This window comes from Odocoileus virginianus, chromosome 6 (assembly GCF_023699985.2).
Source record: "Odocoileus virginianus isolate 20LAN1187 ecotype Illinois chromosome 6, Ovbor_1.2, whole genome shotgun sequence".
NCBI classification, from domain to species: Eukaryota; Metazoa; Chordata; class Mammalia; order Artiodactyla; family Cervidae; genus Odocoileus; species Odocoileus virginianus.
The window spans coordinates 7078319-7222497 of NC_069679.1; the positions used below are offsets into that span (position 1 = coordinate 7078319).

The 144179-nt window shown below is 48.0% G+C and overlaps 1 long non-coding RNA gene across 4 annotated transcripts; it reads left to right on the forward strand.

The window, feature by feature from the left end:
- Nucleotides 1–38742: 38742 nt before the first annotated feature.
- On the forward strand, nt 38743–97256 carry LOC139035556 (uncharacterized). 4 transcript variants are annotated; one of them, XR_011488148.1, is made up of 8 exons: nt 38743–38996; nt 39184–39336; nt 40896–41001; nt 42287–42493; nt 51355–51434; nt 58188–58341; nt 74416–74651; nt 97124–97256. It is a non-coding gene; the product is annotated as an uncharacterized lncRNA (long non-coding RNA). The 4 variants fall into 4 exon arrangements; XR_011488151.1 differs by lacking the exons at nt 74416–74651; nt 97124–97256 and adding an exon at nt 69984–70994; XR_011488150.1 differs by lacking the exon at nt 40896–41001 and having other exon boundaries at nt 38744–38996.
- The last annotated feature ends 46923 nt before the right edge of the window (nt 97257–144179 follow it).

Consider the following 144179-nt stretch of genomic DNA (forward strand, 5'->3'; position numbering starts at 1 on the left):
TGATCTCTGGATGGGAAGGGTCTCTAAGCACCAGGAATAATGGAAGAAATTATAAAGAAAAAGATGTATGTATATGTTTGTGTGCTTGAGATCAGAAACTTCTGTATATCAAAACCTCCCATAAATACAATTAAAATAACAACACATATGTAAAGAGCCCTGACGAATCAAAAAGAAAAAAATTTAAGAACCTCAATAGAAAGAAAAATGCACAGTGGACATGAAAAGAAAATTAATGAAGGGGGAAAAAATGTGACTAAGTTCATGTTTATATTTGAAAGTAAGTGTCTAAAAATATGTTTAACTTCTTTAGAAAACAAAACCTCAATTAAAACTGCAAGATGTTATTTTTCACTTATCACCTTGGCCAGGCTATAAAAAAAAATAGCACTCAACAGGGCTGAGATGGAGTGAGGTAAATAAGATGAATGTACTTCTGTGCTGATGGGCCAACAAACGAGGGGGGCAGTTTTCAGGAAATCAGTTTCTCAACTTGGATCAAAAGCCTTAAAAATGTTATGCCCTCTGTGCCAGCAGTTCTGCCTCTGGGGATTTTTCCTGAGAAATATTCATTTTGTATGGAAGCAAAAATTTTAAAACAATCTAACTGTCCAATATGAGGAATTACAGAAATGATGGCACATCATATGTGACAAAATTTTATGCAGCCTTTAAAAATCATGTTTAATTTTTTCTTTAGTGTTTAATTGTTGATGGTAATTGTGCCTGAGAAAATGGGAGGGAAGATCAAAGTGAGCTGGGGGAATTTTTTCTTTCCAATTTCTATTTTTCTAAACTATTTATCCTACCATCAGCATGTGTTATAAAGAAAAATATCATGTTTTAGAATCTTTTCAATTATTTGGAAAATTTATGATATAATGACAAATGGGGAAAAAAACCTAGTGATAAATCTATACATATGTAAAGTACTTCATTTCCATATGTGCATAGATAATACAGTAAGCACTGGAATTCCATCCCTGACACATATATCAATAATGGGATATTAATGATTATACATGTATATAAAATATATCCAGTGAATATTTCTAGGTTGTGGAGTTAGGGGTAGTTTTAGCATTCTTTTTTAAAAAATACTTTCCCATGTTTTTTGAATTTTCTACAATGAGCATGCATTATCTTTATTATATTAAACTTTATTATAAATTATAATTATAAAACCAGACTCTCCACTATAAACATTGAACCACAAGGGATTTGGCGTTAAGTCTTAATTAAACATTTCTATCTGCCAGTATTCTGCGTAGCTGAAGTTTGACTGTATTAAATGACAATAAATGAAACTTACATTTTTTTTTCCCCCTTTTTTTGGTGGTGCCCCTTGGCACGTGGGATCTTAGTTCCCAGACCAGGGCTGGAACCTGTGCCCCCTACATTGGAAGGGCAGAGTCTTAACCACTGGACTGCCAGGGATGTCTGAACCTTACATTTGTTTAGTGGACTTCCACCTCTCAACTATCTCCCTTGACCTCTATATCACCTGTGCAAGGCCCTGGGAAAACTTCCCAAGACACAATGGGAAAAGTGTGTGTGCGCACAAACGCACACACACACACACACACACACACACACACACACACACACACACGGCTGAGCCACAGTCTCGGCGGCTCCAATCTCGTGTAAGCCCCACGCTGTGGCTTTAGGTGACTAGTCCACAGCACGGCTTTCTAACTGGGCTTCCTGGACTTGCTGCCATCTGTCAGGAACAGGTGGGAGTTGGCAGGGCAGGAGGGGACGAGAGGCGCATGCCCACAGTTCCCAGAGAGATGATGGGGCGCATTTCCTCTCTCACTTGGCTTTCAGAGAAGACTTTTCGGCTGCTCTTCTTGGAAGACCCCGCCCTGATCAATGAGGCTGCTGTCCCTCTGGATGCTGCACAGACCCGCCCTTCTCAGCTCAACAGCCGGTTTGGCAGAGAAAGGACATTTCCTTGGAAGAACAGAAGACCATGTCCTGCATGTGCTTCCAGGGTAACTGCTTTCCATTCTTTCAGTCATTAGGTTCATGGGTGATGGGTTTCTGGGGTGCTCGGGATACAGACAGTTCTGTGAGCCTCAGCACTGAAACCCTAGTTCACAGATAGACCTTTGAGGGAGAGGGACACAGCTCAAACAGGATTCTGGGGCAACACTGCACGAGACATGTTGCTACACGCTAGAGGCCATGCCATAAAAGAGAGTTTAGAAAGAGAATAACAATGTGGATGAGGAGGAGGAAGTGACTATTATCTATTGAGCACTATCTATTGTGTGCCATCTGTAATCTCACTTAATTATCCCATCATCCCTGTGAAGTAGGTGATGTTATGTCCAATTTATAGCTGGTGAAACTGAGGGAGGTCAAGTAACCTCCAGATACTCAGCAAGTAAATGGCAGAGTTGGAATTCAAATCTAGGTGTTTCTTCCCCCTAAACTAATGTCCAGAACTTACCTGGCATATAGTATTCTCAGTGGGAGTTGTTTGAAATAGAGGGATTTAAGGAATATCTTCTGAAGGCCAAATCATGGCTCAGGTGCTTTTTACATGATATCTGATTTAATCTCCACTACAGCCTTTGTAGGGTATGTGTAATTATTACCATTTTATAAATGAGAAATCTGAGGCTCAGAGGTTTGTCCAAGGTCAAAAGGCCTTTTTTAGGGAAGCACTCCTGGGGAGAATGAATCAGGAACAACCTGGACCCAGGGGCCAGAAAGGACTAGGGAATGGGGTGGGGCAGGGGGATCTGCTAATTGGATGCTGTCTTCACCCGCAGGAGGCAGTAGAGGGTCCATGGGTAACTATGATTTTGGACAAGCCACCCTGGCCTCAATTTCTTCATCTGAAAAATGGAACTACCAATATCTACTATATCTGGGCTTCCTAGATGGCACTAGTAGTAAAGAACTTGCCTGCCAACACAGGAGACTCAAGAGATGTGAGTTCGATCCCTGGGTCGGGAAGATTTCCTGGAGGAGAGCCTGGCAACCCACTCTATATTCTTGCCTGGAAAATCTCATGGACGGAGGAGCCTGGTGGGCTACCATCCTTGGGGTCACAAAGAGTCAGACACGACTGAGCGACTGAGCACCCACCACCCGGCTTATTTACTCCCTCTGGCCCTCAGTCTGGGCTTTCAGGATTGGCCGGGGGCAGGGAATGCTGACCGGACCATCTCGGGGGCCCCACCATACCCAAGTGAGCCACTGGGTGCCCCCACACTGGTTCTCTCTCCCCCAGCCTGTACCTCCTCCGCCTGACCCTGCACATGGAGGCTCTGGAGGCCGAACCAGCTACCCGCTCCCCAGGGACTGTCCTAGAGGCTCCCTTCCCTCCAGGTGCCAGCTGATAGATCAATCCTCCTTTCTCCCACAGCCCCTGGTAGGGGCCCTCCCGCTCCAGCAGGGCACAGGAAAGTGACTCAGTCCCTACAGCCCCCTCCTCAGACTCACAGTCTTGCTTTGGAAAAAGGGTGGATTTCATTTCTTCTTTTTTTTCTTTTCCTTCAAGTGCCCTTACTCTTCTGTCCCTGGGCTGTCTCTCCCACGGGCCTCTGTGGTCTGGGCCAGGAGTCTGTGGCCAGCCCTTCTCCATCGGCTCCTGCTGGAGGGTCTCGCCATCAGGGCAGGCTGTGTGGCCCTACTGTGCGTGGTGGGAAAGAGGCTGGCCTCTGGAGGCCCCAGCTGGCCCCCTATTATATTGGCTTCTATTAAACTGAAACACATAGCACATCTATTACACAATAAACCACAGCTATTTCATGGATCAAATTAAGTTTTATTTGGGCAAATTACAACCTTTCCTACAGTCGTGCCTTTGTGAGGCCATTCCTTTTTAATAAAAGCAAGCATTTCTGGGGCTAGCCCTCCTGGACCCAAGCTCCATGGTGGGTTGGGGGCTCCGGCCAGGGCTGGCAAGGGTGTATGTGTGTGTGTGATGGGGATTCTTGGGGCCCCTCTTGGGAATGGATTTGTCCACCTTCTCCCCCTGCCTCTCCATCATGAGGTTGCCATGGAAGTCTGCAGAGAACTTCTCATTAAACAAGAAAAAAAGCAGCAGCAGCAACAGGAGGAAAGCATTTCCCGGAATCCGGGAGGAAGCGTGAGTCACCCGGCCTGCTAAGTGAGCCCTGCGCGGCCACTGCAGCGCCTGCCCAGGAGGCCTGGGGAGCGGGGCCGGCCGTCAGGACCGCGCCAGGCCTGCCCGCATAGACATGCCCGCTGCCCAAGCTGACGCAGACTCCAGGAATGCAAACAAAGCTGGGTGGAGGGGCCTTCTGAGGGCCAGGGCTCTGGGCCAGGCAGGAGGGAACCGGCCTGGAGGAGAGGCCTGCAGAGGGGCCTCAGGCCCCTGACGGGCCCCTCTCTGGTGTCCGTGAAGCCCAGGCTGCTGGAAAGGTACCCCTTCCTGGTGTGACTGCCCTGGCACTGCCAGCTCTGGCCTGGTCTGTAGATTCCTTTTGGGTAGGGACAGGAGTTCCCCTAGGTCAGAGGGTTTCCAAATTGGTCCCTGGATCAGTGGCACTGCATCACCTGGGGACTGGTCAGAAATGCAGAGTCTCAGGCCGCCACCCCAGCCCTGCTAAATCAGAAATGCTGGGGGTGGAGGCCAGAGAGCTGAGGTTTAACAAGCTCTCCCAGGTGACTCTGATGTGCGCCCAGGTTTGAGGACTGCTGCACTTCATTTTCCACAAGTCAGCTTCAAACTCACATCTGCTGGTTATTTATTGACCAAATTAAGAGGTAATGCCTAAGGAGTGCCTCCTGTGTGCCAGACCCCAGGCTAACCGCTTGACGCATGCTTGCTCATTCACTCCCCACGTCAACCCCGTGACATCATCTTCTGCGATCATTTCTCCATCTTACAGGAGCTGTAAGCACTGCTTTTTAGCCAGAAGCCAATGTTTCGGGACCTTGTAGGTGATGGGAGATGCTGGGCTCAACTCAGATTTGGCCCATGTTGATTAACTGGTTTACAGAGTCCTATCCAACTCTTTGTGACCCCATGGACTGTAGCCCCCTAGGGTCCTCTGTCCATGGGATTTTCCAGGCAAGAATACTGGAGTGGGTTTACGAGGCTGACCTTTCCCTGTGTAACTTTTCTTAAATGCCCTTCAGGGACTGTGCTGCCTCCTGAGAGGTGGTGGTGGGGAGAGCTCTCATTCCAGAACTGGGAGGGATCAGGCAGGTGGAGCCTGAGAGGCAGGGTCCTGTAGCGTCTTGTTTCTCCAAATGTGGTCCCTGGGCCAGCAGGGATCAACATTACCCGGGAGACTGTTAGAAATTCAAAATCGTGGGCCTTACCCCAGACCTGCGGAATCCAAATCTGCAATTTCATAAGATCCCTCTGGTTTGTGTGCACATTCAGGTTGGAGAAGCTGGGTGAGGCACACAGAGACGTAACCCAGCCTTGTCCTGCCACATAGAGGGACAGGATAACAGGATCTGGGGTCTGCACCAGCCTCAGCCCAGCTCCCACGTTCTCGGCTCCCCTGTTAGCACAAGCATCCCCTGAAGACCCCGGAGGGAGCCTCCAGCCCTTAAAAGCCACAGGCAAACTGATGCAGAGGGAGGGACTCTCCCTCTGATGAGCCGTCTTCCCAGGGTTGAGGGTCTCAACTCCTTCACCCTTTCTTCCTGGAGTGAGCATGTGTGTGTGTACTCAGCTGTGTCTGACTCTTTGCGACCCCAAGGACTGTAGCCGCCCATGCTCTTCTGTCCATGGAATTTTCCAGGCAAGAATACTAAAGCGGGTTGCCATCTCTTCTTCTAGGGGATCTTCCTGACCCAGGAATCAAACCCCTGTCTCCTGTATTGCCTTGGGGATTCTTCACCACTGAGCCACCTGGGAAAAATATGCACTCTGGGTTCAAACCCAGACCTCGCCACTTACTATGATTATTGTTGCAAACTTCTAGTTCCTTGGTTTTGCTTTTCCATAAAATAGGGTAACGATATTTCCTGGATCATACATTTTTGTTGTGCAGATTAAATCTGTGAATACACGTTAAGTACTATGAACGGTGCCTGGCACTAAACTACACGAACATTAGCTACTTGCTTTCAGCCTGCCTTCTCTCCCTCCTTTGGCTGGCCCTTGGGCTGGGGTGGGATGTAGGGAAGACAGGAATGACTTGTGAGGCCCCAGAAGTGCAGTGACCAACCCAAGGCCACAGTTAGTGAAGGATGGAGCTAGAGCTAGAGGGTGTGTGCTTGGCCAGCCTGCCCTCATGACCCCATGCTTCTGCCTCTACTACAGCTCAAGCCAGTCCCTCGAGGAGACAAAGGGATCCAGGAGGTCAGAACTGGCAGAGGATTGGGAAGCAGATGGGTCCTAGGGATGTGGTTCTAGGCTCTTTCTTCAGAACCTCAGTTTCCCCTGGTGATACCTCACTCTCGCAAGGAGCAGGGAGAGTCTTCTTTTTTTTTTTTCTTAAATTAATTAATTTTTGACTGCTCTGGGACTTCGTTGCAGTATGCCAGTTTTCTCTAGTTGTGGCAAGCCAAGGCTACTTTCTACCTGCGGTGTGCGGGCTTCCCATTGCAGTGGCTTCTCTTGTTGCAGAGCACAGGCTCTAGAATGCAAGCTCAGTAGTTGCGGCACATGGGCCCAACTGCCCCGTGGCATGTGGAATCTTCATAGTCCAGGGATGCAACCTGTGTCCCCTGCATTGGCAGGCGGATTCTTAAACACTAGACCACCAGGGAAGTCCCAGAGTGGGTCTTCTGAGTGGACCTGCTCTGAGGTTAGCTGCTCCTGGCTTTGCACCCCATCCCAACACAGTTGTCTGTCCCTGTGTGCCTTGACTGGAAGGCAGGCTTTTGGCAGATGTGTCCCCCCTAATAGGGGGACTTCTGGTTTCAACAACCATGTATAAAAGGAATTGGAAGATGTCCCTCTCAACCTCACAGCAGGAAACAGCTGAACAAACTGAAAGTCAACAACTCTTAGATCCATCAGAGAATTAAGGTCCCAGGGCAGACTGCGGCTCTAAAATCTGGAGAGACAGGTGAATATAGAGGATCACAGCTAAGATCAGCTTACCTAAGCAGAAGCCACCAAAGCCAGTAACGATTATGAACACTTGAATGGTAACTTTTTTTTAATTAAAAATATTTAAACTGAAGTATAGTTGATTTACAATGTTGTATTAGTTGTTAGTGTATAGCAAAGTGATTTAGTTACATATATACATATATATGTATATATATTCTTTTTCTTATTCCTTTTTAAAGATTTTTTTAATTTTTATTTTTTTTTTTAGATTTTTTTATTTTTAAAATTTTACTGAAATATAGCTGATTTACAAGTTTAAGCTCTGTTGTACAGCAAAGTGATTCAGTTACACATACATATACATATGTATATCCCTTTTAATACCCTTTTCTTTTATGGTTTATCACAGGATACTGAATATATTATACTTCCCTGTGCAGTACAGTAGGACCTTGTTTTTATCCATTCTATGTATAATAGTTTGCATCTGCCAACTCCAACCTTCCACTCCACCCTTCCCCAAGCCCCTCCCCCCCGGCAACCATACATTGTTTTCTGTTTGTGAGTCTGTTTCTTTGTAGATAAGTTCATTTGTATGTATTTTATATTCTGCCTTAAGTGATATTATATGGTATTTGTCTTTCTCTAAATTACTTCACTTAGGATGATAATCTCTGGATTCATCCATGTTGCTGTAAATGACATTATTTCATTCTTTTTTTGGTGGCTGAATAGTATTCCATTTGTGTATATGTACCACATCATCTTTATCCCTTCATTGGTTGATGGACATTTTAGTTTGTTTCCACATCTTGGCTATTGTGAATAGTGCTGCTTTGAGCATTGGGGTGCATATATCTTTCTGAATTATAAATTTGTCTGGTTATATGCCCAGGTGTGTGATTGCTGGGTCATATGGTGATTCTTTTTTTAGTTTCTGAGGAACCTGCATACTGTTTTCCATAGGGGCTGCACCAACTTACATTCCCACCAACAGCGTAGGAGGGTTCCCTTTTTCTCCATTTGTAGACTTTTTAGTGATGGCCTTTCTGACCTGTGTGAAGAGGTATCTCATTACAGTTTTCATTTGCATGTCTCTAATAATTAGCAACGTTGAGTATCTTTTCATGATTGTTTGACCATCTATACATCTTCTTTGGAGAAATGTCTATTTAGGTCATCTGCCCATATTTCTTTCCTTTTTTAAAATTAATTTTTATTGGAATATGGTTGGTTTACAATGTTGTGTTAGTTTCTGTTATACAGTAAAGTGAATCAGTTGGACATATACTTATCGCCACTCTTTTTTAATTTCCTCCCCATTTAGGTTAGCACAGGTCATTGACCAGGGATCCTGGCTAACCAGTAGGTTCTCATTAGTTATCTGTTTTATACATAGTAGAGTATATGGATAGTGCCAATCCCAGTTTCCCAGTTTGTCCCACCCCACGCCCTTCCAGGTTCACGTGGTAAAGATCAGAGAAAAATACCCTCTTTTGGGCAGGAGAAATAGACACTTTAAAATATGCCTTAGCAAAGGCCTACCCCTCAGGAGAAACATACATTACCAGAGTCTTGTCTGACCTAGAGGAAGGGCAGTTAAATAACTGTAGCCCTCTTTAGCCTTCTATCTCATCGAAGAGGAGAAGAAATAAAGGCTCAGCTATAACTCAAAAGGTCCCTGAGCTCAGGGACTCAGATCAACTGAAAATCAGAGATTTAGTGATAAGAATATAGACTATTTCCCCTTCCCAACATCTTTCTGCTAATATAACAGATCATCAGTATTATAACTGATTACAACTGAAAGGGCTGCTGGACATAGCCTCTTTTTAAGAAGGAGTTTTTAGGGAAGCTCCAAGATAATGGGGAGGAAAAAACGAGCAAGGCAATTCTAGGGAACTGAAGCCTCTGGCATCTACAGTAATAACAAGCCTTACACACAGGTCAGCTCCTAACCAAATTAACATAAAGCCCCACACTAAAACCTCATTACTTAAGTTCCTATAACCTGATATATCATGTCTGGTTTTCAACAAAAAATTAAATGGCATGAGAGAAGACAAGAGAAAATAGTCTGAAGAGACAAGGCAAGTGTTAGAACCAGACTCAGATATCACAAAGATTTATGGAATTAAACAGAGGTTTTAAAATATCGATAACTTTGGTTAGTATTCCAATGGAAAAAAAGGAAATAACATGCAGGACTACATGGAAAATGTATACAAAAAGGTGGAAATTCTAAGAAAATATCCAAAGGAAAGGTGAGAAGTCAAAAACATTGTACCAAAACAAAGAATGCCTTCAATGGGCTCATCAGTAGACTGGACATGGCCAAGGCAAGAATCACTGAACAGGAAGCCATGTCCTTATAAACTTCCCAAACTGAAATGCAAACAGAAAAAAGAATGGAAAAAAAAGAACAGTGGGACAATTCCACAAGGTGTAATATATGAACAAAGGGAATACCAGAAGGAGAAGAAAGAAAAGAAGAGAAATTTTTAAAGTAGTAATGGTTGGGAATTTTCCAAAATTAATGACAGACGCCAAATCATAGATCTAGGAAGGTTGGGGAATACCGAGTAAGCAAATATAAAAGTATCTATATTTAGGCAAATCTTGTTCAAACTGCAGAAAACCAAAGACAAAGATAAAATCCCAGAAGAAACCAGAGGAAACATACACTTTATCCACAGGTGGGTAAAGGTAAGAATTACATCAGGAAACCATGCAAAAAAGAAGGGAATGGAGTGGAGATTTTAAAGTATTGAAAGAAAAAAACTCATCAACCTGGAATTCGGTATTCAGAAATATTTTTTTTTTCCATTTATTTTTATTAGTTGGAGGCTAATCACTTTACATCATTACAGTAGTTTTTGTCATACATTGAAATGAATTAGCCATGGATTTACATGTATTCCCCATCCCTGTCCCCCCTCCCACCTCCCTCACCACCCGATCCCTCTGGGTCTTCCCAGTGCAGCAGGCCCGAGCACTTGTCTCATGCATCCAACCTGGGCTGGTGATCTGTTTCACCCTAGATAACATACATGTTTCGATGCTGTTCTCTTGAAAATCCCACCCTCTCCTTCTCCCAGAGTCCACAAGCCTGTTCTATACATCTGAGTCTCTTTTTCTGTTTTGCATATAGGGTTATCGTTACCATCTTCCTAAATTCCATATATATGTGTTAGTATACTGTAATGGTCTTTATCTTTCTGGCTTACTTCACTCTGTATAATGGGCTCCAGTTTCATTCATCTCATTAGAACTGATTCAAATGAATTCTTTTTAATGGCTGAGTAATATTCCATGGTGTATATGTACCACAGCTTCCTCATCCATTCGTCTGCTGATGGGCATCTGGGTTGCTTCCATGTCCTGGCTATTATAAACAGTGCTGCGATGAACATTGGGGTGCACGTGACTCTTTCAGATCTGGTTTCCTTGGTGTGTATGCCCAGAAGTGGGATTGCTGGGTCATATGGCAGTTCTATTTCCAGCTTTTTAAGAAATCTCCACACTGTTTTCCATAGTGGCTGTACTAATTTGCATTCCCACCAACAGTATAAGAGGGCTCCCTTTTCTCCACACCCTCTCCAGCATTTATTGCTTGTAGATTTTTGGATAGCAGCCATCCTGACTGGCATGTAATGGTACCTCATTGTGGTTTTGATTTGCATTTCTCTGATAATGAGTGATGTTGAGCATCTTTTCATGTGTTTGTTAGCCATCTGTATGTCTTCCTTAGAGAAATGTCTGTTGAGTTCTTTGGCCCATTTTTTGATTGGGTCATTTATTTTTCTGGAGTTGAGCTGGAGGAGTTGCTTGTATATTTTTGAGATTAACCCTTTGTCTGTTGCTTCGTTTGCTATTATTTTCTCCCAATCTGAGGGCTGGGTATTCAGAAATATTATACTTCAAAAGAGAAAAGTAAAATTTCTCAGAGAAACAAAAACTGAGGGAATTTGTCACCAGTAGGCCTGTCCTCCAAGGTATGTTAAAAGAAGTTCTTCAGAGAGGAGGAAAATTATGTAGGTAAGAAACTCAGATCTGCATAAGCAAAGGAAGAATACCAGAGGAGGAATAATGAAGGTAAAAATCTTTTATTTTTCTTATTCTCAATTGATCTAATAGACAACTGTTCAAAGTAAAAATAGCAAAAGTAATAGCAAAAACCCATCAATGTAAGTATTGGGTGATTATAGTATATGAATAAGTGAAATAAATACCTGCAATGTTATAAGGGATGGGAAGAAAAATTGGAAATACCCTTCTATAAGGGACCATGAAACAATATAGTTATTGCAAGTGGACATAGGTTAGTTGTAAATGTATATTGTAAACTCTAGGGCAACAACTAAAAGGGTTTTTTAAAAGAAATTTTAATTGATGAGCTAAGAGCAGGGAGAAATGGAATCATATAAAACCAGATGAGGCAAGAGAAGAAGAGGAAGATTAAAAAAAGAATCAAGTGCAACAGATAGAAGACAATTACAAACATGGTAGATATTAATCCAATTACATTAGTAATTACCTTAAATATGAATGGTATAAACATACCAATAAAAAACAGAGACTATCAGAGGCGTAACATAACGGGACTCAGCTGTCTGTGGTCTGTAAGAAGCCACTTTATTTTTACTAATTTTCTCTGGACTATAGTTGCTTTACCATGTGGTGTCAGTTTCTTACTGTACAGCAAAGTGCTCAGTCATATGTGCACACACATCCACTCTTTTTCCGATTTCCTTCCCATTTAGATCACCATAGTGCATTGAGTTTGAGCATTCTTTGGCATTGCCTTTCTTTGAATGAATGAAAACTGACCTTTTCCAGTCCTGTGGCCACTGCTGAGTTTTCTAAATTTGCTGGCATATTGAGTGCAGCACTTTCACAGCATCATCTTTTAGGATTTGAAATAGCTCAACTGGAATTCCATCACCTCCACTACCATTGTTCATAGCAATGCTTCCTAAAGCCCACTTGACTTCACATTCCAGGATGTCTGGCTCTAGGTGAGTGATCACACCATTGTGATTATCTGGGTCATGAAAATCTTTTTTGTATAGTTCTTTTGTATATTCTTGCCAACTCTTCTTAATGTCTTCTGCCTCAGTTAGGTCCATACCATTTCTGTCATTTATTGTGCCCGTCTTTGCATGAAATATTCCCTTGGTATCTCTAATTTTCTTGAGGAGATCTCTAATCTTTCTCATTCTATTATTTTCCTCCATTTCTTTGCATTGATCACTGAGAAAGGCTTTCTTATCTCTCTTTGATTTGGAACTCTGCATTCAAATGGGAATATCTTTCCTTTTCTCTTTTACCTTTAGCTTCTCCTCTTCTCACAGCTATTTGTAAGGCCTCCTCAGACAAACATTTTGCCTTTTTGCATTTCTTTTTCTTGGGGGTGGTCTTGACCACCGCCTCCTGTACAGTGTCACGAACCTCTATCCATAGTTCTTCACGCACTCTATCTATCAGATCTGATCCTGTGAATATATTTGTTACTTCCACTGTATAATCATAAGGGATTTGATTTAGGTCATACCTGAATGGTCTAGTGGTTTTCCCTACTTTCCTCAATATAAGTCTGAATCTTCAATACAGAGTTCATGATCTGAGCCACAGCCAGCTCCTGGTCTTGTTTTTGCTGACTGTATAGATCTTCCCCATCTTTGGCTGCAAAGAATGTAATCAGTCTGTTTTCAGTATTGACCATCTGGTGATGTTCATGTGTAGAGTCTTCTCTTGTGTTGTTGGAAGAGGGTGTTTGCTCTGACCAGTACATTCTCTTGGCAAAACTCTGTTAGCCTTTGTCCTGCTTCATTCTGTACTCCAAGGCCAAATTTGCCTGTTACTCCAGGTATTTCTCAGAGAAGGCAATGTCAACCCACTCCAGTACTCTTGCTGGGAAAATCCCATGGATGGAGGAGCCTGGTAGGCTGCAGTCCATGGGGTCGCTGGGAGTTGGACACGACTGAGAGACTTCACTTTCACTTTTCACTTTCATGCGTTGGAGAAGGAAATGGCAACCCACTCCAGTGTTCTTGCCTGGAGAATCCCAGGGACGGCGGAGCCTGGTGGGCTGCCATCTATGTGGTTGCACAGAGTCGGACACGACTGAAGCGATTTAGCAGCAGCAGCGGCAGCAGCCAGGTATCTCTTGACTTCCTACTTTTGCATTCCAGTCCCCTATGATGAAAAGGACATCTTTTTTGGGTGTTAGTTCTAGAAGGTCTTGTAGATCTTCATAGAATCATTCAACTTTAGCTTCCTCAGCTTTACTGGTTGGGGCATAGACTTGGATTACTGTGCTTTTGAATGGTTTGCCTTGGAAACAGAGATCATTCTGTTGTTTTTGAGATTGCACCCAAGTACTGCATTTTGGACTCTTTACTATGAGGGTTACTCCATTTCTTCTAAGGAATTCTTGCCCACAGTAGTAGATATAATGGTCATCTGAATTAAATTCACCCATTCCAGTCCATTTTAGTTCACTGATTCCTAAAACGTCAATATTCACTCTCGCCATCTCCTGTTTGACCACTTCAATTTACCTTGATTCATGGGCCTAACATTCCAGGTTCCTATGCAATATTGTTCTTTACAGCATTGGACTTTGCTTCCATCACCAGTCACATCCACAACTGGGGTTGTTTTTGCTTTGGTTCCATCTCTTCATCTTTTCTGGAGTTATTTCTCCACTGATCTCCAGTAACATATTGGGCACCTACCAACCTGGGGGGTTCATCTTTCAGTAGACTGTGTGGATCACAACAAACTGTGGAAAATTCTTAAAGAGATGGGAATACCAGACCACCTTACCTGCCTCCTGAGAAATCTGTATGCAGGTCAGGAAGCAACAGTTAGAGCTGGACATGGAACAACAGACTGGTTCCAAACAGGAAAAGGAGTACATCAAGGCTGTATATTGTCACCCTGCTTCTTTAACTTATATGCAGAGTACATCATGCAAAATGCCAGGCTGGATGAAGTACAAGCTGGAATCAAGATTGCTGGGAGAAATATCAATGGCCTCAGATACTCAGATGACACCACCTTTATGGCAGGAAGTAAAGAACTAAAGAACTAAAGAACTTGATGAATGTGAAAGAGAGTGAAAAAGCTGGCTTAAAACTCAACATTCAGAAAACAAAGATCATGGCACCTGGTCCCATCACTTCATGACAAATAGCTGGGGAAACAATGGAAACAGTGACAGACTTTATTTTTTTGGGCTTCAAAATCACTGCAGATGGTGACTGTAGCTGTGAAATTAAAAGACGCTTACTTCTTGGAAAAAACACTATGACCAACCTAGACAGCATATTAAAATCAGAGACATTACTTTGCCGACAAAGGTGTGTCTAGTTAAAGCTATTCCAGTAGTCACATATGAATGTGCGAGTTGGATCATAAAGAAAGCTGAGCACAGAAGAATTGATGCTTTTGAACTGTGGTGTTGGAGAAGACTCTTGAGAGTCCTCCGGACTGCAAGGAGATCCAACCAGTCCATCCTAAAGGAAATCAGTCTTGAATATTCATTGGAAGGACTGATGCTGATGCTGAAGCTCCAATAATTTGGCCACCTGATGCAAAGGACTGACTCACTGGAAGAGATCCTGATGCTGGGCAAGACTGAAGGCAGGAAGAGAAGGGGATGACAGAAGATGAGATGGTTGGATGGCATCACTGACTCGATGGACATGAGTTTGAGCAAGCTCTGGGAGTTTTTGATGGACAGGGAAGCCTGGCGTGCTGCAGCCAATGGGGTCACAAAGAGTCAGACACGACTGAGCGACTGAACTGACTGAACTGAGAGCATTGAGCAGAGTCCCCTGTGCTATGCAATAGGTTCTTCTTAGTTGTCTTTTTATACACTGTTGTGTATGTATGTCAGACCCAATCTCTTAATTCATTCCACACCCCCTCAGGGAGCAGGTGCACTGGCTCTTGGCTGGTGGGGGTACAATGTGAGGCTGACTCAACTCAGCTGAATTCAGGGACACAGGCTGGGAAGAGCTCCCCAGTTGGAGTGTTTGGAGATGTCCCAAAGATGGGGGTCCATTCCACGCTGAGAACACAGCCTGAGTGAGGCTTGGAGGGTGGTTAAAGCAGTGTGGTTGAGGCATGGTGAGCAGGCTGGAATGGATCATGGACCCCAGAGATGGTCAGAGTGCAGAGGTCACTTGGCCCAGTCATCTTGACATAGAAATGAGGAAACTGAGGCCGAGGACACCTCCCAGTTGTCACACTGCTAGATTCACTTCCATCTTGGGACCTCACTGAACTTGGAGAATGAGAGTTTTGATTAGAAAGAAAGATAATTTAGCTATGATAAGGGACTGATTCTTACTGACTGATGAATGTGTGTCAGGCACTGCTATACGGGCTTTACAGAGGATATGCAATATTATCTTCGCAGGTAAACCTGTGAGTTAGAAACTATTATCTCCATTTTAGAGTTGAGGAAACTGAGGCACAGAGTGGTTATTAATGAGTCCTCAGTGCTTTCAGGACTTTAGCAGATACCGCTCACTGCCTTATCCACATCCACCGTGGCATTTCTCCCTTGTTGTCTCAGCAGCTGCCCTGTTCCTCTGTCCACCTGTCCCACCACTGCAGCTTCAGGAGAGGCCAGCTCCAGGGGAGCCACCCACAATTGCCCACCCCTCCTGCAAGAGATTGTTTCAGGGATACACGTAAGATGTCTTCTGGCCTGTTAGAGGCGGAGGGAAGTTTGGGGAATTCTGGAAGGAGTTCCTTGATTATAAAAAGTAGAGAATGAGAGAGAGAGAGAAAGACAGAAGAGAGAGAGAGACCCATGGAACATACAAGGGCCCCTCTTCCACTTTGGAACATTGTGGTATCTGCACGTGATGTTGGAATGGTGGCAACCACTTTAGGTCCATGAGGAGACAATTCTAACACACATGATGACAGCAAGGCAGGAATTAACGGAGACCTTGAAGACGTGGATGAGCTGCTGAATTTACTAACCCGAGATGGGCTTCCTCTCATTTTCTTGACACAGGGGAGCTCACATCTCGTATTTTCTAAGCCAGTTGTATCACTGTTTTCTGCTCCTTATAGTTGAAAGCATTTTTGTTGGTGGTAGGATGAACCCCAAATCTCAAGTGTCATTCAAGACTCAGACTCCTGGCATCCCGTTTCTTGTCAGCATCTGCTGTTCTAGCCCGAGTTGAAGACTGGCTAATCCCAGGATGGGCCGTGTTCTCTGGGGCGTTGGGGTCTTTGTATCTGCTGTTTCCCCTGCTGCAGTGCCCTCCCGCGTGCCGGTTTTACACACTCCCTCTTCTCTCCTGAACTGGCGGCTCCAGCACCTTCTGTGCAGAGCCCCACAGCACCGGTCTCTGCGATGATGAGCACCGCTCTCATCATGCAAGTTTTCCCGTGTCAGTGCACGTATCTGCCCATTGTCCTGGACTGGGCTCTGGACTGAGGGCAAGCCCTGGTCATGTCTGTTTCTGGGCCCTTGTCACCTCTGGGCCTGGCCTAACACACATACCCTCTAAGTGGCTGTGGGATAAACGAGGGCGTGGGAGCTCTCTGGGTACCCAGAGCTCCTGAGGGGGCCTGCAGACATCAGCAATATTCACAGTGACCACCAGTGAGCTGCCAGATGTTCCATGCACATTGTCTCCTATGCTCTTTGTGGGACTGCCAGACTTCTTCTACAGATGAGGAAACAGAAGCACAGAGGGCTAAAGTGATGTGTTCAGAGCTGGGATTTAAATGTGAGTCTTCAGCAAAGTGAAAAAAGATATACATAGAATTACCCATGTATGATTGTGTATGGGAGCATTAATGTGATTGAGTATGTGTGTGTGTTTAATTGCACTAGGATAGTATGAATATTGGCCACTGACTTCCAGTTTTCCCAATATTTTAAATTTTGTTTCAGAAGCATAATGAGGGAAAATTTTTAAATATATAACCGGAGGTTTAGAGAATTAACTTTAGGCTTTATCTTCTTTTTCTTAAAGATTCTGTGGTGGAGCAGGAAACCCACATCACTCTGTGTTCCTGAGATGCGATCTGAACTGTGTAATATCAAGATTTCCTGATCCCCTGTTCTCTAATCTGTACTGTCCTGAATTTGGGGAATTTTTATTTGCTTTTTCCTCCTTCCCTCCCTCCCTCCCCTGCTTCTTCCTCTTTTTCTTCTTTCCTTCCTTCCTTTTTTTTTTCTTTTTTTTGCCAGAAAGTGAGGATAAAAAATAAGCAGTGTTGACATTTTTCTAGCACGACTTACATTTTCCCTACTTAGAAAAGGTTAAGCCATTAGGTCATTGGCATGTGGATGGGGAGATAGGAGGAAACTCAGTTCCAAAAATCCACCTCCTTTCTTTCTTAATTACATGAAGCTTTTGTGCTGAAGTCTTCTCAGGGGCCCAAGAACAAGCACACAAACAAGATCAGGTCACAACCATTCTGTTCTCTGCCCCTCGCCCAGCTGGACCCTGGGTGGAGCCCCAGGACAAAGTGCTGGGGGGCTCCGGGCAGCAGATCCAGCCCACCCCAGGAGGGAGGCCCCGCTGCCCTGCTCAGGCTCAGAAGAGGAGAGAAGCCGCAGGACTGAGTAGCCAGGCTCCCCCCCTCCACCCCAGCAGAGAGCCCCGCCTCCGTGAGATGGGGCTGTTGTGAGAACCCAGTGGGAGAACGGAGGAGCAGGCTGGGCCAGGAGCTCGGCAGTGTGGGCTGAACGCAGTCTGTCAAGAGGACGGCCTGGGTGGGGGGAGTTTTTCCAAGTCAAAAGGCATGTGTTTTGAGAACCCTTCATTCTGTTCTTGGCTTAGGGATCTCACGCCCTTGTGAATCTTCTTGCAGCACTGGTGTTCTCCTCATCTTGTATTGAAGTCACATGAACCCCTAGCATCCCTTTCTGCTTCCCCCCTGGGCTGGCCACCAGTAGCTGCCTGTCTATGCCATCTTTTTTTTTTTTTTAATTTATTTACTTATTATTTAATTTATTTTTGGGTCAGTAGTTGTGGTGCATGGGCTTAGTTGCCCTGCGGCATGTGGAATCCTCCAGGACCAGGGATTAAACCCATGTTTCTTGGATTGGCAGATGGATTCCTAACCACTGGACCACCAGGGAAGTCCTGTCTATGCCATCCTGAGGCAGCAGGAGGGTCAGACGAAGAGACTGCGGAGCAGTGGAAAGAACTCTTGATTTGATCAGAAGCCATGAATGTCTCACAGTCCTGCCACGAAGCTGCCCTTACCACCTCGGACCTCAGCCGCCACCCTCCGGGATGGGACATCTGGCCTAAACGTCAGGAGGGGCCTTCTTAGCTCTGTGGTCTCGAGGGAAGGGCTGGGGCAGCTGGAGGGAGGCTGGCAGGGAGCTGAGCCTCTCTTGCTGGCCCCCACCCCATCCAGCCCAGCTCCCCAACAGGGTTCGAGGCAGTGGCGGCTACTGGGTAACGCAGACCAGATGCAGCCCTTTCCTCGGCCACGCTCGGCGGCCTTCCTCCTCCAAGGTCTTGGGGATATTTGAAACCCCGTGGAGTTTGGCATCAGAGTCCGGAGTGGAAACCACAGCTCCATTACATGAACACATACGATCTCCCTGGGAGAAGAGAGGCAACCGGCCTCAGAGCATGAGAGATGGGTTGGAGGTTGCTAGCTCCAGAGGACACTGAGGACAGTGCCTGGGACCCCAGGGAGGTGAAGTCCAGGGCACTCGGGGCAGATCCCGGTGTGACCTCCAAGTGGTGGGCTGCCTGATACCAGAGGATGGAGCAAAAGCCAGGGCCCCTTAGAGTGGAGACTTGAGCCTCGAATGAGAGCTGGACGTCCACCAAGGAAGCATTCTATCTCCCCTGCCCCAGTGGATTGCACATCTTGAAAGCCTATTATTTGCCACACAAATCATTGAGGAGAGAAAAATTCCCCTGAAAGGGAATGACCTCCCTTTCCTCTCCCCCAGGGCAGAACAAGCGACTACGTCTGCATGAATTAGTGAGAGATGATTTCAAAGTCACTGCCAGTTAAGATATTCCAGCTTCTGCCACTGCCTAGTTGGGTAACTTTGGACCAATAATTTTGTTTTCGTTTTTTTTCTCTTTTTAGCCTCGAGGCATATAGGATCTTAGAACCCCAACCAGAGATGGAACCCGCGCCCCCTGCAGTGGAAGCACAGAGTCTTAATCACTGGGCCACCAGGGAAGTCCGTGGGCTAATAATTTAGTATCTCCAGCCTCAGATTCTCATTTGCTCCATAGAAATACTGAGCCTCACCTTGGGGTGGGGGTGGGAGGCTCTTAAATATGTATGAAAGGTCCTGGCAGAGGCTCACAGAGGCAGGTTGGTGTTACTCTCAGATGACAGAGATTAAATCTTCATATCCCATATCTATCAATCAATCCAAGATCATCATAACTGCCCATCAGCAATGTGGTCAGCAAAAATAACGGAGACGCCCCTTGGGGGTGGTAGTGGTCAGGCTGAGGCATCCAGTCGGCCGGCCTGAGTGTAACATCTCCTGGCTAGAGTGATGGTCAAGGGCAGGCACTTTGAATGCTGCTGATGCTCGGCAGTCATGACCCTTATGGGCAGATGCCAGGGCTGAGACCATCTCTGCTGGCCCTTCCTGAGGTTCTTTCTCTCCAGGGGTGGAAGCTCAGGCAGGGCCCTGGGTCCCCCAGCTTTGGTTCTGCTCAGGGTCCACTCATCTGGGCTGCCTTTAGTCTGGCTTTTTCTGTGTGGCGCAGGACTGATCTGTTAGATCACTTGCAACCTCAGTTTCCTCCTCTGCGAAATGGGAGCAGCAGGCACGTCAGTTCCCTGGCAGGGTGTTGTGAAGGATAGGGAGAGCGGTCAGTGGGTCTGGTTGGGTGGAGAGACCTCAGGCTTCAGGGCACCAAGGAGCAGGAATGCAGAGCAGTCAGCTCTCCTCAGGGGTCAACTCCTAGGAGAAGGTACAACCCCTGGCATGGGGTCTGGAAGTGGGTGGGGCAGGTTCTCAGTAAATCTAAGATTTGTGGAAGGAAAGAGATTGGATTTGTTAATGGACTTTGAAATAGGCCACCTGGGCCCAATAATGCAGATGTTTCCACCCTTGCCCAACTGTGTCCTTCCTCATCCTCGTTCTCATCCATCTCTTCATTCATGCAGCTACTTATCCCACAAACACTGTCCTGCACTGGGATACAGCACAGAGTGTGGTGCTGGCCCTCATGGAGCTCCCACTATCCTCGGGGGAAAAGACCTTAAACAGATAGCTGGGGGGCTTCCCTGGCGGTCCAGTCGTTAAGACTTCACCTTCCAATGCAGAGGGTACAGGTTCGATCCCTGGTTGGGGAGTTAAGATCCCACATGCCTTGTGGCCACAAAACCAAAAAACATAAGACAGAAGCAATATTTTAACAAATTCAGTAAAGACTTTTTAAAATGGTCCACATCAATAAAATCCTTTAAAAAAGATCAAATAGATGGATGCATCAGTACAAAGATACAACACTTCCCGGGAACCAGGAAGAAAGAGATGGGCTATTGCCAAGTTCACAGCAAAGACCAACTCCCCCTGAAGGCCAGGACTTGCTGCAAGCCTGGCAGTGCCCTAAGCACTTGACATTGACTCACGGGATCCTTGCCACATCCCCATGGGGTGGGAGCCATCATCACCTCCATTTACAGAAGCGGAAACTGAGCAGAGCCCAGATCTCAATTGTTCCTCTAATTCTGTGCCCTAGGAGGGCAGGCTTCCTTCTTCCTTTTTCTGCAAATGAGGAGACTCAGACTTTGGCCAGAGTAAAAGGTTTTTTTCAAGGTCACAGACAGGAATGGCTGAGTTCTCCGGTCCTTCTCCTACCAATGTCCAGTCAACCTAGGACAGAATTTTTAGCCCAGTGAAGAGAAATCATCCTTCAAGGAATGAACATGTGATCTAGTTGTAAAGACAGACATTGTGGAAGATTCATTGTATTCGTAGTCCCATAGCTCTTCACCCCTCCCTGTATCCACCTCTTCTACCCAGTAAGTCTGCAATGCCCTCCACCCGGGATAGAATGTTCTGCCCAGTCTTTGATGCTGGGCTCAGTTCTGTGACTTGCTTTGGTTGATAGGATGTTAGCCCACGTGGTGCAGTGGCTTGACAAAGCACTCGCAGTTTCCTCTTCTGCCGTGGTCATGAGAACTTGCCAGCTAGCTTGCTGAGTGTCCAAGGCATGTGGCCCATCATCCCAGCCAAGGCTGCGGTAGGTCAGCAGTTGACCCCAGCCAGAATCAGCTGAACTAACTGAATGAACCGACTCATGAGGTAAGAGAATGTTTGCCACTGAGGTTCCGGGTTGTTTGTTACGCGGCATTACCGCGGCAGCGAGTGACAGATGTAGATGCGTATGCAGCCAGTCTGGCTGTAGAAGCTAGTGCTAAGGGCTCTGCTCGAGTCTGCAGAGCGCAGGAGAAGAACAGTTCATTCTGAGCCTAGAGGTCAGGGCAGGAGTCACAGACGAGTATCAGTGAATCTCCAAGTAGGAAGGTGTCACAGGCAGATAAAGCAGGTGTAGGCACAATGTGTACAGTTATAAGACGTGTTTGGGGAAAGGCAAGTCAGCCACCCAGTGTGGCCAGTACAAGTGGGGCAATGTGGGAAGTGAGCCTGGACTGCTCCATCAAGGAGCCCAGTGGTGGCGAATCCTGAGTGCCATGGTCTCTAGTGGGCAACAGGGAGCCACGGAAGGTGACAAACTATGAGGGAGTACAGCGGATTGAGTGTTTGTGTCCCCTCAAAACTCACATGTTGAGGGACTTCCATGGTGGTCCAGTGGGTTAAGAATCTGCCTTGCAAAACCTCGAATAGCCAAAGTAATCCTGAGAAAGAAGAATGGAACTGGAGGAATCAATCTGCCTGACTTCAGACTCTACTACAAAGCCACAGTCATCAAGACAGTATGGTACTGGCACAAAGACAGAAATATAGATCAATGGAACAGAATAGAAAGCCCAGAGATAAGTCCACGAACCTATGGTCACCTTATCTTCGACAAAGGAGGCAAGGATATACAATGGAAAAAAGATAACCTCTTTAACAAGTGGTGCTGGGAAAACTGGTCAACCACCTGTAAAAGAATGAAACTAGAACACTTTCTAACACCATACACAAAAATAAACTCAAAATGGATTAAAGATCTAAATGTAAGACCAGAAACTATCAAACTCCTAGAGGAGAACATAGGCAAAACACTCTCCGACATAAATCACAGCAGGATCCTCTATGACCCACATCCCAGAATTTCAGAAATAAAAGCAAAAATAAACAAATGGGACCTAATGAAACTTAAAAGCTTTTGCACAACAAAGGATACTATAAGCAAGGTGAAAAGACAGCCCTCAGATTGGGAGAAAATAATAGCAAATGAAGCAACAGACAAAGGATTAATCTCAAAAATATACAAGCAACTCCTCCAGCTCAACTCCAGAAAAATAAATGACCCAATCAAAAAATGGGCCAAAGAACTCAACAGACATTTCTCCAAGGAAGACATACAGATGGCTAACAAACACATGAAAAGATGCTCAACATCACTCATTATCAGAGAAATGCAAATCAAAACCACAATGAGGTACCATTACACGCCAGTCAGGATGGCTGCTATCCAAAAGTCTACAAGCAATAAATGCTGGAGAGGGTGTGGAGAAAAGGGAACCCTCTTACACTGTTGGTGGGAATGCAAATTAGTACAGCCACTATGGAAAACAGTGTGGAGATTTCTTAAAAAGCTGGAAATAGAACTGCCATATGACCCAGCAATCCCACTTCTGGGCATACACACCAAGGAAACCAGATCTGAAAGAGCCACATGCACCCCAATGTTCATCGCAGCACTGTTTATAATAGCCAGGTCATGGAAGCAACCCAGATGCCCATCAGCAGACGAATGGATGAGGAAGCTGTGGTACATATACACCATGGAATATTACTCAGCCATTAAAAAGAATTCATTTGAATCAGTTCTAATGAGATGGATGAAACTGGAGCCTATTATACAGAGCGAAGTAAGCCAGAAAGATAAAGACCATTACAGTATACTAACACATATATATGGACTTTAGTAAGATGGTAACGATAACCCTATATGCAAAACAGAAAAAGAGACTCAGATGTATGGAACAGACTTGTGGACTCTGGGAGAAGGCGAGGGTGGGATGATTCAGGAGAACAGCATTGAAACATGTATATTATCTAGGGTGAAACAGATCACCAGCCCAGGTTGGGTGCATGAGACAAGTGCTCGGGCCTGGTGCACTGGGAAGACCCAGAGGGATCGGGTGGAGAGGGAGGTGGGAGGGGGGACTGGGATGGGGAATACATGTAAATCCATGGCTAATTCATATCAATGTATAACAAAAACTACTGTAATGATGTAAAGTAATTAGCCTCCAACTAATAAAAATTTAAAAAAAAAAAAAAAAGAATCTGCCTTGCAATGCAGGGGATGCCAGTTTGACCCCTGGTCGGGGAACTAACATCCCACATGCCGTAGGGCAACTAAGCCCTGTCGCTGCAACTACTGAGCCCATGCATCACACCTAGAGTTCGTGCATCTCAGTGAAAGACCCTGCATGACACAATGAAGATACTGCATACTGCAACAAAGGCCTGATGCAGCGCCCCTTAAAATTCATACGTTGAAATCCTCACCCCCCAAGGTGATCAGATTAGGAGGTGGAGCCTTGGGAGGTGATTAGGTCAGGCGGGGTGAGGCCTCACGAATGAGATTGGTGCCTTATAAAAGAGACCCCAGAGAATTCTCTCGCTCTCTTTCTGCCATGTGGGGATACGACAGGAAGCTGGCCATCTGTAGCCCTGAAGAAAGCTGTCACTGGAACCCAGTGTTGCCCGCACCCTGATCTTCCACCCTCTAGAACCGGGAGACCTAGCATATTTCTGTTGTTTTGAAGGCATGCAGTCTATGATACTTTGTTACAGCAGCTCAAACTCAGGGAGCTTGACACCTGTCCGGCCCCTCTGTTGCCAGGTCCTCCATATTTGGCTCATCCTTTGTGTTCCCCACCTCCCTGCCCTGATCCTGACCTTCTCAAGTGGGGCCCTTGCTCATGCTCTACATGGAACCCCTGACCGACCCCTAACAGTCCTTCCCTAGAGAAAGGATAGTTAGAACTTGCATCTCCCCAGAGCCTTTCCTAGCATTAAAGTCAAGGGGCTCGTTTCTGAGCCTTCTCTAGGACAGGCCTTTGCAGCTGGGGAGGCCATGATCTCTGGAGTCTGAGACTACCTGCATGCCAAACTGTGTCACCATGTACTGAGGGTATGACCTTGGGGAGCCCTGTCCCCTCTCAGAGCTTGCCTAGCCCTCACTGCCTTGAATCCTCACTGCACCTTGGGATGCTGGTATCCCTGAGCCATAGAGGCTCAGAGAAGTGTAGTGACCTTCCCAGGGTCACAGAGCAAGATGGTGGGCCAGACAGCAGGGGACCCAGTCTTTCTGTCCAAGTGCTACATCCTTCTGGGACTCCTTCCTGAAATCCTGGGGGGTAGGATGGTACCTTCTCTCCATAGGCAGTTGCCAATAATTTCTCCCTACTGAATACATACTGTGCTTCTCCCAGAAGGAGGAGGGCCTGTTCTCCCTCCCCTCGACTGGCCCTGTGACTTTCTTTGACAAAGAGAACACGGCAGAAGTTAATTCTCCAGTTCCAGCTCTAGCCTTCAATGGCCTAGGCCTTCTACTTTCTCTCTCTTTTTAAAAAAACTTTTTAAAGAATATTTTGTTATGGACATTTTTATTTTAAAGTCTTTATTGAATTTTTTAATAATATTGCTTCTGTTTTCTGTTTTGGTTTTTTGGCCGTGAAGCATGTGGGATCATAGCTCCCCTACCAGGGATCAAACCTGCACCCCTGAATTGGAAGGTGAAGTCTTAACCACTGAACAGACAGGGAAGTCCGTCTCTCCGATTTTTGGAGTCCAGCGGCCTTGCATGGCAACCTGAGCAGACAGGAGTGTCAGGACCATGTGGGAAGAGAGGCCACATGCAGGGGGGCTGCGGTGCCCCAGCACAGGCCTGAGATGGGGGCCTCGTGGACATTTCAGCCCAGCTGAGCTCCCAGCTGGAAATCACCACGCTGATGCCACAAAAAAGAGGGTATACACCCAGCTGACCGATGGACCGTTAGAACTCACAAATCAGTTATTTCAAGCCACTGAGCTCCGGGGTGGCTTGTTACATTGCAGCGATAACCGAAACAGGTGGGCTTGTGGATGCTCCATAAGTCCCTGTGACCTCTAACCCCCTCCTGAGCCCTGGTTGCCATGGTTCCCAGGTGGCTGGTGAGGGCTCCTCCTGTTTTACTCATTTTAATGAAGGTGAAGGGAGTTGTATGGTTCCCCCATATCCCATTTGAAGGCACGCCTATCACAAGCTAACAGAGCTCCCATGACAAGAATGACAAGCTAAGAACTTGAACTCTGCAGTCAGACTCCTGGGATTTAAGTCCAATCTCTACCAGTTTCTAGCTGTGTGACCTTGGGCAATTTACTTATCCCCTCTGTGCCTTGGTTTTTTCATCTTCATTTTATAGTGAGGTGAATACTCATGCCTATCTCATAGAGGTCCTGTGAGGATTAAATGAGATAATATACATAAACTCTTAAAATAGCACTTGACTCATTGTAAGCCCTCAATAAATATCATCTATTATTTCAGTACTATTAGTATTACTAGGTTCCAGGGCTTCTGAGCTGGATATTTCAGTGTTCTGGAGACGTATAGCTGACACCTAAACAGGAAAGTTATAATACAGAAGGATAAAAATAAAACTAGGAATATGGTCATTTCTGGGAGGGGTTTATTTTACCGGGGATTTCGGAAGTCTTCCTGAGGGAGGTGACAATTGAGCTGGGTTTCAGAAAGTTTTAAAGACATTTTCTGGCTGCATCAATTACATTTACACTTGGCCCTGAAAGAAAACAAACACCAACATAACAGTGACTTAAACCTGATAGAAGCTTGTGTCCGACTCAAGTCGAAAGCTGGTGGTGGGAGGCCCAGGGCTCGTCAGTTTCTCGATGGTGACAGGCACCCGGGTTCTTCCTATTTTCTTGTTCCACATGCTTGACCTCGAGCCTCCACTCCTCCTGGTACAAGGTGGCTGCCGGAGCTCCACGGCCGTGTTTTTACAGACACTCCTAGAAGTTGCACGCTGCACTTAGAAGCCACTGTCAAGGCTCAATCCCACGGCCCATCTAACTGCAAGGGAGGCTGAGAAACATGTTCTTTGTTTTGGGTGGCCATATGCCCAGCCAGCTAACACTTGGGGGTTCCATTTCTAAGGAGGACTCGGGGAATAGACACTGGAGGTCGTAACTGGCCAAGTTTGCACACAGAGGACAGGTGATAGGAAAGGACTCCCACTAGAAGGAACGGCGTATGCTGAGGTCTGTGTACAGGAAACACGCGACTGGTTCTGCCTCCACAAGATCTTCAGAATCTTCCTCCTTCTCTCCTGAGGCTTCCACTGCTTCAAGCTGGCTGCTTCCATGGACTTGCCTTTAGACCAGCTTCTCGCCAGGCAGACACGTCCCACTCCCAGCCCTCCTGTTGCTCTGGAGGCTCCCTCCCACCCAATGCCTCCACGGGAGAAACTGCGATGCCCAGAGGAGCCTGTGGTCACTGAAGAGGCAGGTTGTGGGTGGAGGGGCCTCAGGGAGAAGGACCTGGGCTCTCCTTGGGCTTCTGACCTCGGCCCAGACAGGGAATGCTATAAACCAAGGCCAGGAGATGGTTCTTAAGGCACTTAGGGAGCTGTTGAGGAGAGCTGTCCCTCTGGTCCCGGGGGCCTGATGCCTGATGGGCTGGATGCCTGGGGGAGGACAGTCTGTGGACTCCCAGGTCATGTCTCACAGAAGTGCTGGTCGGGTGGACTGGGGCCATGGGGTCCGTGCTCTGGCAGAAGACTGGACGCCACAGAGGATGGGATCTGGGAGTGGTCAAAGGGAAGCACGGGCCTCACCCTGAGCCCCCTCTGGGCCTGGGGGCAAAGAGTGGGAGATGCACCTGGCACAGGCCTTGGTGTGGAACTCCAGTTCCGCCTTGAACAGGCTGGGTGACTAGAAGCCTCCGTTTTCCCATCTGTAAAGTGGCTGCTTCTCAAGGGCATGCTGAGGGTTCCAGATGACAGATGGGAAGGACCTGTGTGAGAGCTCAGGCGCTGGGCACAGTCCCTGTTACCATGGAGATTTCTGAAAGAAGGACCTCCCACAGACACAGGCTTTCAACAAAGCAAGATTCCCTGGTCTCCAGGACCCAGTTGGCGCCTTAGCTTCTCAGGCAGCCGCCTTGGACCACCTCTGCACTCATGCCCCCACCTCCCAGCCTTTCATAGCCTCTGGCTCCAGAAAGCCTTGGGTCAAAGTTTGGAATGTAAACGTGAGCTGCAGCCCAGGCCCCACTACCAGGCCATATTCCATGAGCCTGGAGACTCAGGCAGAGGGGACCTGGTGGCTAGAACACCCCAGTGCCTGAGGGAATACTCACCCAGCGAGGACTCACCACTCACATGCCCACAGGGACTAGGTAGGCAACCTGAATGGACAGTGGCTCAGGGGGTGGCATGCAGCCTCTTTCACCCTGGGGAGCGTGTGCCTAACTAGCTCTAAGGAAGTGTTTTTATACACTCCCTACTCAAAGCACTAGCCCTGAAAGGCAGGACTGAAGATTGGAGATTTTGTGATCTGGATTTCCCATCATCAGTGTCTGCTCTGTAACGTATTAGGAGGTAGGGAGGCTTTTATTTTTATTTTTTTACAAACCAATAAAATCAGGCCAGCGTGGAAGAGAACAGTGTCCATCTGCTTTGTTTCTGTGATGGAGGTGGGGTGAGAGTCTTGGGTCTGACCAGGGGGCCGAAACCCAGAACAGGCAAGAGACGACTGTTGTTTTCTTTGTCCAGTGTTGTCCCCATGTGGGAGCTGTTCCCCATCATCATCGGCCACAGGTTTCCTACCGGATTGGCCATATTGATTCTCCCCAGGTGGGATCACCTGACCCACACTGAGCCAATCTCTGGTTTGTGCAGAGAATTTGAGATCAGAACCAAAAGACTTCATCTGAGTCTGGCTGTCTTCACATCTAGAGGCCAGGAGCTGTTGACCGCCGTGCTTTCTACTACTAGTTAGAGCGGTGGACAGAGCCAGGGGCTGCAAGGAAGATGAAGAGACAGAGGAGAGCAGCAAGGTAAGAGGAGGGGAGCCCTGCTGGGCATCGCAGGGCTTTTAGCCTTGACGGCACCCTTTCCTGAGACCCTGGGTCCTGGTCGAGGATTCCAGAAGGTACCCCAGGCACCTTTCTGTAACTTCCACGCCTCTCCTCCAATATCTTCCTTTTCTTGTTGTAGCTAGTATTATCTTTTTAATGTTTATTTTAATTTTGGCTGCCCTGGGCCTTTGTTGCTGTGTGTGGGTCTTTCTCTAGTTGCTGAGTGCAGGCTTCTCATTGTGGTGGCCTCTCTTGTTGCGGAGCATGGGTTCTAAAGCGTATGGGCTCAGTAATTGTGGCTCATGGGCTTAGTTGCCCTGTAGTATGTGGAATCTTCCCAGACCAGGGATTGAACCCGTGGCCTCTCCATTGGCAGGTGGATTCTAACCACTGGACCCTCCAGGGAAGTCCTTGCTATATAGCTAGTTTAGGCAAGTTTGTGCTGCTACTAAATAATCCCAACTGATATGAAGAAAAGCACAATAAGACCTATTTTTCTATGACTGCCACTTACTGAGCCAGCTGCGTTGTTTCATTGTATCCTTATGATGACTTTATATGGTAGGTAATGTTATTTCCATAGCAGATGAGAAAATTGAGGCCCAGAGAGGCTCAGCAATGTGTCCAGGGTCACAGCTGACAGGAGTGAATTTGGGCTGGCTGATTCTAGAGGCTGAGTAGGAGTCTTCCTATGCACTTACCTTTCCTGCTGGAAGGGGTTGCATTCAAAAGTCACTGGCCTGGAGGTTCTGTTGAGCCTCATAAAGAGCCTGTGATTCTCTGTTCCACTAAGTAGGTTTGTACATCTTGAAAAAGAGCCAAGCTGGTTGGGCTTTAAGTTTTCAGTACTGGGCTAGCGGTGGCCTCCTTGGGGAACTCAGCCAGGGCCTGGCCGAGCCCCCAGTCTAGGCTGGATGAGGATGCTGCCACCATGTCCTGCCACGGCTTTGAGCCCCACCTCTGAGTCACCGGCTGACCAGCCTCGGGCAGATGGTCCTCCCCCAGACCTAAGTCACCCCGTCTAGGAGACCTTTTCAGGCGGCTCTAATCTTCTTTCTTCTGTCCTCCCTGACACTCATTTTGCCATGGCCCCAACTCAGAACCCTTGGCTGGGTTCTCCTGCTGAAGACTCATGCAGGACAAAGCTGACACCTGGGATAAGCTCGGCCCCTGCCCTCACCCCAGGTGGGGAAGGGGGCAGCGCTTGTCCTTGGAGGCAGAGAAGGCCCAGCACTGCGTGGGCCATGGGAACCCACAAAATTCTGGAAGAAATAGCAGCATCTGGCAGCTCCTTCAAGAGACTCAGGGAGCACTCGCAGGGATGGGCCTGGCTGGGTGCAGATAGGTGGAGAGAGAGATGGAGACCAGCTGTCCCCACCCTTAAAAAATCTTGAAAATTTGCTCATTTGAATTCTATGTATGAATAGTTTTCAAAGTTAAGTGAGATCATGCGATGTGTTTTATATCCATCTATCCATATCTATCTATCTGTAGGTAATGGATATCCTTCCAAATGAACAATCACTGGACCACCAGGGAAGTCCCTAGATATAAGAATTCTAAGTAAAATGAAAGGCATCCTCGCTTAAGTCCAGAGCAGAAAAGGCTCATGGTCCAGCCCATGACTGTTTTCCATGTTTGCCCAGGTAGAGTGGAGGAGAGTGGGGCTCAAGGGCAGTGCTGGAGGAGCTGCTGCCTGCGGCCTCTGGGCTTTCCTCTGTCTGGAGTCCCTTTGCCGGAGTTGAATTTACCCCAGAGCTAAAGCAGTTTCAGCCTCAGAGCCCCTCACTCACAGCAGCCCTTCCAAGACGCTGTAACCAACGCTCAAGTCACTCAGTCATGTCTGACTCTTTTGCGACACCGTGGACTGTAGCCTGCCAGGCTCCTCTGTCCGTGCGATTTCCCAGGCAAGAATACTGGAGTGGAATACTGGAGCCATTTCCTCCTCCAGGGGATCCTCCCCACCCAGGGACCGAACCCACGCCTCCTGTGTCTCCTGCATTGCAGGCAGATTCTTTACCACAGAGCCATCAGGAAAGCCCTCTGTAGCCAATACTCTATTCCTAATTTGGTGTTGTTCTTCAAACAGCCCGTGAGCTGTAGAAGCCTCAGGCCCTCACACCTGGACCCTCTCGACCCCAGCTCAGCTCTTCCCCCCTGGATTTTAGTCACCTTGAGTCCCCAGCACCCAGCCTGCTCCCGGCCGGGCATGCAGAACAGGTTGTGGAGTGAATGAATGAGGAAAGCAGAGGAATGTGACTTGACCAAAGTCACTCTGAGGTCGGTAACAGAGCCGAGACCAGAGCCCGGGTCTCTAATCCCTGTGTGCCGGGCCTCGCCCACCTCACCAGGTGACAGCCTGGCCTGAGTTTTGCCCTCATGACACCCAGGAGGTGCCGGGAGCATAAACAGGGCTGTGCTGTGACCTTGAGTAACTGCAGGAGACCCAGTGCATGGAGCTGCAAGGCTGGTGTCTGTGTTCCTGACACTCCGTCCGCTGTCCCCTTTGGGTCCTTGTCGCCAGGCATCCTGAGACCCACCCTTGGGGCAAGCCCAGTCCCCCGAGTCCTCTCCCTCTCCAGGTCCTTCAAGCCATGTTGAGTTTCTGTCACTTCTGGGGCAGCCTTGAGCAGGGTGGTGACAGGCAGAACAGACGATAAACATGGCCACATGCCTTCCCTACTCAGGTTGTGTGGTATTGAATGAGAACAGCAGCTTAGACAACAAGATGATTCCCTTTGGGGAAAACAAGTCCGTACTGATATGTGTGTATTCACATGAGGGCAAATCTAGAAAGAGAAACACCCAAAAAATTAACAAAAGTGATCTCCAGGTAACAGAATCTTAGTGGGTTTCTTCTTTTGGCTTTTAGCTTTTCTGTGCTTCTAATTTTTTTATCATCATTATGTATTACTTGTGGAGAGGCAGCATAGTGCTGTGTTTAACAGTCGAATAGGGCTCACATCCTAGCCCTTGCTCATTTTTAGCCGTGTGTGTGTGTGTGTGTGTGTGTGTGTGTGTGAGAGAGAGAGAGAGAGAGAGAGAGAGAGAGAGAGAGGGAGACAGGTCACTTGACATCTTGAGCTTTAGGCTATTCATCTACATGATGAAGTGGAAGTGAACATTAAGTGCCTGACTTATTACAATGGAAAAACCTGGTGGACCCCAGCAGTGATAAAACTGAATACCACCAGTAATGGGGCAACCCCCCCTGAGAGGCACACAGCCCCGAGGTTCCTGGATCCAGTCTTGAGGATACGTCAGCCACATCAAATTGCATGACATGCAGCAAGGCACCTGAACTGGATTTTCAAAACATGCCAATAGGGTGAAACAAGGGAAGAAAGAAAAAGTCTGGAAAACTATTCTAGATTAAAGGGGATGAGAAAGGTGATCCTTGATTGGATTGTGAGTAGGATGGGGAAGCTATGAAGGGCATTATTGAGACAGTTGAATGAATTTGCATATAGAGAGGACATTAGATGATAGTATAACAATGTTAAATTTCCTGAGTGTCATCATTGTATAAGGATGTTACAGGGAAATATCCTTATTCTAAAGGGATATTTGCTGAAATACTTAGGGGAAGAATACCATGATGAATATACCATGCTGTCTGCAACTAACTCTCCAATGGTTCAGAGATAAAGTCCGTGTAGCAAAACTGAATTAAATACAATGCTCAGCACAGGGTGGATCTCAGTCCTGACAAGCCACTACTCCATCTTGCCTAGGGTTGCCTCTGCCCTGTTTCCCCGAGATGCCCCTTGCCCTTCCACGCCCTCCCCTGAGCCCCTTTCTCCCCCTCCCCACAGGGGAGGCTCTGGGAGAACAACAGGAGTCAGGAAACAGCCATCTCCCTGAGATTCAAGGCTTCTCCAGACTCACGCTCCTAACAGCCTCATTACACCTTTGCCCACTTGCCCTGGACCCTCCTTGTTATAGACACACACTTATTATCTTCCTTCTCCAGTTTGCTTGCATAGTTCTCTTGGCTTAGAAAGCCATCCTTCCCTTTCCTGTCAGTAAAATCCAACTTATCCTTTAAAGAATGCTCACATACTTGCTCAAAGGCCTACCTCTCTCCCAGCCCAAGAAGCATGCTTTCCTGGAATGGGGCTGCTATCCCAGTCTATGATTCTAAGGTCGGTTGGTCGCCTCCATGAGCCTGGGAGCTCCAATTCACAGGGAACAGGTTGCAATCACCCGTGTCTGTAACATATCCTGAGCCATAGTAGACCATCTGCATGTGTTTATTGCCCAAGGGTTAGGTACCAGTTTGAATCTACAAATCTGCTGCTATTTGGAGACACACACACACACATATATATATATATTATTTTTTTTTTTTTTGGTTGCACGGGGTCTTAGAGTATATGGGATCTTTAGTTGTGGCATGCAGGATTTTTTTTAGTTGCGGCATGTGGGAACTTTGATCTTTGTTGTGACATGTGAACTCTTAATTGCAGCTTGTGGGATCTAGTTCCCTGGTCAAGGACCAAACCTGGGCCCTCTGCATTGGGAGCGTGGAGTCTTAGTCACTGGATGACCAGGGAAGCCCCCTTGGAGACTAGTTAAAAATACACATTGGTATGTTCAAGTAATAGAATACTTATGCAGTTATCAGAAGAATGACTTGGCTTGGTATGGAATAATCCCAGATGTAACAGGAAGTGAATTCAGTGAGCTACTTCTTATTCATGTAAGAATAAAAGCGTGCATCCTTGTAGTAGCAAAGATTGCCTCAGGAAGAGGGGAAGCAGGGAAGACGGGGAGGGAGTGAGAGTTCTTGAGTTTGTGCCTTGCATATATGATCCTGGGTGTGACAAATTACATGATTTAGAGTTATGATAGAGTACGCTTTCTCTGATGGAGACCGAGGAAATCCTAGGAGTCGGGTGTCGGGGAAAAAGAGGAGAAGCAGGTGAGCGTTGCCCCTGGGTGGAGGAGGTGTCTGGTCTCTTGCCTGTAGCTCTTGCTAAAGAACCCTGACCGTGAGATGCATGGCAGAAGAGAGAGGCAGTAGCCTGCCAGAATCCTCAGCGCCACAGGCATCTCTCACACACTGGAGTCTCAGCCTCTGGGCCCTGCAGCGTCTCATGCCAACCACTTGCACAGAAATGCCCTGCCTCCAATTTTCACATGCAGAGTCCTGCTCAGCCTTCAGGGCCCACCCAGTGCCTGCCTCTGTGCCAGTGATCCCCTTACCCCCTTATCAGAGGCCTCCCTCTTGCCATCTTGCTCACCAAGGCCCTCAGTGTTTGCTCCAAAGGCCTCAGGGCTGAGTGGGCCCAAGCAGGAGAGCAGGAGGAGGAGGGGAGGGCGTTTAGAGAATTCTGCCCCCACTGGCCTTTCTCGGGCCCTAGGCCACCTGCTGCCCAAGCCCTTTGCTTGTTCCTGTGTTGGGCAAAGGACTGCCCACCCCAAGCCCACATTCCCCTTTCATTACCTGAGGAGCAGTGAGAATGTCATGCCTCCTGGGACCCCTTTGCACAGGGAAGGGATCAGAACTTGGATATCACAGGATGCATGGTTAAAGGAATGGGCTTCCTTGGTGGCTCAGTGGTAGAGAATCCACCTGCAATGCAGGAGCCGCAGGAGACACCAGTTCCATCTCTGGGTCTAGAAGATCCCCTGGAGAAGAAAATGGCTACCCACTCCAGTATCCTTGCCTGGAGAAATCCATGGACAGAGGAGCCTGGTGGGCTACAGTCCATGGGGTTGCTAAGAGTAGGATATGACTGAAGTGACTTAGCATGCAAGCACATGGTTAAAAGAAAGTTATTCTACCATTTGTTAAAACAGTTAAAACAACAAGGAAGGCAGGCTTTATTCAGGACTATTGCGATAGATGTTAAGACATCACAGTAGCAGGGAGAGATCACGCTCAACTCTAGATACAGCAGAGACAGCGAGGCTTAGAGCCAACAAGTGGATGAGGGGTCAGTGGATGGAAAATGACTAAGAGGAGACATAAGGGTAGGGGCCATTCTTACTAAAACCAACTTTAATAGGACTCATGCCGAAAGCAGGCAAGGTGGTCTGATATCAAGGGTGGGGGATTCTCACTAAACAGATTTAGCAGGATTCTCACTAAAACTGGGTGAGGCAAGCCAAAGCCAAGGCCCAAGGACAAGACCTAGTTGAAAAGAGGAGCCTGTCTGAAGGTTGATCAAGGAGAGAGTCTTTGTCACATGTTATGAGATCTTGGGAAAATTCCCCTTTTTATAGTGAGGAAACGGAGGAGGCTCAGAGCAGTCATTTGGGCGTTCTGCTCTAGTTTACCCCCCCCCACCCCCCCACCCCCAGGAAGCTCAGCCCCAAGACCCCTGCTGCCTCTGCCCCTGGCCTGCATGCTGGGGGTGAAAGGGCCTGGGCTCCAGCCCCCTGTGACTGCTGACTCAGTGCTGCGTAACGCTGCTTCAGTCTGGCCCATCTCTGGGCCTCTCAGTGTGACCTAAGAAGAAAGCCACCAGAATCCTCTGGCCAAGCCCTGGGAGCTCAGGGGAGCCGGGTGGTCCAGGCCTGGGCTGGGCAAGGCAATAATTAGCTGAGAGCTCCTCTGGAATGTTAAGTACCCAGCCCTGGAATGCAGCTCCTGCTGGCTGCAAATACCCCCCACCATCAGATAGGCCCCACAGTGAAGATAAAAATCAGAGTCGGCAGGCACTGGATGCTGTCTGAAGACACCACCCCACCACCACCAGGCACACTTCTCAGGCTTCTCCCAGGCTTGGGGTTCCCTCCATCTTGGGCTTGCTTGGAACAAGTCTTTGCAGATGTGTTGTTGCCGTTCAGTCACTCAGTCATGTCCGACTCTTGGAGATCCCATAGACTGCAGCAGACCTTCCTTTCACTATCTCCCAGAGTTTGCTCAAACTCATGTCCATCAGGCTGGTGATGCCATCCAACCATCTCATCCTCTGTCGTCCCCTTCTCCTCCAGCCCTCAATCTTTCCCAGCATCAGGGTCTTTTCCAGTGAGTCAGATCTTCGCATCAGGTGGCCAAAGTACTGGAGCTTCAGCTTCAGCATCAGTCCTTGCGATGAATATTCAGGGTTGATTTCCTTGGATTGACTGGTTTGATCTCCTTGCGGTCCAAGGGACTCTCAGATGTGGTAGGGGCTTCTAAGATGACCCCTGCCTCCTGGCACTAATGCCCATGTATAATCCCCTCTCCTTCCATGTGGGCTAGCCACAGTGAAGCCTTCTGACAAACCAAAGACAGTAAAGTGATGGAATGCCACTTCTGATATGAGGTTACAAAAGGATCACACCTTTCATCTGAGACATACTTTCTCTCTCTGTGGGAAGTCAGTTGCCATGTTGTGAGCTGCCCAACAGAGAGGCCCATGCAGCAGGGCTCTGGTCAACAGCCAGCAGGACCAGCAAGGCCAGCAAGGAACTTAGGTCTGCAGTCCAGCTACCCATGAGGTGCCAACTCCTGCCAACAAGCCCTTCAGTGAGCTTGGTTGCAGACACATTCCCCAGGTGAGCTCAGATGACTGCAGGCCTGGCTGACAGCCTGACTGCAGCCTGTGAGGAACCAGGAGGCAGAGGGCCAGCTAGACTCGGCCCAGGCTCCTGACCCACAGAAACTGGCTTGCCCAAGGTCACAGAGCCTTGGGACTGCCAGGTCCAGGATTAGAACCAAGGTTTTCCAACTCTCAGTCCCGTGTGCAGGGCTCTAGGCCAGTGGTTCTCAAACTTTAGTTTGCATCAGAATCATCTAGAGGGCTTGTGAAAACCCAGACAGCTGGACCCTACTCTCAGAGTTTTTGATTCTGTAGGCCTGGGTGGGGCCGAGAATGTGAATTTCTGACAAGTTTCAAGTGGTGCTGATATGGCTGGTGGAGGACCACACTTTGAGAACCAGTGCTCTAGTGTGTCTCCCACATCACTCTCCTGATGGGTCCCCATAAGCATAGGCCAAGGGCAGTTTGCCACATCCCGAGTGCCTATCTGGGCACCATTTCTTCTGAGGGGGTGGGGTGTGGTTGAAAGAACTGAAGAGGGCTGTGCCCTCTCTTGTTCATCTTTGCAGCTATTTCTGACCCATAACACCCATAGATGCATGCGACATTCCAGGATTTTATAAGGTAACGTTTTTGGAAAAAACTAATTTCTTTTTATCAAAACCATACCAAAAATATTTTATTTTGTTCAGGTGAATTAAGTGTTATATGCAGGAATAGTTGTGTTAAGGAAACTACCAATAGGATGTCAATAGGAAGTGAGATCATTCTCTCAGGTGTAATGTTTTCTGTTTCCATGTTTTGCCACTAGGGGCTGATTTTATCCATTATTATATTTTACTTTTTGGGCACTAAAGTTTCTATCTATCTATCTATCTTCAATTTTAAAATACTTATTTATTTGGCTGCACCAGATCTTTGTTGTGGTATGTGGGATCTTTAGTTGTATGTAAACTCTTAGTTGTGGTTTGTGGGATCAGGGACCAAACCTGGGTCCCGTCCATTGAGAGTGCAGAGTCTTAGCCACTGGATCACCAGGGAAGTCCCTAGAACGTCTATCTTGAAAGCTGATGCCTTGGATATTAGGTAATTGGTGGATCTGTTTCTATAGATATAGATTCATATGTGGCTGTGGATTCAAATACAGATACAGCTGCAGATATAGATACAGATGATGTAGCAGTGATGTTCTCTAAGGGGAAAGGACATGCTCCCTCCCTCCTCCCCCCTCCACCCAAGCTGGGGGGAGCCAACTTGGACACATCAACATGTCAGAGCAACAGGTGGAAGGGGCCTGGGTGCCTGGGCAAGCTCATGGACCAGTATCACCATTCCAGTCCTAGACAATCTACCCCTAGGTCATCATAGGAGAGAGAAGTAAACTGTATTCTGCCATGGCTCTCATCCATCACAAGCACATGTTCCCCAGCAGACTACAAGCTCCTTAAGAGTAGGGCCAGAGATTCCCTCTTTTGTCTCACAGCTTCCAGAACAGGGCCTAGCACATTTCAGCTCTGGTTCTGCCCCCTTAGTAGCAGATGACCCAGGGCAAATGACTTCCCTGGCCTCCTTCCTCTTCTACAAAATGGCTAAAAAACATTCTCAAAAGATTATCATCAAGCTTAGTGAGATGATGTGCATGAAACACTTAGCCCTGTACACCTAATAGGAGATAAATAAATGATGGATATTATCAGCAGTGTTTAGAAATCAGATCATCCCCTCCCATCCTGTTTTTAAAAAATATTAATTTTTATTTCTTTATCTGGCTGTGCCCAGTCTTAGTTGCAGCACATGGGATCTTTAGTTGCAGCATGTGAACTCTTAGTTGCAGCATGTAGGGTCTAGTTCCCTGACCAGGGATTGGTCTCCGGCCCCCTGCTTTGGGAACACAGAGTCTTAGCCACTAGTCCACCAGGGAAGTCCCCTCCCAAACCATTGCTCCCAACTTCCCTTAAGGTAACATCTAACCTCCCTACCAAGGCCCCTAAGACCCTTTGTGATCTAATCCTGACCACCTCTCTAGTCTTATCACACATATTGTGAACTCTATAGCCAGACAGAGTTGCTCTGGCATCCCGTTTTTTCCAGGGACTTGTCCTAAGGTCAGAGTGAAAGGTGAGAGATGTGCTAAGTCCAAATGACCCTTGAAAATTCCTTGAAAATGCCCATAGGTACAATATCCAGACCTAGAATTTCTCAGTGAGAAAAGCCCAAAACAGATTTCCTCCAGTGTAGGAAAAGGTGGCTATATCTTCAGTTGAGCATCAGATAATAGAACTGGCTTATGTTTACGGGCCTCATTAGACCCAAAATATGTGTCTTTCGTTAGTTTCACATTCAGAATTAAACATTCATTGATTCTCTTCTTCTGTACTCCCAGTTCTTATAACATGCACTGGCTCTTACCTCCAAGCCTTTGCACATGCTGTTCCTTCCACCACCTTACCCTTCCTGTCACCAGCTCCACTTGGCCTGGCCAGTCCTCATTCCTTTCAAACCTCTGGGCAAGTGCCACTTCCTCAGGGAAGCCTTCCCTAACTACCCACCCCCCTCCTCTTTTCTGGGCAAGCAGAGTACCCTGAAACTCCTCTGTTCTGTGCAGCACGCCTCCCACTATCCAGTCAGCCCTCCCCCTATCTGTGGCGTCTCCATCTGCAATTCAATCAACCCTGGATGGAAAATATTTGGGAAGAAAATCCAGAAAATTCTAAAAAGCAAAACTTGAATTTGCTGCTGGCTGGGGAACTATTTACATAGCATTTACATTATATTTACAACTATTTACATGTCATTTACTCGACATTGTATTAGGTACTATAAGTAATCTAGAGATGACTTGAAGGATGGAGGAGGAAATGACATCCGGCTCCAGTATTCCTGCCTGGGAAATCCCATGGACAGAGGAGTCTGGCAGGCTGCAGTCCATGGAGTGGCAAAAGAGTTAGACACGACTTAGTGACTAAACAACAATACAGGAAGATGCCGGTTTGCTACGTGTAAATACCATCCTACCTTATATAAGGCACTTAAGCACCTCTGGGTTTCGGTAACAGCGGGGATTCTGGAACCCACGCCCCCGGCCCCGCCACGGGTGCGATGATTGTACATTTCTGCATGACGGCTTGTGGGTCTTTTCTCCCAAGTTCTTCCTTCTCTTCTGTTTAATGCTAGGCCCCGGCGCCTAGCACAGAATTTGGCGGACGAGCGGTGCCCACCGCGCGCTCACGGAATGCACTGGCCCCCGAGGGAGCTGTGGCCGCGGTGAGGGATTCCTTTGCTGCACCCGCCCGCATCCTGGGGAGGGCAGGAAGGGGGCAGGGAGCGCTGCGGGGGCCCCTCCGCCCCGTCCTCCTCCCAGAGCCTTTCCCGGCCCAGCAGGGCGCCACTGGCCTGTCCCACACCCTCTCTGCCGCCTGCCCAGTGACCTAATTATTGTTTTTTCTTCCAGCCCCGCGGAGGGGAAAACAGAAATTCCTGGTGGATGACACAGGCCCGGCGGCCGCCTGAGAGCCGAGCACGGGACCGGCTGGGCCGGCTTCGCCCGCCCTGAACCCGCCGCCCGCCCCGCCACCAGGGCCGCGGGAACCCGTCATCAGCCTAAGTACAGAGCGGGCGGCGGGGCGGGCGGCCGGGAAATTGCCGGTTCCCGCTGACCCGCGGGGCCTGCGGGCGCCCGGAGTCTGGGGGCCCGGGGCCGGCAGGCAGGGGCAGCCTGCGGGGCACGAGCGAGCATCCCGGCGGGGCTGGCCCGTCCTCACCGTCCGCCACCCGGCCGGCCCCGGGAAGGGGAAGGATGGGGGATCGCGGGGGCCGCGCTCGGGCCCCAGGGGCGGCAGGGGGCGGCGGGAGGCGCCGGCGCGGGGGCGGGAGGGGAGGAATTCGGGCGGCCAGGCCCTGGGTGCGGCCCCGGCGCGAGGCCAGGGCCCCGTGGCGCACAGCACAGCCCGGGGTGTGCGCCTCGAGCGCTTGTGTGTGGGGGCGGGGTGTTGCCACCCCTTCCCTTTCTGGTCGCGAACCCCTACTCTTACTGGGAGCACTGGGCTCGCGGCTGGACTCATGGGGTCGTGCATTCCCACCCCGACGGACTGCTTCATTTGCCATGTGCCATCTGTGGGCCCTTGATGCTGGCGGGAGCCTCAGTTCCCCCATCTGTGAAATGGGTTAACAACTAGGGATGGCTGCGAGGGTGCGCGGTTCCACCCTCTTCTCTCTACCTAGCAGATAAGAGCTGCTCCACTTTCTTTCAATTATTAGGGGCAAAGGCACTTGGTCTCTCAGAGCCTTCCCTCAACTGATGGGAGCTGAATTCCTACTCTGTGCCAAGTGTGTGTTAGGCTTTGGGGTTATAGGGATGAGTAAAAGAGACAAAATCTTACATTCTCAGAGGAGACAAACAACAAATAATACATGGATATTCACATCAGATAAGATAATCCTTCGGGTGGTGACAGGTGTTACTATGATGGGCTACAGAGAGTGAGAAGAATGGTTCTGTTGAGGCTCAGTGGTCCTAGAAAGAATGGCTTCCCGCGCAAGTGCCCTTTGAGCTGAGATCTGAGTGAAGAGTGAGGCATTTATCTAGGGGAAGGCTTTTTGGATAAAGCAAACAGCAGGTGCAAAGGCCCCGACTCCCCTACTCACCCCTTGTTGGCAAAATCCACCTCTCAGGTTTCTGGATTTCCGAAGCACAAAATCTCTCCCTTTTGTCCCTCAGTCCGCAGGCAGGAAGCATAAAGAACAGATCTGGAGTCGGACAGGCCTAGTTTTAAATCCTGGCCCCACTACTCACAGCTGTGTGACTTTACATAAGTCACTTAACCTCTCTGAGCTGTAGTTCCTCCATCTGTCAAATGAGGAGAAAAATGGCGTGTTCTTTACAGGCTTGTGTGTGCAGTCAGTGAGGTAACCCTGACATGTGGCAAGGCCAGACTTGGGCGTACCTGTGTGCTTGAATGAATGATCTGTGGGATCCCTAGAAAAACCTCAGTTTTCTTCATCTGAAAATTGGGTCTTTCTCTGACCTGGGCTAGTCTTTTCCTGGCCTTGGTGGTAATGGGGAGATGTGGTAGAATTGTGAGCGGCGTGGGCAAACTCTTGGGGACAGTGCGTAGATGTGGTCTGGTGTTGGTCACCTTCTGAGACTCAGACTCTTGTTTGCAGAGAGAGAAGCCAACCACAGCTCCCCCACCCATATTATCCAAAGCCTACCCAGGCATTCAGGGGGGTTCAGAGAGGAAACCTCCAACAAGTTCAGGTCAGAGCAAAGGTATGGCATTGGCAAAGTTTGTATTTGATGTCATCACCCTCTTCCTGTGGCTCCCTCTCCCTATATCCCTGGATAAACTTATCCTTCCTTTGGGAAGAACAGAAGCTCAGTCATACCTGAGGGAGGGTTTCGGTCTTTGGAGACCGTTCTGCCACATTCCCTCATTTGACATGTGGGAATCTGAAGCCCAGAGTGGGCAAGAGCTGGCTGGAGAACACCCAGCAGTCCTGAGGTATGAGAACTCGTACCAGCAAAGTTGTTTTCTTCACTGTCCATCACAGACAAATCCCACCCCTTTGCCAGGAGGAAGAAACTGAGGCCCAGGGTGGTAATAGGAATCAGCAGAGGCTTCCCAGACCAGCAAGTGGCAGTGAGGAATGGAGAATGTATTCCAGGCAGGGGTGGAAGGAGGTGGGAATTTTCCTGGACCCATCACATCATTCTCAGGCCCATCTGATTTAAAGATAATCTTTTAGACTCCCTAAGGGAAAAGTCATTTTGGGGAGATCTGTGGCCATTTCTTCCAGGAATCCTAAATTCCCCATCCTGAAGGGTCAGTCCAGCAGGTACCCAGGTACACATTGGTACCCTTGTCCCTCTGGCTCCATCGCGAGCCAGCTGCAATGGCCGAGTCCTGCAGTGCCTGGAGGCCCCCGTGGTCAGTGTGGGCATCACCTCACCCTGTCCAGTGGCTCTAGATTGCTGTCGTCATCTGCGGGAGCTGTATCTCCACTTATCTGCCGTAAGCACGGCAGCTGGGTCTGACAACAAAAGCCCCTCCTGGCCTGCAGTTTTGCCACCATCTGCTCCAAGTGGTTGCTTTTCATTCCTTCATTCATTCGCTCAGGGCCTCTCAGGTGCCGGACACTGCTCCGCATAGTCAAGGTAGAACAGCAAACGAGATTGTGAGGCTTGGGCCTCTGGAGGTCACATTCTAGGGTAGGGGACAGGCAATACACAAATGTGCACAAAAATATTAGGTCAGATGGAGGTGAAAGGTGAGGGGTCAGTGAGGGATGGGGTGCTCTTTTGGATTGGGAAATGAAACAGAGGCCCCAAAGACTTGGGGGAGGTGCCATGTGGCTGGCTGAGGCAGGAACAGTTCTGAAAGGGAGAGCTGAAGGCCAGATGGCCAGTGAGGCAGGAACCTGGCTGGCATTATCAGGGCACAGCAAGGAAGGCAGTGTGGCTGGAGTGAGTGGGGCTGGGGAAGGGTGAGGGGCCGGACTGCATTCTATTTGCCTCTGAGTTGCCGCATTTCTTCTGTGTCTGCCTGGAATTGCAGCTGTGCCTTCCCAGGGCGGCCCGGACATCCCAGGAGCTGATTACAGAGCAGGCTGGCTGAGCTACCCCTTTGCTTCCCCTCTCTTTTGGCGCTCTCCACCCTTGCACCTCCTTCACCTGTTCTACAAAGCAGGATTAAAAGGACTTTGGAGTCTGGAATCTCTGGATTCCAGAGCAGGCTCCATGACTTCGTGATTGTGTGAGCTCGGTGAGTGATTTAAACTGAACCTTGACTTCTATGTCTGTAAAATGGTCCTAAACATGCATGCTGCCTAAATAGCTATGAAAGCTAAGCGTCCACCCACCCCCTGACCCAGTGGCTGCGCTCCTAGGTACTGCGTCACCAAGAGAGGTGAATGTGCATGCCCAAAAGGCACAGGGCAGTGTGACCCTGGGAGTTGGTTATAATAGCCCTGAAATGGAATCAACTCTGGCGTCCATCAGCAGAAGGAAGGACAGCAACGCGAAGAAACCATGGACAGACAGATGCAGCAATGTGAACGATACTGCCACACTGTTGAGTGAAAGCAGCCAGGTGTAAAGAATAAGTCTATGCTATTTCATTAGTAAGAAGTTCAAGGACAGGTAGAGCTGATCTATGGTGAGAGAGGCTGTGATAGTGGTTATCCTTGGGGGTTGTGGACTGAAAGGGGGCTTGAGGAAGACCTCTGGCATGTTGGAACTCTTTTTGTCTTGATCTGGTTGTCACATAGGTTTTTATTTTTTGGGCCGCCTTGGGTCTCCATGACTGCGTGCGGCCAGAGCTTCTCACTATGGTGGCTTCTGTTGGGACAGAGTGTGGGTTCTGGGAGCCCCGGCTTCCGTAGTTGGGGCGTACAGGCTTAGCTGCCCTGTGGCATGTGGGATCTTTGCAGCCCAGGGATTGAACTGGTGTCCTGTGCCTGGGCAGGTAGATTCTTAACCACTGGACTACCAGGGAAGTCCCTCCATATGGGTTTATATGCATGTCAAAGTTCATTGAACTTGAGCTCCATGAATGTCTTGAGATTCATGTGTGTTGCCCTATGTATATTTCAATTAAAAAGTAAAACGTACACTGCCTGGAAAGCTGGTGAAGAGTAAAGGAGATGGAGAATGTAGCTGTGCCTGTCTCAGAACCGACACCTGGGGACATTCCCTGCTACCCAGTACCACTCTGAGAGGCAAGGACTGCCCTCCACTGATGTCCTGCTATGGTGGTGGTGGTGGTCAGTTGCTTGTGTCCAACTGTTTGCAACCCTATGGACCATAGCCAACCAGGCTCCTCTCTTCATGGGATTTTCCCAGCAAGAACACTGGAGTGGGTTGCCATGCCCTCCTCCAGGGGATCTTCCTGGCCTAGGGATTGAACCCACATCTTCTACATTGGCAGGTGGATTCTTTACTGCTGAACCACTGGGCAAGCCTGATGTCCTGTCATAGACCAAGCCTTAGCTAGAATCAGATGGTGCTGTTATAAGTGAGGGATGAAAGGGGACAGGGTCTTCTTTTCTCATTGATTTGCTTTATCATTAAATGTGGTAACTCACTGTGGTGTTCAGATCCGTGGCCTGGTGTGCAACGAGTTCCCTGAAGTGGGGAGCAATCGGCTTTCTTGGTTAGGGGCCAATGAGATGGCATTGAGAGTGACCCTTCTATTTGTAGATGGGCAAGATTCCTCAGAGAGAGCCTTGAGGACCCCAGGTTCACCCTGCAATGGAACGGCAGAGCCCCACTCCCACCTCTCATTGACCTGCATCCCAAACGCCCCCAGGATCAACTGGCTGGGGACAACTGTACCACTTCAACCCTGTTCCAAAGTCACTGTCCAGCCCCAGAGAGGGAAGTGACATCTCTAAAGCCACACGGGAGGTTTGCAGCACAGCCGTCCAGGCTGTGGGTGGGTGGGAGAATGAGCGTCTCAGGGCTTGGGTTGCCAGCCAAGCGTTTCCCGTATGCCCATGGGGGCACGGCTGGGGGTTGTGTTCCTCTTGATCTGAAGAGGGTGGGCAGCCATAGTTGTAACCAGGGAAATACCCAATATGACAGGGGCTTCTCTGCCAGGTACTGTGGAGGGTGAACCCCAGCCCTTCAGCTCTCTAAGCTCCTCCAGGACGGGAGCTAGGACTGTCTCGTTCACTGCTGGGCCCCGGTGCCTGGCACACACGTGAGACGGTAGATGTTTGAGGGAAGAATAAATGAATGCATGAGGAAAGACTGCCACAGCAGGCATGTCGATGCCAGGGAGGGAAGGGTTTGTTCTGGTGCACAGGGGTGTGTGTGTGTGTGTGTGTGTGTGTGTGTGTGTGTGTGTGTGTGTGTGTGTGGAGGGTTACCCAGGCTGAGCCTGTGTGGTTGCAGGGGTTTCAGAGGGAGCTGCTGTAGGTGGGGAAAGGCAGGAGGACTCTCTTGCAATCCCAACACTCCAAAACAACTGGCTTTATGAGCCAGAGGCCCCTGTGAAGCTGCTGGGGCCAGGGCTGGGGAGGTCCCCGCATCCAAAAAAGGCAGTGCCTTGGTCCAAGATGCAGGAAACCTGGGTTCCCACCCTCCACTGCACTCCGAGCAGGCAAAACTGGAGAGGCAGCCCTCCTCCGGGGGAGCAGAGGCAGCCCAGGCTTCTCCCTCTGGGCAGGCTGACCCTTGGACAGGGCCTCGCCCCTGGGACTCCTCTCGCTGGGAGGCCCTGGAGGACCTGTAGCCCACCCCTTAGAGAGAGCCAAAGGTCTGCCCTGGGCCAGTCAGAGAGGAGCAGAGCAGAGACTGGCTTCCAGCCTGGCGTCTCCAGCTTCCACTGTCTACCCTATTCAGCTCAGTCAGCACAGAGCAGGTAGCCCCACCCAGAACCCCAGACTCCTTCAGTTAAACTGGGAGCCCCGTGTTCCCATGCAGGAGCAGGGCCTCTCCTATGAGGGCCTCCCCTCTGACAGTGCTTGCCGCCTGTACCCGCTCACCGCACCAGGCTCAGGATGAGGCGAGGGCCGACTTCAGAGAAGCTGGTTCTCAGGGCCTTGGTTACGGTGTCTTCTGATCCCCAGGGCAGGGCCCATGTCGCCTCCATCAGATCCAAGACTTATGGTCTCAGTTCTCCAGCCCTTGGGCACTGAATCTCACCCAAGGGAGCCCAGGGCTGGCTGGGACCTCTCACATACCTCCTACTGCAGGCCAGGCCCCTCTGTAGACCTGGGGTGCCGGCCTGGGGCAGGTCTGGCTGGGTTAGATCTTCAGTACCCTCTTCCTGGAAGCTTCTGTGGTTGTGTCTTATTTGTTCCTGTATCATCATAGACCCCAGCATAGAGTGGGGTTTTGTGATATTGAAAGAGGTGACTTGGGGTGTCCTTTGAGAGGCTCTAGGAAGAGATCCCAGGCACTCCACTCCACCATCCCCCTAACTCCCCGGGAGTCACAGTCTGGAATTCCACTGAGAGAGGCACATGCCTTGACATTCTCTTCGTGAGAGTAAATCAGAGGATTGGTTTATTCTGCTCTTGGGCCCAGAGGCCTCAGGGACTTCTGAGAGCCAGACTGAAGATATGGGTGGGGAGAGGTCTGCTAGCCTGTTCTTCAGCCTCTGAAGAGAAAAGCTGAGATCCCAGGGAGGGGTGGACCTCTGGAGACAGGGGCCCTTGGGGCTGGCAGGAGCAGCAGGGCCTGTCTGGGAGGGAGCCTCGGACAGACGCTTTATCAGGCTCTGTCGCCGGCGTTATCTGTGGCTTCTCAGCAGAGAGAGAGCCACGGTCCTCAGCCACCCTCAGACCACTCCAGGGCTGGAACAAAGCAGCCGAGTCAGCTGGCAGCCCCACGGCTCCACTGTTAGACCGTGGACCGTGCAGCCCTGGGGCCCACGTGGGGTGTTCAGGGGGGTGGCTGGCCTGGCCTGGCGACAGCCCGTCTGCCGGGACTCCTCCGCCAAGTCCTCACTGCCGCAGGGACCACCTCCCTGGAGCCTGTCTGCAGAATGGGGATGGGGCACCGGGTCACCCCAGCCCCTGCAGGGCCCGGCTGAAAATGTCAGCCACAAAGGACAGGACACAGGGCGGCCTGTCCAGGAACAAGGGCCAAGTGTTGGCGTGGGATGATGGCCGGGGCTGAGCTGGTCAAATGTTTACTTGGAATGGTTCCAAGTGGGCACCCTCCAGCCACGGGGGCAGCTGGCGTCTGGCATTGGGCCCTCCTCTACCCACCACCGTGGGGCAAGACAAGAGTTCAGAGCCATCCCAGATGGGCTCGAATCCAAAAGTGCTCAGAGGGGGCTGCCAGTCCAGGCCTTGGCATTGCCACTCCCTCCTGGTCCCTGCCCATTTTAGGGGAGAGAAATTGCTGGGAGGCCAGTTTCAGTTGCTTTCATTCTGGAAGCACCTGTTTCTCTGGCTTCCTGCAGGGCCGCCATGTATGGTCGGGCAGGTTGTGCACTGCTAAAGGACACCTTGCCACTGAAGTAAATGGACCTGAAACCTTGCAACTGGGCATGAGCTTCATCAGCCCAGAGGGTGCTTTTCTGCAACTATCTGCTAGGAGGGGGCACCTTTGTGTGCTGAGCATTGGAGACATTAAGATGACAACATGATTCTCTTGGTAGGACTAGCTCATAGTCTGTTACAGATAGGGCTGCCTGATATAATACAGGATGCCCAGTTGGATTTGAATTTCAGAAAACAACAAATACTTTTTTAAATGTATAATTGTGTCCTCTGCAAGTTTGTAATGTTTGAGTGTCATGGGTGGATGCTGTCTGCATGTCTGCATGTACTGGGCCCTGTACTCAGTCGTGCCTGACTCTTTGTAACCCAGGGACTGACTGTAGCCCACCAGGCTTCTCTGTCCATGGAATTTCCCAGGCGAGAATAATGGAGTGGGTCGCCAATTCCTCTTCCAGTGAATCTTCCCAACCCAGGGATCAAACTTGCATCTCCTGCATTGGCAGGCAGATTCTTCACCACTGCGCCACCTAGGATCCCCTCTGAAGTCTGGTTAAATCAGACCTTCCCTCAAATCTCCCTCAGCACATAGGGCCCTCGGGGTCATGAGGGAGACGGTGGGAGACTGGAGAGGAGCATGAGAGGTAGCAGGGTGAGACGGAGCGTGGACTGGGAGGCCGGGGTTCTCTGAGTGAGATGGGGCCGCGGGAGGGTTTGAGCAGGGACCTCACGTTGTAACGGGCTCCCTCTGGTGGTGGTGTTGAGAATAGGCTGGAGGGGCCTGACCGAAGCAGGCAGACCTGTGAGGAGATTGCATCCATGCAACGGCTGGCTGCAGGGCAGTGATTTTGGAGCTAGAGAGAAATGGCTGATTCTGGACGCAGGAACTTTTTGTTACGGAAAATGTCAAACACATACAGAAGTAACAAAGATAATGCAAGGAGCTCCCATGGCCCCATCACCCACTTTAACCATCATCAGCTCACAGCCAATTTCGTTTCACACAGACCTTTCACCCCTCTTGACAACTGGGTTATTTTGAAACAAATCCCAGATATCATGTTATTTCATCCATAAATATGTCAGTATATCTCACTGAAAGATAAGGCCTGGGTATATTTTGAAGCAGGAACCACCAGGAATTTGCCCCCAGACCTCAAGCTATTAAGAGAGAGGAGGCCCCTGACCTCATGAAACCCATGGCTCAGCAGTTAGTTCCCTGGTCATCTTTCTAAGGCCTTCTCGTGTTTTCCTCCTCAGGCCTCCTGCCTCCCACCCTCCCGCTTGCGTGCACTCCTAGTGCGATGCTCCTCAGGCTGGGGCCTGGGGACGCTGGCATGGACTCGCTTTTGGAAGTTCCTGCCTTCTCCCCAGACCTCACAGCAGCCCGAAGCCTCTCCTCTTTCTGGTCTCTTGAGAACAGGATGGTGCTGTGTCTGCAACTGAGGTTCCCGAGGCCCTCACAGATGGTCACTCCCTGCAAACTGGGGAAAGGCAGACACTCCTGGTGAATGTGAGGGAAGCACTGGGAAGTCACAGGGTGAGAGACAGGGACACAGATTCAGACATCAAAACCCCTTGAAAGTTCAGGGAGGCTTTTTGCTCTCAGAAGGCTACCCCCTCCAGGAAGCACCCGGGCTTACGTCTAACATGCTGGGAGATTTCGCAGGGGTTCCTTCCCCTCTCTGGGTCTGGTCATGTAGGGCTTCTGCCTTCTCCCCTCCATTCAGATTCTGCTCACCCTAAGTCCCCCAGATGGGGAGAGTTGAGGGGCAAAGGTGGACTTGGGGACAGGCTGCTGGGAACATGCTAACTGTGGACCCAGCCACCCACACTTTGACCTCTGTGATGCAGGCATAGTATCCCCACTTTCCAGAAGAGGAAAGTGAGGTACAGAGAAATAGAGACACTTGACTAGGATCCCCTAGTTTGTAGGCAATACAACCAGGGCTTGAGTCCAAGCCCAAATGCTCAGTGTTGCTGCCCAGGTGCCCCCGTGGTTTTTGAGGTCCCACCCCCAGGCAGAGTCCTCCTCAGCAGGCCGAGTTTCACCAGTGTGACCCAGATTCTAGCCACTCTGCCGCCTCAGCACCTCCTGAAGCCTGAGCCCCTCCTAGCCTCTTCACGGTGACACTGGGAGGCTGGCTGACCTTCCTATTCCAAATCACCTTCACTCCCTGAGTCCTGCCGGGGGCCGGACTTCATGGGCACCGGATACACCAACATGTTTCTCTCATTTCATCCTCACAGCAACTGAGTGCGGTATTATGCCCATTTTACAGATGTGGAAACTGATGCCCAGAGAGCAGTGACCTGCAGGGAGCCGCACAGCCCCACCCTGGTGGAGACAGGACTGAGACCAGATTTCTCTGACTCCCTGCACTCCGCCCACTACACTGCAAGGAACTGGCTCAAAACACCTAACCCAGTGCGGTTTGGTTGTCCTGGCTCCTGGCAGCCTTTTGTTTTCTTCCCCAAACAACTCCTTTGTCTTAGTTTCACCTAGGTAGTAACACTTGATCTTTCTAATAATTGTGGGACAAAGGTAAGATGATTGGTTTTTAATAGGTGAAGTGCCACACATGCCTCCAGGGACACTGTGTTTTGAAACTTCCTGAAAGTTCCCCAAAGCTTGAGTTACTCCCAGAGCTGCCCACGGATGCTCACGTTCTTCTAGCTCCCCCTACAGCTTTTCAACAACGTTGACTCACCCTGCAAAACTTTCTGCAAAGTTTTCTTTCCCCTTTAAGTCAACACCTCCCATGGTTACCACATCTGGACCTTCTCCTCACAAGTCGACCCACCTTGTCCCTCCTTGCTCCTCATGTTCAACAATAGTCAAAGCACTTTTGCCTTTTGTAACTCCATCCTCAAGAAACTAGGATTTGGTACAGGCTTAACCTAGGGAGGCTGTCAAGTGTGAGAATCACAAGAGCGTATCTGGGTTTCCATCAACCTGAGAGCTCTTTGTGGGATAGATCTGTGTTCTCCAATCAGATTACACTGCCAGCCTTTCAGGGGAGAGATGTTGTCTCCCCCAGAGTTCCCAAGCCCTGGGTCAAGGCTCCTGTGGACCATGACTGTGGCAGTGAGTGGGGAGAGGCGGCTCTGGGCTCTGCTCTCCGTCAAGCTTGTGGGTAGCACTCCATGTCTAACGCAGAAGGATGGAGCCTCTGTTTCCTGAGGTTCAGGCAGGACATAGGAAGGATGGGAAGGACCTGGTGGGGAGGCAGCTTTGGGTTCGCTCTGTGCACCCACCTATCTCAGAACCCAAAGGAACTTGAACTTAGGCCGCAGCGAGACTGAGTCCTGCCAAGAGTGAGCGTGTTTGGGTTGAAGCTACTGTTCCTGGAGGCAGTGGCCAGGGCCTGGGCATTCACTGTGGGGAGGGGCAGGGTCAAGAGAGGGAGGGGAGTAGAGGCTAGCTGATGTCCAAGGACCTGTGATCTTGGGGACTCCACCCTGAATGTCCTGCTGCCCCTGGTCACCCCCACTCAGGGCTCCCAGAGGTCCCCCACCCTCCTGCTCAAACAGGCACATTCCTGCTCTCAGCTACTCCTCTTACTGGCTTCTGTTTGTTCACTCATCCATCCGACTTTCAATCAACATTTAATTGATCATCTACCAAGCGTCAGGTTTTTGTTTGTTGGGGGCAGAATTTACTGAGGTATGATTTACATATTGTAAACTCATCCCTCTTTATTGTGTGAGGTTTGACAAATGTTCAACGGTGGTGTAAACACCACCATAATCAAGCTATTGAATATTTCCATCAGTACTTCCTTCCTGCGCCTTTGTCATCAGCACTTCCTCCCCATCCCAGCCCCTGACAGCCTCTGATCTATTTTTTGTCCGTATACTTTTGCCTTTTCCAGAATGCCATGTAAATGGAATCATACAGCAGGTAACCTTTTGAATCTGGCTTCTTTTACTCAGCATAAAAGCTTATGAGTCATCTGAGTTCTTCCATGTATTTGTACTTGGTTCCGTTTTATTGCCCAGTGAGTTTTATTTCCGTATGAATTGTATAGATTCAGGGTTGTATAGATTATAGGTAATTTATTTGGGCTTCCTCAGTGGCTCGGCAGTAAAGAATCAGCCTGAGATGCAAGAGATGCAGAAGATTCAGGTTTGATCCCTGGATTGGGAAGATCCTTCGGAGAAAGAAATGACAACCCACTCCAGTATTCCTGCCTGGAAAATCCCATGGACAGAGGAGTCTGATGGGCTACAGTCCACAGAGTCATAAAGAATCAGACACGACTGAAGTGACAGAGCACACATTTATCTATTCGTCGGCTAATGAACATTTGGACTGTGTCCAGTGTTTGGCAGTTATGAATAATGCCACCTGCAAACATTCACGTGTAGGTTTTTGTGCAAAAAGGAATTTTCATTTTTCTGGGGACGATACCTCGAAGTGGGATTACTGAGTCATAAGTGTATGTTTAGCGTTATAGGAATCTGCCAGACTGTTATCTGGAATGGCTGTACTATTTTCAAAATAATAATAACCTTCTAAAGTCTAAACTCTAACTTGCACATCTTGACAAATGCCAGCAGGAAATCTGTTCCTAACTGAAACCATCTCTCAAATGTAAGTTTTCATGGGGTCACAAAGAGCTGGACATGACTGAGCGACTGAACTGAACTGAAGTTTCCATTTCTCTAGGTAAATATCCAGAAGTGGGACTGTTGGATCGTGCATGGGTTAAGTTTGTCATAAGAAGCTTCCAGACTACATTAAAACCAGTAATGTACAAGTTTCAATTGTTCCACATTGTTACCAAGTGCCAGGTTTTTTTTTTTTTAATGTTTCATTATGAAAATTTCCAACACCTAAAGAAAGTAGAAAGAACAGTACTTTACTGAACCTCCACTTACTCATCAGCAACCTTCAGCAACTACCTCCTTATCATCCTTAGATCATGTTTCTTCACCCCACCCACCATGACCTAATTATTTTTGAAGCAAATCCCAGATGTCATATCATTTTATTCATAAATATTCAATATTACCTTTCCGCGGTACCATTATCACATGTAAAACATGCCATTATCCCAGTTAATATATATCCAGTCAGAGCTCACATTTTCCTGATTGTCTCCTGAATGTCATACTTATTTTTTTTTCACAACTCGGGTGTTTGAATCAGGATGCAAATAAGGTCCACACATTGTGATTGGTTCACATGTCTTTAAATTACTTTGCTAGAAAGTCACTTGGGATAGTTCTTCTCTTTGTGGTTATGTCACTAATTCAATGTATAGATTTATTTGCTTCATTTTACTTTTCAGCTTTTATGAATTTATCTAAAATTTTATTTATGGTTACAGAGTCTATCAGACAGAATATATTTACAAAGGTCTAACTTTCATTTGTGCCCTCCTCATCCCATCCCCCCTTCCTCTAATTATTAATTTGAAAAAAATTATGCTTTATCCTTCAGTTAGGTTCAGTTCAGTCGCTCAGTCATATCTGACTTTGTGACCCCATGGACTGCATCATACCAGGCTTCCCTGTCCATCACCAACTCCCGGATGCTACACAAACTCATGTCCATTAAAGTCAGTGATGCCATCCAGCCATCTAATCCTCTGTCGTCCCCTTCTCCTCCTGCCTTCAATCTTTCTCATCATCAGGGTCTTTTCCAATGAGTCAGTTCTTTGCATCAGATGGCTAAAGTATTGGAGCTTCAGCTTCAGCATCAGTCCTTCTAATGAATATTCAGAACTGATTTCCTTTATGATTGACTGGTTTGATCTCCTTGCAGTCCAAGGGATTCTCAAGAGTCTTCTCCAACACCACAATTCAAAAGCATCAATTCTTTGGCACTCAGCTTTCTTTATGGTCCAATTCTCACATTCATACATGACTACTGGAAAAACTGTATCTTTGACTAGATGGACATTTGTCAACAAAGTAATGTCTCTGCTTTTTAATATGCTATCTAGGTTTGTCATAATTTTTCTTCCAAGGAGCAAGTGTCTTTTAATTTCATGGCTGCAGTCACCATCTGCAGTGATTTTAGAGCCCAAGAAAATACAGTCTCTCACTGTTTCCATTGTTTCCCCATCTCTTTGCCATGAAGTGATGGGACCAGATGCCATGATCTTTGATTTTTGGATGTTGTGTATTAAACCTGCTTTTTCACTCTCCTCTTTCACTTTCATCAAAAGGCTCTTTAGTTCCTCTTTGCTTTCTGCCATAAGTGTGGTGTCATCTGCATATCTGAGCTTTATCCTTCCATTGATTTATATACGTGTACACACATATGTGTGTATGTGTATATAAAATACGTGGATATACACAGATATTCACATCCCTCCCTTCTTTTGTTAGTTAAGTGTGAGTACACAGCCACACTCTCCGCTGTCCTGTTTGATTCATGTTACATCTTGCCCTGCAATATCTCCCACAGTGGTCTGTCGAGAGCTCCTCTGCTCTTTATCATCAGAGTCCTCCTTTGTGTTGATAACCACAGTCCCCTGCTTATGGACATTTTCCTTCTTTCCAGTCCTTTGCTGTTACAAATAGAGTTGTAGTAAAAAGCCCTGTACTTCAATCTTTCGGCATAGTAGAAAGATGGAGTATGTTCCCAGCAGTGGAATTCCCAAGTCACAGCTTGAACATAAATGGTGATTTTGCTAGCTTTCGCCCAGTTCCCCTGCAAAGGGATTGTTCCATTTTGCGTTCCCATCAGCTGCACAGGGCTTGTTTCCCCATAACTTCTGCAGCAGAATGTGTTGCCAAACTTTTGGATTTTTGCCAGTCTGATAGGTAGGAAACGGTATCTCTGAGTCATTTTGATTTGCATTTCTTTAACTTGATTGAGGTTGATTATCTTTTCATATGACTAAGGGCCATTTGCATTTCTTTTTCTGTGAACTGTCTGGCAATATTTTTAGCTCATTTTTCTTGGAGGTTGTTGGTTTATTCCTACTCTATTTCTAGAGGCCCTTTATATAATAGACATTAATCCCTTGAAATTTATAGATTAATATAAGTTAATTATAGGATTTCCCTGTGGCTCACATGGTAAAGAATCTGCCTGCAATGCAGGAGACCAGAGTTCGATCCCTAGGTTGGAAAGATCCTCTGGAGAAGGGAACGGCAATCCACTCTGGTGTTCTTGCCTGGTGAATTCCATGGACAGAGAAGCCTGGTGGGCTACAGTCCATGGGGTCGCAAAGAGCTGGACACGACTGAGCGACTAACACACACAGTCCCTTGAAAAGACCCTGATGCTGGGAAACACCGAGGGCAGGAGGAGAAGGGGGCGACAGAGGATGAGATGGTTGGATGGCATCACCGACTCGACGGACATGAGTTTGAGCAAACTCGGGAGACAGTGAAAGTCAGGAGAGCCCGGCATGCTGCCATCCGTGGGGTCACAAAGAGTTGGACATGACAGAGTGACTGAACAGCAATCCCTTGTCTATGATAAAGGTTCAGGCATTTTCTTCACTTGGTCATTGGTCTCATCTATTCATTCATTCGTTCATCAGTCTCAAGCCACCAGATGCTGGGGATGCAGCAGTTGTGAACAGAGTGGCCCTGAGTGGGTCCACCGCCTTGGGACACCCGAGCCAGAACCTTGGGCTGATCCTAGCCGGTCGTTTCCCGGGCTGTCCTTTCTGCCTCCTGACCTTTCTCCGGCCACACAGTGACCGTCCTTCCTGAGTCCTGCCTGCTCAGGCCCTCAGCCTCTCCCAGTCTGCCCTCAGTGGGAGTCAGAAATGGAACTGAGTGTCTCTCTGTCTCCCCTGACATGGCTGATACCTGATGAGTGAGCAGGTGAAGAAAGAGCAAGTCAATGAATGACTCTTAGGAGAATGACATAGACTCTCAGTCCAGGAAGCCAAGTGCTTGGTTTGGCTGCAATTCTTGTCCCTATCTTACTCCTTCCTGGAGTAGTGGTGGTGTGTGCTGGCCCAGGGGATATCTCTTTCTCAGTCTTAATCCTGTTGACTTTCTTTCTTTCCTTCCTGTTAATATTTGTTTGGCTGTACCGGGTCTTAGTTGAGCCACACAGGATCCTTAGTTGTGGCATGCAAACTCTTAGTTGCAGCATGTGGGGTCTACTTCCCTGACCAGGGATCCATCCCCGGCCCCCTGAATTGGGAACAGGAGTCTTAGCTCCTGGACCATCACGGAAGTCTTCCTATTGACTTTCAAATGGAAGTTTATGAGCCATCTGCTCACGACCAGCTGCTGAGGCAGCCACTCCCTCCTCCCTCCCCTTGACGACATCACCCTGCTCTTTAGGCCTCTGTTTCCTTTCATGTAAGATGAGGAAGGTGAACTTGTTGGCTTCTGCAACCCTTCTGCCTGGGGTGGGTTCTTAAGCCCAGTCTGGGCGCTTTCTTTACTGGGATGCTGGAGGCGCCCTCTGGTGGCCAATGTTGGCCATGCAGCCCAGAAATGGACTTGGCAACCTGCATGGCCCTCTGAGTGGGTTTGTTTGTGTGTGTCTAAGTGTCCATTTTATTGGAATGATACACAGGGGATGTGTGACAGGCTCGTGACACATACAATTCAGAGCTTTATTAGATCTCTGATGAAAATGCAGAGAGAGAGAAGTGAGACCATTTAAAGGAAATGCAAAAGCTGGCAAAAACTTTCTGGCATCTGCTGGGGACACCTAGGGTTGCAGAATGCCTTGGGGCATCTATTTCAGTAATACACATTGAGAACATTACTCCTGTGCTCAAAATCTCATCCTTGTTCCTCTGCAGAACAAGGTAGATATCAAACTCCTGGCCAAGGGCATTTGGGCCTTCAGAAGCTTACCCCTGCTTGTTACTTATGGCCCCCATATGGCCCCATTTTTCACTCTTGTCCTTCTTTCCTGTCCCACTCCAGGCAAGCTACCTGACCCATTCCCATCTCCTAGTCTCTGCTCATGCTGGTTCTTTTCCCCAGAGTGTCCTACCTTCTCCCTTAGTCACCACAGCATCTTTCAAGACTTGGCTAAATGCAACCTCCTCTAGGAAGACCTCCTGGATTTTTCCATTTGGGTCTGAGCTCTCTTTCCACTGAACTCTCCAGTAACTACATCTGTCTCCTGGTATACAGACAATTAGTGTTTATCTCGGTAACTCAGGTTGAAGATGTCCAGTTGAGTAGCCCCTCCGGTAGGATTGATTCCATTGCTGCTCCATATCTGAGTCCTTCTAAACACTGAATCCTCCCCTTTGGCATACACGCTGCAGAGCCCTGACTCCCATCCTGTCTTCCATCTCCTCTGAGTGCTTGGCTTTAACCAGAAGAGTCTTCTCTTGTGGAAGGAGGTCTGGTGGTAGAGGAGAAAGATGTGAGCCTTGGGCCAGACTCCTGTTGGACCCTGCCCTTCAGGAGGCAGATGGCTGCCCAGCGCACAGGCTCTAGCTGCTGTGCTGTGTGTAGGAGGCTGGGCTCTGGGCGCCCAGAATAAAGCATCAGATCCATGTCATTGCCCGGCTCTTTCCTTCAAGGACAGAAGTCCTCAGCGCAGCAGTTGCAGGCAGATTCTTTACTGTCTGAGCACCAGGGAAGCCCAAGGTATTAGCTCCTCGGTCGTGTCTGACTCTGTGACACTGTGGACTGTAGTCTACTCGGCTCCTCTCTCCATGGAATTCTCCAGGCAAGAATACTGGAGTGGTAGCCACTCCCTTCTCTGGAGGATCTTCTCGACCCAGGGATTGAAGCCAGGCCTCCCACATCGCAGGCAGATTCTTTTCCAACTGAGCCACCAGGAAAGCCCCCTGGCACTAATAGTCCTGATTAATTGTAGAAGTCTGCTTTTGTCAGTTTTTGTGCTAACATGAAATTCTCATATAACCCATTTGTAGATGAGGAGACAGAGGCTCAGAGAGGCTAAGTAACTTGCTCAAGGTCACACAGCTCTGAGTGTGAATGCTCAGTCTCTGATTTCCAGGCATCTCCAAATCCTGGCAGTTCCTGGAATATTCTGCGGTCACTGTGTCCTGCATATGTAGGTGCCTGATGAATTCCTGAATAATAAAACCCAGACATAATGTCTGTATAACGATCCCTTTCTGCTAGTCTTCCAGTCTGCCTCAGGCCCACACGTTCACCTCTGTGTGTGGGAAGAGCCCCAGAACTGGGACTGTCCAACAGGGCCATGGCTCTGGGGCTGAAGGGGTAGTGATGCCTGGGTCCTGGGAGAAGTGAATTCCCTGCATCTGGGTTTTGGGGGGATAGGCCCTGGGCCTGGTGAGCACTGGCACCCGCTGGCCCACTGGGTGTGCTGGAATGCTGTGTGAGCCGGGCTGCGGGGGATCCCTGTCTCTCAAACTGAAGTTTGAGAGCCGCCTGCTCATGTCCAGCTGTTGAGGCGGTCCTCCCCCCCTTGCCCACATCATCCTCTTCTCTGAGCCTCAGTTTTCCTACGTGTAAAATGGTCTTTAAGGCCCAGGGTGCAGCTGCTGAAGCCATCGGTCAGTTATGTTCCCCAGGTAGAAACCTGAAAGGCTCCTTGTCATGGCCACTGTACTGGCCCCCCGGATCCTTCTGTCCCCGACCTGGCCTGGAGGATGGCCACAGCTGGAGGGAAGAACTGGGGCCACTGGAAACCCAGGAGAGAAGCCGATTGGCCCAACCCGGGTCAGGTGTCTTCTTCTGGTCCAATCAGCTATGGCCAGGGGGTGGAGCTACACGCCGTCTCTTCAGCAGGGCCTTGGAGCCCGCTCTCTGAACTGCAGGTGCGCATCATGGGGCACGCGCTGGCAGGGCAGCTGAGGGAGTGCAGGGTGTTGGTGGCATTCTCCTGCTGACTGTGTCAGTGTGACGCAGCCGGTGGCTCCACGAGGCCAGCTGGACTGGAAAGGCACTATGCCCACCTGATGGCCGCTGCCCCGGGACAGGACTCCTGTTAGCTTGGGACTCCAAGTAGGCAGGGAGCACGGAGGTTAAACAGCCCTGCATGTAGTCTTGGGTTTGGGTCCAGCTCTTCTACTATCTTGAGCAAGTCACTTCTCTCCTCTGGCCTCATTCCCTCATCTGCCAAATGGGTGTCATCATGAGCCTGGTGGGGAAGAGACTGTGTGGTGTGGAGGTTTGGGGCTCAGTGTTCAAGCTGACTTGAATCCAGCTTCTCTAGTTATTTGCTCTGTGACCTTGGGCAAGTTACTCAATCTCTCAAAGCCTCAATTTTCCCATCTGTAAAATGGGAATAAAGAAGAATTTCTCTCTTTGATTCTTCAAATGGTAATGTGAGACTGCTATATTTAAACTGGATAGGACCTAATGTATAGCACATGGGATTCTGCTCAGCGTTATGTGGCAGCCTGGATGGGAGAGGGGTTTGGGAGAGAATGGATACATGTATGTATATATATATGTATGGTTGAATCCCTTCGCTGTTCACCTGAAACTATCACAACATTGTTAACCAGCTATACCCCAATACAAAGTAAAAAGTTTTTTAGAAAAGGTAATGTGTTATGTACCAGCTGGGGGTACATTCCTCATCTCTTATCGTCTCCTCTTTCCTGGCTGCAGTCCTCTCAGCTCCCTGGCTAATGAATCAAGCAGTGATGGTATCAGGCCTGCAGTGAGGATTCAGCCATACAAGAAGAGTGATGTTGTGCTGCAGACCTCTTGCCTGGGTGGCCTCAACCTTGTCCAGGGTTATGGAGTCCTTCCTTCCTGGCGGGTAAGTCCCGTCCCGGAGGGTTCTCAGGCACTGCTGCGCAGGGCAAGCTGCTTCCTTCTCTGTGAAGGCTCACTGCAGGCTTGAGAGGAGACTGTCTGGGATGTCTGGACCTCTGGCTATCAATCTAGTCTTTGCCACTCAATCCCTGTGTGGCCCCCACACTAAATAAAGATTCCATGAGCTGGGGAGGGAGGAGACTCAGAGGGGAAGTGAGAAGAGAGGACAGTCAGGTCTGGGGAGCCCAAGGCCTTGGCCCCTGGGGCGGATGAGCAGGTGGGAAGGGCCTGGACCTCCTTGTTCCACAACGGGTGCCGGAGTGGAAGCAGAAGTCGTCCGGCGGGCGCGGCCAGGCAGGTGGGCCTGATGTGTCCTCACAGAGCTCCCAGGAGCAGCGGACGGCTTCCATGTGCCCACAAATATTTTCCACCGCCTGGAGAGCTGTGGCCTCAGCAGCATGCATCTGATGGGCACAGGAGTGTGGTAAGATGAGGCTCAGAGGGCAGGAGGACCTGGAGAGGCGGAGGTAGGCCCAGAGGGAGACTAAGTGTGGTCCGGGGACACAGTGTCTGATGTCCAGACCTCTTGGGGGAGGACAGCAAGGCAGATCCCCAAGAACTGAATCTGCCTCGCGTTCCCCCTCCCCTGCCTCAGCACCGCATGCATAATCACCACCCCAATTCAAGAACTGAGTCGTAGTCTTGACTAAGATGACTTGTCCTCCATCCAAGTGACATGAGGGCTCAAAATAGAAATGCAATTCAGTTAGATAAGGAGAATTCTGTTTATCATGTACCTTGGTTTGTAGTCTGAGATTTGTACCTGCCACCCAAGGATAAAGGGGACATGATACAGGTTTGTACAGGTGAGAAGAGATGACTTTCAAAGATAAACTAACATTAGTCTTTACATCTGTAAGGCTGGGCCATGAAACTTCCACAGATCACCAGGGTAAAGATTTGTGATTCATGTCTTGGCTCCAGTCAAGATATCATTAATTCTATGAGGGAATTTTGGGGGTGCATGAAGACTGAACAGGGACTCCCCTGGTGGTCTAGTGATTAGGGCTTTGCCTTCCGATGAAGGGAGTGTGGGTTTGACCCCTGGTCAGAGAGCTAAGATCCCACATGCTTTGTGTCCAAAATAACAAAAAAAAAACAGTAGCAATATTGTAACAAATTCAATAAAATGGTCACATAAAAAAAATCTGGAAAAAAAAAAAGACTGAACAAAATACTCATACCAAATGAAACTGGGGTAGAAGAGAGATTTCAAGGCACAGGATGAAAAAATATATAGGGAATATTTGACATATAAGAAGAAATGACTGCTGCTGCTGCTGCTGCTAAGTCACTTTAGTCGTGCAACCCCGTAGACGGCAGCCCACCGGGCTCCGCCGTTCCTGGGATTCTCCAGGGACCAGGCAAGAACACTGGAGTGGGTTGCCGTTTCCTTCTCCAATGCATGAACGTGAAAGTGAAGTTGCTCAGTCATGTCCGACTCATCACGACCTGGGTCGTGAAGAAATTACATGTAGCTAAATCTAAATGAATGATGATGTGATTAATAATTGGTAAATTTTTTTTTCAGATTTATTATTTTTTTCATTTATTTTTATTAGTTGGAGGCTAATTACTTTGCAATATTGTAGTGGTTTTTGTCATACATTGACATGAATCAGCCATGGATTTACATGTAATTGGTAATTTTTAAAGTAGGAATTCTTGAAACAAAGCCATTCTATAAGGAAAAACTTATTAAGTCAGAAATGAAATAAAGTCTGCAGTGTCCAGTGGGGTAGCCACTAGTCATATAGGTGGCTTTTTACATTTAAATTCATTAAAATTAAATACAACCAAATATGCAGTTCTTCAGTTGCACTAGACACTTCTCACGTGTTTCATGGCCACACATGGGTAGTGGCTGCTGTCCTGGACATTGGGTATAGAACATTTCCAATATTGCAGAAAATTTTTTTGGACATCATTGGTTTAAACTATTAGCAAATCCTTGGAAAGGAGAGGATGTTTTGGAGAGTAGAGAATAAAAGTATTCTAAAGATCTTCTAGGACTTCGCTGGTGTTCTAGTGGTTAAGAATCCACTTGCCAATGCAAGGGACGCAGGTTTGATCCCTGCTGTGGGACAGTTCCACACGTCACAGGGCAACTAAGCCCATGTGTCATTAACTATTGAAGCCCATGCACCCGAGAGCCTGTGCTCCACAAGAGGAGCCTCTGCAATGAGAAGCCCACGCACTGCAAGTGGAGAGTAGCCCCCACTAGCAGCAACTAGAGAAAAGTCTGTGCTTAGCAATGAAGACCCGGTGCAGCCATATGCAAAAGAACGCTTTGAAAAGGACAGGGGAGAAGTAAACAGGCAAAACCGGCAGTGAAACTGAAAAGCAGAGTAGAAGTTCTGAATAAGAAAATGATGATGGTGGTGAAGCAATTTGATGTAAGGGATAAAGAAAAAGTTGACCAAGCCAGGGAGAGGGAGAAAAATATAATCAGTAGTAAATATGAAACTAGGTGGGAGAAATAAAACTAAGTTCATTAACTATTACAATAGCTGTGATCTGGGTGAATTCCCCTGTCAGAAGTGAAAGATGTCATTTCCAATAGCTATATGTAGAGAAATTCCCTGGGATGTGACACCTAAAATGCCAAATAAATCTTTAAAAATACTTTTCAAAGACATAGCTTAGATGACAGAAAATAAGGGAAATGCCAAAGTTCAGAAGCATCAGGAAATCTTGAATCCATAGAGGTTTTGGAGCCAATATTTGCCCCAAAGGATATCTGCCTATCTCTGGTGACCCAAAGTCTGGCTTTAACAGGCTATACAACTCAGGGAAGAGAAGATAATTCTTGGGACCCAACCAAAGTGAGAAAGCAAGCTCTTGCATAAACCTAGGATCCCAAAGGGCTAGAAAACTAGGAAAAATGATATCTACAGAGATTTGTCTGCCTCTGTCTTCACTGGGCTTGGAACAAAAGAAAGAAGAGTCTTCCCTGAGAATCTCCAGGACAAGACCAGTTTCAAGTGTGTAGGGCACCAGCCTCACACTGCCTGTATCGTTCCCTGTTCTCCCCTCCTCCGAAAAAACTAACTAAAAAATGCATTTTAAAGTGTTCCCCAGATGCCTGACGAAGTAATTGTAAATGCTCCCTGGAGAAACACACTTTAAATCTAGGCTTCAAAGAATTCACACAGATAAACTTCTAAGGAACAGAAGGTCATACGAAAAAAATCATTAAATAGAAACTACATGAAATGAGAGTCAGCAGAAACAACACTGCTGAATCAGACCAACAACTACTGAAGATATTAGAATTATCTGTTATAAAATAGGAAGTAATTATGTGTAATTTGCTTAAGAAATTAGAGATGATTGAATCTATGACAAAAGAATGGGAGTATCAAAAGTGATCAGATGAATCTGAAGAAGAACCAAATAGAACCTTTGCTGCTGCTGCTAAGTTGCTTCAGTCGTGTCTGACTCTGTGCGACCCCGTAGACGGCAGCCCACCAGTTTCCCCCGTCCCTGGGATTCTCCAAGCAAGAACACTGAAGTGAATTGCCATTTCCTTCTCCAATGCATGAAAGTGAAAAGTGAAAGTGAAGTCTCTCAGTTGTGTCTGACTCTTAGCGACCCCATGGACTGCAGCCTACCAGGCTCCTCCATCCATGGGATTTTCCAGGCAAACAGAACCTCTAGAAGTGACAAATATAATTGAAATTAAAAAACCCAATGGTTAACACAACATTGTAAATCAACTATAACTGGATAGAATACATTTTTAAAAGAAACCCAATGGATGGCAGATTAATTCTGGGGAAGATGGAGTAAATATACTCTACCTGTCTCTTATGGAATGCAGTTATAAACCCTGGATAGAATGTATGGACCAACTATTTGAGGGCTTAAAAGGTAAGTGAAAAAAGTAAAAGTCGCTCAGTCGTGTCTGACTCCTTGCGACCCCATGGACTGTAGCCCGCCAGGCTCCTCTGTCCCTGGGGATCCTCCAGGCAAGAATACTGAAGTGGCTTGCCATTTCCTTCTCCAGGGGATCTTCCCAACCCAGAGATCAAACTCAGGTCTCCCGCATTGCAGGTGGATTCTTTACCATCTGAGTTACCAGGAAAGCCCCAAATATTTATTTTATTGTTCCATACCAGGTCTTAGTTGCAGCATGTGGGATCCAGTTTCCTGACCAGGGATCAAACCCCGGGCCCCAAGCATTGGGAGTGCAGGGTCTTAGCCACTGGACCACCAGGGAAGTCCCAAGGTAATTGGTGTCCAATAGATTAAAGAAAGAAACAAGAATGTGAAGTACAAGGGAACTGGGGTGAGTATCTCATTTTTCTTCCCTCCAGTGTTGCCTGGCCTGGACTCAGAGACAGACTGAAGCCTGGAGGGGTGTACCAGGTGCAGACAGAAAGAGCTTCAAGACAGAGCTCTCTTTCTGGTCTGAGGAGTAGGAAAGGGCCTCCTAAGCATAAGAGGGCGAGTTTTGCTGTTTGTTCTTTTTCATTTTTTCCCAAGGTCTCCCATCCTAGCCTCCAGGCAGTCTTGCAGTGTTGGTAGTGGCAATGGTGATGACACCATCAGTCAAGAGGGTACCTAAAATTCTGAGAGAAAGAAAACCTTCTCTCTGCCAGAAGACCTGTGAACACAAGTGAAAGGAGTGAAAGTGAAAGTAGTTCAGTTGTTTCCGACTCTTTGCAACCCCATGGACTATACAGTCCATGGAATTCTCTAGGTCAGAATACTGGAGTGGGTAGCCTTTCCCTTCTCCAGAGGATCTCCCCAACCCAGGGATCGAACCCAGGTCTCCTGCATTGCAGGCAGATTCTTTACCAGCTGAGCCACCAGGGAAGCCCAAGAATACTGGAGTGGGTAGCCTATCCCTTCTCCAGGGGATCTTCCTGACCCAGGAATTGAACTGGGGTCTCCTGCATTGCAGGCAGATTCTTTACCAACTGAACTATCAGGGAAGACCTCGAGCAAACTTTTTGCTTCCCACCACCCCTACTCTCTGTCTTCCCATTGCTTCTCCCCAGACACAGATGCTGTCATAGTAAGCATATAGCAGAGCTGGGAACCTGAAGTCCCAGATTTCTGGCTGGAGGATGAGGAAGGAAGTCCCCACGAATTTAGAAAGTGTTGGGTGATTATGGAGAGAAGAGAGCCCAAGAAAGTGATCCTGTAACTTTGTGTATGAACTTCTGGGATCACCTCCAAACTGTGGATGTATGGATATGATCCTAAACAGAATGTGAAAGGTTTTAAGAACTGAACTATGGGGCAGACTGCCACACAGGTCCCAGACTGGTCACTGATGGTGCACATGTAGGACACACTTGAGCATCACTGCAAAAAGCTTTGAAAACTCAACTGATATTGGAGCCAGAGCCCAGAAAGTGAGTTGAAATGTATAGCCTGAATCTAGTCTAAGTCAATTATATGTATATAATATTACAATATATATTTATATTTTGTATATATTATAAATATTTTATATAATATATATACATACATATATATATGTATGTGTGTATTGACATTCTCCTTGATAAACAAAACCCAGAGTCACATAACATGATATATAAAATGTCCAGAATACAATCTAAAATGACTTAGGATATAAAGAATGAGAAAAATTTCAATTCTCAGTTAAAAGGCAATCATGAAAGATGGTAACGATAACCCTATATGCAAAACAGAAAAAGAGACTCAGATGTATAGAACAGACTTGTGGACTCTGGGAGAAGGCGAGGGTGGGATGTTTCAAGAGAACAGCATTGAAACATGTATATTATCTAGGGTGAAACAGATCACCAGCCCAGGTTGGGTGCATGAGACAAGTGCTCGGGCCTAGTACACTGGGAAGACCCAGAGGGATCGGGTGGAGAGGGAGGTGGGAGGGGGGACCGGGATGGGGAATACATGTAAATCCATGGCTGATTCATTTCAATGTATGACAAAAACTACTGTAATGATGTAAAGTGATTAGCCTCCAACTAATAAAAATAAATGGAAAAACAAACAAACAAACAAACAAAAAAGGCAATCAATAAATGTGAACCCTGAGAAAACACAGATGTTCAGATTATCACTCAAAGACTTTAAAGTATCTACTATAAGAAGTAAGGGGGACTTCCCTGGTGGTACAGTGGATACGAATCTGCCTGCCAATGCAGGGGCCACAGGTTCTATCCCTGGTCTGGAAAGATTCCACAAGCCCGTAGAGCACCTGGGCCTGTGTGCAACGACTGCTGAGCCCCAGTGCCGCAGCCACTGAAGTCCGTGCACCTGGAGCCTCTGTTCTGCAACCAAGAGTAGCCCCTGCTCCCCACAAATAGGAAAGCCCACGTGCAGCAGTGAGACCCTGGCACAACCAAAAACAGTAAACATTAAAGAAGGGAGGGTGAGCACTCTTGAATGAAAAGATAGACAGTCTCAACAAAGACATAGAAGATATGAAGAGGAGCCAAGTGGAAATTACAGGACTGAAAAATTCAGTGACCAAAAATTTTAAATAACTGGATGGATGGACCTCAAGATTATCATCCTAAGCAAAGTAAGTCAGAAAGAGAAAGAGAAATACCATTGTGATATCACTTATGCATGAAATCTAAAATACAACACGGACATATCTACAAAACAGTAGCTGACTCACAGACTTGTAGTTGCCGAGGGGAAGGGGGAAAGAGGGGTAAGAATGGGATTTGGGGGTTAGCAGATTCAAACTACTACATATAGAATAGATAAGCAACAAGGTCTTGCTGTACAGTACTGGGAACTATATTCAATATCCTGTGATAAACCATAGTGGAAAAGAATATGAAAAAAATATATGTATAACTAGGTCACTGTGCTATACAGCAGAAATTAACACAACATTATAAATCAACTATACTTCAATAAAATTTAAAAAATAAACTTAACTAGATGGACACAATAGCAGAATAGAGATGACAGAAAAGTTAGTGATCTTGAAGATATATCAATAGAAATTGTTCAATCTGAACAATGAAGAGAAAAAAGATTGAAAAAATTGAACAGAGCCTCAGGAACCTATTCAGTTCAGTTCAGTCACTCAGTCTTGTCCGACTCTTTGCGATCCCACGGACTGCAGCATGTCTGGCTTCCCTGTCCATCACCAACTCCCGGAGCTTGCTCAAACTCATATCCATCGAGTTGGTGATGCCATCCAACCATCTCATCCTCTGTTGTCCCCATATCCTCCTGCCTTCAGTCTTTCCCAGCGTCAGGGTCTTTTCCAATGAGTCAGTTCTGCTCATCAGGTGGCCAAGGTATTGGAGCTTCAGCTTTAGCATCAGTCCTTCTAATGAATACTCAGGACTGATTTCCTTTAGGATTGACTGGTTTGATCTTCTTGCAGTCCAAGGGACTCTCAAGAGTCTTCTCCAAGACACATGGACCACAAGAACCAATGGTACAATACCAAAAAGTCAAACATTCATGTTATCTCAGTCCTAGAAAGAGTGGAGAAAGAGTGAAGTTCAGGAAGTAATAATTGAAAAATAGTTGCTGAATATGTTGCAAATTTTTAGGTTTAAGAAACTCAACAGTCTCAAACAGGATAAACTCAAAGAAATCACGTCCTAGATATATGAGAGTCAAAGTTCTTTAAAAACAAAGAAAAAGAACTTGAAATTAGAGAGAAAAGCACATTATCTATAGCAGAACATTTATTTGACTGTTGATATCTCATCAGAAACCTTAAGGACAAAAAGGAAGTAAAACAACTTTTTAAAAATTGAGGCATAGTTAATTTACAGTGTAGTAGTTTCAAGTGTATAGGAAAGCGATTCAGTTGTATGCATGTATGTATTATTTTTCATATTCTTTTCCATAATAGGTTATTATAAGATATTAAGTACAGTTCCCTGTGCTATATAGTAGGTCCTTGCTGTTTACCTATTTTATATATTGCAATGTGTATATGTTAATTCCAAATTCCTAATTTATCTCTTTCCCCTTACCCTTGCTATCCCCTTTGGTAAGTTTATTTCTATGTCTGTGAGTCTATTTCAGTTTTGTAAATAAGTTCATTTGTATCATTTTTGAAGAGCTGAAAGAAATGAACGACTAACCCAGCTTATCCAGTGAAAATATCCTTCAGGAATGAATATAAAAATATCCTGAGATGAAAAAAGATTAAGAGTCTTTGTTGCCACCTGTTCTAAAATAAACACTAAAGGAAGTTCTTCAGATGGAAGGGAGGTGATACCACAGGGAAACGGAACATCAGGAGTGAAGGACGAATGACAGAAATGATAACTGTCTGGGTAAATAGACTGTCCACCTTCTCTTGAGTTATCTGAAATATGATTGACAGTTGAAAGCTAAAACTATGGTATTGGTAAAGGAAGTTTTCAATGTAGATCTATTATATGACTTATAAAGGAAGGAGGGTAAAGAGACTTATATGGTGGTGAGATTTCTACATTCGATTTAAGGTGGTAAATAAAGTATTTCTTCTAAGTAGACAATAAAAAGTTAAGTATGTATATTGCAATCCCAAAAGTTTTATCTAAGAATACAGTAAAAATATAAGAAATAAACTAAAATTAAATACAAAAAAAAAAATGTTTAACCAAGGAAATAAGGAAAGTGGAGACAGGAACACAAAAACAGAGCAAACGCAAAATAAAATAATGAAACAACAGAACTAGGTCCAAACATATCAATAACAACATTAAATTGAAATGGACTAAACACACCAATAAGTGAAATGATCAAAATGGATTTTAAAAGATACAACAATCTGCTGTATATAATTATAATGATATAGATAGGTTAAAAGATTCAAATATGTGTACTAAAAACCACTGAATGATATTCTTTAAATGGGCAACTATATGATATGTGAATTATGTTTCAATAAAACTCTTAAAAATATTGAGATATACCATGGAAACACCAATCAAAAGAAAGCTGGAGTGGCTATATTAATATCAAAATGGACTTCAAAGCAAAGAAAATTACTAGGGATAAAGAGACACATCACCATGACAATAAAGGGGCCTGTTCCCCAGGAGGACACAGAAATCCTAAATGTGTATGCATATAATAACAGGACTCCAAAATGCATGAAGGAAAAATTGATCAAACTGAAAGAAATGGAAACTCCAAATGGAAATTTGGAGACTTCGACTTTCCTCTGTAATTAATAGAGCAGATAAACAGAAAATGGCAAGGATATAGAAGAACTGAGCCATAAATCAGCTGGATTTAATTGAGGTTTATAGAACATTCCATCAAGATCCAGCTGAAAATAAAGTCTTTCCAAGTGTGCAAAGAATCTTCACTAAGAAAGACTGTATCTTGGGTCATAAAACAAGTCTTAACAAATGTATATTGAAATCATACCAAGTATGTTATTTGATTAAAATGAAATTAAACTAGAAATTTATAGCAGAACAATAACTGGAAAATCTCTAAAACTTGGAACTTAACACACTTTTAAATAACTCTTGGGTCAAAAAGAAAGTCTCATGGGAAATTAGAAAATATTCTGAACTGAATAAAAATAAAACATACCAAAAGTTGTGAAATGCAGTTTCAGCATTGCTTAAGGGAAAATCGATAGTATTAAATGATCATATTTTTTAAAATCTCAAATATCTAAGCTTTCACCTTCAGAAACTAAAATAAGAGAAATATAAACCTAAAGCAAGCAGAAGGAAGGAAATAATGAAGAGCAGAATTTAGTGAAATGGATAACAAAACAGTAGAGAAAGATCAGTGTAACAAAAATTTGCTGTTTGAAAAAAATGAATAAAATTGATAAAACTTTAGGTAGACTGATTAGGAAAGAGAAAACATATATTACCAGTGTCAGGAATGAAAGATGAATTATCAAAATAGACCTCACATGCATTAAAATGGTAATAAGGAAATAATAATAAAAACAATTCTACACAGTAGACAACTTAGATGAATGAAATCCTTGAAAGTCACACACTATGAAAAACTCATCCAAGAAGAAAGAGTATAACATGAATAGTCCTATATTTATTAAAGAAACTGATTTTATAGTTGAAAACCATCTGAAAAATAAACTCCAGAACCAGTTTTCACTGGCAAATTCTACCAAGTGTTTAAAGAACACATTAAACTGATCTTTTCACATATGCTATCTTCCAGAAAACATATGAAAGGGGAATACTTCCCAACTCATTTTTGAAACAACCAATATGCTATGTTATTTATTATTATTATTAATTAACTAATTTTTGGCTGTGCTAGATCTCCATTGCTGCCCAAACTCTTCTCTAGTTGTAAAGAGCAAGGGCAGCTCTCTAGTTGCAGTGTCAGGCTACTCACTGCCGTGGCTGCTCTCGTTGCAGAGACAGGCCCCGGGGCAGGTAGGCTTCAGTAGTTGTGACTCCAGGCTTCCAGAGCACAGGCTCAGTAGTTGTGCAGTGTGAGCTTAGCTGCCGTGGCACATGGGATCTTCTCAGACCAAGGGTTGAACCCATGTTTCCTGCACTGGCAGGCAGGTTCTTTACCACTGAGCCACCAGGGAAACCCCTAACTCATTTTTTGAGACTAACTTTATTTTGATGCCAAAACCAGACAAAGATAATACAGGAAAAAGAAAACTATAGATCAATATCCCTCATGAACATAGATACAAAAATCCTCGACAAAAATGTTTCCTAATTGAATCCAGCAGTATGTAAAAAATAAGTGGGTTTTATCTCAGGAATGCAAGGCGTTGTAGATCAATCAATGTTATTTACTATATTAACAGTCCAAAGATGAAAAACCACGAGCCTATCATTCAGAAAAAAACAATTAAATTCAACATCCATTCATGGGCATCCATAAAGTACTTTTATAACATTCACAAAAACTCTCATAAGCTAGGAACAGGGGACTTCCTTAAATTGAAAAGGACATACAAAACAACCTGTATCGTACCCAGTGGTAAAGACTGAATGCTTACCCACTAACATCAGGAGCAAGACAAGAATATTCGTTTTCATCATTCCTATTTAACCTTGTCCTGAAATACCTAGTCAGTATATTAAGTCAAAACAAGCAAATAGAAGGCATACAGGTTGGAAAGGAAGAAATAAAACTATTATATTGGCAGATGACATTTCTATACAGAAAATCCCAAGGAATCTACAAAAAAAATCTAATGCTTATAAGAGATTTTAGCAATGCTGCAGGATATAAGACCAGCCCACAAAAAATCAATCATATTTTTACATACCAGCAGTGAACGATTGGAAACTGACATATAAAAAACTGTACTTAACAACAGTGCCCCTGAAATGAAAGAATTAGGTATAGATCTTACAAAATACTTGCAGGATCGGTGTTGAGACTGCCCCCTTTTAAGGGGCTTTCCTGGAAGTCTTGTGCATCATCTGCCGTCACATTACGTTGACTGTGTCACACGGGTATCCACGGCAAGGGTGCAAGGGAGGCTGCGGAATGCTCCACAACGACTTCATTAATCTTCACTGTTACGATCCGGAGGGGGTTCCAAGACCACATAGGCAGGGGCTGGCAGCTTCCTCTGGGTACTTTTGGGAATGTTGTCTGTCTCAGAGTAGGTAAGAGGGATCTCTAGGAAGGACATTTTTTCCTTTCCAGGATATCTGGCTGAATGGACATGGAGAGCAGCTTCCAGTAACAGAGCCGAGGGCATGAATGTCAGGTGGGCAATCAGGAGAGATAAGAAAGCTGCCTGGAGCAGGGGTCACTGAGGCCTCGCAGCAGTAAGTGCTGGCTGGGCCAGGGCCACCAGTCCGTGCCAACGGAGTCCATCGTCACAGCCCCTCCTAAGGAAAATACCCTGTGCCCCAGGTAACCTCGTTCTGTCCTGGGTCACCTCATGCCACCCTTTGCCCTTTGGTCTCAGCTGATTGGACTCACGCTTGGCACCTAACCCAGGAGCAGCCAGTTCACAGGAGGGGCAACCATCTATGTCTTGCTCAAAACATTGTCTAGCCATTCAGATTCCCTGGTTCAGCTGTATGGAAAGAACTTGCAGGTGGGAGCAGAACACAGACAGAGACACTGGGGCACTGGGGGCCAGGTCTTGTCCTGGATTCCTGTGGGCTCTCAGCAGTTTGGACCAGGGCACTCCAGCTCAGACCTCCATGAACTTCCCTCCTGGCTTCTGGTACGATCATCCCCACCACCAACCCTCTCCTTCAGAGCTGGAGGGCCTCTGCTGCTTGCAACAAACATACCAGCCCTCGGTTGTTTTAAACCAAGGTCCTCAAGCACTTCCTATGGACATTCAGTAGATTTCAATAATGGAATCAAAGTCGAGCTTTTGAGTGTTCGTTCTGGGGAGCATGAAACATCTGACATTGTTGTAAATATTCTTGCACATTCATTGAAAAAGTTCAGCATCAAAGATAGAATTCTTTGTGCTTGCAAGGATGAATATAAATTTTAGTAGAACACAGCAGCATGGTAAAAACAATATTCATATCCAATTAGGAAATTCATGGAGCAGAAATGAACTTGGAATCGGTGTGGTGCAAATATAATTGAAAATTGGGATAAAACAAGCTGTGATGGAATATCAATTGAAATGGAAACTGTAGTCATTTGTATGTACATATGCATACATAAAGAGTAATTATACTACAATATTTTTGGCATAGGTGTTTAATATAAGACATATTTCAATATGATCACAGAGCCAGGACTACGAAAGGGGAGGTACAAAGTTTAAGGGGGGGCTCCCCAGGTGACTCTAGCGGTAAAGAACCTGCCTGCCAACGCATAAGAGACGTGAGAGAGGCGGCTTCAATCCCTGGGTCAGGAAGATCCCCTGGAGGAGGGCATGGCAACCCACTCCAGTATTCTTGCCTGGAGAATCCCATGGACAGAGGCGCCTGGTGGGTTACGGTCTATAGGGTTACAAAGAGTTGGACAAGACTGAAGCACAGCACAAAGTTTACGGGGTAGCAAAAGACTCAATAATCAAAGCAAATAGCATTTTTCTACATGTATTTTAAATAAAAATTTATGCAAAACCATGATTTAAAAAAAATCCAAATTTTAAAAATAGGATCAGTATTATCATTTTTCTTGCTCCCTCAGGTTCCAGCATTACTTGGCAGAGCCTTGCATAGCAGTATGTTTACTCATTTGCTGCCTGTCATCAGTCAAATTTTTCAACTGTTTGAGCCTTTGAAGAATTACTTTGTAAATCATTTTAAGTGTTTACAATGGAATTGAACATTTTGTAAATGAATCCTCTAAATTTTGTTCAAAAGCAATTGAAAACCTTTAGTCAGAGTGTTCTTCAAGCCTGCCAAAATAAACGTTAACTTTTATCAAATTTAAGGTACTGTAAGCAAAGCTTTCATCAAATTTCAGTTATTTCACACTGGAAAACATTTTCACATATCTCTCAAAAGCAAGGGAGTTGCTAAACAAATTAAGTAACTAGAACATGAGTGGTGGCCAAGATTTAATTTAGAGATTCTCAAATTTTTCTTTAGAATGCCTTCATTTGTGGGAAGACTATTTTGATGGATTTCCTGCCTTAAATTGAGAAAATTTATATTTTGTACTTGGATTGAAGCGAAGACAGAATTTTATGGTTTTGCAGCATATACAACTGGCAAAATATTAAAAAGAATTATAAAGTCAACTTAAATGAGAGTTTTATCTTTGCATAACATTTTTAAAGTGTATTCTAAATGGAAATACACTATCTGTGAAAATATTTGGGCTGAAATAGTTAATCATTCCCACCTAAATAAATTAGAATTGAAAATATCCTCCATCTAGCAGAATCTTCTCTAAGCTTATCAGGTACCTCTGCAGAAAAAAAAAGCCAACTATATTCTTATTAAGAATATTGTAATCTATAGAGAAAAGAGGCCATGAAAGGTGTCAACAACTTCTTTTCCACATTTCTTAACCACTGGACCATCAGGGAAGTCCCAGGGCATCCCAGTTTTGAAAGTACATGATGTGATCAGGAGGGCAGATGGATCAGCACTTTGTAAAACCCCAAACCCGGCTAAGGGATGGGGGAGACTGGTGGTATCCAGAACTGTGACCAAATGATTCCCTGTGAATTCAGACAATGAACCTGCCATGGATTTGCTGCAGGATCCCGTCAAGGAGCAATTGAACAGAGTGACTGCTGAGGGTGGGCTGGGCCACCTTCCCACCCAGGCCATCCACTGCCCAGCTCCCCAGCACGGGGCTCCCCAACCCTCCACTCTTCCCTGGTCTCAGCTGGGAGGGAAAGGTGACCTTGCTGGCTGCAGCTAGGCTGCAGAGGGAGGCTCTGAGGGGACAGTGGCAGATGGCAGCTGCACACTTGAGTGTGCTGGAAGGCTGTGTGCATGGAGGAGCCTTAGTTACCAAGTGCCCAGCTCCACAGGCTCTGCACACACCCACACGTGCACACCCCTCCTGCCTCAACGTGCTTCCACGTGTGGCAGGAAGAATAATGGCCCCCAATGATGTCTGCATCCCAATTGCAGAACCTGTGAGTACCTTACTTACCTGGAAGAAAGGGACTCTGGATATGTGATTAGGGATCTTGAGATGGGAAGGTGGTCCTGCATTATCCAAATGGAACTAACATAACCACCGGGTCCTTATAGAGGAAAGAAGGAGACAGGAGAGAGGTTTTTTGGTTGGCTTTGGAGATGGAGGAAGAGGCTGCAAGCCAAAGAGGGCACGCAGCTTCTGGAAAGTGGGAAGGGCAATGAAGCAGATTCTCTTCTAGCATTCTTCAAAGGACAGAGCCCTACCAACCTATCGTGGACTTCTGATCTCTAGAACTGTAGAATAAATAATTTGTTGGTGGTTTAAGCCACTGTGGTATAAACCATTAAATGTTTTAATAAACCTTTTATAGTCAGCATCCAGATCGGAAAACAGAATGTTGCCAGCCCCCCCCCCCCCCCAGAACATCAATCATTCACAGATCACCTTCCTGATTTTTGACTCATCCACATACCACTGCATGCCACCTCTGGAGTTTTCCTTACAATTGTTAACATTTTAAAAAAATATTTACACTACTTAAATTTTAAATATTTATCCTACTTAATGATATCTATCTGAAAAGAAACTTTCTATCACTTTGTGGAATGTTAAAGCTATTATAATGACCCAGTATTTATGGCAAGAATTCTATCTGAAAGCAAGTATGAAAATGATTGTTACCCACTTCCAGCTAGACCCTTCTACCTTCTGGAGTCTCTGAACCTGATGGCTGCTCTCTCTTTATTAAAAACGGTGGTTTATCGGGAGAATTTGAGAGGTGTTGAGGACTGATGCATGCCAAGCCCAGGCTTTCACTTCTATTCAATCATAAAGATTGAAAGATTAATGAAAATGAACTTTAGATAATTCCAGTTAATGCCAAATCTGCGTCTGCTCCCTCACTTATGTCCCAGGTCACCAGCGTTTACCCCCACCTCATAAAAGAGCAGAGGGCTTGTTTCTGACTCCTCTCAGAGTGACCTGCAACTCACTGGCTGTGCAAGCCCAGGTGAGTGACTTAACTTGTCTAGGCGCTAGTTTCTTTACCAGCAAAGAATGAAAACACAGCTGATTCTTGTTATTCGTGGTAGCCATGTTCTGTAAAGTAGCTTGGAACACTGACTCGGCAAATGTGTGCGTGTGTGCGCTCAGTCGCTTAGTTGTATCTGACTCTCTGCAACCCTATGGACTGTAGACTGCCGGGCTCCTCTGTCCAAGAGGTTTTCCAGGCAAAAATACTGGAGCAGGTTGCCATTCCCTTCTCCAGGGGATCTTCCTGACCCAGGGATTAAACCTGCGTCTCTTGCTTTGGAAGATGGATTCTTTACCACTGAGTCACCTGAGAAGCCCGAATTAGCAGGACCGAGTCATTATTCCTACCGAAAACACAGGATTAGGTTTTTGTGAGCCTCTGATCACATTTTTTTCGTTGATCAAACTTAACCTTGTTTTATGTGTATTTCTGCTCAGATACATTACTTAATATGTATTGGTGATTCAAAATGGACACACCTGCTCTAACACACCTGTTTTCTCTGAACACACATCACAGCTTTCTTGCAGTTAGAAAGCACTTCAGCACGATGTTTGGGGCCATTTGAAAGAGCCAAATCACTCACGAAAAGCACAAAATTGTGAAGAGCCCTGCACTAGATGGATCACGGAAAGGACATGTTAACAGTGTGAGCTGAAACAGGAAGTGGAGCATCGGTCGGCTTGCTGGACTTCAGCTGGGAATTTGCACTTGGGGCCACTCTGTGAATGTCCATCAGCAACCCTGAAGGCATGGTAAGCATTGATGGGGGTTAAAGTACATTTCTTTTTTTTCCCTCTTTTATTTTTTAAAAATTTATTTATTTTTATTTTTTAACTATGGGATAATTGCTTACAGAGTTTTGTTGTTTTCTGTCAAACCTCAACATGAATTAGCCGTAGATATACATGTATTGCCTCCCTGTTGAACCTCCCTCCCATCTCCCTCCCCATCCCAACCCTCTAGGTTGATACAGAGCCCCTATTTGAGTTTCTGGAGACATACAGCAAATTCCCATTGCCTATCTATTTTACATATGGTAATGTAAGTTTCCCTGTTACTCTCTCCACACATCTCACCCTGTCCTTGCCTCTCCCCGTGTCCATAAGTCTATTCTCTGTGTCTATTTCTCCACTGCTGCCCTGCAAATAAATTCTTCAGTACCATATATGTGCACTAGTATATGATATTTCTCTTTCTCTTTCTTATTTCACTCTGTATAATAGGCCTAGGTTCACCCACCTCATTAGAACTGACTCAAATGTGTTCCTTTTAATGGCTGTGTAATATTCCATTGTGTATATGTACCATAACTTCTTTATCCATTCATCTGTTGATGGACATCTAGGTTGCTTCCATGTTCCAGCTATTGTAAATAGTGCTGCAATGAATAATGGGATACATGTGTCTTTTCAATTTTGGTTTCTTCAGGGTATATGCCTAGGAGTGGGGTTGCTGGGTCATATGGTGCTTTTTAAGGAATCTAGTTTTTTAAGGAATCTCCATACCATCTTCCATAGTAGCTATTTACATTCCCACTGACAGTGCAAGAGCGGTCCCTTTTCTCCACACTATAAAGTACGTTTCATTGAGCAGGTGCATTGGCAAATCCTTGATCCGTGAACAAGAGGATGGAGGGCAGCACCCCCTTCCCGGGATCATCGTGAATGTTAACAAGGTGACAGGCCTTCAGCAGCTTCCCCATGGTGGGTCGTCAACCTAGGGAATCTTAAAGCTTGCTGTTTGTTGCTCGCTGGTCCTGTGGCTTTAGCGCCTCAGATTCAGGGCAGGGGGGTAACCTGCTTTCACAGTGGGGCTTCTCTGAGGCCAGGTGACAGGATGCCCAGGGAAGCCCTGCACTGAGCTGGCACTGCAAGGCTTTGTTGGACCTGACTTGAGTTTTCTGTCGTGCCTTTAGTTCAGCCTGAGCAGCCCATGGGTGTGTTTGCTCCTATGCTGGAGTGGCCGAGGATAGCCAGGGAGAGGGATGGGCTGGACCCCAAGAGTGAGGACCTCTATAAATTTTGTGCTCTGGACATCTCTCCCCTCAATCTGGTACTGGCCATGGCACCTACCTGGAAGGGTTTTCTGGAAAAGCTGGTTGAGGCCAGGTGGTGGAGGAAAGCTGGGTTTGCAGATGAGTTTTATGTTCAGGGCGATAGGAAACTAAGGATGTTTGTGGAGAGGGCCCATCATGGGGATGAAATGCATTTTCTGAAGGTAGTTCTGGCAGTAGCATGGAGGAGGGGGGCTGGAGACAAGGGTCGGGGAGCCTGCCTAGTGGGTGGGAAAGGTCGAGGGAAGGCAGCTGCTGAGGTCTCCTGTGTCTTTCGAAGTCTCATACTTTTCCCTGAATGGTGGCTTCCGGGAGCCCCTGATGAGGGTGGGATCAGTGAGTGCCGTGGGCCTGCTTGTCTTCCTGGGGCTTCATCTGCTAAAGCCGCTGAGCATGCACACCTCCCCGGAGCCTGACAATCATTCGCGTTTGCTGAATTTTTCATTAAGAAAAATGGTCACCGAAGAGTGGCGGGTGAGTGAAGTTTCACCAGCACTCCTTGGTGTGTGAACCAGCCAAACCCAGTGGGGGTGCTTCCCTCCAGAGTCTCCCACTGCAGGTGAGCACTGGCCACACGTGTGCGTGTGTGCATAGCACCCCTGAGGGCACATATGTGCACACCCATCAACACTGGCAGATGGGTTGATTCTGAGTGTATAACGCACATGGAAATACTGTGCGCCACACCCACAGGCTGACATGACAGCACAAGTCAGGGCTTCAGAGCCTGAAACTTACTAGGGAGTTATTCATCTCCCCAAGCCTCAATTTTCTCATCTGTAAAATGGAGAGAATTACAGAGCCTCTCTCAGATATCTGGTGGGGCTTCCCAGGGGGTGCTCGTGGTAAAGAACCTACCTGCTAACGTAGGTGACATAAGGGACTCCGGTTTGATCCCTGGGTCGGGGAGATCCCCTGGAGCAGGAAATGATAACCCACTCCAGTATTCTTGCCTGGAGAATCCCATGGACAGGGGAGCCTGGCGTGCTACAGTCCACAGGGTTGCAAAGAGTCGGACACGACTGAAGCTGCTTAACACCCACGCATGCACAGATACCTGTTACAAGGGTCGAAGGGGATCATCCACATACAGTGTTAAGCATGGTGGCCTGGCCCATGATAAGTGCGCTATCAGTGGCAACTGTTAGCATTTCTCATGATGGTAGGACGTCTATACTTGTATAACCTCTGCATGGGGAAGGACTTAATGGGAGGACCTGTGGTTATCTTAGCAGCTTTTGACCACCTTTTAAAAACTATCACCTTAAAAAATTATGTCTTTGTTTTTGGCTGTGCTGGGTCTTCATTGCTCCTTTTCTTGAGCTTCCTCTGGTTGCAGTGCACGGGCACGGGCTTCTCGCTGCAGGGGCTTCTTTTTTTCGCAGAGTACAGGCTCTAGGCCCACGGGCTCAGTAGTTGTGGCACACAGGCTAGTTGCTCCAAGGCATGTGGGATTTTCTCAGACCAGGGATTGAACCCGTGTTCCCTGCATTAGCAGGCAGATTCCTATCCACTTGACCACTTCCTTTTAAACTCTCCACAGCGGACTGTCAGTTTCTCACTTTGGAAATAGTAGATCTCTCATGTTAGGAGGCTGAGAATAAACTTTCACTATAAAATCCTACAGAGAGAAGAGCAGGAAGCAGGGCTGAGAGATGAAGGGGAAGTCTAGGGGGGGAGCCCTGTCTGGTTGCAGCCCTTCCTAAGGCCAGCTGCGGCTCCGTGGGCCCCTCTTAAACCGTGTTCATGGCCTTCCAGCAGATTCTCTTTCCTGATTAAGTAGCTTTAGTTGGATTCTGTTACCTGTAGCCTCTAGTCAAAGCTATGGCTTTTCCAGTGGTCATGTATGGATGTGACAGTTGGACTATAAAGAAAGCTGAGCACCGAAGAATTGATACTTTTGAACTGTGGTGTTGGAAAAGATTCTTGAGAGTCCCTTGGACTGCAAGGGGATCCAACCAGGCCATCCTAAAGGAGATCAGTCCTGACTATTCATCGGAAGGACTGATGCTGAAGCTGAAACTCCAATACTTTGGCCACCTGATGCTATGAACTAACTTATTTGAAAAGATCCTGATGCTGGGAAAGGTTGAAGGTGGAAGGAGAAGGGGACGACAGAGGATGAGATGGATGGATGGCATCACTGACTTGATGGACATGAGTTTGAGTAAACTCTGGGAGTTGGTGATGGACAGGGAGGCCTGGCGTGCTGCGGTCCATGGGGTCGCAGAGAGTCAGACATGACTGAGCAACTGAACTGACTGACTGACCTGTAGCCAAAACCAGGCCAATGCCTGGCGAATGAGACGTGTCTCCTCCCTTCTCACAGGGCAACCCAGTGCAGAGACAGGAGGTGAGCAAGAAACAGCTGCCCTTCTGGAAGTGCTGGGGTGAGGGACTTGGAGCCATGCTTGGCTGGGGGTGGGGTGGGAAGGGGTTTCTCCATAGAAATGTCCTCTGAGGTGAGCAAGGGAGGAGATGGCAGTCATGGTAGGGGACACAGCTCATCAGATACCCAAAAGGGAGCCTGGCACCGTCTGTACAGAACATCATATCTGCGTCTTTATCTGGATCACAAGCATTACCAATCCCTGCTGCCTCTCCCCTCCCATGTTTGTGGTGGGAACAGTGTTGTCTTATTTCTAGGGGCAGAGCCCAAGGTTCAGACAGCCCTACGGTTTCTTCCCATAGATTCCTGGAGTACACAGAACCTGGCTGAGCTGGTGCTGAAGCAGCCACCCGAGGCTGTAGCCAGAGGGGACGAGGGGCCGCCTGTGTCCTCACAGAGCCGATGAGGACAAGGACCCCCGGCTCTGGAGGCACCAGAAGGCTCCCCAGATGGGAGTGGGGCGGCGAGAGCCCCGAGAGGGAGGTTGGAGCTGGCAGAGGGAGCTGGGACTGCAGTACCCGAGAGGGAGGCTCTGGGAGAGCCTTTCTGAGGGTCTCTAGTGAGGGTGCAGGATGGCACTCGCCCTGGGGGAGCTGTGGGGGTCTCCTGCATGAACACAGTGATGCACCCCAAGGCGGTACACCTGACCCTAATTTAAAACTGTTAACAGCTCGATCGTGTCCTACTCTTTGCAACCCCATGGACTGTAGCCCGCCAGGCTCCTCTGTTCATGGGATCTCCCAGGCAAGAATTCTGGAGTGGGTTGCCATTCCCTTCTCCAGGGGATCTTCCTGACCCAGGGATTGAAGCTGCATCTCCCACATTGCAGGCAGATTCTTTACCCTCCGAGCCACCAAAAATATGTATATCTGTATCTTAGACGGAAAGAGGGAGAAGGTGAGTGATGGCTTTGTGTACCAAGTGCTTAGCACCATCTCATTTCATTGTTTCAGCCATCCTGTGAGGTAAGTATCTTTGTCCTCATTTTTCAGATGAAGGACCAAGACTCAGACAGGTGATGCCACCTGTCAAGGTCACGCAATTAGTGACCACAGAGCTGCCATGTCGTTACTGAGCAAGGGCTCATGTGCCTGAGGTGCAGAAAGCTGAACTCTGACAGCAGGTGCTTGCAGCAAAGTGGTTTACTTGCAGGGTGCCAAGCCAGGAGAATGGGCAGCTCATGCTCCAAAGACCCAAACTCCTCCATGGCTTTCAGGCTAGCGTTTTTAAAGATGGTGTGAGGGGTGGGGGTCTTAGGATACATGATCAGCATGTGGACCTTCTGATGATTGGTTGGGGCTGAGGTTATAGGGTGAGGTTTTGAGAATCACAGCCTACTGGTTCCAACCACTCTAGGGTCCAGGGCTTGTGGTCAGCATGAAGTTACCATCTTCCACCTGGGCGGGGATCTTAGTTTCTATAGAACAAAGATATGTATCAGATTGTCATCTATATCCCTTAAGGAGGAACTAGGAGGCCTGTGACTCTGTTGTCCTTATAGTTAACTCCTTGAGTTTGCTCTTTGGAACTCAGGGAAACCTCAGAGACTAAAGTCTAATTCTACAAACATGAAATGGGACATGGAGGGGGCTTTTGAACCCAGGAGGGTCCTGAAGGGTGCTGCTCAGGGTTCAGTCCCCTCTTCTCCTTGATATTCTTTAATCCTGAAGGGGTAGGAAAAGAAAGAGAATAAAGTTTTGGATGGAGAGGTTAATCATAGTTTCAAAATTATACTAAAACCACTCCAGTCCCACCCTCACCTTGCCAGCAGACCTGCTGAAGCTCAGCCTGTGCTGCAGACAGGAGCCTGTGCCCCGAGCAGCCAGGAGAAGCCTGTTAAATACTCACACGCCTTCTTTATGAGCTCAGCATCCTGGCTCCAGCCCCATAGTAGTAGTATCCTCACGATTCCCCACTCCTTTCCCAGACCCTGTTCACTCTTTGTTTACACATACTTCTAGTAAGTGGAGTGGTGGGAAGAGCAGAGATCAGTCAGAAGTCTTAAGGCACTGTTAGCATCTCTCTGCCTCTCTTCCCACATCTGGAAAATTGAGATAAATATATTGCTTTAGCACTGAGGTTTTCCCTCAGGTTAGAGGATCATAAAGGTCGTGGTATCCTCACAGAACACTACGACATTTTGACATACTCAATTCCATAATACAAAAGCACATTTGTGGAAGAAAATATAACTATATATCATGTCTGTAGGATAGTATATATTTTTTTAAAGAGACATTGAACTTAAAATCAAGAAACTGTTTCTCTCTTTTTTAATTAGAGTATAGTTGCCTTACACTGCTGTGTTACTTTCTGCTGTATATTGAAGTGAATCAACCATATGTATACATACACTCCTCCGTCTTGGACTTCCTTCCCACCACCCCATCCCACCCATCTAGGTCACCAGAGCACTGATCTGAGTTCCCTGTGCCACACAGCAGGTTCTCACTAGCTTTTTATTATCAACATGGCAGTAGAAAAATGCCTACCTTTGATTTTTCTTCTTGTACCCTGGGAAAGCCTCACTATATGATGTTTTAGACAGGACCCCTGGGTCCAGCTCACCCCACAGGTGCCTGTTTGAGAAACACTGGGGTAGATGGGGACTTCCCTGGTGGTCCAGTATCTAAGACTCTGTGCTTCCAATGCAGGGATCTGGAGTTCAATCCCTGGTCAGGGAACTAGATCTCGTGTGTTGCAACTAAGATCTGGTGCAGTCAAATAAATAAATAAAAATATTGGACTTCCCAGGTGGCACAGTGGTAAAGAATCTGCCTGCCAATTTAGGAGATGTGAGTTCGATCCCTGGGTCAGGAAGATCCCCTGGAGGAGGAAATGGCAACCCACTCCAGTATTCTTGGCAGGGAAATCCTGTGGATAGAGGAGCCTGGCGGGCTACTGTCCACAGTGTCTCCGAGTCGGATACCACTGAGTGACTGAGCATACTTGCATGAGCTGGAGGTGGGAGACTAGTCCTTGTCTGTCCAGTCGCCTTGCTGTGTGACTTTGGACAAGTCACTCACCTGTTCTGGGCTTCTGTTTCTCCTGGTTGCAATAAGGGGCTGAGGGTACACTAGAGACCATATGAGGTCCTTTTCAGTTCCCGCCTTCGAGGATGGCGTCAGTTCCTCCATCTCAGTGTCACATTCAGGATCCCACCATCCAGGGGCAGATGTGAACCCATCTTTCCCTCCAGTTCCCCATCTGTGCATCTGTTCCTGCCCCATGGGAAACCATGCAAGAGGGTCTTGGGCCAAGGAAAGGCTGCTCCTTCCCCTCAACGGAGACCCCATCTTCCCAGTCTAGGGCCTTAACCCCCCAAACAATTGTCTGAAGGGGATCCAAGCTATTAAAGTAATTTACATAGTAATTAACAAGGTTCCATTAGCTGATTCCTGGAGCCAGAACACTCTGCCTCCATTTCCCTTTAGGGGTCCACGGTCCCGGGCTGGGACTGAGGTTTGCTGGGGTTTGACTGGTGGAGCAGTGAAGGGAAGAATTTTCCATGCTCACGTGTCTCAGCTCCACACCAGGGAAGAGAAACAATGACGGTGCAAGAGCCCCAGCTGCCTGGGTAATGAGGTCTGGGGCAAAGGGAGGCCTCGTGAGCACTTAGGGCCTGAAACCCCAGAAAGAAAGGCAACCACAAGTCTCCTAGTCATGTGTCTGTTGTGCAGCCCAGGACCTAGCCCCTCTAAGAGCTCCTCTTTCAAGATGACACAAAATTTCTCATGTCCTCTGGACCTCCTGACAACAGATTTTATGTGTGACCACAGTAAGGTGCAAAACTTCCCTGGTTATCACCCTTTGAGCCTCTCAGCAACGCTGTGGGACAGATGTTATATTCTCCATTGTGGGGATGAAGAAACCTATGCCCAGAGAGCTGAGGTAACTTGTCCAGAGTCACACAGCCTGAAATAGCAGGGTGGGATGAGAACCCAGGTCCTCAGACATAATCCAGCTCCTGCAACTTGGCCAGTGGTTTCCAAACAACTCTGTGGAGCCTTGGGGGACTCTCAGAATGGTTTGCCTCAGGAGAAGGGGTCTCTGAGAGGACTGGAAACTCTTCCCATGTGTCCCCCACTTCACCTGGGACAATATTTATATGTTGGAGATCTAGGTGGGATTTTGTTTGGGTTTCACAGCTAGAAAAGCTTTTAAAACCATTCCACCTCTAGACAATTGCCCCAGGAAGGCACCTATCACAGGGCCACTCCCTTGAACATCTCTTGACAGTGAACAGGGGCCCATGGAGCTGTGTAATGTGGCAGAATCGGCTCTCTGAGGTCCTGGTCTTGGTCTGTCTGTCAGGCTCCCTGCAGGTTAAGCCCAGGACCCACTGCCTGCCCGGCCCCTCCTGCTCCCTCCTCCCCCCACCGGGCCTGACTGGCCGCTCTCACCACCCGCCCTCCTGCCCCACCCCCAGCAACCTTCTCCCTGCTCTAAAAGAGCTTCTCTTTGGCTCCGATGTTTCTATGACCAACCAAGGAAAAAGAGACATCAAAGAATGGGGAAGGACAATGGTTCTGGGGTTTCTACCTGTTTCGAATGATTTTCCTACACTTGTCACTCAGCAAACATTCTAGAGCCGTAAAAGCCAGCATCTGAGGATAAGAAAAGGTACATGAGGGGACTTCCCTGGTGGTCCAGTAGTTGAGACTCCACACTTCCAATGTAGGGGGCTTGGGTTCGATCCCTGGTCAGGGAACTTAGCCTGCATATTGCAGCTAAGACCCAGGGCCGCCCAATAAATTTTTTTAAAAGGTGCAGAAACCCAGGTCTGGCCCTCAGAGAGCTACTGGGAAGACATAGTACAGACCTGTCATAGTGGTCCCCTAGGGACAACATGCTGGAGGGGTGCAGTGCTGGAAGGTGTTCCAGACCCCCGTGGAGGGGGTGACTCCTGGTGGGAGAGCTTGGTGGATGTCGAGGCAGGCCTGGAGAAGCCTGAGCTCTTTGAAGGTGGAGGAGGAGTTGGCTGCGGGGGAGGGAGGGAAGCACCAACTCGCTCTAGGGGGGCAGCCTGTGTGGGGGCTCCAGGTTGGTGAACTGAGGGCCTCCCATGGGGTTTCCCCTCCGTGTGTGATGCAGAGTGGAGGGGGCCTGGGGAGGGGGGCCGCCTGGTCAAGGTGCCAAGGGAAGGGCCGAGGCCCTCGGGCTGCGGCTTGCACTCGCTTCTGTGGTTCTGTAGGACCCCTGTGCTCAGGGCTTCCCAACGGGCCACTTAGGGCCGTGGTCACCAGGGGACTCGTAACCCAGGGGCTCCCCACCTCGGTGCCCGACTGCCCCTGGACCCTGGGCCTGACCTCCTGGTCCTTGCTCCCGGCTAGAGGCGGGGCCAGTGGGATTCACGGCTGCTTTCCTGAGACCTGGGGAGGAAGCGGGAAGGTCATCGCTAGGGAGACAGCAGCTCCCCTTTGTGGGCCTTGATCCCTCCTTCTATGCAATAATGGGCTTGCCACAAATAATGGCCGAAGCCCCTTCTGGCCTGGATTCCTCCTTTCAGACAAGGAAAAGTGTTCAGTTTGGCTCCCCCCAAGAAGTGGAGCACCAAATGGGATTTGAGTGCAGGTAGGGGGAGGAGGGCGCGGCAACCCACTCTGGTATCCGTGCCTGGAGAATCCTGTGGACAGAGGAGCCTGGTGGGCGGCAGTCCAGGGGTCGCACAGAGGCGGGCACGACTGAGCACGCACATGCACACCGGTTATTTGGGAGGTGATCTCAGGAAGCACCAGTGGGGTCGTAAGAGGGGGAAGGAAAGGAGAGAACACGGGCGCTTGATGAGCAGAGGATCCTGTGGGTAACCGGGGCTCCAGTAACGCACACCTGCAGAGCTGTCCTGGTGAAGGGGACAGGAAGTGGGCTCCTTATCCCCCACTCCTGTCTCTTGCAGCGGGCTGCTCCTGGGGGCCTGTGCTCCCGGCGCTTCTGGCCTGCCCCGCCTGTGGGTGCTTCATCCTTCTGCTCGCAGAGGAGGCCTTCAGGCAGAGAGTGGCAGAGGCTGCAATAAGAAGCCACTGACATGATGGCCTTGGTGCATAGCAGACAACACTTCCAAAGGAGGTCGTCCACGCGTGGACAGTGTGTTCTTCAGAAACCAAGACCGAGAGGGACTAAAGTGACTTCCTGAATCCCACTGTGAGTTAGGTTGGACCGAGGTGCTTTCTGCCACACATCCCTCCCCTCCCGCCCCTCCCTGTGGTCTGGTCTGTCACGCATCCTTGCCCCTCCTCCTTCACATGGTTTAATAAGAAAACTTCGGTGGCAGATACAGCAGTACCTTGAAAAACATCGATTGGTTTAAATCTATGACACTTTGGAGCCCGTCTCTGAAAAAGCCCCCTCAGAAAAAGACCTTCTGTCTGTCTTTGCATCCCCATCTCTGCACGTGGTACGTCCTTTGTACACAAAGGATGAGCTGAAATTTTGGTCATTTGGGTAGAACGGGGTGATGCTTATGTCTTTATGAATCTCAGTTCCCAGTTTGAAAAATAGTCATGGGATGCCAGCATGCTAACATCCTAGGCTCATTGTATTAGATGTTCAGCAAGATGCATGGCACCTACTAGGGGCTTAGCAGCAGTCTGGACTGCTGAAGAACAGATAGAAAACCACAGAAGCTGTTACCCCAGAGGGAGGGGTGGTCACTGTGTGAGCCGGCAAGAACCATCATAAGTAGGACTATCATGAGCCCAAGGATCACGTTTCACGCCCCCCCCCCCCCCCCGTCCCCGCAGGACACCCCTGCCTCCCCACGCCTGCCCAACTGCAAGTCTGAGGTCAGGGGTCAAGTTGCCCCCTCCCAGCTGCACATTCTCGCATCCCTGAAGCTCTGAGTCAGGTTTCCCGCCTCCTGCGATTTCGCAGCTCCCTGCCGGCCAAGCTGTTTTGCAGACCCAAGTTGGTAATGACAGATTCTTCTCTCCTGGCCCTCCACTGGTGAAACCACGGAAAGTATTTGAAACACGCAGCCCCGGGAATGTGCAAGCTTCCATTCGCTGGGCTTGGCAAGGGCCAACAATTTCTCAGCCAGCGCTTTTGACTAAGACTTGAACGGCTCAGGTTTCCCAGGAGCTCGTCAGCTCAGTTTTTCAACAGCATTTATACCTTTTTTCCCCACTTCCTTCAGCACATTAACCCTAAAGTAGGTTCTGGATCCTCTAATCCCTGGAAGCATGGCTCTCTCTGTTAGTGGCGTGGTTGTGGATGGGCCTCAGGAGAGCTGGTCTCGGCCTGGGAGGGGAATCTCCTGCCCACCAGGGCTGCTTGGGCCTGGGCAGCGTGAATCAGAGGATTCTCTGCTGAAAGGGATCCCTGGAGGACTTCCAGATCTTCTGCCTCCAGAGAGATCTGGTTAACCTATTCCAGGCCTCTGTAACTTTGATTTTAAAATATCCTCCCCTAGGGTTGAAGGAAGGGAGAGAGGATGGAAAGATCACAGACTGTGGACCTAGATACACCTACATGTCAATTGCACATCTCCTCCCTTTGGAGTTTCATCATCTGTAAAATGGCAGCAGTGATACCCATCTCAGGTTATTGTGAGGTTTATTTATTTTTTAAATTTATTTATTTTGGCTGTGCTGGGTCTTCGTTGTGGCATGTGGGCTCTCTAGGTAGGATGCACAGGCTTAGTTGCCCCTCAGCATGTGGGATCTTAGTTCCCAGATCAGGGATCGAACCCCAGTCCCCTGCATTGGAAGGCAGATTCTTAACCACTGGACCACCAGGAAAGTCCCTATCATGAGGTTTAAAGGGCAGCGCAGGAAAGCACCTAGTATAATTCCTGCACACAGTAGGTGCAGAGCAGTTTCCTCTCTTCCTTGTTCTTGGTCACTGATTGTACAATCTCATCACAAAGCTGTTGGGTGAATGAATGAAGGTCTTGATCCATCTAAACACCCCCTTCTCCTCTCAAGGCAACAGTTCAGAGCCATGGAACAAGTATTTCTTGAACGTCAGTTCTGTGCAAAGAGCAGAACTAGGCCTTGTGGTGACACCCCTGATACCTAAGCCCCATCCCTGTTTTAAAGGAATTTCTGGTCTAGGGAGGGAGCTGGCACCACTTGGAAACTGGTGGGTAGATAAAATGCTGTCTACAGGAGAAATAGTCACAGTGATTTTGCTTACTTGTTTACATATATTCATCCATTCCTGCAGCAAGCATTTGCTATAGGAAGAGGGCTGGGCACCCTTGACCCTGGTGGTGCTTCTGGGGGCTTCTAAAGCAAGCTCTTCCCACTCTGCCTGCCTGGTTCTATGTGCTGTGATGGGATACTTGAGAGTGCTTTGGAAATCCAAGGGTGTACTGTTCCCTCTGCCGAGAACACCCTTCCCAGCTCACCCACCCCTTCCTGAGAAGCCCTCCCTGACTCCCTGAGGCATGTTTATCCGCTGTCTCTGAGCCCCCACCCCCAGCACTTTAGTCAGAACAAGGGTATTGCCCCCTGCACACTGTGTTTTGAGGGCCTGTTTCTGAGTCTGCTTTTGAGACGATAGCATGCAAGCGCCAGGTACTGAAAGGGAAAACGGGGTGCCAAGGTTGGGCTCCCTAAAAGCAGAGCCTGAGATGGAGATTTGGACACACACAGCTTATTTATTTTTTTTACATTCTTAAGAAAGAGCATTTATTATTTATCATCATTTTATTTTCATAGCTAGAAAAAATGTTGGTAAATGATTATAGGAAATAAGTTGTATACATCTGTGTGGGTGTAGGAAAATGCATTGCCCACAATACGAAGATATTTTTATCTACTTAGGGCAATCATTTCAAATCTTTCTTTAATTTTAATTGTATTGGAGTATAGTTCATTTACAATGTTGTGTTAGTTTCAGGTATCCAGATAAGTGATTTAGTTATACACATGTGGGCAGACAAGCCTGGCAGGCTACAGTCCATGGGGCTGCAAAGGGTCAGACACAACTGAGCAACTGAGCATCGCACATATGTATATTCATGCTGTTTTAGATCCTTCTCTTATATAGGTTATCATGGAATACTGAGTAGTGTTCCTTGTGCTACACAGTAAGTCCTTGTTCATTATTGATCCTATATATAGTAGTGTGTATATGCTCACATACATATTCCTGATTTATCTCTCCCCTCTGTGTTTCCCCATTGGTAATCGCGTTTGTTTTTGATATCTGTTTAAGTCTGTTTCTGTTTTGTAAATAAGTTCATTTGTATCAATATTCAAAAATTAGATTACGTACGAGTGATATCATATATTTCTCTTTCCCTGTCTGATTCACTGCGCATAGTATGATAAACTGTAGGCTTATCCGTGTTGCAGCAAATGGCATTATTTCGTTATTTTTATGGCTGAGGAATATTCCAGTGTGCGTGTGTGTGTGTGTGTGTGTGCATACACACCCTACATCTTCCTTATCCATTCATCTGTCAACAGACATTTAGGTTACTTCCATGTCTTGGCTATTGTAAGTAGTGCTGGTACGAACATTGGGGTTCATGTATCTTTTTGAACTAAGAGTTTTCTTCAGAAATATGCCCAGGAGTGGGATTGCTGGTAGCTCTGTTTTTAGTCTTTTTACTTGCATACTGATTTCCATAGTGGCTGCACCAATATACATTCCCACCAACAGTGTAGAGAGGTTCCCTTTTCTCCACGCCCTTGCCAGCATTTATTGTGTGTAGACTTTTTGCTGATGGCTATTCTGACTGGTGTGAGGTGGTACCTCACTGTAGTTTTGATTTGCTTTTCTCTGATAATTAGTGATGTTAAGCATCTCTTCATATGCTTTTTGGCCACCTGTGTGTCTTCTTTGGAGGACTGTCTAGTTAGATCTTCTGTCTGTTTTTTGATTGGGTTGTTTGGACACACTCAGCCAACTGGGGGTTGTGTTCATGGGAGAAGGGAGTGAGAGAGCAGGATGGGGCGGCAAGGCTGTGGGCTCAGCTTGAGTCCAGACTCAGCCTGGCCTGCAGGGAGCTCTGGAGTGGGAACGACACCTCAGTGTGACCCTCAACCCTTTCGGTCACGGGGCCAGTCTCTCTGCCCCGAGTCGTGTAGTCTGACGTCAGAGGGGCCGGCGAGGCAGACCTTCCAGGTGACGTGGCTCCTCTTTGGCCAAAGGCCTCTCTGTGGAGGAGGGTGGCTGTCAGCCTTGGCTGCCAACACTCCTAGCAGTGGGGGCTGGGTGGGGGAAGGGAGGGGAAGGATCAGGAGGGAGCGTCAAGATCTCCACCAGATCTTTCCCAAAACAATGTATAAGTTCTGTGCACCTTTGTTGTTTGTTAAAAGGACTCACAGGCGAGGACAGAGCTGCACACCTTTGGGTGGGGGCAGGGCCAGCACCCCTGGGAGCTCTGGGCGTGGGGAGGGGCCTGAGGGGGGCCGCAGGGAAAGGGTGGATCCTGGCTCGTCACCGCTCACCTCGCCTGGTGCCCGGCTGTCCTTTATGCACCAGTGGCCCTGACCTTCCCCCGCAGACCCAGGCCCCCGGGGTCCTTCCATCCTCAATGTACCCTCCGCACGTGACCACAGACCAAGCAGGCTGTGACGACTTGCTTTGTCTCCCTGAGCCCACTGTAAATTCTTTTTTTTTTTTTAAATTATTTATTTATTGGCTGCATCAGGTCTTAGCTGCAGTGCACGGACTCTCTAGCTGTGGCGCGTGGTCCAGAGGGCGCACAAGCTCAGTAGTTGTACCGTGTGGGCTTAGTCGCCCACATGTGGGATCTTATTCCCCCCTGACCAGGGAGTCCCCTGCATTGCAAAGTGGATTCTTAGCCACTGCACCACCAGGGAAGTTGGTGTGAATTCCTAAAAGCAAAGGCTTCATCTTGTTTTGATTTTCCAAGTGTCTGTCTCAGTGTCTTGGCGTTTACTAGGTGACCAATCAATATTATTGAGTAAATAACCTAGGTTGATGCCTTAGTGTTTCTATGAGGTGGTGAAAGGGCCTGAGCCCCTTCCGATGGCAGCTTTGGCCAAGGATGCTCTTGTGTTTGGGTGAGAGGCCTGGGCTGTCCTTGCCCTTCCCACCCCTGCACCCTGAGCCCCAGACAGGGCTGCAGACTCCGCTTGGCCCCGCCTGCGTGTTGGGTGGCCGCCTTGGGTGAGGGTGGCCCATGGGGCATGGCGAGGATGGGGCGTCCTCTCTGGCCTGGTGCACCACCTCCTCGGCCTTCATTTATGTGCCATCTGACTCCATCCCTCAAAGCCCGTGTCTGGCCTTGGTCGGTGCAGGTAATGATGATATAGGCTCATTTATGCAAGATTATCCTTTTATCACATTTCCAGGCTCATTTATGAGGCTCATGTTTCTCCCCGAGGGCGTCATCAAGCAAGTTAAGTTGTACTATTTCCCTCCCGCAGAGAACTGGCGGGGGCCTCCCTCGTTGACGGATGAGGCCCGCTGCCTTTGCCAAATAGGGTCGGCGTGATGGATCTTTTACTTGTGAATATTATAGCTGGAAATTAGCATGTTTATTGAGGTAGAATGTGTTTGTTTACATTCCACTACCCATGGCATTACCTCTTATGACCTGACTTATTTAGTTGAGGATAAGCACAAATGATCCGCATTTTGGCACCCACAAAAAAATTAATGAACTTCCAGATATAGAATTCAGCCTTAAGTAAACACACCAGCGGGGTGGGTGGAGGCAGAAGACTGGGGAGGGATTTGGGGGTTAGGGCGGGGAGCATGGTGGAGCATCTGGTACTCGAGAGACGGGGGGCAGTTAGTTCAAGTATCCTGTGTGGTGCACTGGGCTGGCCCCCAGCCTGGCTGCCCCTTGGAGGTGATTTCTGTGGATGGAGGGGGAGGGGAGAGGCAGAGGACCAGGATCGAGAGAATTCCCAGGGATTCTCCTGGGCTACCTCTTTTTTAAAAATTTATTTATTTACTTGTTTACTTTTGGCTGCACTGGGTCTTCACTGCTGTGTGCAGCGTTTCTCTAGTTGTGGTCTATGGGCTTCTCGTGGTGGTGGCTTCTCTTGCTAGGGAGCACAGGCTGTAGGGCACAGGCTCAGTAGATGTGGCACATAGGCTTAGTTGCCCTGCGGCATGTGGGATCTTCCTGAGCAGGGATCTAACCTGTGTCCCCTGCATCGGCAGACAGGTTCTTAACCACTGGACCACCAAGGAAATCCTGAGCTACCCGTTGATTGTCTTGATGCAGGAGTGAGAAGGACGGCCCAAGTGTGGGGACTCAGGGAGGGGAGGGAGGGTGCTTGGCTAGGATGATGAAGACCCAGGTGAGTGATGATAGGTCCCAAGAGGCCAAGTTATCTCCTGAGAGTCTGCTCCCCTCCAAACACATCTAGCTGTGACAGCTTTGAATCCCAACTTCTCTCTCCACCCCTGGTTGCTGGTAGTCCAATAATCTGGGATGCAAGCACTCAGTAACTCCAACATCCTCTTGTTTTGTTTTTTAAGTTTTTGGCCACACCACGTGGTCATGTGGGATCTTAGCTCCCCGGCCAGGAGTTGAACCTGTGGACCCTGCATTGGAAGCACAGAGTCTTAACCTCTGGACCACTACGGAAGTCCCTCCTCTTGTTTCAGAGAACTGGAAGGACTTGGCCAAGGCCTTTGAGGCAGAGGGAAACCAGGAGCCTCGCTTCCAACACCACCACTGCCTACCTGTGCCTTTAAGCTCGACTCCTGTCTTCTAAGAAGGCACAGAGAGTGTATTCTCTAGGGTGTTTCTTCATGGACCCAGGAAAGCTTTGCCCTCTGTGCCTGGCCAGCAGCGGCCTCAATTTCCACTCTGAAAACCAGCTACCTTTGTAGTTTAAATCGCTTTAAAGAGCACTTATTCCTGGGAGGGGGGGCCTTGTTCTTGGTCATTGCCTCCCGGGGTACAAAAGGTCACCTAGGAGAGACTGAGGGAGACAGGAGAGCTCATGGTTGAGGGTCAAAGCCCCCAAACAGCATGACTGAGAGCTTCAGAAACAAACTTTTCCACTTACTAAAAACTTTCCAAGTAAGCAAAGCCATTCTCTCTGTCGCCCGACCCTAAACCTTGAACATAAAGAGGGCAGAGGCAGGACGTCCTGTCTGGACATGAGAAGCAGACAGACCTGGCTTCTAATTCTGGTCCTACCTCTTCCTAGTTCTGTGACCTCTGTGGCCTGGGACGAGTCCTTCGATCCTTGTAGTCTCCATTTCCCAGCTAGAAGACGGGGCAGGGGGACTATAACACCTCTCAGTGTCGCTGTAAGATTGAATGAAGAAAACTGTTCGCTGTGCTTAGCACACAGTACTCTTGGTAACTGTCAATGAATTAGTGGTCATTAGTATCATTATTTTCCTTCCCAAACGCGGTGCTGTCACCTACCATGGCCTTCCAACAAGTGAGGATTGATGGAGGGGATTGAAAGAGACAGGGAGAGCGAGATCAGTTTTCCCCACACTCCCCATCCCTTTCCTCTCATTTGGTTCTAATGTGGGTGTGTGGGCCCTTCCCATGGAGCCTGTGGAGTGCCCACATGGTGGACTGGGTCAGCATGAGGAGCCAGACTAGAGTTTCATCCGTTTCAGCCTCAAATCTCCTGGCTCTCTGGGGAAGCTCAGTGGTTCTAGACCTCAGTCTCTCATCTGTGAAATGGGGCCAGCCTCACTGCTAACCTGGGAAGCAGCTGAGTCCACAGCTAATTTGTTTCCGAATCACCAGCACCCAGCAGTGTCAGGCGTGCAAGAGTTGTTCAGTGATGACGAGATGATGGGCAAATAGACTGGATGCTAAAATCAGGTTTCAGAAAACTTTCTGTGAAGGGCCAGGCAGTAAATATTTTAAGGTTTGCAAGTCACGCAAGCTCTATTGCAACTACCCAACTCTGTCCCTATAATGCAAAGGCAGCCGCAGACAAGGTATAAACAAACGAGCGTGCCTGTGGTCCAATAAGACTTTATTTATAAAGTCAGGTGGCGGCTGGATTTGGCTGGTCTTGACCTTTATGCAGTGAGGCCATGGCAGTCTTTGGACTCGGCTCTCAACTCCCAGCACTTCCACTCTTTAGCTGTGTGGCCTTAGGCAAGTGACTTCCCCTCTCTGAGGCTCCATTTCCTCCTCTGTGAAATGGAGGACACTGGCCTGTGCTTCTTTGGGATTCCCCCCAGTGTGCCTACTAGGGCTGGCCTCAGAGAAAGAGCTCAAGAAAGACTTGCAGGATGGCTAAAAAAATGGTCTCTGAAAATAACCACAACTCCTGATAAGTCCCCTACATCCAAAGCTTCAAGTTGCAAACTTTTAAAGATGCAAATGTGCATTTGCATGTGTAATCAGGTAAATTAGTTTCCGTGTCTGGCATACATTTGGCCTGTGAGTGCATCCTTAATAAGCATTTGTGCTTTTGTGTCCTTCACTGTACAGTACTGTATAGAGGATACTTCCCAGATGGTGCTAGCGGCAAAGAACCTGCCTGCCAGTGCAGGAGACACAGAGACTTGGGTTTGATCCCTGGGTCAGGAAGATCCCATGAAGGTGGGCATGGTAACCCACTCCAGTATTCTTGCCTGGAGAATCCCATGGATAGAGGAGTCTGGTGGGCTACAGTCCATGGGGTCGAGTCAGACACGAAGCGACTTAGCATGCGTGCATGCACTGTACAGAGTACAGCATCTTATTTTTCAAGCCCAGAATATCCAGAATCAAGAATAAAAGCAGCAGTGATATAGCTGGTATTGCTAAGAAGCACCAGTTGTTATTACTGTACTACAATACTTTTTAGGGTACTGTACTATAAGATTAAAAATGTTTCCTTTGTTTTTTGTGTTTTCTATGTATTATTTGTGTGCAAAGTATTATAAATCTATTACAGTATACTATATAGCCATTTGTGTTGGGTATCTAGGCTAACTTTTTGGATTTATGAACAAATTGGACTTATGAACGCATGCTCGGAATGAAACTCATTCATATATAGGGGATTTATATATATATATATATATACATATATATATACATATATATGTATATATATACACACACTGCACTTTTGACTCACAGTGCATTTCACATCCATCTCATTTCCTCCCCTCACCCCCTATAGAATGGATACAGTATTATTATTATACTCACTTTATAGATGAAAAAAACCAAGGTCCAGAGAGACTTAGAGACTTTCCAAAGGTCCATTTGGGCTTCCATAACAAAATGCCATAGACTGGGTGGCTTATAAACAACAGAAATTCGTATCTCACGGTTCTGGAGGATGGAAAGTTCAAGATCAAGGTGCTAGCAGATGAGGCGTTTGATAAGAGCCCACTTCCTCACAGGAGGCCGTCTTTTCACTGTAACCTCACAGGGCAGAAGTGGCTGGAGGCCTCTTCCCTAAGGCCACTCATCTCATTTATGAGAACTCTGCCCTCATGATCTGAACACCTCACAAAGGCCCCGCCTCCTAATACAAAACATTGACCATTAGGCTTCAACATATGAATTTGGGGGAGACCCAAAGATTCAGTCTGTAACAGTCAAACAAGTGAGGGACAAGAACAGGGATTCAAACCAGATATTTCGGCAGCAAATCCTTGCATTTTCCACTGCACCAGGGCTGTCATAAATAAACCTCCTCCCCAGTCTACCTCGTCCTGCCACGGGCGGTCAGCAAATGGACTGATGTACAGGAGCCTGAGAAGCGTGTAGACCAGGGCCTGCCTATCTGTGAGAAGGGGTTATCACTTATCTCCTCAGATTTTGAGACTTACAGGCTAGAAATACAGGGTTCTTCGCTCTGTAGTGGAGATCCTGAACAGGGTCTCCAGCAGACGGGGGCTGGAGTCATTGTTTCAGTCTGAGTGGCCCCCCTTGGTGCAGAAAGGGGGTGAGCAGGCAGTTCTCACCTGCTCAGAGATCAAGCTTTTAATATTCTGAGAGAGAAGGAAACCCTGTATTAGGTGAAGAATAGAATTTGGCAGCAAGTAACCATGATCCCTCAAAGCTAAGAGTTCGCAAAAGTAAAAGCAAAACAAAAGATAAGGCTTATTTTTTTTCTCATGTGCTATGAGAAAAAAACCCACCAGGGTGGTTAGGGCTGGGGCAGCAGCTCCACAATGCCATCTTCTGTCTTTCCGCTCTGCAAGTGGCTTCCACTCTTAAGGTCACTTCATGGTTGCAGGATGGCTGCTGGAGTTCCAGCCATCCAGAGCACATTCTAGGTGAGGAGGAGAGGGGTGGAGAGGGTGCTTGCCAGCCGAGTCAACTCCCTTTTAAAGGATATATCCTGGGAGAGGAAGACCGCCATCCAAGAAGAGAGCCACAACTTTGGCTTTCATCTCATTAACCAGAATTTGTCATGGACTTGCCCTAGCTATAAGGGAGGTTGGAAAAGGTGGATATAGTACTTTGCTGTTCCAGTCAGGGCTGTGCTAGCCAGGAAGAAGGAGAGAATGGATTTAAGGTGGTAAACCTCAGTCTTTGCCTCCTTCCCCTATTTGCCATCTGCGTAAACTAAGGCCCAGGGATGGAAAGAAGTTCCCAAGTATTGCACAGAAAGCTAGGTGCATGCCTGAAACCAGATGCCAAAGTTTCTGACTTGGCAACAGATGCTTCCTCCACTGTCTCTACTGCTTCACTCTGTAGCCACACTGGTTCATGAATACTAAGGTTATTATTATTTATCGAGCATTAACTATGTGCAAGGTACTATGCTAAAGGCTTTCCAGGCTGGTTCCATTAAGTCTGCTACCGATCACTGAGGTGGGCATTTCTGTTATTCCCATTTTACAGAGGAAGACGCTGAGGCTCAGCTAAGTGAGGTGACTGCTCCAGGTCCCAGAACTCCTAAGTGGTGGAGTGGGCTTGAATCTCAGGTTCCTGACCCTGGCTGTGAGCAGTCCAGTGTGTGTGATTGAAGTGACGCAGCAGCAAGACTCCCACTAGCCCAGGGAGTTCTGGTTCCCACCCACCTGGCCAGCCTCCATCTCTGCAGCTCCTCATTCCAGCCAATTACTCCTAATGGAGTGATATGAAATGTAACTAACTTGGGGAAATATCTGTATACTTTAATTAAATCAGTTTGCAATTAGCCATCTGAGTAATGAGGCTAAGGTGTTTTATCTCCCTGTGCGCCAGCGGGCCAGGGGAGCTAAAAGGCAGGGGGATTTTGCACGAATAGCGTGGTCCTAGAGACAAACTCCTTAGGGGTATGGAGGCAGGTGTTGGAAGCCCCAGGAGAGGATTTGGCCCAAATTTGCTATGATTAAATAAATACAGCACCTCAGAGAGGAGCTACTAATTTGTGGGACTAAATTTTTAATGGCTACAGCCGGTTTCTCTTATTAAAGAAATACCAGGGCCTTTAATCCAAACACCTCATGGCAAAAGGCTAAAAATTACACATGTGTGCTATATGACCCCAAGTCCCCAGACATGGTAAATGCCTGGCTGGACAGGTTGGCTGTTGTCCAGCAAGTCTTGCTTAAGGCCTCCAGGGGCAGGGCTGGGACCAGGGTAGGGCGGGGTGAGGCCTTTGCATTGGGTAGAAAATTTAAATGGGTGTCCAAATACTCAGTCATGAAATAACATTTTAATGCAGTATATTTTTTAAATAATCAAAAAGAATGGAAAAAGAAAAGACAAATGAAATTACACAGTTTAAATAAAGATGGGGTTAATATCAATGCCATGCCATCCTGAGCCATTTCAGAGTCGGGAGCCAAGGAGACAATCAGTAATACTGTTGTCTTTCTTTAAAAGTTTGAGATTTGGGGGACTTCCCTGGCGGGTCAGTGGTTAAGATTCCATGTTTCCACTGCAGGTGGGGGGGCATGTGTTCGATCCCTGGCTGGGGAACTAAGATCCCGCAGGCCACAAGGGACAGCAAAAACAAACAAACAGAAGTTTGGGATTTTGTTCATTAATGGACTTTTTTTTTGCATTGATTTTGATTTTTTAAAATATTGCCTTAAAATATTATATATCGTGTTTATTGCGGTTTTTGATGCCTCCTTGAGTTGTATTCCCAGAGGCTAGGGCCTCAGTCTTCTGACCTTAGTCCCAGCCCTGCCAGCTGAGTTGTTCCTCAGAGTTTGTGTTTTATTTGGTAAAATGGCCATTCTGTGTGCCATTCCAGGTCCCAGCTGGGTTCTTAGGACCTCTAAGTGGCAGACTTTATAGGTGGCTGAGACAGGGGGTATCACTTAGCACCCTAGACTATTAAAGCCAAGAGCAGCCTCATGATGGCTCCAGTAAGACCCAGAGACCAGAAGCAACTGGCCTGAGGTCACCCAGCCGCTTCGTGGCAGAGCTGGAACTCAGTTTCCTGATTCCCTCCAGGGCTTTGCTACTCATCAGAGAAGAGGAGAGCCTTTAGGATGACCCAGGGTGGGACTTCCCTGGCAGTCCAGTGGTTAGGGCTTTGCCTTCCTATGCAGGGGGGTGTGGGTTTGATTCCTGGTCAGGGAGCTAAGATACCACATGCCTCATGGCCAAAAAGTCAAAATGTAAAACAGAAGCAATATGGTAACAAAGTGAATAAAGACTTTGAAAATGGTCCACATTAAAAAAAAAAAAAGGATGATCGAGGGTGAAAGCCATTGTGAAGCCATCCTCCACAATGGGAGGCCCTAATAACATGACCCAGGGTGGATGGTGTTGACTGGCTGACCCAGTCCCCACACACAACCCCTTCCCTCCCCCAGCGACTAGTGCAGAGGTGGCCACGTGACCCAGTTCTGACCATTAAGACACAGAAGTCGTTGGGTGGGGCTAATGGGGACAGGCCCAGCTGATGGCCCTTTGGCCTTTTTTTGCCCGTTTCCCTTCCCCTGTCATGTCTTGAACTGGCTTTCTGTGTCTGGAGGTGAAGAGCTGTTGCATGACCTTGAGGACAACAGCCACATGCTAACGATGAAGAGCAGGAAGACAAGAGGAGTCTGGGTCCCTCGGCCACTTTAACCCTCCGCTCCAGTCCTGGGCTGCCTACTACATCCCTTTTTCTGGTGAGTTGAAATTAATGCTCTCCACCCAAGCTAGGATTAGCTAGACTTCCTGAGGCTCACTCTTTTTTTTTTTTTTTTTGTCTGTGCTGGGTCTTCGTTGCTGCCTGGGCTTTTCTCTAATTGCGATGAGTGGGGCTACTCTAGTTGTGATACATGGACTTTATTGCGGTGCCTTCTGTTGTTGCAGAGGGTGGGCTCCAGGGCCTGCAGGCCTCAGTAGTTGCAGTTCCCAGGCTCTGAAGCACAGCCTGAATAGTTGTGATTCACAGGTTTCGTTGCTCCATGGCACGTGGGATCTTCCCAGACCAGAGATCGAACTCACATCCTCTTTATTGGCAGGCAGATTCTTTACCACTGAGCCACCAGGAAAACCCGATGCTCACTCCTGAATGCAGCTCCATCACCCACAGCGACAAGGGAAGCTTTTGGTGAAATTCATTTGATATTCACACGGCTCACTCCCTGCTTCATTTAGGTCGTTGCTTCCTGTCGCCTCCTCAGAGAAGCCTTCCCTGACCACCCAATCTCCCATCACTCTCTTTTCCTTTGTCCTGCACTATTTTTTTTATGGCTCTTATAAATCATTACCTGATGTAATTATTTGTTTTTGCCTCCCCCATTGGAATTAGTTCTGTGCAGGCCAGGTTCTTCTGCCTTGTGTCATAGCACTATCCCCAATGCCTAGAACAGTGATTGGTACATAGTAGTTCCTCAGTCAGTATTGTTGAATGGGGGCTTCCTTGGTGATCCAAAGCTAGTGGATGTGATGGAATTACAGTTGAGCTATTTCAAATCCTGAAAGATGATACTGTGAAAGTGCTGCACTCAATATGCCAGCAAATTTGGAAAACTCAGCAGTGGCCGCAGGATTGGAAAAGGTCAGTTTTCATTTCAATCCCAAAGAAAGGCAATGCCAAAGAATGCTCAAACTACTGCACAATTGCACTCATCTCACACACTAGTAAAGTAATGCTCAAAATTCTCCAAGCCAGGCTTCAGCAATACGTGAACTGTGAACTTCCAGATGTTCAAGCTGGTTTTAGAAAAGGCAGAGGAACCAGAGATCAAATTGCCAATATCTGCTGGATCATTGGAAAAGCAAGAGAGTTCCAGAAAAATATCTATTTCTGCTTGATTGACTACACCAAAGCCTTCGACTGTGTGGATCACAATAAACTGTGGAAAATTCTGGAAGAGATGGGACTACCAGACCACCTGACCTGCCTCTTGAGAAACCTGTATGCAGGTCAGGAAGCAACACTTAGAACTGGACATGGAACAACAGACTGGTTCCAAATAGAAAAGCAGTACATCAAGGCTGTATATTGTCACCCTGCTTATTTAACTTATATGCAGAGTACATCATGAGAAACACTGGGCCGGAAAAGCACAAGCTGGAATCAAGATTGCCGGGAGAAATATCAATAACCTCAGATATGCAGATGACACCACCCTTATGGCAGAAAGTGAAGAGGAACTAAAAAGCCTCTTGATGAAAGTGAAAGAGGAGAGTGAAAAAGTTGGCTTAAAGCTCAACATTCAGAAAACTAAGATCATGGCATCTGGTCCCATCACTTCATGGGAAATAGATGGGGAGACAGTAGAAACAGTATCGGACTTTATTTTTTTGGGCTCCAAAATCACTGCAGATGGTGACTGCAGCCATGAAATTAAAAGATGCTTTACTCCTTGGAAGGAAAGTTATGACCAACCTAGATAGCATATTAAAAAACAGAGACAGTACTTTGCCAACAAAGGTCCATCTGGTCAAGGCTATGGTTTTTCCAGTGGTCATGTATGGATGTGAGAGTTGGACTGTGAAGAAAGCTGAGCGCCGAAGAATTGATGCTTTTGAACTGTGGTGTTGGAGAAGACTCTTGAGAGTCCCTTCGACTGCAAGGAGATCAGTCCTGGGTATTCATTGGAAGGACTGATGCTGAAGCTGAAACTCCAGTACCTTGGCCACCTGATGTGAAGAACTGACTCATTGGGAAAGACCCTGATGCTGGGAGGGATTGGGGGCAGGAGGAGAAGGGGCGACAGAGGAGGAGATGGCTGGATGGCATCACAGACTCGATGGACATGAGTTTGAGTAAACTCCGGGAGTTGGTGGTGGACAGGAGGCCTGGTGTGCTGCGATTCATGGGGTCACAAAGAGTTGGACATGACTGAGTGACTGAACTGAACTGAACTTAGTGATCCAGCAGCTAAGACGCCACACTCCCAATGCAGGGGGCCTGGGGTTTGACCTCTGGTCGGGGAACTAGATCCCATGTGCAGCAACTAAGACCCGGTGCAGCCAGATAAATAAAGTAAATAAGTAAATATTTAAAAAACCTTGTTGAGTGAATGGACCTGCTCTGAGCCAGTCAGGCTGTGACCTTTTACCAGCTCTCTGTGAAAGCAAGTCAACTTGGTCTCTGGAGTTAGGATTTCTGCTGCTTCTCGGGTTCAGCCTCTTAGAACCCAGTGTGAATTCCTGTTATCAACCCCTGGACACCCTGGACCCCAACCATCTTGCCTCTGGACTCTACAGACGCCAGACTTGCCTCATGGGATACCCACCCCGTCCAAACCCAGTGGTGGCTGGGTACCCTCTCGAGCATCCTCCTTCATCCTCACTCTCCACGTCATTGTCCTTGTGGGGCCCTAGGCACTGATGACATTGTGTGAGGACTGGCTTTCCTGTTGACAGTACATCAAAAGCTATTACCTCTTGGTTCAGATTTCCAAGATGGAGCCTGCCTCAAAGAAAACAAAATGAATGGGTTTGGTGTGCCAGACCCCATTAACTGGCTGCCTGAACTAATCAACGACAGAAATTCAAGGAAATTGCTAGTGCAAATTGAGACACCAGATTATTTGGGTCTCTTGATTGAGATTGGAAGAATAATTGTTTGAGGGTTTCATTTAATAAGCTTTGTTTACTAACCCCCAGCTCCTGTTTTGATATCTCTGCCTCAATTACTGGGGGTAGGCCCGCTCTGAAAGAGTAGTTCTGACATTGTTTTTGCTTGGAGCCTTGGAGCACCTCCTTTCATTTTACGGGTGAAGAAAATGAGAGGGGAAGGAGCTTCCCAAGGTCCCCAGAGATTAGAGACTTAATGCCTCAGTGCTTCTGAGAAAACCAGCAGGAGATTCAAGGAGAGTCAGAGGAAGGCCTTCTGACATGGATCTCCAGTGCATCCTGAAGGGGTGTAAAGAGCTGAATCTCTTCATTAGTTAAGGAAACCCATGGGCAAAGATGGTGGAAGGGGGCAGCATGTCACTCTCTTCAAGTACCTGAGTCTTCCTTGGAAGGTAAAATGGCACCCACAGAGCCACCCTCTTCCGTCAAGGATCCGTCTTTACCTCTAGTTACTGAGAGCAGCATGGAGTCGAAGTATTACAGAGAATCCCCATGTGTGAAGGACAGTCTGGGGAACCTTCCATGAGCCCTGGAGAGGAGCCTGGAATTGCCCACTTCTCTAGCAGCCAGGGCTGGAGTCCTGGTCTCCCGAGTCCCCAGTCAGGATCCTGTTCCGGACCCCACTCTGCCCAGTCCAGCTCTGCACCAGGGTGCCAATCAGGCAGGGAGACCAGATGGCCGTCCCTGCGGGTGCCCCCAGTTCCTGGGGGAGTCAGGGAACAGGGTATGAAACAGCGATTTGGGGAACCAGAAGAAGCCAGGACGATGATGGCTCGATGTGGTCAGGGAGGCTTTCTCAAAGAGGAGGGGAGGCTCTGCCTGTGAAGAAAGAGCAGAATTTATGGACAGAGGGGTGTTCGTTATCCATGGAAACCAGTGGGTGCATGACAGGTGTTCAGAGAAAAGTCTTTCTGCACAGTTTGGGGGGAGCCTTTATTATATAACAGGTTTTTTATTTTTGCCATTTTTTAAAATCCTCACAATGACCTTATGAAGGCGGCACCAGAGGATATTGTTAGTTATTATGTTCTGTGCTCAGTTGTGTCCGACTCTTTGCGACCCCGTAGACTGTAGCCCTCCAGGCTCCTCTGTCCATGGGCTTCTCCAGGCAGGAACACTGGAGTGGGTTGCCATTTCCTTCTCCAGGGGATCTTCCCAGCCCAGGGATGGAATCCCCGTCTCTTTCTTCTCCTGCATTGGCAGGCAGATTCTTTACCACCGTGCCACCTGGGAAGCCCAGATATTGCAGGTGTGAAAGTAAAAAGGATGTGGTCTTTCCCCTGACAGTTGTCCACCAGGGACTAGATCTGTCCTGGTTTCCTTCTGTAGCTCAGTCTAGAAGCTTACTCATGTCAAATGACTGGAGCATCCTGACCATCTTGGCCACTCACCCCAGAGTCCTTAGTGGGTCCAGCACCACCACCGTGTTTACCACACTTGCACTAACACCACCTAAGTTGGCACTAGTTCTTTGAGCAGCTATACCCCATCTTTAGTAAAGAATCAGTTTGTGTATTATTGAAACCACGGAGAACATCAACCAGAAAAGTGAAGCGAAAGTGAAAGTCGCTCAGTCGTGTCCAGCTCTTTGTGACCCCATGGACTGTAACCTGCCAGGCTCCTCTGTCCATGGGGGTTCTCCAGGCAAGAATACTGGAGTGGGTTGCCATGCCCTCCTCCAGGGCATCTTCCCAGCCCAGAGATTGAACCCAGGTCTCCCGCATTGCAGGCAGATTCTTTACCGACTGAGCCACCAGGGAAGCTCCCGTTGTCAAACCAAGTATTTCCCGTCTTACGCTTATCCAACTGACAGGTTAAACTTAGATGGAAGACTTTACATTTTTGTCTGTTAAATGTCACCATAAGGCATCCAGTCTATTTTTCATAGCCTATTAGATATTTTTGCCAAACTATATTTGTCACCGCTTCTGCAATGCCTTGGAAATGTGTAAAGTCTGCTTTGAAGAGTCTTAATTCAAGGCAGTAAAATGCAGAATAGAACAGAGATAAAGATTTCACTAGAGACCGCCTTCCAATCAGTTGCTCCGTATTCTTTGTGTGGGGTTGATTAACCAGCTGTGAATCTGCATATCTAAATCTTCATCTTGCTCCCTCTCTCCATTTTGTTCAAAGGCTAACAAGAGAGACTTACAAAATGTTTTGCAGAAATCAAAATGTATTATTTGTAAAGCATCCCATCAGAAGGGAAATCAGGTGAGCTTGGCAGGGCTTTTCCTAGTGAATGTCCACTAATTCCTAGTGGTCGCCAATTCTTTTTTTTTTTTTCCTAACTGCTTGTAAACTAGGGGAATACTATCAGTTGTAAAAGGAAGTTCTACAAAGGGAAGTAACAGCTTTGCAGATCAGGGATGACAGGATTCTATTGCAGCTGGAAACACAGCTTCCCCTACGGGCAGCAGGAGGAAGTAAAGACATGGAAGATACTAGCAAAGGAAGATACATCAAGGGGAAATTTCCAAAGAACAAATCCACAAGAGATTTTCCATTGGAGCAGGATTTAAAAACCGAATCTGGGAAAAGATAGTAGAAACGGAATGAGCTGGAACATTTGATCTTAACTCGGAATCCCGCCCATCCACTCTTGTGTGCATACGAGGAGACCTCATGCAGCCCTGGTTCTCCTGGGAGCGAACGGTACCAGAGCGAACGTGATAGCAACCAGCTGTGGGGTCGTCTTCAGGAGCAGTTCCCTTTGCTGTCACGGAAGGGAGCTGGCTTTTAAGTACAGATGTGCCTCCTCAAGTTCTGGTTGATCGCCACCTAGCCACCTTGCTTGCACATCTCACTGCAGCCGCCAGAGGCGGTATTTGCCTTATTGATAAGAGGTTGGGTTTTTCCAAAACGTGCCACCTGGTGGCTGCTATTGGAATCACAAGACCAGTGTTTTGGGTTAGACCAGTGTTTTGGGTAAGCGTTGGTAAGGATAAAGGCAAAGGATAAAAGATTCCATTTACAAGCAAGCGTGCCAAGTTGTTTTAGTGTTTGTAAAGTCACAGTAGTTATGAACAATTGCAAGTGGTGAGAAATCACTTGTGGAGGGGAAACAGAAAAGACCAATGGAAGGACACATAATAGGTGTATTTGTGTGTGTTTCAGATAGGTGGAGGGGGTTGTCCAGGCAAGACAGAAGGCAAGAGGGAGAGAATTAGAAGGAAAGGAAAGTGGACCGACTTAATGTGATTGGAGGAGTTCCTGGTGTGTGCCTTAGACCTCAGTTAATCCTGTTACTCTTAAGGATCTCCCTCACTTTACCATTTAATTTAGTTTAACTTAATTTAATTCAACAAGCCTGTATCGAACACAGAAGTGCTTCACAAGAGGTGGGCAATCCTGAGTGATCGGGAAGAGCTGTCCTCACTTCTTCCTCAAGCTCCTCAAAAGAGTTCAGCCCCTGAATTCTGTGACATGCTGAGGGTTTGGGGGAAGACGCCTTCCTACTTCATACATTTGAAAAAAATTTTTTTAATTGAGTAAGATGCATACGACATAAAAGTTACTCCTTTAACCATTTTTGAGTGTATAGTCAGTACATTAAGAACATTCGCATTGTGTGCAGCCATTATCACCACTTATCTTCAGAACTTTACTCATCTTCCCAGAGTGACCTTCAGTAATGATTAAATACTAACTCCCCATTCCCCCTCCTTCCCCGCCCCTGGTGACCACCATTCTACTTTATGTCTCCATGATTTTGACTGTTCTAGGTACATCATATAAGTGGAATCATACAATGTTTTTGTGTGTGTTTTTGTGTGACTGACTTACAGTCACAATGTCTCCAAGGTGCATTTATGTTATAATTTGTGTCAGAATTTCCTACCTTTTTGAGGCTGAATAATATTTCATTGTATGAATATAGCTCATCTTGTCTATCTATTCATCCATCAAGGGATGGATTATTTCCACCAAGGGATTGGGTTACTTCCACCATTGGGCTATTATGAGCAATGTGCTGTGAACATGGGTGTGCAAATATCTGTTTGAGGCCCTGCTTTCAGTTCTTTTAGATATTAATATAACCAGAAGTGAAATTGCTGGGTTGTGTGGCAATTCTATTTTCAAATTTTTGAGAAACCATCATACTGTTTCTACCACACCTCATGTTTTTTTGTGAGGAAATGCCACCCCTACTTAAGCCAAACACAGAGTCCCCCAATGAATGAGAATCGGAGAATTCCTCAGGTGGAACTTTATCACCAGGTGGGAAGGAAGCACTTGTGGTTTTCCAAATTCACCTCTTGCTTCTCTCCCTGGTAGCCCCTACCCTGGAATTGCCTAGCACCCACATATTTAAGCCAAATTTCAAATCCACCAAGGCTGGAATGGAGACGAACCCTGACTTTCTCAGTGGATTGAAAGGGGTAGGGGCCCAGTTAGTGGGTTGGAGGGTGATGCCCTCTGTCCATGTGAAGCCTAACGCTTTTGACCCTGAGGGATTTGGAGTCCAGGCTGAGGTCTCATCAGAAATAGAAGCAGAATCAAGCCTCAGTGTTGAAGGAAAGACTCACAAGACTATCACCAGTTCTGCCACTGAGGACAGCTCCACCTGGAGCAAAAAAAAAAAAGCAAACCAGAGAACCCATTCCTACCATTACTCCATGTGTCCTGCAGGGGGCAGCCTGACACGGAGGACAGGCAGCTCTGGGACTGCAGAAACCTGAGTTTGAATCCTTCGGGCGCTTACCGGTCACATAACCTCAGCTGTGTTCCTCAGTTTCACGGAGACTCACTTCAGGGTGCACAAGACCAGCGATGAGCGCATTGACTTCTTCAGTTCCTTCACTGTAGTGAAGATGACGTGACATGGCAGGTGCTGGGCGCCAAGGACAGCACCCAGAGCATAAGGGTTCCCCGGACATTACCTACCTTCCTTCCGCACCAGCCTTTTCTCGGTTACTGACTTTGATCATGCTCCTCCTGAGTTTTCATCTCGCTAATCTACCAGGGCCAGCCTTCTGGGACTGTTCCCACCAAGAAGGGCTCCATCTTTGATTATCTCCAGTTGAATTCTTGGTCCAACTGGTCTTCTTCAGATTGGCTCAGACACATACCTCTCAGACCTCCAATTCAGCACATACGGGGAGGAAGTGCGGGCGGCACCAGCCCATATTGGAGCTAATGCAAAACAGGGCAGGTGCTGTCACTGTCTCATCTGACCACTGGCTCTGAATGCGGGGAGGCTGCCCAGTCCTGACCTTGTCTGGCTTTTGTTAAGTTGTGTTACAGCCTTAACGTTACTTAACTGTAGAGGACTTTGGGATGTGTGTGTGTATGTGTGTATGTGAGTCTGTGGGTTAATAGCAATTTGTGATAGATGCCTTTGGCGCCCACATACTCAATAACACCCACACTCACAAAAAAAAAAAAAAGAAGGGGGAGGGGAGTTGTTTTTATGGGAGATAACATAACTGCTTGCAATTTGGCTATTCATTGTATCTTTGGCATTTTATGTACTGCATTAGCAGAGGCAATTTCATGCATATGGATATAATGCATTAAGTGGAGGCATTTAAATATAGTGAAACTAATTTTATGATGATTAGTTGAAGGAAAACATTGCATTCGTATCATCTATATAGAAGCCAATTTGCATGAAAATGCCCAAAGTTGCTATGCCAACATTTTCTGTGCTGCTGGTCGGGGTCGTCTCCGAGTCAAGACTTTGTATTAAAAATCGGTCTCCAGTGCCCATGTCTTTTAATTCATTGCAAGCTGTAGGCCATTTGCTCACAAAGCGCTCGCAGTAAAACAAATGAATAGCTAAAATACTCATTTGCATGATTCCCATTTGAAAACGATTCCCCTGAAATTAAAAAAGCGTGTTACTCGGTTGTGAAGATGGATGGGCCAGTGAGGCAGGCAATTAATATTTTCGGCGTTCTCTTTAAAGCCCTCCCAAGACTAGGAACAGCACATGCCAGACAAATTGGGCCCCACAACAGTTTCAGGGCCTCGGCGGCAGCAGCTTGCTTCCACTGTCTCCCCTTTATTGTCTCACTTACATTATGCAGTAATTAAAACTATTTACCATTCCTACTTATCCGCCATCTGCTACCGCGGGAGGTTCCTCTTCTTTAGAAAGCTTCTTAAAGAGCAGCAAGAAGAAGGCGAAGGTTTGGCCCTGACTGCAGAAAGGGGCTTCAGGGGTTTGTCCTCTCCTCCCGGCCGTGTTCACCTGTCCCTCTGTGAAAGGAATGAAGGGATGACGGGAGAGGTAGTGTAGCGATGCTGTTTCTGAGCGAGTTGGTCTGGGTGGTGGGGGTACTAGAGCACAGCTTTTTTTCTCTTTTGGGGGGAGTCCTGGCTTAGATCTGGGGAGATTCATATGTCTAGGGGGAGCCTAAGCCTGGAACTTCTCACCAATAATGACTGCAAAGAGCTGGGGGTTTTTTTGTTTGTTTTTTTAATTTTTTGGCCAAGCCGTACGGCATGTGGGATCTTAGTTCCCCAGCCAGGGATCACATCTGTGGCCCCTGCTTTGGAAGCAGAGTTCTACTCACTGGACCACCAGGAAAGTCCGAAGGTCTGGGGGTTTTGGCCGCTTGATTGGAGTCTGGGGCAAAGCCACTAACTACAGTTGTTGAAGTTGTTGATTGCACAAGTGTACCCAGCCCATGAGGCTGTAAAGGCTGACGTCCCTCCTGTGGCCCGTGTGCCAGTCTGGGGACCTATGGAGCCATATACATGCCACGGGGGTGCCTTCTTCAAATTCACACAAAGATACTCTACGATCTCACTGCGCTTCATCTGAGAGAAGCCATTTTTAAAACATTTCTTTTTAATTTAAATTTATTTATTTTGGCTGTGTAGCATGTGGGCTCTTAGTTCCCTGGCCAGGGATTGAACCCGTGCCCCCTGAATTGGAAGGGTCGAGTCTTAGCCACTGGGCCGCCAGGGAAGTCCCAATAGAAGATATTTTGAAAGCAACCAAGTTGCTGCCTCTTTTCTGCGGAGCCTCGCAGGCTGGTTCAGGCACGGGACCTGCTTAGCACTTGTTTGCAGAGGCTGAGCTAGGGTGTCCAAAGAGCAGCCTGCTCCCTGAACACTTCCGTTTCCTCCAGGCTCCACCCCCCACAGCGCAGCACAGACGGAGGAACCAAACTGGGCAGGAAACGGGGACTGACTCGCTCAGCAGGATGAAGTGGGCCCTGGAGCCTACAGACTCTCCACCAGTGGCTGCCCCGGGAGGACAGGGTCTGAATGGCAAGCACCTTCCGCTGCTCCCCTGAGCCTGCCTGGTGCTGGGCCCGAAGCAGGTTTTCCCAAGTACTTGTTGACTTAAGCCGACAGTGAGGCTATCTGTCTTGACGTCACCACCCAGTCATGATGCCTGCTCTGAAGCTTCATCTCACAGGCCCTCTCAGCTCACATCTCGCCTTCTTAATGGTCTTTTCCTGGAACTTAACCAAAGGGTTTGGATCAGCCCAGAACTCCTCCCCTTGGCTGCGACTTTTCTGGCTTCATTACTCACCGGAGGCCTTGGGGCCACGCACACTGCACATGCGTCTGCCCTAGGCCTGGAAGCCCCTGCCCCATCTTTTCCTGTCCTGTAACTTCACCTCTGCTGCTCTGGCCCTCTGGGACCTGGGCCCTTGCCTGCCCAGGTCCACAGAGATAGCTCTCTTGGCCTTCACCAGCTTACGTATTAACAGGTTGGCACTTGGCATGGCTATCACATCCTTCCTCTTCAGGTGACTCTGGAAGCTCTTAGAATTGGGCAGATCAGAGAGCACGCCTGGCCATTTGTAACTCGGGGCTTCCCCAGTGGCTCAGGTGATAAAGAATCTGCCTGTGATGCGGGAGGCCTGGGTTCGATCCCTGAGTCAGGAAGATCCCCTGGAGATGGCAGTGGCAACCCACTCCAGTATTGTTGGGCTTCTGTGGTGCCTCAGATGGTAAAGAATCTGCCTGCAACGTGGGAGACCTGGGTTCAGTCTCTGGGTTGGGAAGATCCCCTGAAGAAGGCAATTGGCAACCCACTCCAGTATTCTTGCCTGGAGAATTCCATAGACAGAGGATCCTGGTGGGCTACAGTCCACAGGGCCGCATAGGATCAGATACAATTGAGCGACTAACACATTCCCTTTTTTCACTTCATTAATGCTTTACTGACAGTGTTGGTTTGGGTTCTATCAGGAAAGGTCAGTTTCAAACCAGAGCTTTGTCCAGTCAATGTGTGGACTGTCTCTGAAGGCAGTGAGTCCCCCATGTCATCGTCACTGAAGATACAATGGCATCTGGGAGTCACTTGACAGAGTCTCCACCCCCAACACAAAGGCCCCTGCCGGGCAGGGAGCTCCCCTGCTGCCTGGACTAACCAGAAACTCATGCTCACTAACGGGACAGAGAAGAAAACTTGGTGGATGATATGGCCCATGTAATTAAAGTGAATAAATACGGAAAAGGCCAGACTTAACCTAGAGGATGATTCTCTGTAAGCCTTGACCACAGTCAGAAGGGGAACCAGGGGTGCCTTTCAAATGCTGTCATATCAGCAGCTGTTTATTTTTTATTTTTCCATTTATTTTTATTCGTTGGAGGCTAATTACTTTACAATATTGTAGTGGTTTTTGCCATACAATGACATGAATCAGCCATGGATTTACATGTGTTCCCCATCCTGATCCCCTCTCCCACCTCCCTCCCCATCCCATCCCTCTGGGTCTTCCCAGTGCACCAGCCCTGAGCACTTGTCTCATGCATCCAACCTGGGCTGGTGATCTGTTTCACCCTTGATAGTATACTTGTTTCAATGCTATTCTCTCAGAACATCCCATCTTCGCCTTCTCCCACAGTGTCTAAAAGTCTGTTCTGTACATCTGTGTCTCTTTTTCTGTTTTGCATATAGGGTTATCATTACCATCTTTTAAAATTCCATATATATGTGTTAGTATACTGTAATGGTCTTTATCTTTCTGGCTTACTTCACTCTGTATAATGGGCTCCAGTTTCATCCGTCTCATTAGAACTGATTCAAATGAATTCTTTTTAATGGCTGAGTAATATTCCATAGTGTATATGTACCACAGCTTTCTTATCCATTCGTCTGCTGATGGGCATCTAGGTTGCTTCCATGTCCTGGCTATTATAAACAGTGCTGTGATGAACACTGGAGTACACGTGTCTCTTTCAGATCTGGTTTCCTCGGTGTGTATGCCCAGAAGTGGGATTGCTGGGTCATATGGCAGTTCTATTTCCAGTTTTTTAAGGAATCTCCACACTGTTCTCCATAGCGGCTGTACTAGTTTGCATTCCCACCAACAGTGTAAGAGGGTTCCCTTTTCTCCACACCCTCTCCAGCATTTACTGCTTGTAGACTTTTGGATAGCAGCCATTCTGACTGGCGTGTAATGGTACCTCATTGAGGTTTTGATTTGCATTTCTCTGATAATGAGTGATGTTGAGTATCTTTTCATGTGTTTGTTAGCCATCTGTATATCTTCTTTGGAGAAATGTCTGTTTAGATCTTTGGCCCATTTTTTGATTGGGTCGTTTATTTTTCTGGAATTGAGCTGCAGGAGTTGCTTGTATATTTTTGAGATTAATCCTTTGTCTGTTGCTTGGTTTGCTATTATTTTCTCCCATTCTGAAGGCTGTCTTTTCACCTTGCTTATAGTTTCCTTTGTTGTGCAAAAGCTTTTAAGTTTCATTAGGTCCCATTTGTTTATTTTTGCTTTTATTTCCAATATTCTGGGAGGTGGGTCATAGAGGATCCTGTCAGCAGCTGTTTATACACAGACGGAAAGCAGGGTTCCTGCCCAGGCCTCAGCCACCTATGGACTAGCCAGGGAGCCCAAGGCAGTCAGTGTGCAAGAAAGGGCACTGGCCTTGGAGTCGGTGGCCCTGGGCTGGACTCTCTTCTTGGCCATCAGTCGTCTTGCCTGAGGGTGGTCAGCCAAACTCTCTGGCAGTCTTGGTGTTCTCCTCCATTAAATAGGGTTTCACAGCTGCCTGTCTTTTGACAGGTTGTCTTGAGTCCATCAGTTAACACTGTATTTTAGCACCTAGTCTGTATCCTCAGAGCAGGTGTGTGCTCCCCCTGGAGCAGATGGAAGCATCTTTGTACACAGGAGAAGCTCTGTAGACATAAATATGTGAGATGTCAGTTGCCCTTAGCTTGCATCTGAGCATCGCCCAGCTCTGCAATTCAGAGCCGGGCGCTTGAAAGACAGGACCAGTCCTTGCGGAGCAAGGTATATCCGAACATTGCTAAGGGCCCGCTCTGTGTCCAGGCCCTGTGCTATGCCCTTCACGTCAGTGACCTCCTTCCAATTCGTACGTCTTTATTCTAATCGGAAAATTGGAACTCAGAGGTTTGGGGTTGAGTCCTAGAGTCCAGTGCTCTTCCTTACTTGCTGTGTGACTTTGGGCAGGCCACTTGCCCTCTCTGAGCCTCCATCTCCCCATTTCTAGCCCACAACTGCTCAATTCCCCATCCCACACAGCCTTGCCAATCCCCCACTGGCTGTTACACTGCATCTCCTGGCAAATCATAATTGTTACTGTGGGCTTTGCTATTAAGATGTGAGTTAGAAAGAAACATTTCTAGTTGCTGAAATAGACATCAATAAAAGTAAACCAGGAAACAGGAATCAGGAAACAAGACGTGGGGGGGTGGGGGGCGGGCAGAAAATGCAAAATGAATCCCAGGGAGACCTTCACCTGCTTCGAATTTGGAGGGTATGGCCAGAGGGGAAGAAGGAGGAAAAACCGGCTACCCACTTAGTAATCACCACTAAAGATCAACACTGGACCAAAATAGAATCCCACGGAGGAAACGATCTTGCTTCACAGCCCCGGAAAAAAATTTTTTTTAACATAGAGAAGCCATTTAAAGAAGAAAAAATATTTGTATGTAAAAGGAAATATTTTAGGTAGGAGTTGAATACCAAATGATTTTGAGTCTCTGCGGGGAGTAATGAGGCATAGCAAACACACAATTCTATATGCATGTAATATTATCATCGCACGCCTCGGAAAGCTTTTAAATCACGGAAATGCAGTTAGGGACCATTGTACAAAATAAACATCCCACTTGGTCTGTTGCCTGCCCTAAGTTCCTTGATCTAGAGCGGCACCGCCAGATTTTTACAGCCCCATAAATTAACGTGGTGCTGATTTGATTGAGCTAAATTAATAAGACTTGTGCTTTGTTACAAAATAACTATTACAGTATGTTGTGGGGACGCGCTGCCGATAAGGAAATTGCCGCCTTTAACAATCCCACTGAAGTTTCATGGAGGATTTCAAAACCGATTTTAATTAAAACAAAAGCCGATGTGTGGCAATAATGTGGGTGTTAAGGAGAGAAAATGCAAAATGTCTTTTTAAATCCATTTTAATATGTCTTAAGGACTGGATGATCGATGTGGCAAGAGCTGGCGGCTGACACCAGGCTGGTACCCAGCCCCGGGCTGCCTGCTTCAGCGACAGCGGCACCTCGGGCCCATCCTTCGGGCTGGGCGCTGGTGCTCCACTTCCGGCTCGGGGCTCAGCTCCTAAGCTGGGGCTCCAGTGGGGAGGACTTCCTTTCCAGGGGCTTTCTCAGACCTTGGTAGAGTCCTGTTCTCCTGGCCACTCCGGACTGGAGCTGGAGCTGCAGGTCATAGCCCCCAGGCCTGGCTCCAGCCCTGAAGACCAGGTTGCCCCCTGCTCCCCACTCCCCACTCCTGTAACCAGCTGCCAAGTGGGTGCTACCAAGTGCGGAAGGCGCTGAGGAGTGGGGCTTTGAAATGAGAAACAGCTGGAGTGTGGTAGCGTGAGGCCGGGCATGTGCGTGAAATTACCGGGCCAGAGCAGTCAGGCAGGGCGTCTGCAGAAAGGGCAGCTGGGGCCCAGGAGGCTCAGAACTGGAGCCGCTGGGGGCCTCGGGGGCAGAGGAGACCCTGAATCAAGGTAGGGAGCGTGGCTGGTGTGGGGGCAGGAGTGAGAGTCAGCTAGACAAGCTCTGTAAGTCTCAACCTCCCATTACCTCAGTTTTGTCAGCTGTAAAATGGGAATAATGATAGAATTTACCTCACCCAGCTGCCATGAGGGTTAAATGAGGTTGGTGCTCAGCACACAAATGCCAGAAAATGTTAGTCATTGATATAGAAAAAACAACGATAATAATACTATCTTCCTTTTTAGGGCTTCCGTGGTAGCTCAGTCTATAAAGAATCTTCCTGCAGTGCAGGAGACCTGGGTTCAATTCCTCGGTTGGGAAAATCCCCTGGAGGAGGGCATGGCAACCAGCTCCAGTATTCTTGCCTGGAGAATCCCATGGACAGAGGAGCCTGGTGGGTTACAGTTGATGGGATCGCAAGAGTCAGATACGACTTAGCAACTACACCACCACGCCACCACCCCACCACAGCTTCCTTTTTACTTGTCATGTTTTTAGTCAGAGATAATCAGCCCCTGACTCAGGGGGTCTTGATATGTAATCTACACAATGCTAACATACAGAAGAGGCAGCCATGTTTGGAGGCCCTATGATGTCCTGGGTGCCTGTTCTGAGCAGCGTGTTCACATGTGCTGTCTCATCATTATTCTCAACTGCAGGGAGGCTTGGAGGTGAAGAGATAGGCAACTGTGTCACGTGGTGTCATAAGTGGTGGAACTAGATGACCCCAAAGCCCTGCTCTGATTACTAGGTCAGTGGCCCTCAATCTTCTTTGAAAAAAATGACCCAGTATATATGCACACACTAATAACTAAAGTAGAATTTTCACAAAATAATACTCTTAATTCAGAGGGTGCACGTAATGTTTTTATTCTATTTCCTTTGTAAAAGAAGTTGTTCATGACACTAAATTCTTGGCAGCTCACACTTACAACTCAACCTGCAGTGCGGAAAATGCTGCACACACCTGTTATTATGGGGGAGATTTTCTATGTGCTGTCTCATTCAACCATCCCACCTACCCCAGGCATGAATGGTGGTGTGCCCATTTTACAGATGAGGACCTGAGGCTGAGGAAGGAGGGGTGGTTTGGTCCCAGCCCTGACCGTGCAGCCTGTGATTGCTCAGTGTGTTGGCTGTCCCCGTTCCACGTGCTCCACAGGGGAAGAGCCACGTCTCCTGGTTCCCTCCCAGAGCCCACCCGGCACCTGACCCCGAGCAGCCCCCAGTAACTGTTCACTGCGTGAATGGATGGGTGGTGGGGCCAGGGCACCATTTCTGGTACTTGCCCTCCACAGGCCCTCAGGCCCCATTCCAGAGTTTTCTCCAGCTTCCCTTGAGGGCTCAGCCTCCCTCCTTGAGGAGGGGCTTCCTGTGTCTCCCCAGAAGCAGATCTGGCTTGACCCCAGAGGCCCCTCCAGGTCAGAGGTTGTAGCTGAGAGAACTGGACACTTTGAGGGAGAGAGGAAAGCTGGGCCCTCTTAGGGGGCTGTCACAGCCCACCACCTGGGGGCCCGTGAGGACTGGTGGGAGCCCCCCTGGTGGGGGGAGCAAGGTGTGACCCTTCAGAGGAGGCAGACAGGGAAGTTCACCGGAAGAGCAGAGAACTCAACTGTCTCCAGGAGCCTGTGGGGAGGAGGGGTCAGGTCCACATCGTTATAGGATGGAGGCTGAAGTGGCCTCATCCGCTTCTGGGGGACAGTTCCAAGGCAGGAGCAGCAGCCTCCATTGGATGTTTGCCCTTGAACACCGAGGGAACTTGGTCTGCCCCTTGACTCCACAGGCCAGGATTGAGACAGACACAAAATCGTAAAGATGCAGACACTGCCTGGGTCTGGTGGAGGCCCACGGGAGAGGCTGGAGTCCGGGGTGGGGAGTGGGGCGGCAGAAGTGTGTCCTAAGCACCGGGAGTCAGCTGCGGGCTGGGGGGCAGATGCATCAGAGCCGTGTCTCACAGCCCCTGGGAAGAAGAGGGTGAGAAGAATGAACTGCAAGTGGAGAAGGCCTCCTAAGAGGCCTCCGGGCCCAAGGCTCCTTCCCCACAGGGAAATTTCCATCTCCCTTTGCCAGGGGACACTAGTCCCTTGGCTGTTTCTTCCTTGGGTTTTATCCTGAAGAGGCTGTTCTGTTCTGTTGTAGGTTCCATTTGTCCCAGCACCAAAGCAGAGGAAACCCAGGAGGATAAGCCAGAACGTTGGGTAGCTGGGTCACCACCCCAACAATAAGGTAAGGGCACCCCATCTGTGCCCTCACCACCCCACGGCTGCCTCATTCTGAGGTCTCAAACATACCCATGCAGCATGCTTAGTAGCTCAGTCATATCTGACTCTTTGCGACCCCATGGACTATAGCCCACCAGGCTCCTCTGTCCAGGGGATTCTCCAGGCAAGAATACTGGAGTGGGTCACCATTTCCTTCTCCAGGGGATCTTCCCCACCCAGGGATCAAACCCAGGTATTCTGCATTGGCAGGTGGGTTCTTAACCACTGAGCCACCTGAAACAAACCTATACCAGTGGGCTTTGGGGTCCAGGGTCGTTTCCTCTCATTCACCTCATAGCAGAATGATGAATCTCACCGTTTTGAAGTCAGAATACCTGAATCTAAATCCCACCTCAGCTCTTTGCTGGCTGAGCAACATTGGGCAAGTGATTTCAGCCTCTGAACTTTAGTTTACCCACCTATAAAATGGGATAATAATAGTCCTTACCCTACAGGGCTGTCATGAGGACTAAATGACCCCATGCAGATGAATCAATGGCACCTACCAAGCACTGACAAGGGGTAGAATTCCCATTTTTATTTTCTTCATCCCTCACCCATGCAGTGACCAGGGTCTCAGTAAGATTCATGCTGGGGCCTGGAGTCGGGGCTGGGATAAACTCCTATATAAGGCAAGCGCCTGCCTTAAGCAGCTGAGTGCCAGGGAACCAGAGAGATGCTGAAAGCTGAAGAAGCCCTGCTCTGGGATACCGCTTATGCGGCTGCAGCGTGTGGCTGGGTTTCCTCATGGGCGGGGTGGCTTACATGGATGGTCGTGGTTTGGGGACTCGGGAGGTGGCAACACCCACCTCCCCCTGCTGCCCTGTTGAACAGCTCTTGCTTTCTGAAATTCTTCTAAGATATGTTACTTATTTACTTATTTGGCTCACCGGATCTTAGTTGCGGCACGCAGGATTTTAGTTGCAGCATTGTGGGAAATCTTCTGGTTGTGCCCTAAGAACTCTTAGCTGTGGCATGTGGGATCTAGTTCCCTGACTAGGGAACTAGCACCCTCCACTGGGAGTGCAGAGTCTTAGCCACTGGATCACCAGGGAAGTTCCCAGCTCTTGTTTTCCGCTTTCTGCTGCGTTCTGGAACCCTAGAGACTCAAGGTCTTCAGCCTCCAGATTCAGTGCTTCCCCTAAGAAGCCAGGAAACCAAGCTCCCCAGCCCCCTGCTTGCGGCTGGCACCCCTTTGCCAGCCCACACAGCACAGCAGAAGGACCTGCCTGGGTATCAAGTTGGTGCTATTCTCCTGTAGCTGAGGAGACTGAGGACTGGTCGGGAAATGAGCTCGGGCCCTGCAGGGATGCCATCAGACCCCGCTGGGACCCAGTCCCCCGACTCACAGACTGAGGCTCCCTCTGCCACCTCACAGCACCCCCGGGGCCCCTCTGCCTGCTGCCCTGGGAGGGTTTGAGGGTAGAGGAGCAGGCGCCTTCCTGACCAGGCACACTCGCTCTCCCCAGGAGCTCGAAGGCCCAACATTAACGGGACTTTTCTATTTTATTATCTATTTGATTTTTCCTTATCCCACATTCCCATTTGGACCCTATTTATCAATCCTCCCATTTCCTGCACTTTAAACAATTAAGTTATTATCACTTTTAGCTTTTTGACTTGGAGCCACTCTTTCAGTCGCTCCTAGTGAATCACTCTCACTTTTAGATTTTTGGCATTTAATATCTGAGGTTCTAATATTTTATTTTTTAAAAATCCAGTTGATTTTATTATGCATAAACTCAATATTTTCAGATCCTGAATTTCTTTTAATATTTGTTTTTAAGAATTTTGTCATCTTGTTCTCAACTTTGACCTTTTATGATTCTCTTATCTTTCCTTTATTATGTGACTTGTCTTCTTTTTCCTTCCTCATACTCCCTTTTTGTAATCCTCTTTGCCTGAGGATAGGTGTTTACACGAGGAAGCAAGATGAATACATGTAGGGAAGTCATGAGTAGAAGGGTTCCACCCACACTTAAGAGATGGTTGGATGCCTTGCACCAGCGCTCCCCAACCCCCAACCCACCACTGTCTTTGTAGTTGTCCATCTGGCATGGCCACTTAAGGAAGACCCTTCAGATCCTTTATCCAGGGAGTCCCACAATCAACTCTCCACAGGCCAGTTTCGTTTTTTCAATTGAAATTTTATATTCTTTTTTTTTTTTTTTTTGGCTTGGGATGTTTCTTACTCTTTATTTATTTATTTTTTTCCATTTATTTTTATTAGTTGGAGGTTAATTACTTTACAATACAATATTGTAGTGGTTTTTGCCATACCAGGCCACAGTTTTCAATGTGGTAACAGGATTGGTTCATTGGAATCAAGTTGCCATTCATGTCCGCTGAGCCTTAAGAAGAGCTGTGCCTCTTAAACCTACAATTTTCAATTATATCAAGTCCAGGCTCACATGCCAACAGTGTGATTCTTGTTGATGGTACCTCCTGATATCAATCAATCCTTTACTTGTTTCTCCCTTCTTGACCCCAGTCCAACCTGTCATTATATTTCACCTTGACCACCATGACAGCCTCCAGACCTCCCCATCCAAAGCTATTCTGTCTCTAACCCATCTTCAAACAATTATTGTTGTTTAGTTGCCAAGTCATGTCTGACTCTTTGTGACCCCCATAGACTGCAGCACGCCAGTCTTTCCTGTCCTTCAGTATCTCACTGGAGTTTGCTTAGACTCATGTTCATTGAGTCAGTGATGCCATCCAACCATCTCATCCTCTGTCGCCCCCTTCTCCCACCCTCAATCTTTCCCAGCATCAGGGGCTTTTCCTCAATAAGCTGGCTCTTCATATCAGGTGGCCAAAGTATTGGAGCTTCAACTTCAGCATCAGTCCTTCCAATGAATATTCAGTGTCGATCTCCTTTATGATTTACTGGTTTGGTCTCTTTGCTGTCCAAGGGACTCTCAAGAATCTTCTTTAGCACCACAATTTGAAAGTATCAATTCTTGAGTGCTCAGCCTTCTTTATGGTCCAACTCTCACATCTGTACATGACTACTGGAAAAATCATAGCTTCGACTATATGGACCTTGGTCAGCAAAGAATAGCTACAGTCATCTTTCCTGGAGTGATATGTGATTGTGTCATCATCCTGCTTAAAAGCTTCCAAAGACCTTGGGAGGTTTGGATGATCAAGACCATCCTGCCTAGAGAACACAGCCAGTTATTCAGGTGCATGGGCAGGGCTCATGGTCAGTGGGTAAGGAACCCTCACCATCTTTAGGAGGATTTTTTGCACAATAGCCACCACCCCATCACCTCACCACCCACTGGACTGATCCATTCCACTTCTTATTTTGGTCACTTTAATTGAGAAAACAAACTAATCTAGAGGTGTGGGAAAAGCACATAGCAGACTTCTATTGCTAGTAATATGGCAGGTTGAATTATTTAGACCAATGTTCATGGTAGAAAAAACTAGAAATGCTGAATAAAATGAAAGATATTTTCTTAACAGCATTAAAGGCTGACAAGATGGTAAGAAGCTACAAGGCCAAAATCTATGTGAGAGTGGGAACTCGGAGAGCACTGAAGCTCCTTGTACCCTGTGGGTATTTGCCCAACAAGCAAACCTGAGTTTCAGTCTTGACATGACAGAGGGTATTTGGGGAGAGAAGGTAAAACCCAGGGCCAGCAAAGGTGGCGAATCTAATAGGATGTCCTTCCTCATAAAGGTTGGACTCCACAGGAAACCCTCAGGGTAAGTGTGAACCAGAGGAAGACTGCTTCACCCCTTGCACACTCAGGGACAGTAAGGAAAGTTGCCTTGATTCTGGGCAGGGCAGGAGGGCAAAGAACCATTCTTAAAAAGTAGATTTGTGGCCCACGTTTGTGTTACCTGAATGGTCAGAATAACTATAGCCATGAACTTAATTCACTGTCTTGGATCAGTAATGCCTTTATGGTACCTGACAGAAGTAAGCACAGATCTTTTCATTCCAAATCTCATATTTTGCCAATATCCTGGTTGCAAGCACATGGGAGACCCTGAGCCAGAACTAACCAGCTGAGTTATTCTCAAATTCATGTCACACAGAAACTATGAGTCAATAAATGTCTGCTGTTGAGTTTGAGGATAATTTGTTACACAGCAAGAGATAACTAATACATGTTACTGATATGCAGGGTAGCCAAGCTGCATTTTCTTTCTGGGTCTCACCAGCATGGTGGAGAAATTTGACTAGATTATGAATGGCGAATATATTTCATCCTGCCATAGAAAGGCCAATCAGTTGGTGCAGTGTGAAGGATAATGAGACTTGCATTTATGTCAGGGTGACTGAGTACATTAGCTGGCTGGAGGACAGTAGCAACTTGTTTGCCATGTGTACTCCATCCTAGACTAAAGGATCACTACAACCTATAATCCTTAGCACAGAAGTGACAAAAGCAGCCAATTTCCTTCTAACACAGGTGCCTTATTCTCCCAAGTCCTATGTCTGAAATCACTTGACTAAGAAGCATTGGCCAGGATTCTGGAAATGAACCTGAGATCAAATCTTACCTGTCACTTAATAGTTGTATGACCTTTAGTGACTTAATTCATCTCTCTAAGTCCCAGCTTCCTCACCTATAAAATGGAGATTTTATCAAGGATTGAATGAAACTCATGGCAAAGTCAATCTGTTCATCTGAGTCACTGGCTCACACACCATGAGCCCATCCTTGAGCTAGTGATGCCTCGAGGGATATAGAGGAGTAGTTCAGAGTCCCTGCCTTCAAAGAACCTGCTGTCTATTTGAGGAGAGAAGTCTTGGCCACATGCTACTATCAGAGAGCCTTTCAAGCCAGTACAATCACAGTGCCTCACGGTCTGGAATGGCTGCATATGTTCTAGTAGTTTCAAAGTGTGGTCCCCAGACTGTCAGCATCACCTGGGAACTTATTAGAAATTCAGATTCTCAGACCCCACTCAGACCTATGGAATCTGTCAATCTGTGTTGTAACAGCCCCCTTGGTTATTCTGATACATACTCAAGTTTGAAAACCCCTGCTCTAGGGGTTCATGAGACAGTGGGACCAGGAGAGGACTAATGGAGGATCTGGAATTTGAATTTTATTCATTCATATATTTGTTTATTGGCCGTGCTGGGTCTTCATGGTTGCTTGCGGCTATCTCTAGTTGTGGGTGGGGCCTACTCTCCGGTTGTGATGGGCTTCTCATTGCCGTGGTTTCTCGTACTGCAGAGCAAGGGCTCTAGGCACATGGGTTTAGTTCCCCTGAGGCATGTGGGATCTTCCCGGACCAGGGATCCAGCTGATGTCCCCTACATTGCAAGGTGGAGTCTCAACCCTGGACCACCAGGGAAGCCCAGATCTGAATTTGAATCTTTAGGAATGATTAGAATTTGGATAGACAGGTGAAAGGACAAACGTGGGTTTCAGGTAAGGGCAAATGGCACAACCAAAGGCAAGGAGCTGGGACAGCTTTGCATGTTCTGGGCCCGGGGTCAGAGGAAGAGCTGGACCAAACAGAGTACAGATGCTGGAAAGAGCAGGAGCTAGGGTCAGGTAGGTGGGGCTTCAAGTGCCAAGCAAGCAGCTTGGCCTTGACCGAGCAGGCCACAGGGAGTCCTTGCAGGTTTTTGAGCAGGAGAGTGACAACAGTCTATCCCTTCTCTTAGACCCACAGGCCAGGCCTCACTGGGCTCTTGACGCAGAGCGGTGCCTCCATCCATCAGCATCCTCTAAAGCCAAGGAGACCCTGCTTCCAGGAGGCAGTGAGGAGGCTGTGAGCGAGGAGGTGGCCTGCAGTAGCAGCTACATGGCTGCCTCCTGCAGAGGACCTCCTGAGCCCCAGCCTAACATGGGCCTTTGCAGGTATTGAATTATGAATGGAAGTTGCCCAGAAGTAATTGAGAATATTATTGCCCCCCACACATGTGTCCTCTGCAAGTCTGCAGCAATAGCTTTTGTTGCTTCAACTCTCCAGGGTGGATATAAATTAGAAGCTCGCACACTAACAGTGGGGACAGGGAACCTGTGGAGAGGGAAGCCCATCCGAAAGACCTAAAAGGGCCAGACCCCTCAACTGTGTGCATTGGTTACCCTCAACTTTTCCTTTCGCTTGATCTATTCTACCCGTCCCTATTAAATAACTAATTATTTAACATCTTTTAAAGCTTTGTTATATATTAGAACAGGCAGGACACAAATGAGTGCTTTTAATAATATAAAAGCCCATTAGCTTCATTTACTGTTAATGTTAAAATAAACATGAGGCAATTTAGATATACTATTCCAATTTCACGGAAACTTTGATGTTTTTCTTCTCTAGTCACATAATTAAGGGAAAAACTACTAATGATATTAAGTTTGTACAGTGTTAATGACAGAAACAGGCACAAGCTGAAATTGCAGCCATTAATATGAAAAAATAAAATATTTAACAGGGGAGATAGATGAGTGCAATTTTAATAAACCAAAATGAAGAAAATTAATTTTAGAAAGTTCCACAGTCTTTCACATGCTACCATTACACAAGCCATCTAATGTATTATTTTTGTGGTCTGGATTATTTATCGATGGTCCAGAGGAATGCCCTGGTTTTTGCGTATTGTTTTGTGGATGATGAAGACTTTGCCTTCATTTGTTTAATTTTTTTTTCCTTTCCCCTTTGCTTTACCACCAGTCCCCAAGTGGAAAAGGCTTTATTTACAGTGTGTGCTTTGACAGACAGACCTTACCAGCAGCCCGTAGGTGGAATGCAAGGGGCCGTCATGTAGCCTCCTGAGAGGGCCTGTCAGTGACTGCTGACCTTCAGGGCCTGGGTGGTTCCGGGGCTGAAGTCTTGAGGCTACCCCACAGGTGACAGCTGGTGCCTGAAGAAGCCCTTGTGCTGGGCAAGGCAGCTGCTGTTCCAACTCCAGCTTTCCTCTTCGGATCTGGATCTTGCCTCTTATAGTGTTAAAAGGTGTCCTCCCCAAATTCATATCCACCTGGGACCCAGAGTGTGACCTCTTCAGAAACAGGGTCTTTGTAGAAGTGTAATTTGGCTTCCCAGGTGACTTAGTGGTAAAGAATCCACCTACCATGCAGGAGACATGGATTCAATCCCTGGATCAGGAAGATCCCCTGGAGGAGGAAATGGCAACCCACTCCAGTATCCTTGCCTGGGAAATCTCATGGACAGAGGAACCTGGGGGGCTAGAGTCCATGGGGTCACAAAGAGTCGGAAGACTTAGCTACTAGGATATCATCAGAAGTGTAATTAACGTGAGGATTGAGATGGAGGTGGGCCCTAGATCCAATGAGAGATAGAACAGACACCCAGAGACACAGAAGGGAAGGTCAGGAGAACACACAGTAGAGACTAGAGGAATACTGCCACAAGCCAAGAAATGACTGGGCCACCAGGGCTGGAAGAGACAAGGAAGGTTTTCCCCAGGACCTTCAGAGGCACCATGGCCCTGCTGACACCTCGATCTCAGACTGGCCTCCAGAACTGTGAGAGAATAAGTGTCTGGTGTCTTAAGCCACTAGATTTGTGGTTATTTCTTATAACAACCCTAGGAAATCAATACACTGCTGAAGAGCAACTCCATGGAAGTCAGCACCCCGACCCATCTATGGAGGCCACAGAAGGTCCAGGGACAGGAGGGTGCTTTAGGTCAACCTCATCAGTCTCCAAACAGTGGGGCCCCACACGAGGTCCTGTGGGGGAACCCAGCTCAGACAGGACTGTGGCTGTACAGATGTCGGGTCAGTTATAGGACCTGGAGAGGACATTATTTTCTCTCATGACAGGAAATCTGAGGAAGGGCAGCACCCTGGTTTTTCATGGCAATGTTGTAGTGCTGTTGTCCAGGACTCAGGCACTCTCCATCTGTATCAGTTCTTAGGCTGCTGTCTCAGCTCCTAGCCCACCGTCGGCTTTATGACATGCGTTGAAGGCCACCAGTCCCATTTCTGCTTTGCCAGCTGCTCCCTGCCAGTGTCGGTCAATAGGGGACACTAGAGGGAGCCCTTGGGGCTGTTAATACCTTTCCCAGGGCTTCCTGCTCCTGCCCCCTTCCCTCCAGCACCGTCTCTTCACCACACAGAGGCCATTCCTCTGAAGGCTGAATGGATTTGCTGTTCTTCCCACTCTCAGAGACACAGCATCGTTGCATCTTCTCTTCAGAAGCTGGGTCCAGACCCCAGTGGACTTGTCCTTTGAGCTCAGGGAGACCTGCACCAGCCATGCAGCAGCCCCTTCCCAGAGGTCGGCATTTCAGCTCCACGCACCCCTCCTCTGAGTGTTACCGATTCCAGCCTCTTTCCTATGTTCTCTCAACCCTGAAAGTAGTATCTGGCAACCTTCCTTTTTACCTTTTCTGTTACCTGATTAACATCTTCTACACCTAGTGAGCAATTATTCACCATAAATTCTCCCTAGCATTACTGGTATGATTCCCAGCTCCTGCCAGGACCCTGCCTGGTAACAAATCTTTCTGCCTTCCCACCCCCAATATGTAGGTGATATCACTCCTCAGGGTGACAGGGTGGCTGAAGCAATGCCAGTTGACAAGTACTGATGAGCAGGCCCAGAGGCAGAAAAGTACCTTTTTCCTTTTGTCCCTGTCCCATGAGTTTTTAAGCAGAGAGAAACATGCAAATTTCCCCTCATATTTCATTGGCCAGAATTAGATCATGTGACCCCCTCCTCAGCCAATACCAGAGAGAAGAATAGAATACTGTGATTGGTGTAAGCCAATCAGGCTTCATCTCCCTCGAGCTGCACTGTGACGCCAGTTGCTCTCACTTGAGGTGGCCAGGCAGAAAAGGAGCAGCTGAACAAAAATTGGGCTCTAAGCAAGAAAGAAAATGGAGAGTTGGGGAAGGGGGAGATGGGTCCAATCAGCACTGACTGCTCCATCATCCCACCATCCAGTGGGAGATGCTGGCAATTACAGGTCTGGATGTTGGGTGCTGAGATGCCGAGCAGGGTGCTGGGCTTCAGAGAGCAGGTGGGGGTGTGAACTGAGACATGAAGGATGAGGTGGGCTTTATCAGGTAGCAGGTAAGACAGAACTTTCCAGACAAAAGTTATGGTCCTTGCAAAGGCACATGGAGATGGGGAGAATATGGCACAACTGGAAACAGTATTTTTGGATGCGATGTAATGGGAACAGTGTTTTTGGATGTGATTTGAGCACAAGGGGACAAAGGGGAATGGTGAGTGATGGGGCCTTCCAGGTCAGCAGGAATGGAGCGGGCAAGGTCTGGTAGGGCACCTGGAGGCCTGAGGTGTGTGGCTATAGTACCTGCTTCAGGTCAGGAGAGGGTGGAGCCAGGGCTGCAGGTCTGGAAAAAGAGTTTGTGGGAGATGCATGCTGTGGGGTCAGGGAACCCAAATGGACCCACAGCTCCTGCCTCCAAGCCTGGTGGGCCACTGACCCAGAGAGGCCCTTCTCTTTCTCTTCCCCTTCTCTCCACACAGGCATGGCCTTTGTTGTTATAACTGAACAGAGTCCAAAGAAGTGAAAAATGCAGGCCCTGACCACAAGGAGTTCAAAGCTTAGGTTTGTTTTTTTTCTTCAGTTTTTTTTCTTTCAATGTGGTAAAATATGCATAACATAAAATTTATTGTTTTAACCACTTTTAAGTGTACAGTTCAGTGACATATAGTCACATTGTGCAACCATAACCACCATCTGTCTTTAGAATTCTTTTCATCTTCCCAGATTGAAGCTCTGTGCCCACCAGACAGCAACTCCCATCCCTGTCTCCTTCTAGCCCCTGGTATCCTACATTATACTTTTTTTTGGTCTTTGTTGCTGCGCAGGGTGTTTCTTTAGTTGTGGGTAGCGGCTGCTCCCTAGTTGCCACCCACAGGCTTCTCCTTGTGGTGGCTTCTCTTGCGGAGCATGGGCTCTAGGTGAGCGGGCTCAGCAGCTGTGGAGCACGGACTTAGTTGCCTCTCGGCATGTGAGATCTTTCCAGGCCAGGGATTGAACCCATGTCCTCGGTGTTGGCAGGCGGATTCTTAACCACTGGACCACCAGGGGAGCCCACATTATACTTTTGTCTCTATGTATTTGACTATTCTATATACCTCATATAAGTGAAGCCATATAATATTTGCCTTTTTGTGTCTTATTTCACTTATGTCTTCAAGTTTCATTCATGTTATAGCACATACAAAGCGGAACAATATTCTGTTGTATGTATATACTACATTTTGTTTATTCATTTCCATCCTTTGGCTAATGTGAGTAATGCTGCAATGAGTGTGGGTGCATAAATATCTGAGTTCCTGCTTTCACTTCTTTTTCTTTAAATTTGTTTTATGTACTTGGCCGCGCTGGATTTTAGTTGTGGCATGCAGGATCTTTAGTTGCAGCATTGTGGGAAATCTTTTTGTTTTCCATGAACAGCCGTAAGGAGGAAGCAGGGAACGTGCAGATGGTAGAGGGGTGTGTGAGGTGTGAAGGATGCTTCAGATCCAGAGGACATGTCATCCAGGAGGCAGGGACCTCAGGGGGAAGTCTGGCCTCGGTGACTGCCGGGTTGGGGGATGGCCAGTCATGGGTGTCGGGGGGCAGAGGGGAAGGCCATGAATTCCCCAGTGGGGCCTGGACCTGGGCTTCTGTCCCCGTTGAATGATATTCCCACCTGACTTACCCAGCTCACAGTCTTTCTCTGGGGCCTTGCTGTCCTTGGTCCCTTCTCCATCCTTCTTCTTCCTCTTCTGCAGTGATATTCCCGAGGCCCTGTCTGGAGTCTGCACAGACCGGGAAGGAAGAGATGATGGGTGAAAGGATAGTTATTAGCCCCACTGAACAGACAAGGACACTGAAAGGGGAGCTAGATCTCATTTCACAGACATGCTGCCCAGGCCGGGTTTTCATGATGCTCGTGAGCTCTGCACCTCATCCCTGCCCCTGAGGGAGGGAACCACCTGCTTCAGATATCTGCTGCACACATTCTGCACAGTGACCATCCCACTCGCCCACTCTGAGCACTCCCTCATTGGGCCAACCGCTTGTGGCTTCTCAAATGAAACTCCCCACAGAGAGAGGAGACGAGGATTTTCCTCATGCCCACAAATTACAGGAAATAATTGATTATGGGAATTAATGCATTAATATGCATTAATAGTAGGAGATACTGGAGAAGGAAATGGAAACCCACTCCAAGATTCTTGCCTGGGACATCCCGTGGACAGAGGAGCCTGGAGAGCTACAGTCCATGGGGTCACAAAGAGTTGGAAACAACTGAGCAACCAAACCACAACAGTAGAAGATATCTGAGTAAATCACTTTCACTTGCACGTATGTAACTACTTGTTTGGGGGGCTCTGCATGCAAGGGAGGGGGTGTAAGAGAGTGAGGCCTGCCAGGCAGCTGGCACCGTGGGCACAGAGTCATCTTTTCCTTCCTCCGCCGTCTATGAATCAGGCTCTTACCTGGAGAGCGGGACGTCAGTGCATTCAGTGAGGCATTTACGCTGTAACGTATAACAATGTGACCGCCCTGTCCCCGATAGTCACCGAGATTGACCCACAGGCCAAAGGGAAACGTGTTAACCAATTTAACTGTCTGGTAATCCAGCATGATGGACATCCCAAGGTATCTTATTACTAGCTCACTGCGGCGTGCTTTCAGTTCAGTTCAGTCGCTCAGTCGTGTCCAACTCTTTGTGACCCCATGGACTGCAGCACACCAGGCTTCCTTGTCCATCACCAACTCCTGGAGCTTGCCCAAACTCAAGTCCATTGAGTCAGTGATGCCATCCAACCATCTCATCCTCTGTCGTCCCCTTCTCCTCCTGCCTTCAATCTTTCCCAGCATTAGGGTCTTTTCATATGAGTTAGTTCTTCGCATCAGGTGGCCAAAGGATTAGAGTTTCAGCTTCAGTATCAGTCCTTCCAATGAATATTCAGGACTGATTTCCTCTAGAATTGATTGGTTTAATCTCCTTACAGTCCAAGGGACTCTCAGGACTCTTCAACACCACAGTTCAAAACCATCAATTCTTCGGTGCTCAGCTTTCTTTATAGTCCAACTTTCACATTCATACATGACTCAACATTTATTAATCTTAAATTTTTCTGAAGTTAATTCTTGTGTGGGAATGATGCCATGGACGCAGGCCTGGGACAAGGATTCAGAGTCGTGCTGTCAATGACATATTTAAAGCCTCTAAGACCTGAACCATTTGGTGTATTTCAAGACACTGCTACTGAAGCAGTCTTACTAAGCTGTGTAGGGGAGGTGGGGTAAAGATGACTTTGAGATGAGACAACAGATGTGAAGAGGCTGTGAGGGGCGTGCTGACAGAAAGAGCCCTAGGTGATGCGTCCAAAGATTGGCCTCTCTTTTGGCTGCAGGAAGACCCCTTCCAGGGCCCAAGAGTGGCTCTTGTCTAGCACTTGGAAATGAATTGTCTGAGGAGACATACATGCTGACAGAGCAAGGGACTTTATTGGGAAGGGGCAGTTGGGTGGAGACCAGTCGCGTGAGGAGACCCAGCAGAGCTGCTTTGCCACGTGGCTCATAGTCCTGTGTTTCATGGTAATGGAATTAGTTTCCAGGTTGTCTCTGGCCAAGCGCTCTGACTCAGGGTCCTTCCTGGTGGTGAGAGCATCGCTCAGCCAGGCTGGCTTCCAGTGAGGAGGATTCTGGAGGGTTGGTGGGACATATGGATTGGAGTCTCCTCTCTCCTTTTGACCTTCCCCAAATTCTTTTGCTCGGTGATGGCTTGTTAGTTCTGTGTTTCTTACCAAGAGCTCCTGTTGTAAGATAACTCATGCAGGTGGTGACTGTACAGTCTGGCCAGGGAGGGCGGTTTCAGTCAGTGGTTCCCCTCATATTTTCAGGCTATTGCTAACTTGTGGTGTGACCGGAGAAAGACGCTTCATCCCCTTTGGGTCTCGATTTCTGTAGTAAACACTGTCAGTGTTCCCTGGCCCCAAACATCCCCTGGAAGTATGTGACCCGATCTACTTACTGTTCCTCTGTGTCAAGGTTTCTCAACCTTGACACTCTTAGCATTTGGGGCTGAACAAACCCTCATGTGGGGGCTGTCCTGTGAACCGGAGGTTATTTAGCAGCATCCCTGGTGTTTGGATGCCAATAGCCCCTTCTTAGCCTTCCACCCCAGATGTGACAACCAAAATGTCTCCAGACATTGCCTGGTGTCCCTGGGGCAATATCACTCTGTTAGAACCACCGATCTGTATGTGAATGTGGGCTCTAGGTACTGCCCTCATCCATTTTTCAGATACTGTGAAACAACTCCCCTGTGCCAGGCACCTGTGGGTGAAAAGTGCATTCTTTACAGTGCTTCTCCTGCAGCTCATGGTGCAGCAGGAGAGGCAGGTCACTGGGAAGGTGATGGCCAAAGGGTGCTGGTGTCTGTCTGAGTGGCCCCTGTGCTTCGAAGCTCCTCCTTGCATCTGAATCTTGCAGTGCCCACTCAAGGTTCGCCTCTTCCTGGAAGCCCACCACTGCCAAAGTGAGCTCTGCCTCCTGGGACCTCGCCCAGCCCATCGCCCACCCCATTGAAGTACTGAGTTTTCTCCCTCTGTCGTTAGCCATGTCCGCAGCCTAGATCCTTGGCAAGACGAAAGTGCCCGAGTATAGGAGTCAAGTGTAATCGATCTTGCAATGCTTGGCTAGAGGCAAACCCAGTGAGGGTTTGTTCACAGACCTACCGAGTGACCATGGACAGAGACAGGGGATCTCTGACTCTGTGACCCAAAGCAGAGCCCACTTGGTACACGGGAGTGGAGAATGGAAACTGACATCTAGCATTATCTATGTGGGAGCACGTAACATATTGTCCATCTTCATCTTCAGAGTAAACTCTGGAGCCTTTGTTATAACTTCATCTGACAGATGAGCAATGTAGGCTCAGAGATGTTAAGCTGCTTACTCAAGGTCACACAGATAGTAGGAGCTGAACTGGGATTCAAACATCTATCTGTGTGCTTCCAAAATCTATGTCTGCCAACTATCCCGTGAATTGGTCTCAGGAAATCTACAGTTCTGTCTGTGCTGTCTGAGTCAGTGTGAAACCAAGATTTACTGAACTAAATTTTGAGGTCATCTTGTCCAGCTCCTTGTTCTTACTGCTGGTTAACTGAGGTGGAAGGAGCAAAGAAATGATTTGCCCAAGGATGTGGCAGGACCAGGACCAGATCCTGAGTCTAGGTGACATTAAGGCCCAGTCCCTTTCCTCTACCAGACTCAGCAGAGCGAGAAAGCCCCTAGACTTGGGTAATCAGGAAGCCACCCCAGAAGGAAGATCCTTGCCGTGGGCAGGGAAGGGAAACCTACCATGCATCAGGCAGGAAACACACCACCTCATGTAATCCTCCCAACAGCCCTATGGATCATCTGCATTTAACAAGGTTAGGAAAAAAACTGTGAAAGTCTTTGTAATGAGCCAAAAAACATTGCTTGATGCCTTGCAAGGCTCTTTTCTGGGTGATCTGTTCATTTTATTGTCTTCGGGCTTTTTTTTTTTTTTTACAACTCTAGAAGTTGTAGCAAACTGATAATAATGCAAATAATTCTTGTCCAGGGATGCAAATAAATTTTGCCTGTTGGAATGCAAATGACTATTACCCCGAGGATATTGACCAGTTTTGCACTGCTTATAAACTCATTTCAGATTGCCTTAGGTATGTAAGGTCTTTGAATTCTCCTTTGAACCAGTATTTAACACCTTAATGCTTCCCTCATTAATTAGGTAAATAAAATCTTTTTGACATTTACCCATGTTTACATTTGTATTACAGTGGTTATTTTATGTTTTAAGAATTATCCCTGAACATTGATGACAAAACTTAAAATGTAAATAACTTGCCCAGGGTCACAGCTTGTAAGAGCTACAGTGTAATTCAAAACCTTACTTCTGCTACCCACTTCCCAGAGCCAACTTTACACCTCTCCTTCTTTTTTAAAAAATTTATTTGGCTGTATTGAGTCTCAGTTAGGCACTCAGATCTTTAGCTGCGGCAGGCGGGATCTAGTTACCTGACCAGGGATCAAAGCTGGACCCTCTTCATTGAGAGCGTGGAGTCATAATCACTGGACTGTCAAGTAAGTCCCCCACCTTTCCTTTTTACAGCTCCTGGATTATAAGGGTACAGCTGTGTGGTCCCTTTAACTTCTTGGACCTTCAGATTCCTCGGTTGACGGTTAAGGATCTAAAATCTTTGAAGCTTAGTATAATTAGTCAAACAGAGTCACATGTATGGAAGCACTCTGAGAAAGATGAAAGCCAAGAAAGTGTATGCTACTAAGGAGGCCTATGGGCTCTAGACTTCGAATTAGAAGGTCTGAGGGTAGGTAGATCCTGGTTCCTCCATGTGGCAGCCCTCTGACCTTTTTCAAGTCATTCAGTCCTGTCTTTGACCTTCCGTCCCCTAGACTGTCAAATGGTCCTGCCCTTACGGAGGTGTTGTGAGGATGGAGGGTGATGATGGTTGGCAAGTGTGTTATTCATAAGTGCCATAGAGAGGCTGAGCCTTAGTTTGAGTGTGACTGCCCTTGAGGGTGTTTGCACTCTGACCACTCTAGATGGGATGGACGGGGAAGTTTGAATCCAAGACTTCTCTGGGGGGACAAATTGGCACTGCTAGGAGGAGAGGGGTGGGAGGATGGGGACTTGGAGAGGGGGCGGGCCCCCACCTCCAGCTCTCTGCCCCTCGAACTCCTCTCTGCATCTGTAGCCAAGTCAGCCTTGAGTGTGGAGTCCACCTATCTGGAGGCACTTACCCAATGAAAGTTGGACAGGGATACATTTTCCCTGGCCCTTCAGACACCTGCTGGGCTAGTGAAGGTGTTCCACGATGAGATCATACACACAACCCTTGCGTCAGCTTATAGGCACTACTCAGTTTATTTCTAGCTACTTGAGGATTTTGGAACCCCATCTACCAGCTGTTTCCCCAAGATGACTTTTCACCAGGTGTGAGCTTCGTTGAGCTCAGCCGGCTAAGTGACCATGGAGTGCCTACCTGGTCTGGTGTGAAGAGCAGAAGGAAGGCCCTGTCTCCCACCCTCCCATCCACCAGGACAGAACATCACAGAACCTCAGCGTTAAAGGCAGGCTGAGATTTTCCAGTCCAAAAGCCTCTAAATCTGGCTGTTAGTTTATCAGAATCACCTGGGAGGCTTTTAAAATCTCAAATTTGAAGACCCAGGCCCTCTAAATCAGAATCTGAAAAGGCAAGTCCTGGCAAGCTCTATTTTTAAAACCTCTCCAACAGCTTGTAGTGTCCAGCAGCCTGCTTTAAAAGTACTTTTCCAAAGCAATATTCTTTCTCTGAGCAAGGAAGAGCCTTTGACCCCGGAATGTGAAGTCAAGTGTCAAGGTCACCAGACTACCTGCATCTCCTTTTGGATCCATTGTTCCAAAGGGACAGGTTCTTAGGAGGCTGGCATTTTCTCTGAGTGAAGCTGCTTGCAGGAGCTGCTGCAGGGGTTGTGGAATGGGGAAGGAGCTCTTTGTCGATTCCAGAGCAGGATCTGGCTGTGAACAAATGAGGAAGTGCTTTAGTGTAAGCCCGGCTGAATGGATAATTAAACAGACAGCAAAATGGAATGCTGTTCCCCATACCTCCCGGGAGCCAGCTGGGGGGGATAATACGCTTTCCTATCGTCAGAAGGCACAGGAGGAAAAACAACTGGGCCTGGCCGTTGGCCATTTAACAATATTGCTTTTGTAAACAAGTTGAAAAATCCAATAACTGTTAAACTTATGGCATGTCTTTAAAAGCCTGTGCCTGTATTCCCCATAAACGAATGAGCGTTTCGACTGAAGGTGTTCTAATTAAACAGTCCACATCCCCAGGGGGACGAGGTCATCCTCTGGAAGGAGGGTCTGATCTGTTCCAGTGACCTCAGGACTGGAGGCAGGGGTGGTGAGCTTGGGGCGCAAGTGTGTTACAGCCGAAAACTCTCCTCCTCTTCCTGTGCCCCACCACTAGAAGTGAACTCAAAGTGTTAGTTGCTCAGTCGTGTCTGACTCTTTGTAATCCCCATAGACCGTAGCCCAGCAGGGTCCTCTGTGCATGGGATTCTCCAGGCAAGAATGCTAGAGTGGGTAGTTATTCCCTTCTCCAGGGGATCTTCCTGATCCAGGGATCGAACCGGGGTCTCCTGCATCGCAGGCGGATTCTTTACCATCTGAACCACCAGGGAAGCTTGACCATTAGAGGTGCCTCTGAAAAACAATCCAGCACCAAGTCAAGGAAGCAAACACTTAAGATGGAACCACAGCAGTGAGTGCCCCACCCCCACCATAGGGGCCCCGGGAACCAGAGCTTCGGACCGGAAAGAGGAAGGCTGTTCAGTTCATCCACAGAGAAACTGTTTGGTGTTGGAAGCAAATGAAGGGTAGATAGTTCCAGGCCTAGAGGAGCTCACAGCCTTGATGGGGAATGGACAGACACACACGCACACACTCTGAAAAGGACACGAAGAGGAGAGTCAAGGGATAAGTGAACGGAGCAGACAGTGTAGGGGCCGGTGCTTGGGGGCTGGGGGCCTTTATGGAGGAATCATGGAGACTCAGGGCTGGACAGGACTCCAGAAGCCACTTGATCCACCAGCCAGCTCTCACTCTCTGCCTCCCTCAGCCATGTGCCTGGAGTTGGGCCACCATTCCCAGATTGAGGACACAATCCTTGACAAGGCTCTCACTCTAGATGCCGACGGAAGGTCAAGGGTTCCCAGGGCCCCCTTACTCCGACCAGCTGGCTACAAATTCAGGAGTTCCTATGGCCACCCTCAGGTTGACAATTTGATAGGAAGACTCACACAGAAAGAGCTCAGAAAAGTGCTATATTTTATAGTTTTTTTTTTTTTAATCATGGTAAGACACACATACCCAGGAGCTTTCCTGGTGGCTCAGATGATAAAGAATCTGCCTGCAATGCAGGAGACCTGGGTTCCATCCCTGGGTTGGAAAGATCCCCTGGAGAAAGGAATGGCAACCCACTCCAGTATTCTTGCTTGGAGAATTCCATGGATAGAGGAGCCTGGAGGGCTATAGTCTATGGGGTCACAAAGAGTTGGACACAACTGAGCGACTAACATACATACCCTAGAAGTTAACATCATAACCATATCTTTAGAATTAATTAATTTATTATTTTTGGATGCATCAGGTTTCAGTTACAGCATGCTGGGTCTTGCCGTTGTGATGCACAGGCTTTTCTCTAGTTGCCATGTGGGCACAGTAGTTGGAGCACAGGCTTAGTTGCTCTGTGGCTTGTGGGAGCTTAGTTCCTTGACCAGAGATCAAACAAGAGTCCCCTGCATGGGGAGGCGTATTCTTAACTACTGTACCACCAGGGAAGTCCCTGTAACTGCTTTTAAATGTACAGTGTAGTAAAGTACATTGGCTTTGTTATGCAGTCCATCTCTAGAATTCTTTTCATGCTGCAAGACTGAACCTCTGTACCCATTAAAAACTAACTCCCCATTCCTCCCTTGATCCAGGCCCTGGTGAGCTCTGCCTATATGCATCTGATTACCCTAGATACCTCATATGTGGAATCATAAGTGTTTTTCTTTTTTTTGATGATTTTAATTTTATTATAGCAAAAGTTTACAAATCTGAGCAAGCCAAAGGGAGAGACACACAGGCTAGGACTGGGAGAGTTCCTGATGCAAAACCGCTGTGCTTCTCAGGGAAGGGTTACCCTGCGCGTGGAAGGGCCACAAACTCGGAGCATACTGCCAACCAGGGCAGTTCACTGAGCTTGGTGTCCAGAGTTTTTATAGAGGCTTCACTACGCAGGCGTGATTGGTCAAATCACTGGCTACATGATTGAACTCCATCTCCATGCCCCCCGACCCCACCAGATCAGGTTAACATCACAGACCCAAAGCCTCAACCCTCCAATCACAGGCTTGGTTGTTCTGATCTAGTCAGGCACAACCCTGAGCCATCTCATTAGCATAAATATGGGGAGAACAGTCGTGAATCACCTGATTAGCATAAACTAGCAGGTGTGGTTTGAGGGCCCCTCTTTGAATAATGGAGACACCCCATCACTGGGGAGGAGACACGCAATCACTGGGGAGGAGACACCCCCTCACTGGGTAAACTACAAGGGGGTTAGGATTACCTCCCAGGGACAGGGGTCAGAGGGCAGCCAAATTCTTTTTGACACATCATCCCAACATTGCTGTTTTTATCCCATTGCTCCCAGAGGTTTTCCCAGAAGACCACGGACTGATGGGTTCAGTGTGAACAGCCTGGGGACCCAGTTCTGGGTCCAGTCTAGTCATTTAGCTGCATGTGGCCTTGGGTGAGTTACTTAATCTCTCTGGAACACATCAGCTCTGTGAGGGTAGAGGTGTTTGTCTTCTTCACTGATGAATCCCGAGGCCAGATGGCAACAATGTCTGACAGGTACAAAATTAGTTCTCAGTCAATGTTTGTTGAATGAATGAGTGAATATACTTCAGTCACTTTACTTGAACCATGAGGATTGTTGCCAGAGTCCAATGTATGAGGATCTTTGGGGAGCTGTGAGGCCTCAGGCAAGGTTGAGGGGCAGTTACTGTTAGTCTTACCATAGCTGTGGTGGGGCCAGAATAGCCCGTCCCAGGTAACAGGTGCAGCCTTATCAGAGGGGCTTTCTAGAAATCTCATACTTTGACTCAAGGAAATGCAAGGGAGCCAGAGTCTGAATAGGGTCCTGTGACCTTCACAGGGGACATAGGGATGTTTTTTTAACAGCTCACCAGGCCCCTCTACCTCAGCCCAGTTTCCAAAAAGGCCTTAGTTCCCTGGAAAATGGGTGGGAATGTCAACCTGCTTTTTCTCTTAAGGGACAAGAAGGATTAGGAAAACGTGTTATTTCCTGATATTTGCTAGGTTTTTTTTTGCCGCCGTTACTTAGTCCTTCAGGTCTCTGTTCGGCAGATAAGGATGCTGCAGTTCAGAGGTCAGGCCCCATAGGGGTCGGTGGGAGTGTGTCCATGACTCTGGGTCCTGTCCCTGCAAGAACCTGGGGCTGGGCTGGGGTGAGGTGAGCAGAGCCCCTGTAGTGGCCTGAAGAGTAGCCCCTCAAAGATATGCCCATATCCAGGAATTGTCAACATGACCCGATTTGAGACAAACAATCTTTGCAGATGTAATTAAGGATTATCCGAGACTAAGTTGAGGTCATCCCGGACTACCCAGGTGGGTCCTAAATACAAGCCAAGTGTCCTTGTAACAGACACAGAGAAGGGACATGGGGTGGGGGGGAGGGATGGATAGGAGAAGGCCGTGTGAGGACAGAGGCAGAGGCAGGAGGGATGTGTCCACACGTCACGGAACAGCTGGAACCGCCGGAAGGAGGGAGAGTGAAGAGAGCCTCGCCCCTAGATTCCTCAGGGGTTGTGTGTCCTGGGAGACACCTTGGCTTTGGGCTTCTGGCCTCCAGAACTGTGGGAGAATCCATTTCTGTTGCGTTAAGCCACCAGGTTTGTTTTAGCAGGCCTGGAAAACAAATGCAGAGACTCCAAATGGTGCCCCGCGCTTCCCATGGCCTCCCCTCAGGACTGGGAGGGAAACTGAGGCTGGCGCCAGGCAGAGGGGACCGGGAGGCTGAGGCAGATGTGGGTGACAGCGCCGCCTACAGGCTTCTCCCACTTCTTACCGGTGGGAGAAGGCCCAAGGCCTCTGGTGTCTGCCCTCCTCTGTAAATGGAAGACTCCCTCTTGAGTCGTCTGAGCCGCTCGCCGCTCGCCTTGTCTCTTTCGCCTGTGATTGGTTAAGAGGTAGGCATGTGACCCTGTCCTGACCAATGAGATGTGACGGGTTTCTTGACTTCTATAAAAGGGATGTATGGGCCTAGACGGGCTTCCCTGGTGGGCTCAGCAGTAAAGGATCTGCTGGCCACTGCAGGCGATGCAGCTTTACTGCCTGATCCGGGAAGATCCCCTGGAGAAGAGAATGGCGACCCACTCCAGTACTCTCACCTGAGAAATCCCATGGACAGAGGACCCTGGGAGGGCCGCCGTCCATAGGGTTGCAAAGAGCTGGACGTGACTTAGCGACTGAACAACAATAATGGGAGCAGACCGCCCCTGTTCTCTTATGAGTCTGTCAGGAGTGGATGGAGGCCAAGTAGGCACCTTGTGACCGTGAGGACAGTGAGCTGGCTCGCTGAGGATGGCCTAGGGCAAAGCGAGAAAGGAAAGTACCTGACTCCCAGTGATGTTGTCTGGTAGTGATTAACTGGCCCGCTCTTGCCCTTGGACTTCTTGGAGTGGAGATAATAAATCTTGTTGAGCTTGTTTGAGTCAGAGATTTTTGCACTTGCAGCCAAAGTATCTCCACTCAGTACAAACAGTTTTCAAATGTTGTTTTGTCAAATCTTATAGTGAAAACATTTTACAATGGAACCCAGTCATGTAGAAAGCTGAAGCAGTTCATAGGATAGTATGTGAACACATTCTGGTCTTCTTTTTTGGTTTTTTTTGGTCTGCTTATTTAATTGCTGGTCACAGTCTAATTCATTGATTTTGTGACCAACAGTCATGATACACAACTTGAAAAACACTATTCTGAAAACACAGAGAAACAGGTGCCAGAAAGAGAGAGGCAGAGACAGAGTTCGTCAAACAACCCCAAGGAGGCCGAATCACACAGACCTGGCCTCAGACCTGAGATGTTACAGATGTTATCGAGGTAGCTCGGGCATCAAGAAGGCGATGGAGAGGGAGAAGCAGGAATCGAGATGGACGGGAAGGGCCAACCAGACAAGGGCCACTCACCCGCAGACGCCAGGGAAGGGCGGAGAAAGAGACAGTTGAGATAAGTGGAAAACACAGAGGCCCAGGGATGGGGAGTTGGAGACAGAGAGACAGGAGATTGGCAACGTGTTCCTGGGGCAGAAACGCACACAGGCTGGGAAATGGAGACTCTGAGGCTGAGATTAGAGATGCTTTGCCGCAGATGCTGCTGAGAAGGTGGAGCCGGGCCCATGTGAGGGCAGCGGTCCTGGGGGACAGAGCCTGCTTTCGGGGACTATCACTCATGGGCTCGGTGGCCTTGGCGGAGGCCTCACGTGGCCTTCCTTGGCCTTGGCTTCCTCCTCTGAGAAATGGGGCTAACGTTCTCTTTCACACGAATGTGGAGACTGTCACAGTGGGCACTGTCCTCTTGAACCCCTGCCCTTGGCCAGGCGGAGAGTCTTCAGCTGCCAGGTCCCCTAGACGGCTCCAGAGTCCCTCCCGCTGCAGCCCCTCCCTGACTCCTCTGCCCAAAGAGGGAAACCCATTTCCCAGGGAACAGCTGTGTTTCCTCCACAAACAAATGTTCCCTTAAAACGTTGCTGAGGAAGAGCGGATGGTAATGAGCGCACATCTGGCGCATCGGCACACTTTCGTTTTGGCAGCTCCAGAGCCCGCCAAGTGACTATTCCCTAATGTTCACCACATCCTGGCACCTGCTATTCCCAATCAGGCTTGTACCACTGCGCCTCAATTAGGAGCAGATGCGGGCTGAGCCAACGGAGAGAGAGAAACCCCTTCCCCAGCATCCCGCCGCTCTGCTCCAAAGCCAGGGGAGAGGTCTGGGAACCAGCAAGGGTACCGCCTCTGCCTTCGCTCTTCTCCCTCTCCCTCCCTCCCTTCCTTCTTCCCTTCCTTTCTCCTTCCCTTCCTTCCTTCTTTCGCTCAACCAGCTACCTGTGCTGTGGCCTGTGGGGATGCAGATCCAAATGGCACATCCTTTGCCTTCAATTTGCCCTCAAGCTCCTAGACAGACAAGCTCTTCCCTGTAATCGGGGTGCTGGGCAGTTGTTGACAAACTTGTTTTGTGCGGACCAGATAGTCACTATCTGGCTTTACAGGCCATACCGTCCATGGCATAACTCTTCTGTTCTGTGGTCTATCACAAAAGCAGCCATGGACTGTACATCAGTGAATGAGCATGCATGTATGTGTGCTAAGTCACTTCAGTCGTGTCTGACTCTTTGTGATCCCATGGACTGTAGCCCACCAGGCTCCTCTGTCCATGGGATTCACCAGGCAGGAATACTGGAGTGGGTTGCCATGCCCTCCTCCAGGGGATCTTTCCCACCCAGGGATCGAACCCAAGTCTCTTACATCTCCTACATTGGCAGGCGGTTTCTTTACCACTGGTGCCAGCTGGGAAGCCCTGTGAATGAGTATAGCTATGTTCTAATAACATTTGATTTATACAAATGCTGGCAGGCTGGATTTAGTGCCTGGGTCATAATTTGCTGACCCCTGCTATACCCTCAAGTCAGATAGTCACATCTTGAGATGTCTGCCTGTATTGTCCTTCCCATCCATGCATTACATGAGCCTCCCCTCCCTCCCCCCAGCTACTGAGGGGTACAATCAATTGAACCAGGGTGACACCTAACCCAAGCTGGACCAATCAGAGTCTCTCCCCCAATTTAGCACTAAGGCTAAGAGAGTCAGCTTGCCTCTGGAGCTGATCTCACTGGAGGGTAAGTGTAGCATCTCATTTCTGTTCCCTGGATGGAAAAGCAGAAAAGGCTGGGCTTCAGGCCTGTGGATGAAGCACATGGAGCAAGGCTGCCTAGGATGCCAGTGCCCACCTGCACTCTACAGCATACCTTCCTGAGCCCTGATCACATCCCTACCCTCAGTTCCCAGAAGCCCCCGGATCCTTATTATGATGCCTGACTTTCTGAGTTTGGCAGCTTAGATTGGCACCTGCTTCTCCTATCCAAGCAGGGCATCCTGAACCACTTTCTCCTTCTGAAAGCCGTTCAGGCTCTTTTTGGACATTTGTGCCAGGGCTTGGTAGACACAGACAGGAATGGGTCATGTCCTTGCCTTCTAGCAGCTGATGGGTAGGCAGTCCATCCAGAGGACATTCCTGCTCCTCATCCTAGCACAGCCCACAGTGGACTGATCAGGGCCACCTCATCTGCCAGGGAGTGAGGGGCAGGGGTGGGAGATGGAGGAACCTGAGAGCCTTGGTTGCAGAGGGGCCATTGTAGGCTTTGAAGAATGAGTTGCCTGTCACTGGGCAGAAAAATAAGAGGAGATGGCATGAGGGGAGAGCATCATTTTCCAAAGCATTTCCGTGGGACACCAACTCCAGGAGTTTTATTGTATCCACTCTCCCATTCCTCCTCACCCAGAGACCTCCAATTCCTTCTGGGTGATAATGGGCCCTTAAAATTACTCAACCTTCCAGGCTCCCTTGCAGCTAGGGGTGATCATGTGACATGCTTCTGGCAGATGAGATGTAGCGAAAGTCTGCTGGGGGAGCTTCTGGGATATAAAGGTTCCACTCACCTTTGCTCTTTGCCTCTTCCTGCCTGGAACATAACTGTGGTGTCTGAAAGGGCTGCAGTCATTTTGCCACCGTGGAGGTGGAAGATACCTGTGAAGGATGGCAGAGCAGGAGGCTAGAAGGAGCCTGGGTCCCAGTGCCATGTCTGAGCCACTACATCAGCTCTGACTGCCCATCTCTGCTGGTTCCTGGCTGCCACTGAGGGGCTGTTTCTCTGTCTGCAGTTCTGCATATTCCTAACTAACGCATTGTTTTACAATAAAAGGAGACTGTGGACCAATTAAGTGTAAGCACACCAGTTTCCACTTTCAGAGATTAAAAAAAAATAGATTATTAAACCTCCAAGAAGTCTTAAAGGTGGTTGTCTAACTCAATGCTTCCCAAAATATCTGTTCACCAACATCCCTTGTCTCCACCCTTTCTGGGACACCAATGGACGCCCCATGGAATACACTTCGGGAAAAAGGCTATAGAGAAAATAATTTGGGCTTTGGAGTCGAGGAAGATCTGGGTTGAATGCTTTGTGGCTTCAGACATGTCACTGACCCTCTCTGAACCAGAGATTCCTACTCCATAAGATGAGGGAGGGTCATGTAGATTGAAGGTAATCCAGGTAAAGCACCTGCATTGTTCTTGGTTCCTGCTCAGTCATCAGCAGTTCTCATTAACAGTGGATCATATTTTGGAAAGAAACTGGCATTAGAGACAGAAGATCCTGGCTTGTGGAATAGTTCTACCATTTTCTTTTGAGGTCCTGGCCTAGTGACTTCACTTCTCAGGGCCTCCGTGTTCTGAACTGTTAAGTAGAGAATATAATGCCTCTTGGGGAAATGGAGGTGTGTGAAAAACTCTGGCATAGAGAAGCCTCACCCAGTGTCAGAGGCATGTCTGAGCTGAGCTCTGCCCACCAGACCCTGTGGACCTCTGTCACCACCCCCCACTCCAGAAGGCTACATACGCTGAGCGCTTTGGTGCAGTAAGTCAGGCAGGATGGCTTTGGCAGTTTCATTCTGCCGGGTGTCTGCCTTGCTTCCCAGCCCACCTCTCCATCTTCCTCCAGGGTCACCACTGGGCCCCCCGGGGGCTCTCCGGGGAAGACCTCCGCTCCAGGTCACTCAGACGCCTTGTTGCCCAAGCCTGCAGCTCCCAGTCTTTGTCCAGCTAGGTCCCCTGGATCACAAGTTCTGAACCACAGATGTGGGGTGGAGTTTTGATGTTGTCTTGGGGAACCTTGGGGAAATCACTGCCCCTCTGAATCTTGGTTTCCTCCTCTGAATAAAGAGGGCTTTGCAATGTATGGGCTTGAAAATGGAGATGAGGAGTGGTTAAGATTTGCTTCGCAGGGCTGTAAGGAAGCCTGGGAGAAAACCGTGTGTGTGTGTGTGTGTGTGTGTGTGTGTGTGATTGATGGCTGTGCGATCCTGGTGGGTCGTTTCCCTTTGTCCTTTGTCATGCTGCTCCTCTCTTGAGGCCTTCCATTGTCTTTAGGTGCCCTCCCCCCACTCCAGAGCCAGAACTGTGCTCCCTCTTGAACATTTATGGTGTGCTAACCGCTAACAGTACATCATGAGAAACGCTGGGCCGGAAGAAGCACAAGCTGGAATCAAGATTGCTGGGAGAAATATCAATAGCCTCAGATATGCAGATGACACCACCCTTATGGCAGAGATGAAGAGGAACTAAAAAGCCTCTTGATGAAGGTGAAAGAGGAGAGTGAAAAAGTTGGCTAAAGCTCAACATTCAGAAAACTAAGATCATGGCATCTGGTCCCATCACCTAATGGGAAATAGATGGGGACACAGTGGAAACAGTGTCAGACTTTATTTTTGGAGGCTCCAAAATCACTGCACATGGTGACTGCAGCCATGAAATTAAAAGACGCTTACTCCTTGGAAGGAAAGTTATGACCAACCTAGACAGCATATTAAAAAGCAGAGATATTACTTTGCCAACAAAGGTCAGTCTAGTCAAGGCTATGGTTTTTCCAGTGGTCATGTATGGATGTGAGAGTTGGACTGTGAAGAAAGTTGAGCGCCGAAGAATTGATGCTTTTGAACTGTGGTGTTGGAGAAGACTCTTGAGAGTCCTTGAACTGCAAGGGGATCCAACCAGTCCATCCTAAAGGAGATCAGTCCTGGGTGTGCACTGGAAGGACTGATGCTGAAGCTGAAACTCCAGTACTTTGGCCACCTGATGGGAAGAGCTGACTCATTGGAAAAGACCCTGATGCTGGGAGGGATTGGGGGAAGGAGGAGAAGGGGATGACAAAGGATGAGATGGCTGGATGGCATCACCGACTCGATGGGCATGAGTTTGAGTAAACTCCGAGAGTTGGTGATGGACAGGGAGACCTGGCGTGCTCCGATTCATAGGGTCGCAAAGAGTCAGACTGAACTGAACTGAACTGAACTGAACTGAACCGCTAACAGCCGCTTCCCCTTAACTCACAACCCCAAGGCTCCCAGACCCGCCCTCCACCCACCCAGAGCACCTTTCCATGGCTCTGTCTGCACTCCTGCAGGACCTGCACAGAGGCCTGCCCCCACTCTTTCCATGGGAAGCCTTTCAATGCTCACCATCTTCACCAGGGCCCCCAGCCAGCCCTGAGTGCCTTTTCTCTCTTTGATGCTCCCTGGTGCTCTATGGGGCACGTGCCACGTGCTCAACACTGCTGGGGACTGGGCTCCCCCTGTTGCCCCAGTTCTGCCCGCAGCCGATGAGGCAGCTGCCCTCTCACTCATCGCAGGCAGGAACCCAAGTCAGAGCCTTGGGAAGAAACACACCAGAAGGTTCCTGACCACCCAGCAGTGGGGGCTGGGCTCAGCCTTGGTCGTGACCCTTGCCCCAGCACTTTCTGCTCAGGGCTGCCCACCCGGGCCTCGTGATAAAGGTACGTTTCCCAGTTGGTTATTTTCATGGGAAAAGTCTTGTGTTTGGGACAGGGAGGGATTGGCAGGGGAGATGGGTGATGGACTTTGCTTCCCAGGAAGAGAATGAAGGAGGCTAAGTGAGCAGACCCGGCTCCGAGGAAGCAGACACCCAGTGAATCCTAAAGGAAATCAACCCTGATTATTCATTGGAAGGACTGACTGATGCTGAAGATGAAGCTGATACTTTGGCCACCTCGTACAAAGAGCTGACTCATTGGAAAATTCCCTGATGCTGGGAAAGATTGAAGGCAGGAGAAGAAGGGGATGACAGAGGATGAGATGGTTGGATGGCATCACTGACTCAATGGACATGAGTTTGAGCAGGCTCTGGGAGTTGGTGATGGACAGGGAAGCCTGGCGTGCTGCAGTCCATGGGGTCGCAAAGAGTCTGACATGACTGAACAACTGAACAACAACAGTTAGGCCCTGGAGCCTGTCCCCAGGCATGGCCAGCTCTGCCCAGGCCTCCCCGATATGTCCCGTAGCCCCCGCCCAGGAAGGGCGGCTCTGTGACCTCCTGGGCAGCGTGGAGGGCCTTTCAGGAACAGGCAGACAGCAGAGAAGACAGGGAACCAGTGGGAGAAGGACCTTCTCCCGAGTCCCACCCCAGCCTCTCTTCCCTCTGGATGCTAGAGCCAGAGGCCCAGTCACCATCACCACTCACCCTGGGCCAACTGCTTTGGCCCCAGACCCTGGGCAGGAGGGGCCTGCAGGCTGCCCATGCATCTGTGTCTCATGTGTGAGGGGTGGGCAGGGGGAGATGGTTCCCAAAGATACACAGCTGTCAGCACCCCCCGAAGCGAGGCCCTCGAGTCACTGCTCGGGGTTGGGGTGTCAACCTGGCACCTCCACTCCCCTCTAAAGCTCAGAACTGCCCTTCCCAGAAGATGCTTCCCTGCCGGGTCTGAATGGTAAGATTTGCAAGATGGAAGTGAAGTCCAGAGTTGGGGGTCATGCCAATGGGGGTCATGCAGGAGGAAGTCCCCCACAGGACACAGGCTCCAGCGTGTCCTGGCTCCCTCCTGTCCCTCGTCCAGCCTGTCTTCCTGACTGCTTCAACCTCCAGCGGTCCCCAGGCCCCCGCCGGGCACCGTCAGAGGGCAGCAGCCTCCTCAGACCCCTCCACGCGGCCTCTCTCCATGGCCCCACTTCGCCAATCTCCCCGCAGGCTTGAGCCCAAGTCCCAAGGATGTCCGGGAGACTGGGGCAGAGCTGGCCTGTGGCTCCTCCCAGAGAGGCCTGGGGTGTGGTGGCCAGAATGCAAGAAGGCCATCGCAGCCCATCGCTGACCTGCCTGTGGGGGCTCAGCTGAGACCCTGGCCCATGCCACTGCTGGCCCATCGATGTTTTGGATGGTAGTGATTCTCTACAGGGTGTTTGTGAGGGTTTGAGAGTGTGTTCTAAAGCTCCTGGTCATGGAAGGTACCCCTTAAATGGTCAGTGAGATTACCCCTTGTATGAACATTCATATTACTTGTTTTTCTAAAACGTATGCCCTTTTCACCTGAATGTACATCTGAATGTACATTTTAAAAAAATAAAGAAAAATGAGGTTTTAACTTCAAATATCTGCTGCACCCCACCCCCAGCTGCCTAAGGGCCTGGCCCCTCTCAGAGGAACCCATTTGGTGTCTGTGGCCGCTCCCTCCTCTACACTTGGGTTCCAGAAACCTCATGGTTCTTTGTTTTCCTAAATCAAGCTCAACCTGAATCCACATGCCTCCTGAACCTGTTTATAAAGGTGAATTTTGTGTATTTCTGTAGCACCCTACTTTCCACCCCTTTCGTAGACGCAATAGAAAGTCTGATCATATGGTGTGTGGGGATGTAGAGTAGGGCCTGGCCCATCGTCTGGGCTCTGGCTGTTTACATTGTCTCTGCCCTCTCCTCTGAAGATGACTCTGTGGTCTTTCTTCTCTGTCCCCTGCTGCATGTGGCTGGCGGCACTCACAGCTGCTGAAGACCCTGTCCAGCCCCCTGACTCTCACCACCAGCCCATCAAGGCCCTGCCCACATGCAGAGCAGGCATAGGACACCACCTTTAACAAACCCCTCCTCTCCTTTCCCAATGGAAGAGGCACCCACCATTCTCTATGTACTGAGTTCAGTTCAATTCAGTCACTCAGTCATGTCCGACTCTTTGCGACCCCAGGGACTGCAGCATGCCAGGCCTCTCTGTTCATCACCAACTCTCAGAGCTTGCTCAAACTCATGTCCATCAAGTTGGTGATGCCATCCAACCATCTCATCCTCTGTTGTCCCATTTTCCTCCTGCCTTCAATCTTTCCCATCATCAGGGTCTTTTCCAATGAGTTGGCTCTTTGCATCAGGTGGCCAAAATACTGGAACTTCCTCTTCAGCATCAATCATTCCAATGAATATTCAGGACTGATTTCCTTTAGGACTGCTTGGTTTGATTTCCTTGCAGTCCAAGGGACTCTCAAGAGTCTTCTCCAACATCACAGTTCAAAAGTATCAATTCTTCAGTGCTCAGCTTTCTTTATGGTCCAACTCTCACATCCATACATGACCACTGGAAAAACCATAGCCTTGACCAGATGGACCTTTGTTGGCATAATGATGTCTCTGTTTTTTTCATATGCCATCTAGGTTGGTCATAGCTTTTCTTCCAAGGAGCAAGCGTCTTTTAATTTCA